Source organism: Lynx canadensis, chromosome A1 (assembly GCF_007474595.2).
Source record: "Lynx canadensis isolate LIC74 chromosome A1, mLynCan4.pri.v2, whole genome shotgun sequence".
NCBI lineage: Eukaryota > Metazoa > Chordata > Mammalia > Carnivora > Felidae > Lynx > Lynx canadensis.
In genome coordinates this window covers 85,967,944-86,112,122 of record NC_044303.2, presented here as the reverse complement: position 1 = coordinate 86,112,122, position 144,179 = coordinate 85,967,944, and the positions used below count along the sequence as shown (strand labels likewise).

General features: G+C 36.2%; 1 protein-coding gene across 4 annotated transcripts; it reads left to right on the top strand.

Moving 5' to 3' along the window:
• The first annotated feature begins 42,312 nt into the window (after nt 1-42,312).
• LOC115513564 (butyrophilin subfamily 1 member A1-like) lies at nt 42,313-128,097 on the top strand. 4 transcript variants are annotated; one of them, XM_030314828.1, is made up of 13 exons: nt 42,313-42,510; nt 53,596-53,943; nt 59,657-59,938; nt 61,887-62,000; nt 91,471-91,491; nt 106,738-106,758; nt 108,171-108,191; nt 110,869-110,889; nt 124,406-124,426; nt 124,504-124,530; nt 124,678-124,704; nt 126,597-126,755; nt 127,465-128,097. In XM_030314828.1, the coding sequence occupies exons 1-13, from the start codon at nt 42,444-42,446 to the stop codon at nt 127,521-127,523; spliced, it is 1,188 nt and encodes a 395-aa protein (XP_030170688.1). In that variant the 5' UTR covers nt 42,313-42,443; the 3' UTR covers nt 127,524-128,097. The 4 variants fall into 4 exon arrangements, with proteins under 4 accessions (XP_030170688.1, XP_030170666.1, XP_030170671.1 ...); XM_030314806.1 differs by lacking the exon at nt 127,465-128,097 and having other exon boundaries at nt 126,597-127,220; XM_030314811.1 differs by lacking the exons at nt 110,869-110,889; nt 127,465-128,097 and having other exon boundaries at nt 126,597-127,220.
• Nucleotides 128,098-144,179: the final 16,082 nt, after the last annotated feature.

Below are 144,179 nucleotides of genomic sequence, written 5' to 3'. Positions count from 1 at the left end.
AGAGGAAGACAGGTTGGAAACATCAATCTGAAAATCTCTGGTCCACAAAGTGGGAGAATCTTTTTTCTTCTCAGAGTTATTTCCTGAGAGGAAGCATTCACAGATACAAAGAGTTGGATGGTGCCACTTCTGCCATCTCTGCCTCTTAGCATAAACACAGAGCCACCTGAGGGAAGCAACTCACTGGCTGTCTAACTTGTTTACACAAAGCCCTACTCCCTGTCCTCTGGAGGGACTGCCCTTCTTCCTTTAGATTGCTTCAGTCCCAGTGGGATAGGATTCTCCCCCAGAAGACCAGCACAAAACCAAATACCAAATTTCCCAAATAGAGGGTTATGCAAGACTTCAGTTCCAGTGGAGTAGTATCAGCTCTCATTTCACAAGCAGACCAGAGAACAACTAGTTAAAACTTTCAACATTCTGGATAAAGAACAAAACCTGCCCACAGCAGGCAAGGAGAGTCTCTGTAGAGGACTGGCCTGAAGGATAGAGTAGCCAAAACACAACAACAGAGTGTATGCAACACACACCAGAGAAACTCCATGAACTGCCAGTACCTAGACACTAAATGAAACGAAGAATAAAATAAATTAAATTGGAAATAGGCTTAATGAAATGCAGGACAGGCAAGAAGTATCAGAGGAATGAATTAGTGACCTAGAAGACAGCATGGTGGAAAGAAATGAAGTTGAATAAATGAAAAAAAAGAAATATGAGCAAGAGAATAGACTTAGAGAACACAATGACTCCATCAACATAAAAACATTCTTATTGTAAGAGTCCCAGATTAATATAAAATAAATGAAAGGGAAAAAATATATTTGAGGAAATAACAACTGAAAACTTTCCCAATCTAAGTAAGGAGACATTCAGATCCAGGAGGTATAGAGAACTCACATCAAAATTAACAAAAGCAGTCAATTCCAAGAAATATTAAAATCAAATTTACAAAATATAGTAATAAAGAAAACATCTTAAAAGCAGCAAGACAGGGGTCCCTGGGTGGCTCAGTCAGTTGAGCATCTGACTTTAGCTCAAGTCATGATATCATGGCTTATGTGTTTGAGCCCCACATCAGTCTCTGTGCTGACAGCTCAGCTCCTGTAGCCTGTTTCAGATTATGTGTCTCTGTCTCTCCCTCTGCCCCTTCCCCACTCAAACTCTGTCTCTTTCTCTCTCACACACAAAAATCAACATTAAACAAGTTTTTAAAGAACATAAAGACAAAAGAAGTCCTTAACTTACAATGAAAAACCCTAAGTGTTGCAAGAATTTTTTTCAATAGTACATTGCAGGCTAGAGGGAGTGGTATGATATATTCAAAAGTGCTGAATGAAAAATACCTGCAGCCAAAAATAATCTGTCCAGCAAGGCCATCACTCAGAAAGAAGGAAAGATAGTTACACAGCAAACAAAAAACAATGGAGCTCATGAGCACTAAACCAGCCCTGCAAGAAATACTACAAGGAACTCTTTGAGTTGAAAGGAAAGACCAAAAGTGAAAAAGACAACAAAAGATGAGAGAAAATCTCTAGAACAATGACAAGAGAAGTAATAAAATGGAAATAAATACATAGGCATCAATAGTTACTTTGAATGTAAATGGAAAAAAAATGTTCCCATAAAAAGATATAGGGTGTCAGAATAGATGGAAATGGAATTCCCATCTATATACTACCAACAAGAGACAAATTTCATACCTAAAGACACTTCATATTGAAAGTGAAGAGATGCAGAAACATTTATCACACAAATGGATGTCAAAAAAAGCTGGAGTAGCAATGCTTGCATATGACAAACTAGACTTTGAAAGAAAGACTGTAACAAGAGATGAAAAAAGGCAATATATGATAATAAAGGGGAGAATCCAAGGACTCCTGGGTGACTCAGTCCAGCTCTTGATTTTGTCTCAAGTCATGATCTCAGGCTTCATGTGTTGGAGTTCTGCATCAGGTTTTGTGCTGACAGTGTGCACCCTGCTTGGGATACTCTCCCTCTCTCTTTGTCCTTCCCTGCTCATTCTCTCTCTCTGTCTCTCTCAAATATACATAAACATTGAAAAGTTAAAAAAATAAAGGGGACTTTCTAACAAAAATACATAACAATTGTAAATATTTATGCCTCCAACATAATAACACCCAAACAAATAAAACAATTAATAATAAACATAAAGGAACTAATTGGTAATGAAACAATAATACCACACTTACAACAATGAAAAGATCACCTAAAAAGAAAATCAACAAGGAAACAAAGTATTTGAATTACACACTGAACCAAATGGACTTAACAGATATATTTAGAACACTCCATCCTAAAAGAGCACATTAAACATTCTTTTCAACTGCACACTGGACATTCTCCAGAACACATCACATATTAGAATGTCACAAATCTGGTCTCAACATATATAAAAAGAATGAAATAATACCATGAACCCTTTCTGACCAAAATGCTATGAAACACAAAGTCAACCACAAGGAAAAAAAAAATGGAAAGACTAAAAATACATGCAGGTTGAAGAATATCCTACTAAACAATGAATGGGTCATCCAGTAAATTAAAAAAAGAAATTAAAAAAATATGCATGGAAACAAATGAAAATGAAAGCACAATGGATCAAAATCTTTGGTATGCAGCAAAAGTAGTCCTAACGGGGAAGCATATAGCAGCACATGCCCACCCTAAGAAGCAAGAAATATATCAAATGAACAACCTAACCTTCTACCTAAATTAGTTAGCAAAGTAAGAGCAAACAGAGCACAGAGCCAGCAAAATTAAGGAAATAATAGGGAATAGAGCAGAAACTAATGATATAGAAACAAACAAAGAAAAATTAACAAAGTAATTAAACCAGGAGCTGATGGTTTGAGAAATCAGTAAAATTGATAAACCCTCAGACAAACTTGTCAGAATGAAAAGACAAAGAACCCAAATAAATAAAATCAGAAATAAGAGGAGAATTGACAACCAACACCACTGAAATACAAACAATTATAAGAGAATATTATGAAAAATATATGTCAACAAATATTGCAACAAATCTTGTAATCTGAAAAAATGGAGAAATTCCTAGAAACATATGAGTTACCAAAACAGAAACAGGAAGAAACAGAAAATTTGAACAGACAGATAATCAGCAAAGAAATTGACTCAGTAATCAGAAAACTCCCAGAAAACAAAAGTCCAGGGCCAGATGGATTCATAGGTGAATTTTAACAAACATTTAAGGAAGAGTTAATACCTGTATTTCTCAAGCTATGTGAAAAATATAGGAAAGGAAAACCTCAAAAATAATTTCATGATTATCCAGCATAGTGGAGAAGTAGGGAGTTCTGTACTTCCCACATCTCTCAAACAAAGAAGGGCTAAAGCCAAAGGAATTTGAACCCCAAGAGTCTGGGAGGAAAAGAGAATGAGTCTAAAAGGGAGACACAAGGAACATCCATGATGGGCTATGGGTGGATGATTGCATCAGATGAATGCAGGCCATGTTGGCCTGGCAGGGGAGAGATGAAACAGGCCACGTTGGCATGGCAGGGGAGGGATCCTCTTTTGCAGAGAGACAAAGGGAAGAGAAAGAGTGGCTGGGGAAGCACAGACTGTTTCTGGACAAAAGATAAACCTCGGACTGGGACTGAGAGGGATTCCATCTCTGTGGAAATTTCTTCTGAATGGGGTCAGCTGCCCCATTTGCACCCCTAGGGAGGAGGGGAAGCAGCCCCCGGTTCGGTGATAGGTCAGGAGCACAGTCTGTAGTAGGAGAAAGCAGTCCTCCCTGGAGTGCTGTGGGACAGGGTAAGGCCTGCCTGTGTCCACAACCCCCTGACTAGGCAGCAACGTCAGCAGCACAGTCTGCAGTAGGAAAAGGTATTCTTCCCTGAAGTGCTGCAGCACAGACAAAGCCAGCTGGTATCACATATCAAGCCGCACAGAGAGGCACTTCCCCAGTGCCAGAGCACAGGGAGTGGAACTTTGAATCCTAGCAAAGTGCCGGGTCAGGGGAATCAGTGGAGTGAGTAGGACCGCCTCATCTGTGCCCACAGCACAGTGAGGACAACTCAAACAGAGTCCACAGGCTCTTGGAGAAGAGACTGGGGGATCGCCATTTCCCCACCACCACCACCACCACCATGGTGGGGCCTCAGGGATCAGTCCCCAGGGACCAGAGTGGAGGTGGGACCAGCCTACACCAAACCAGGCCCCTCCTTGCTGGGTAACTGCATATCTGCTGGAGCCAGATAGATGTTGTGTAACCAGACGGTTCCATCATCCAGGCCAGTGATTAATTCCAGGGCAACTCTTGTTATTTAGATATATTCTCCCTTCTTATTTCTTTCCTCCTCTAGGCTGGTTACTCTGGTCATTGGTTTGTTTAAACAAATATATGTAATCCATTCTCTTGATACATGTTCTAGACCTCCTTTGGTACATTCCTTTCTCTCTGGAATAATCATGCCATATAGTTTCTCTGTCTGGGTAACTTTTTTTATTTCTTGCCTCCTTTATTTTCCTTTCTCTCTCCAGTTTAAGCCATTTAGTCTCTCTGCTCAATCTTTTTTTTTTCTTCTTTGTACCCACCCCTGTCATTTCTCTCTTTATATGTGCTCTTCCATCAGCATTGCCTCTACCCTGTTCTTCACTTGTAGCTGGTGTTTCTCGTTTTTGCTTTTGGATTGTTTTTGTTCATTTGTTTGTTCTTTTGTGTGTGTGTGTGTGTGTGTGTGTGTGTTTATTTGTTTTATTTTTTGGTGTGTTGGATGCCTTTGTTTCCTGTTTGTTTGTGGGTTTGTTTTCTTTTCCAGGGCTACTTCTAGGAAAAAAAATAAAGCACACTTCATAGAGGGTTCAAACCATCACTACAAGTAGAGAAATAAAATAACCAAAGTCACAACAACAGAGAACAAGTAACACTGTCTGACAAACACTTCCTGAAGGACCAGGCCCTTGACAGCGTATGACCCCATTTAATATAGGACTGCTCACAGGTGCAGAGCACATAACAAGCTTTTAAAACTCATAAAGACAGAAAACTAGCCAAAATGACAACATGGTAGAATTCCTCTCAAAAAAAATTCCAGGAAGAAGTGACAGATAAAGAATTAATCAAAACAGATCTAAGCAATATAACTGAACAAGGATTTAGAATAATATTCATAAGATTATGAAAAAGGCATAGTAGACGGCAGAGAATCTATTACTGCAGAGATCAAGGAACTAAAAAATTGTCATGATGAATTAAAAAATGCTATAAATGAGGTGCAAAATAAAATGTAGGTGGCCACAGCAGGGATTGAAGAGGCAGAGGAGAGAATAAGTGAATTAGAAGATAAAATTATGGAAAAAGAGGAAGCTGGGAAAAAGACAGATAAAAAAAATTGGTGATCAAGGGGGAGAATTATAAAACTAAGTGATGCAATAAAACTGAGCAATATCCATCTCATAGGAATTCCAGAAGAAGAGAGAGAAAGGGGATGAAGGTGTACTTGAACGTATCATAACTGAGAACTTTCCAGATCTGGGGAAGTAAACAAGCACTGAAATCCAAGGGGCACAGAGAACTCCTGTCAGATGTAACTTGAATTGGTCTCCTGCATGACAGATCATAGTGAAACTGGCAAAATCCAAAAATAAGGAGAGAATTCTGAAAGAAGCTAGGATTAAACAGGCCTTAACATACAAAGGTAGAGACATAAGTGTAGTAGCAGACCTATCTACTGAAACTTGGCATGCTAGAAAGCAGTAGCAGGAAATCTTCAATGTGATGATCAGAAAAAAATATGCAACCAAGAATCCTTTACCCAGAAAGCTTGTCATTCAGAATAGAAGGAGAGATAAAAGTTTTCCCAAACAAACAAAAACTTAAGGAATTCAATACCGCTAATCCAACCCTAAAAGAGATCCTAAGAAGGACTCTGTGAGTGAAATGTTGCAAGGACCGCAAAGTGCCAGAGACACCACTACAAACATGAAACCAACAAATATCACAATGACTCTAAACCTATATATATCAATAATACACTAAATGTAAATGGACTAAATGCTCCAACCAAAAGGCATAGGATATCAGAATAGATAAAAAACAAAAACAAAAACAAAAACACAAAACAAAAAACAAGGCCCATCTATTTACTGTCTACAAGATACTCATTTTAGACCTGATTGAGGTCTTAATGGTTAGACCTCATTTTAAACTTTCAGATTGAAAGTGAGGGAATGGAAAACTTATATCATGCTACTGGGAAGTCAAAAGAAAGCAGGAGTAGCCATACTTATATCAGACAAACTAGACTTTAAATTAAAGGTTGTAACAATAGATGAAGAGGGCATTATATACTTATTACAGGGTCTATCCATCAGGAAGAGTTAATAATTATAAATGTCTATGCACCAAATTTGGTAGCACCCAAATATATATATATATATATATATATATATATATATATACATATATATATATATATAATAATCACGAATATAAGCAACCTTATTGATAAGAATGTGGTAATTGCAGGGGACTTTACTACTCCATTTACAGAAATGCATAGATCACCTAGACAGAGAATCAGTAAAGAAACACAGGCTCTGAGGAATACATTGGACCAGATGTACTTGACAGATATATTTAGAACTCTGCATCACAAAACAGCAGGATATATTTTCTTTTCGAATGCATATGGGACATTCTTCAAGAAAGATCACATAATGGGTCACAAAACAGCCCTCAATAAGTATAAAAGAATTGAGATCATACCATGCACACTTTCAGATCATAAAGCTATGAAACTTGAAATCAACCACAGGAAAATGTCTGGAAAACCTCCAAAAATGCATGGAGGTTAAACAACATCCTGCTAAACAATGAATGAGGCAAATAGGCAGTTATAGAAGAAATATATATATATATATATATATATATACATATATATATGAAAATGAAAATACAGCAATCAAAACACTTTGGGATGCAGCGAAGGCAGTCCTGAGAGGAAAATACATTTCAATTGAGACCTATCTCAAAACAAGAATAATCCCAAACAAAATATAACAGCACACCTAGACGAAATAGAACCAGCATAGCAAAGACACCCCAAACGAAGCAGAAGAAGAGAAATACTAAAGATCAGAACAGAAATAAACAATATAGACTCCAAAAACGAAAACAAAAACAAAACAAAATAAAATGAAACAAAACAAAAAACGAAAGAGCACATCAATGAAACCAAGAGTTGGTTCTTTGAAAAAATAAACAAAATTCATAAACCTCTGGCAAGGCTTCTCAAAAAAAAAAGAGAGGACCGAAATAGATAAAAACAGGAAAGGGGGAGGAGGGGAAGATGGCGGCGTAGGAGGACGCTGGGCTCACCGCGCATCCTGCTGATCACTTAGATTCCACCTACACCTGCCTAAATAACCCAGAAAACCGCCAGAGGATTAGCAGAACGGAGTCACCGGACCCAAGTGCAGACGAGAGGCCCACGGAAGAGGGTAGGAAGGGCGGCGAGGCGGTGCGCGCTCCAAGGACTGGCGGGAGGGAGCCGGGGTTGAGGGGCGGCTCGCCAGCCAAGCAGAGCCCCGAGTCCGGCTTGCAAAAGCGGAGGGGCCTGACGGACTGTGTTCCGACAGCAAGCGCGACTTAGCGTCTGGGAGGTCATAAGTTAACAGCTCTGCTCGGAAAGCGGGAAGGCTGGAGGACAAAGGGAGGGTGAGCTGCGGAGCCCCCGGACTACAGAGCTCAGTTTGGCGGGGAACAAAGGCGCTCACCAGCGCCATCTCCCCCGCCCATCCCCCAGCCAAAATCCCAAAGGGAACCGGTTCCGGCCAGGGAAATTGCTCGCTCCGCGCAAACACCCAACTCTGTGCTTCTGCGGAGCCAAACCTCCGGCAGCGGATCTGACTCCCTCCGGCTGCCACAGGGCCCCTCCTGAAGTGGATCACCTAAGGAGAAGCAAGCTAAGCCTGCCCCCCCCCACTGCCGCCGTGCACCTTGCCTTCCCACCCCAGCTAATACGCCAGATCCCCAGCATCACAAGCCTGGCAGTGTGCAAGTAGCCCAGACGGGCCACGCCACCCCACAGTGAATCTCGCCCCTAGGAGAGGGGAAGAGAAGGCACACACCAGTCTGACCATGGCCCCAGCGGTGGGCTGGGGGCAGACATCAGGACTGACTGCGGCCCCGCCCACCAACTCCAGTTATACACCACAGCACAGGGGAAGTGCCCTGCAGGTCCTCACCACACCAGGGACTATCCAAAATGACCAAATGGAAGAATTCCCCTCAGAAGAATCTCCAGGAAATAGCAACAGCTAATGAGCTGATCAAAAAGGATTTAAATAATATAACAGAAAGTGAATTTAGAATAATAGTCATAAAATTAATCGCTGGGCTGGGAAACAGTATACAGGACAGCAGAGAATCTCTTGCTACAGAGATCAAGGGACTAAGGAACAGTCAGGAGGAGCTGAAAAACGCTTTAAAGGAAATGCAAAACAAAATGCAAACCACCACGGCTCGGATGGAAGAGGCAGAGGAGAGAATAGGTGAACTAGAAGATAAAGTTATGGAAAAAGAGGAAGCTGAGAAAAAGAGAGATAAAAAAATCCAGGAGTATGAGGGGAAAATTAGAGAACTAAATGATACACTAAAAAGAAATAATATACGCATAATTGGTATCCCAGAGGAGGAAGAGAGAGGGAAAGGTGCTGAAGGGGTACTTGAAGAAATTATAGCTGAGAACTTCCCTGAACTGGGGAAGGAAGAAGGCATTGAAATCCAAGAGGCACAGAGAACTCCCTTCAGACGTAACTTGAATCGATCTTCTGCACGACATATCATAGTGAAACTGGCAAAATACAAGGATAAAGAGAAAATTCTGAAAGCAGCAAGGGGTAAACGTGCCCTCACATATAAAGGGAGACCTATAAGACTCATGACTGATCTTTCTTTTGAAACTTGGCAGGCCAGAAAGGATTGGCACGAGATTTTCAGGGTGCTAGACAGCAAAAATATGCAGCCGAGAATCCTTTATCCAGCAAGTCTGTCATTTAGAATAGAAGGAGAGATAAAGGTCTTCCCAAACAAACAAAAACTGAAGGAATTTGTCACCACTAAACCAGCCCTACAAGAGATCCTAAGGGGGACCCTGTGAGACAAAGGACCAGAGACATCACTACAAGCATAAAACATACAGACATCACAATGACTCTAAACCCGTATCTTTCTATAATAACAGTGAATGTAAATGGATTAAATGCGCCAACCAAAAGACATAGGGTATCAGAATGGATAAAAAAACAAGACCCATCTATTTGCTGTCTACAAGAGACTCATTTTAGACCTGAGGACACCTTTAGATTCAGAGTGAGGGGATGGAGAACTATTTATCATGCTACTGGAAGCCAAAAGAAAGCTGGAGTAGCCATACTTATATCAGACAAACTAGACTTTAAATTAAAGGCTGTAACAAGAGATGAAGAAGGACATTATAGAATAGTTACAGGGTCTATCCATGAGGAAGAGCTAACAATTATAAATGTCTATGCGCCGAATACCGGAGCCCCCAAATATATAAAACAATTACTCATAAACAGAAGCAACCTTATTGATAAGAATGTGGTAATTGCAGGGGACTTTAACACCCCACTTACAGAAATGGATAGATCATCTAGACACACGGTCAATAAAGAAACAAGGGCCCTGAATGAGACATTGGATCAGATGGACTTGACAGATATATTTAGAACTCTGCATCCCAAAGCAAAAGAATATACTTTCTTCTCGAGTGCACATGGAACGTTCTCCAAGATAGATCATATACTGGGTCACAAAACAGCCCTTCATAAGTTTACAAGAATTGAAATTATACCATGCATACTTTCAGACCACAACGCTATGAAGCTTGAAATCAACCACAGGAAAAAGTCTGGAAAACCTCCAAAAGCATGGAGGTTAAAGAACACCCTACTAACGAATGAGTGGGTCAACCAGGCAATTAGAGAAGAAATCAAAAAATATATGGAAACAAACGAAAATGAAAATACAACAATCCAAACGCTTTGGAACGCAGCGAAGGCAGTCCTGAGAGGAAAATACATTGCAATCCAGGCCTATCTCAAGAAACAAGAAAAATCCCAAATACAAAATCTAACAGCACACCTAAAGGAACTAGAAGCAGAACAGCAAAGGCAGCCTAAACCCAGCAGAAGAAGAGAAATAATAAAGATCAGAGCAGAAATAAACAATATAGAATCTAAAAAAACTGTAGAGCAGATCAACGAAACCAAGAGTTGGTTTTTTGAAAAAATAAACAAAATTGACAAACCTCTAGCCAGGCTTCTCAAAAAGAAAAGGGAGATGACCCAAATAGATAAAATCATGAATGAAAATGGAATGATTACAACCAATCCCTCAGAGATACAAACAATTATCAGGGAATACTATGAAAAATTATATGCCAACAAATTGGACAACCTGGAAGAAATGGACACATTCCTGAACACCCACACTCTTCCAAAACTCAATCAGGAGGAAATAGAAAGCTTGAACAGACCCATAACCAGCGAAGAAATTGAATCGGTTATCAAAAATCTCCCAACAAATAAGAGTCCAGGACCAGTTGGCTTCCCAGGGGAGTTCTACCAGACATTTAAAGCAGAGATAATACCTATCCTTCTCAAGCTCTTCCAAGAAATAGAAAGGGAAGGAAAACTTCCAGACTCATTCTATGAAGCCAGTATTACTTTGATTCCTAAACCAGACAGAGACCCAGTAAAAAAAGAGAACTACAGGCCAATATCCCTGATGAATATGGATGCAAAAATTCTCAATAAGATACTAGCAAATCGAATTCAACAGCATATAAAAAGAATTATTCACCATGATCAAGTGGGATTCATTCCTGGGATGCAGGGCTGGTTCAACATTCGCAAATCAATCAACGTGATACATCACATTAACAAAAAAAAAGACAAGAACCATATGATCCTGTCAATCGATGCAGAAAAGGCCTTTGACAAAATCCAGCACCCTTTCTTAATAAAAACCCTTGAGAAAGTCGGGATAGAAGGAACATACTTAAAGATCATAAAAGCCATTTATGAAAAGCCCACAGCTAACATCATCCTCAATGGAGAAAAACTGAGAGCTTTTTCCCTGAGATCAGGAACACGACAGGGATGCCCACTCTCACCGCTGTTGTTTAACATAGTGCTGGAAGTTCTAGCATCAGCAATCAGACAACAAAAGGAAATCAAAAGCATCCAAATTGGCAAAGATGAAGTCAAGCTTTCGCTTTTTGCAGATGACATGATATTATACATGGAAAATCCGATAGACTCCACCAAAAGTCTGCTAGAACTGATACATGAATTCAGCAAAGTTGCAGGATACAAAATCAATGTCCAGAAATCAGTTGCATTCTTTTTTTTTGAAAATTTTTTTTTCCAACGTTTATTTATTTTTTAAGACAGAGAGAGACAGAGCATGAACGGGGGAGGGGCAGAGAGAGAGGGAGACACAGAATTGGAAACAGGCTCCAGGCTCTGAGCCATCAACCCAGAGCCTGACACGGGGCTCGACTCCCGGACCGCGAGATTGTGACCTGGCTGAAGTCGGACGCTTAACCGACTGCGCCACCCAGGCGCCCCCAGAAATCAGTTGCATTCTTATACACTAACAATGAAGCAACAGAAAGACAAATAAAGAAAATGATCCCATTCACAATTGCACCAAGAAGCATAAAATACCTAGGAATAAATCTAACCAAAGATGTAAAGGATCTGTATGCTGAAAACTATAGAAAGCTTATGAAGGTAATTGAAGAAGATTTAAAGAAATGGAAAGACATTCCCTGCTCATGGATTGGAAAAATAAATATTGTCAAAATGTCAATACTACCCAAAGCTATCTACACATTCAATGCAATCCCAATCAAAATTGCACCAGCATTCTTCTCGAAACTAGAACAAGCAATCCTAAAATTCATATGGAACCACAAAAGGCCCCGAATAGCCAAAGGAATTTTGAAGAAGAAGACCAAAGCAGGAGGCATCACAATCCCAGACTTTAGCCTCTACTACAAAGCTGTCATCATCAAGACAGCATGGTTTTGGCACAAAAACAGACACACAGACCAATGGAATAGAATAGAAACCCCAGAACTAGACCCACAAACGTACGGCCAACTCATCTTTGACAAAGCAGGAAAGAACATCCAATGGAAAAAAGACAGCCTCTTTAACAAATGGTGCTGGGAGAACTGGACAGCAACATGCAGAAGGTTGAAACTAGACCACTTTCTCACACCATTTACAAAAATAAACTCAAAATGGATAAAGGACCTAAATGTGAGACAGGAAACCATCAAAACCTTAGAGGAGAAAGCAGGAAAAGACCTCTCTGACCTCAGCCGTAGCAATCTCTTCCTCGACACATCCCCAAAGGCAAGGGAATTAAAAGCAAAAGTGAATTACTGGGACCTTATGAAGATAAAAAGCTTCTGCACAGCAAAGGAAACAACCAACAAAACTAAAAGGCAACCAACGGAATGGGAAAAGATATTTGCAAATGACATATCGGACAAAGGGCTAGTATCTAAAATCTATAAAGAGCTCACCAAACTCCACACCCGAAAAACAAATAACCCAGTGAAGAAATGGGCAGAAAACATGAATAGACACTTCTCTAAAGAAGACATCCGGATGGCCAACAGGCACATGAAAAGATGTTCAGCGTCGCTCCTTATCAGGGAAATACAAATCAAAACCACACTTAGGTATCACCTCACGCCAGTCAGAGTGGACAAAATGAACCAATCAGGAGACTATAGATGCTGGAGAGGATGTGGAGAAACGGGAACCCTCTTGCACTGTTGGTGGGAATGCAAATTGGTGCAGCCGCTCTGGAAAGCAGTGTGGAGGTTCCTCAGAAAATTAAAAATAGACCTACCCTATGACCCAGCAATAGCACTGCTAGGAATTTATCCAAGGGATATAGGAGTACTGATGCATAGGGGCACTTGTACCCCAATGTTCATAGCAGCACTCTCAACAATAGCCAAATTATGGAAAGAGCCTAAATGTCCATCAACTGATGAATGGATAAAGAAATTGTGGTATATATACACAATGGAGTAATATGTGGCAATGAGAAAAAATGAAATATGGCCTTTTGTAGCAACGTGGATGGAACTGGAGAGTGTAATGCTAAGTGAAATAAGCCATACAGAGAAAGACAGATACCATATGGTTTCACTCTTATGTGGATTCTGAGAAACTTAACAGGAACCCATGGGGGAGGGGAAGGAAAAAAAAAAAGAGGTTAGAGTGGGAGAGAGCCAAAGCATAAGAGACTGTTAAAAACTGAGAACAAACTGAGGGTTGATGGGGGGTGGGAGGGAGGGGAGGGTGAGTGATGGGTATTGAGGAGGGCACCTTTTGGGATGAGCACTGGGTGTTGTATGGAAACCAATTTGTCAATAAATTTCATATATATAAAAAAAACAGGAAAGAATACGGATTTATTACAATGAATCCCTCAAAAATACAAGCAATTATCAGGGAATACTATAAAAATTATATGCCAACTAACTGGACAACCTGGAAGAAATGGACAAATTCCCAAGCACCCACACGCTTCCAAAACCCAAACAGGAAGAAATAGAAAACTTGAACAGACCCATAACCAACGAAGAAATTCACTCAGTTATCAAAAATCTCCCAACAAATAAAAGTCCAGGAACAATGGCTTCCCTGGGGAATTCTACCAGACATGTAAGGCAGAGATGATTCCTATCCTTCTTAAGGATGCTCCAAAAAATAGAAAGGGAAGGAAAACTTCCAGATTCATTCTATGAAGCCAGCATTACTTTGATTCCCAAACCAGAGACCCAGCAAAAAAAAGGTAACTATAGGCCAGTATTCCTGATGAATATGGATGCAAAAATTCTCAACAAGATACTAGCAAATCGAATTCAACAGCATATAAAAAAATTATTCACCATCATCAAGTGGGATTCATCCCTGGGCTGCAGGGCTGATTCAGTATTTGCAAATCAATCAGTGTGATATTTCACATTAACAAAAGAAAAGAACCATATGATCCTGTCAATGGATGCAGAAAAAGCATTTGACAAAATACAACATCCTTTGTTAATAAAAGCCCTGAAGAAAATCATAATAGAAGGAATATACCTAAATATCATAAGTTATATATGAAAATCCCACAGCTAATATCATCATCAGCGGGGAAAACCTGAGAAGTTTCTCCCTGAGATCAGGAACATAACAGGAATATTTACTCTCACCACTGTTGTTTAACACAGGGTTGGATGTCTTAGCCTCAGTAATGATACAACAAAATAAAATAAAATGCATCAAAATTGTCAAAGAAGAAATCAAATTTTCACTTTTCAAAAACGACATGATACTCTACAGGGAAAATGCTACAGACTCCACCAAAAGTCTGCTAGAACTGATACATGAATTCAGCAATATCTCAGGATACAAAATTAATGTACAGAAATCAGTAGCATTTTTATACACCAATAATGAAACAACAGTAACACAAATAAAGAAACTGTTCCCATTCACAATTGCAACAAGAATCATAAAATATCTAGGAATAAACCTAACCAAAGATGTAAAAGATGTTTATGCTGAACACTATAGAAAGCTTATGAAGGAAATTGAAGGAGATACAAAGAAATGGAAAAACATTCCATGCTCATGGATTGGAAGAATAAATAATGTTAAAATGTCAATACTACACAAAGCAATCTACACATTCAATTCAATCCCAATAAAAATTGCACCAGCATTCTTCTCAAAGTGAGAACAAACAACCCTAAAATTTGTATGGAATAAAAAACGACCCTAAATAGCCTAAGTAATATTGAAGAAGAAAACCAAGGTGGGACGCATCACAATCCCAGACTTTAGCTTCCACTATAAAGTTGTAATCATCAAGAGAGTATGTTATTGGATGACAAACAGACATGTAGACAAATGGAATAGAATAGAGACTCCAGAATTGGACCCACAAATGTATGGCCAACTAATCTTTGACAAAGCAACAAAGAATATCCAATGGAAAAAAAATTCTCTTTAATAAATGGTGCTGGGAGAAAAAGAAGAATGAAACTAGACCACTTTCTTACACCATACACAAAAATAAACTCAAAATGTATGAAAGACTGGAATGTGATACATGACACCATCAAAAACCCTAGAGGAAAAAGCAAGAAAAAAACCTCTCTGACCTCAGATGCAGCAATTTCTTGCTGGACACATCTCCAAAGGCAAGGAAATTAAAAGCAAAAATGAACAATTGGGACCTCATGAAGATAAAAAGCTTCTGCACTGCAAAAGAAACAATCAACAAAACTAAAAGGCAAGGGACAGAATGGGAAAAAATATTTGCAAATGACATACCTGATAAATAGCTAGTATCCAAAATCTATAAAGAACTCTCTGAACTCCACACCTGATAACAAATAGTCCAGTGAAGAAATGGGCAGAAACATGAATAGACACTTCTCTAAAGAAGACATCCAGAAGGCAAACAGGCACATGAAAAGATGCTCAATGTCACTCCTCATCAGGGAAATACAAATCAAAACCATACTGAGATATCACTTCATACCAGTCAGAGTGGCTTAAATGAACAAATCAGGAGACTATAGATGCTGGAGAGGTTATGCAGAAATGAGAGCCCTCTTGTACTGTTGGTGGGGATACAAACTGTTGCAGCCACTCCGGAAAAAGGTGTAGAGGTTCCTCAAAAAATTGAAAACAGATATACCCTATGACCCAGCAATAGCACTACTGGGAACTTACCCAAGGTATACAGGAGTGCTGATGCATAGAAGCACTTGTACCTCAATATTTATAGCAGCACTTTCATCAGTAGCCAAATTATGGAAAGAGGCTAAATGTTCATCACTTGATGAATGGATAAAGAAGGTGTGGTGGTTTATATATACAATGGAATACTACTTGGCAAAGAGAAAGAATGAAATCTGGCCATTTGTAGCAACATGGATGAAACTGGAGAATAGTATACTACATTATATAAGTCAGGCAGAGAAAAACAGATACCATATGTTTTCAGTTATATGTGGATCCTGAGAAACTTAACAGAAGACCAGGGGGGAGGGGAAGGGGGAAAAAAAGTTACAGAGAGGGAAGGATGCAAACCATAAGAGACACTTAAAAACAGAGAACAAGCTGAGGGTTGGTGGGGGGTGGGGGAGAGGGGAAAGTGGGTGATGGGCATTGAGGAAGGCACCTGTTGGGATGAGCAATGGGTGTTGTATGGAAACCTATATATATATATATATATATATATATATATATATATATATGTTTTTAATAGAAGACAAAAAAAGAAGATAAAATTAGGAAAAAGATGCATGTGAAAAAGAGAGATAAAAAAATCCAGGATCAAGAGGGGAGAATTAGATATCTAAGTGATGTAATCAAACAGAACAATATCTATATCATAGGAAATACAGAAGAAGGGAGATTGAAATGGGCTCAAGGTTTACTTGAATAACTCGCAGCTGAGAACGTTCCCAGTCTGGGGAAGGAAACAGACATAGAAATCCAAGAGGTACAGAGAACTCCCTTCAGATGTAACTTGAATCGATCTTCCTCAGGACATATCATAGTGAAACTAGCAAAATACAAGGATAAAGGGAGAATTCTGAAAGCAGCTAGGGAGAAAAGGACATTAACATACAAAGGTAGAGGGATGAGGGTCGTAGCAGACCTATCTACTGAAACTTGACAGGCCAGAAAGAAATGGCAGGAAATCTTCAATGTGATGAACAGGAAAATATGCAGCCAAGAATCCTTTTATCTAGCAAGACTGCCATTCAGAATAGAAGGAGACATAAATGTTTTCCAAACAAAACAAAACAAAACAAAACTGAAGGAATTCATCAGCACTAAACCAGCCCTATAAGAGATCCTCAGGGGGATTCTGTGAGTGAAATATTACAAGGCTCACAAAGGGCCACAAACATCACTACAAGCATGAAACCTACAGATAACACAATGACTCTAAACCCATATATTTCAATAATAATACTGAGTATAAATGGACTAAATACTCCAACCAAAAGACATAGGGTATCAGAATGGATTAAACAAACAAACAAACAAACACATCAATAACAACAACAGCAACAAAACATCTATTTGCTGTCTACAAGAGACTCATTTCAAACCTGAGGCCACTTTCTTATTGAAAGTGAGGGTGCAGAGAACTGTCTATCTTGGTACTGTAAGTCAAAAGAGAGCTGGAGTAGCCAGACTTATATACGACAAACTAGACTTTAAATTAAAGGCTATAATAAGAGATGAAGAAGAGCATTATAAAATAATTATAGGGTCTATCCATCAGGAAAAGCTAACTATTATAAATGTCTATGTACCAAATTCAGAGCCACCCAAATATTTAAAATAATCATAAACATAAGCAATGTTATTGATTAGAATGTGGTAATTGCAGGAGACTTTAATGTTCCACTTACAACAATGGACAGATCATTTAGACACAGGATCAGTAAAGAAACAAAGGCCCTGAATGATACATTGGACCTGATGGACTTGACAGATATATTTAGTATGCTACATTCCAAAGCAGCAGAATATACTTTCTTCTTGAGTGCCCATGGAACATTATCTAAGATAGATAACATAATTGGTCACAAAACAGCCCTCAATAAATAAAAATAAATTGAGATAATGCCATGAACACTTTCAGATCACAATGCTACGAAATTTGAAATCAACTACAAGAAAAAGTCTGAAAAACCTCCAAAAGCATGGAGATTAAAGAAAATTCTACTAAAGAACAAATGAATCAACCAGGACATTAGAGAAGAAATTAAAAGATACAGAAAAAAATTAAAATGCAAATACAACAATCCAAACTGTGATGCAGCCAAGGCAGTCTAAGAGGAAAATACATTGCAACCCAGGCCTATCTCAAAACAAGAAAAATCCCAAATACAAAATCTTACAGCATACCTAAAAAAAAGGTAGAAGCAGCACAACGAAGACACCCCAAACCCAGCAGAAGAAGAGAAATAATAATAAAGATCAGAGAAGAAATAAATAATATAGAATCTACAAAAAGAAAAAAAAAACAATAGAGCAGATCAATGAAACCAAGAGTTGGTTTTTTGAAAAAAAAAATAAACAAATGTCATAAACCTCTAGCCAGTCTTCTCAAAAAGAAAACAGAGAATCCCAAATAGATACTATCACGAATGAAAATTGATTTATTACAACCAATACTTCAGAAATACAAGCATTTATCAGGGAAAACTATGAGAAATTATATGCCAATAAACTGGACAACCTGGAAGAAATGGACAAATTCCTAAGCACACACACACTACCAAAACTCAAATGGGAAGAAATAGAAAATTTGAACAGACCCATAAGTGGTGGATAAATTGAATCAGTCCTCAAAAATCTCCTAACAAATAAGAGTCCAAAACCAGATGGATTCCCTGGGGAATTCTGTCAGATATTTAAAGCAGAGTTAATCCCTATACTTATCAAGCTGTTCTAAAAAATAGGAATTGAGGGAAATTTTCTAGACTCGTTCCATGAAACCAGCATTACTTTGATTTCTAAACCAGACAGAGATCCAGCAAAAAAAGAGGACTACAGGCCAATATCCCTGATGACTATGGAAGAAAATTCTCAACAAGATACTAGCAAATCAAATTCAACAGAGTATGAAATGAATTATTCAACAAGATCTAGCGGGATTCATACGTGGGCTGCAGGGCTGCTTCAGTATTCTCAAATCAATCAATGTGATACATCATATTAATAAAAGAAACACTAACAACAATATGGTCCTGTCAATAGATGCAGAAAGAACATTTGACAAAATACAACACTCTTTCTTGATGAAAACCCTCAAGCATGTCAAAAGAGAAGGAACATATTAAACACCAAAATAGCCATTTATAAAAATCCCACAATTAATATTATCCTCAATGGGGAAAACCTGAGAACTTTCCCCCTAAGATAAGGAACACAACAGGGACGTCCACTGTCACCAGTGTTGGTGAAAATAGTGCTGGAAGTCCTAGAATCTGCAATCAGACAACAAAACAAAAGAAAAGGCATCAAAATTGGCAAAGATTATGTCAAACTTACATTTTTCCCAGACGACGTGATACTCTATATAGAAAACCTGACAGACTCCACAAAAAGTATGCCAGAACTGATATATTAATTCAGCAAAGTCTCAGGGTACCAAATTAATGTACAGAAATATTTTGCATTTTTATCCACCAATAATGATGTAACAGAAAGAGAAATAAAGAAACTGATCACAATCACAATTGCACAAAGAACCATAAATTACTTAGGAAGAAGTGTAACCAAAGATGTAAAAGATTTGTATGCTGAACACTATAAAAAGCTTATGAAGGAAATTGAAGGAGATACAAAGAAATGGAAAAGCATTCCATGCTCATGGATTGGAAGGATAAATATTGTTAAAATGTCAATACTACCCAAAGCAATCTACACATTCAATGCAATCCCAATCAAAATTGCGCCAGCACTCTTCTCAAAGCTCAAACAATCTTAAAATGTGTATGGAACCACAAAAGACCCAGAATAGCCAAAGTAATATTGAAGAAGAAAACCAAAACGGGAGGCATCACCATCCCAGACTTTAGCCTCCACTACAAACCTGTAATAATCATCAAGACAGTATGGTATTGGTCCAAAAACAGACACATAGATCAATGGAATATAATAGAGACTCCAGAATTGGACCCACAAAAGTATGGCCAACTAATCTTTGACAAAGCAGGAAAGAGTATCCAATGGAAAAAAAGACAGTCTTTTCAACAAATAGTGCTGTGAGAACTGGACAGCAAAATGCAGAAGAAGGAAACTAGACCACTTTCTTACACCATACATAAAAATAAACTCAAAATAGATGAAGGACCTGAATGTGCGACAGGAAATCATCAAAACCCTAGAGGAGAAAGCAGGAAAAAACCTCTCTGAACTCAGACACAGCAATTTCTTGCTGGACACATCTCCAAAGGCAAGGGTGTTACAATAAAAAAAAATGAACTATTGGGACCTCATCAAGATAAAAAGGTTATGCACTGCAAAGGAAACTATCAACAAAACTAAAAGGCCACGGATGGAATGGGAAAAGATATTTGCAAATGACGTATCAGATAAAGGGCTACTTTCCAAAATCTATAAAGAGCTCACCAAACTCCACACCCAAAAAACAAATAACCCAGTGAAGAAATGGGTAGAAAACATGAATAGACACTTCTCTAAAGAAGACATCCAGATGGCCAACAGGCACATGAAAAGATGCTCAATGTCACTCCACATCAGGGAAATACAAATCAAAACCACACTGAGATATGTCTTCATGCCAGTCAGAGTGGCTAAAATGAACAAATCAGGAGGCTATAGATGCTGGAGAGGATGTGGAGAAATAGGAACCCCCTTGCACCATTGGTGGGAATGCAAACTGGTGCACCCGCTCTGGAAAACAGTGTGGAGGTTGTTCAAAAAATTAAAAATAGATCTACCCTATGACCCAGGAATAGCACTGCTAAGAATTTACCCAAGGGGTATAGGAATGCTGATGCATAGGGACACTTGTACCCCAATATTTATAGCAGCACTCTCAACAATAGCCAAATGATGGAAAGAGCCTAAATGTCCATCAACTGATGAATGGATAAAGAGGTTATGGTTTATATATCAATGGAATACTATGTGGCAATGAGAAAGAATGAAATATGGCCTTTTGTAGCAGCATGGATGGAACTGGAGAGTATTATTCTAAATGAAATAAGTCAGGCAGAGAAAGACAAATGGCATATATTTTCACTCATATGTGGATCTTGAGAAACTTAACAGAAGATCCTAGGGGAGGGGAAGGGGAAAAAAAGTTACAGAGAGGGAGGGAGGCAAACCATAAGAGACTCTTGAGTACTGAGAAGAAACTAAGAGTTGATGGGGGTTGGGAGAGAGGGGAAAGTGTTTGATGGGCATGGAGGAGGGCACTTGTTGGGATGAGCACTGGGTGTTGTATGGATACCAATTAGGCAATAAAATATATTTATAAAATAATAAAAAAAATCATTTTATTTTAATAAATTAAAAAACATCATTTCATGAAGCTAAAATTACCCTGATATGGAAACCACAAAATATTTACATTAAAAATTAGAACCAATGACCAATATTCCTGAAGAACATGTAAAAATTCACAATAAAATTATAACAAGTTAGTTCCACAATACATTAAAACATTTATTCACCATGATCAGGTGGTATTTATTCATCAAGTGCAAGGTGTATCAACATTTAGAAATCAATCAACAGGAAACACCACATAAATACATTAAAGGGAAAGAGATATATGATCCTCTCTATAGATGCAGAAAAACAATTGAAAAAGTACAACGTCAATGCATTATAAAAACCCTCAACAAAGTAGGTTGAAAGGTAATGTACTTCCATGTAATAAAGTCTATATATGGAATACTCATAGGTAATACATCCAAAATGAGCAAAATTTGAGGGCTTTTCCTCTCTGGTTGGGAATAAGACAGTGATGTGAACTCTTGCCAATTTTATTTCAGATAGTCCTGGGATACTTAAGAACAACTATCAGAAAAGAAAAAGAAACACATCAAAATAATTAAGAAATAAAACTTTCAGTATCTGCAGATGACATCATAGTCTATATAAAAAACTCAAAAAACAACCAAATATTTGCTAGAGATGATACATGAATTCAGTAAAGTGGCAGGATACAAAATCAACATAAAAGTCTTTTGTATTTCTATACACTAATAATGAAGCAGTAGGAAGATAAATCAAGGAATTAATTCCATTTACAATTGTCCAAAAAACCATACGATATCTAGGAACAAACCTAACCAAAGAGGAGGAATACCTGTACTATAAAAACTATAAAAACTATACTATAAAAACCTGTACTATAAAAACCATAAAAAACACTGAAAAGAGAAATTGAAGACGACAGAAAGAAATGGAAAAATATTCCATGCTCATGGATTAGAAAAACAAATACTGTTAAAATGTCTGTACAACCCAAAGCAATCTACATATTTAATGCAATTCCTATTGAATAACACCAGCAGTTTTCTCAGAACAAAACAAAGAAATCTAAAATTTGTAAGGAACCACAAACAATACCAAATAGTCAAAGCAACCTTGAGAAAGAAAAGGACAGGAAAGGACAGAAAAGAAAAGAAAGGAAAAATAGAAGAAAAGAGAAGAAAGAAAGAAAGAAAGGAGAGAAAAGAAAAGAAAAGAAGAAGAAGAGAAAAAAAGAAAAAATGAAAGGAAAGAAATAAAAGAAAATCAAGAGACATCACAATTCTAGACTTCCAGCTGTCTTACAAAGCTGTAATCATCAAGACAGTATGATACTGGCACAAAAACAGACACATAGATCAATAAAATAGAAAAGGAAACCTAACATTAAACCCTTAACTATAAGGTAAATTAATCTTGAACAAAGCAGGAAAAATCATCCAATGGAAAAAGACAGTCTTTTCTTAAAAAAAAAAAAATGTTTATTTAGTTTTGAGAGAGATAGAGAGACAAGCATGTGCAGGGTACAGGCAGAGAGAGAGGTAGACACAGAATCTGAAGCAGGCTCCAGGCTCTGAGTTGTCAGCACAGAGCCCGATGCAGGGTTTGAACTCACGAGCTGTGAGATCATGACCTGAGCTGAAGTCAGACACTCAACTGACTGAGCCACCCAGGCACCCCAAGACAGCCTTTACAACAAATGGCTTTGGGAAAACTGGATAGTGAATGCAGAAGGATAAAATTTGACAACTTTATTACAGTGTACATACAAAAAAATCAAAATGGACAAAGGATCTAAATGTGAGACAAGAAATCATCAAAATCTTAGAAGAGATCACAGGCAATAACATCTTTGACATCGACTGTAGCACAGTCATACTAGATATGTCTCCTGAGGCAAGATGAAAGCAAAAGTAAACTATTTGGAAATCATCAGTATAAAAAGCTTCTGCACAGTGAAGGAAACAATTAACAAAACTAAAAGGCAGAAGTAGAAGATATTTACAAATGACATATCCGATAAAGGGTTAGTATCCAAAACATATAAAGAGTTTATAAAACTGAACATGCAACAAACAAATAATCCAGTTAAAAAATGGGCAGAAGGCAGTAGTAGACATTTTTCCAAAGAAGACATACAGATGCTTAACACACACATGAAAAGATGTTCAGTTTCATTCATCATCAGGAATACAAATGAAAACTTCACTGAGATATCATCTTACACCAGTCAGTTTGGCTAAAATTAACAACACAAGAAGTAACAGGTGTTAACAAGGATATGGAGAAAGGGAAAATTTCTTGCATTTTTAGTGGGGATGCAAACTGGTTCAGCCATTCTGAAAAACAGTGTGGAGATTCCTCAGAACAGTAAAGTAGAACTAGTCTACAATACAGCAATACCACTACTGGGTATTTACCCCTTCCCCCTCCAAATAAAAATGCTAATCCAAAGGGATATGTGGATTCCAATGTTTATAACAGTGTTAACTACAATAGCCAAAAAATGAAAAAGGGTCAAGTGTTGTTCACTGACAGATAAATAGATACAGAAGATGTAGTATGTGTACATACACACACACACACAAACACACACACACTGGAATATTACTCAGCTACCAAAAAGAATGAAATCTTGCCATTTGCAATGATGTAGATGGCGCTAGTGAGCATTATGCCAAGTGAAATTTGTCAGTCAGAGAAATACTAATACCACTTGATTTCACTCATATATGGAATTTAAGAAACACATGAGCAAAGGGAAAAAATAGGGAAAGAGAGGCAAACCAATAAAATAATTTTTGACTATAGAGGGCAAACTGATGGCTACAAGGGAGAAGGTTCATTGGTATTTCAGTTAAACAGGTGATGGGATTTAAGGAGTGCCCTTGGTGTGATGAGTATTTCCTGTTGTATGGAAGTGTTGATCACTGAATTCTACACTTAAAACTACTATTACACTATAAGTTAACCAACTGGAATTTAAATTAAAACAATAAAAACTTAAAGAGTCTTTTTTTTTAAAGGACAGTATGTAGAATATATCAGTCCTACAAAATGCAAAGTATGTTAAATAATGACTTTCTAATAGATTAGTATCATAAGGGTGTTTAAAATAAAATAATGAATATTTGATCAGAAAATCATTTGGCACTGAATTTCATAAGATAATTGCTTCATGGAAATATCTAGGTAACCACATTCTTCATGAGTCTTTTATGATCAAGATTATATCACTGTACTAGTATTTGAAAGAAATTGCTCATTTGTAAATAATGTAAAAAGTTGACAAGGTAAATAATTTAAGCCTGAATTTATTCCTTCACTGATATTGTAGTAATGCAATTAAAATGGTTATTTTGGGGGGCGCCTGGGTGGCTCAGTCAGTTGAGCGTCCGACTTCGGCCCAGGTCATGATCTCACGTCCGTGAGTTCAAGCCCCGCGTTGAGCTCTGTGCTGACAGCTCGGAGCCTGGAGCCTGTTCCAGATTCTGTGTCTCCCTCTCTCTCTGACCCTCCCACATTCATGCTCTGTCTCTCTCTGTCTCAAAAATAAATAAATGTTAAAAACAAATTAAAAAAAAATAAAATGGTTATTTTGGTAGGATCATGTACATGCAGCCACGTTTGAAGCATACTTTGTCCATGTAACAAATATCTTAAAAGTAGCAGAGGATTCTCTTATATTTTAGTCACCAATACAACATTTACCTAAAATTTAAGCATTGGGATGTTGCATAGTCATGAATTTGACATCATGTGTGCAGAAATATCCATTTTTATAGCTACTTGACTTCCTGGTTACTAATGATCTGTTCACAAATCCTAGGAAACTGAACAAATGCAGTCATGCCCCCCTTCACTGGGTAACAACTTGGATGTTTGAACTGAATAAGTAGAAAGGCCTTTAAAGAATATCTTCTTCGTGCATTTCCTTGTATGTGGCACCAGAAAATAAGCACTAAACAAATTAATTTAAACATCAGGATGTGCAAACATGGGGATTTTATTCCATTCTGATCATTGATCCTTTTGAATCATCTCCAGTGGGATTTTTATCATAGGGAAATGAGTAGGATAAAGGATCTGCTTAATTGGATACAGCTGTGAAATGTTCCTAAGTCCCTCAACACACTCGTGTTCTGAGGGGGAGAAGAAGAATGCCTGGAGTTTAATATGATTTAGGTAAACCATCAGATAATGGAATATATTTACAAGTATCAACACTGTTATTTACAAATGTTGTTAGATATCAATGGAAGCTTTTTTGTGTGAGAAATGAGGTGAAACTAAACAGCCTTAAATAAAGTTCAACTAGTGCTCAGTTTCGTTGTGCAATTAGGTTAATGGAAGCTGTAGAGAAAATATTGAAAATTACTTAGTTGTATTATTTCAAATATATTGATAAGAAATCAGTAAAGTACATTTGAAATATCATATCAGCTATGATTCACCCAGAATTATAGTATCTTTATTTAAAGTGTAGTAAACATTGAAGTGACAATTTAAAATATATCCGTGTTCCTTTATTAATCACTCTTAAGGTCCAGTTCTAAGGACATATTATTGTCCTAGACACCACATAGATTTGTTTACATAAAGAAAATAAAAATTGGGTATAAAAATTACAGAAATATATCTAAACTTAGTGGAATATAAATAGGAAACAGCAGAGTTTTGCAAAAGCAAAATTCCAATGATTCATAAGACACATCTATGATATCTCTTTGATCTATTGTGAAGCCCTATAAGATCAATCAATACTGTATATAAGAATTATATTGAATATAAATGTTTTGGAATGGGTTTATATAATTACCAACAGCAGGCATGGCTCAACATATTCTCACTATTATAAACTCATTTAAAATTTCATTCTTTTAGAAATAATTTAAAAACTCAATTCAAATTTATTTAATAATTACAGATTGATTTTTTTACATTTATTCATTTCTGAGAGACAGAGAGAGACAATGCACAAGTGGGGGAGGGGTAGAGAGAGAGGGAGACACAGAATCTGAAGCAGGCTCCAGGCTCTGAGCTGTCAGCACAGAGCCTCAACACAGGGCTCCAACTCACCAACCACGAGATCATGACCTGAGGCAAAGTTGGACGCTCAACCCACTGAGCCACCCAGGCATCCCTACAGATTGACTTTGATGTTAAAGATATCACACATGATTTTATTTGGTGAGTTGGTGATATCACTAATTCAATTGTGTTATGTTATTTTCTCTGTTTTTATTAGTTTAAGTTTCATTGTAAATGCGGATCCTGTGGCTGGGAGACTATGAAAACAGCATCATCCGGATTTGCATCTGACATTCCCAGTTGTCTACAATATGCTACGTAGGAAGCTGTCAGAATAGTAAGGAAAATCATTTTCTTTAATTTTAGAGAGAGAGAGAGAGAGAGGGAGAATGCAAGCTAAGGAGAGGGGGAGACAGAGAGAGAGAGAGAGAGAGAGAGAGAGAGAGAAAGAGAATCTTAAGCAGGTGCCATACTCAGTGCCGAGCCCCACACGGGCTCCATCCCACAACCCTGAGATCATGATCTGGGCTGAAAGCAAGTGTCAGACACTAACAAACTGAGTAACGCAGGTGACTCTGTAAGGAAAGTTCTTTATCAACATCCGACCCCAAATAACACCTGACCAAACTGACCACAATTTGTAGCATGCATGCTCCTGAAATCATCATGAAGAATGGAGTGGTGGAACTGACCTTGAACTCTATATTAGTTCACAACTTCCAAAAGTCAATGGTTCTCTATGCTAGCCATCAATTTCTTACTGAAATAATCTTTTTGGGCTTGTGTCAAATACAACTCACGTCTGACTTTTATTCCTGTTTTCTGTTTTGAATTCTCAAAGGCACCCATTATGCCACTACAATCATGGTACAGAAATAAGAACAATGGTAGTCCTATGTAACAGGTCTTAAAGCTTCTGTTTTGGTCTCATATCTTTCACTTTTATTCCTATTCCATTTGCCAGAACAAGTCACACAGTGAAACTTTCATTAAAAAAAAAGTTGGGGGCTCCTATATGGCTCACTTGGTTAAGTGTGGGACTTCAGCTCAGGTCACGATCTCACCACTCATGAGTTTGAGACCCAAGTCAGGTTCTGTGCTGACAGCTCAGACCCTGGAAACTGCTTTGGATTCAGTCTCCCTCTTTCTCTCTCTCCCCCATCTGTGCTTGAATTCTCTCTCTCTCTAGCTCTCTCTCTCTCTCAAAAATAAAGATTAAAAAAGATGGGAAATATTCCACTGCTCTGGATGCACTGAAGAAAAATCTCCCCCCTTTTTCCCAGGTGTAGTACTTTTATTGCTTGAATGGTATAAGATTTCATATATGCCCAGGTCTGCATTTGGCTTATAATATACCCATTATTAGTTATGTTTTTACTTAAAAAATATTGTAATGCAAAAAAGGCAACCACAAAATCTTAGTGGCATAAAAAATAAGCATTTATTTCACACATCCTTACAGGTTGGTTGGCTGGGTTGTGAGTAGATATTGATTCCATGTATCTTTTATTTATCCTAAACCAACTGAATGGACAGCAGCTACTCAGGTCATGCTCATCTTGTGGGGGAAACTCAAGTTTTCAGGATAAAACCTCGTATAGAATAAGCAGAGTCTCCTACTTTAATGCACATTTTATGAGCTAACTAACATGGCCATCACCAGTGTCAAGGAATCATGAAAACATATTCATCCCATTTATATCATATAGGTGTGTGTTTGAAGATGTGTTAATGTTTCCTAACCAATAGTCTAATCTATACAAATTCTACTCATGTTTTCAATAAATATTATATAGTACCAACCATTTGTCAGATATAAAAGTCAGTTTTTAATGTATATGCCTTCAAGTTTATACAGGCAGAAACAGACACAAACACAAACATTTAAAAAAAGTACAATATGGGGGAAAACAGTGGTGGGCTTAAGTTGGAGGAACAAGGATAAGTCCTCGACTATGGAGAAATTTCAGTAGAGGACTAAATAGATTAAAAGAAGTGGGTATGCATACATCTGGTAGTAAAGTGTTCAAAGCAAGTAAACTAGGTTAAGGTCCTAAAGTAGGAGCTAAGTAAGAATGTCCAAAGGAAAAAAAAAGTTACAGAATATAATGAAAGTCAAATGTATTCTAAAGTTTAAATGGAGAGATAAAAGACCCAGAATAACCAACAAAGTATTGGAGGAGGAGGACAAATTTGAACTGATAAAACACAGAGTCAAGACCTACTATAATGCTACAGTAATCAAGGCAGTGTGTTGTTGGCAAAATAATAGACATGTAGACCAGTGGAAGAGTATAAAGCCCAGAAATAGACACATATAAATATAACTTGTTATTTGACAAAACAGAAAAAATAAAGCAAAGGGAAATGTAGTATTTTTCAATAAATGATGTTAGAACAACTGGACATACATAAGCAAAAAATGAATCTAGACACAAACCTTATACCCTTCTCAAAAACTAAATAAAATTGAATCATGGACTTAAATGTAAATCACCAAAGTATAAAATTTCTAAAATAATGGGGAAAAACTAGATGACCTTGGTAGAGTGATGACTTTTTTGATACAATACCAATGAATTTCTCCCCAGGAAATAAATAATGAAGAAGGTGAACTTAATTAAATTGGAAACTTTTGCTTTGTGAAAAACTGTATCAACAGAGTAAGAAGACAAGAGACAGAGTGTGAGAAATTATCAGCAAAACCACATCTGTTATCCAAAATATTTGAAGAACTCTTAAAATTGACAGTAAGGAAACAACTTGATTTAAAAAATGGGACAAATACTTTAACAAATACTGAACCAAAACCATATAGATATAGATGTAGATGTAGATAGATAGATGATATAGATAGATATAGATAGAGATAGAGATAGAGATAGATAGAGATAGTCTCAGATAGAGATAGATGATAGGTAGATAGATAGCTGGCAAATAAGCATGTGAAAACATGCTCCAATTAAATGTCATCAGAAAAATGCAAATTAAAACAACAATTAGATTCTTCTACACATCTATTGGAACGTCCAATATCCAGAGCACTAACAACACCAAATGTAGACCAAGATATGCAACAAGAATGACTGATTCACTGCTGGTAGGAATGCAGAAAAATTGGAATGCAGCCACTTTGGAAAATAGATTGGCAGTTTCTCACAAAACTCAACAAACTCACCTTAGAACCTAGCAATCACACAACTTGGTATCTACCCAAAGAATTAAAAGGTCATGTCCACACAAAAATTTTGCATGGATATTTATAGCAGCTTTATTTATAATTGACAAAACTTGGAAGCAAGCAACAAGTCCTCCAGTAGGTGAATGTGTAAATAAACCATGGTGCATTCAGACATTGGAATTTTGTTCTAGACTAAAAACAAACAAGCTGAAACTTTGATAGCCATTAAGAAGACATGAAGAGCCTCAAAAGCATATTACTAAATGAAATAACCCACTTTGAAAAGGACATATACTATAGGATTCCAACTATACAATATTCTTGTGGAAAGGGCAAAGCTATGGAGACAGGGATTGGAGGAGGGGGAAGGAGTGAATTCGTGGAAAACAGACTTTTTCTAGGATAGTGAAACTATTCTGTACGATACTATAATGACGGATCCAAGTCATTATACATTTGTTCAAACCTATAGAATGTATAACACCAGGAGTAAACCTAAGGTAAACTATAGACTTTGGGTGATTGTGATGTGTCAATGTAGGTTTATCAAATGTAACAAATGCACCGCCCTGGTAGGGATGTTGATAATGAGGGAGACCAGAGATGTGTAGGGAAGAGGTATATGGGAAATATCTGTATCTTCCTCTCAATTTTACTGTGAACATAAAACTACTCTTTAAAAATAAAGTTGAAAAAATAAAAAGAAAAGAATGAGTACAATTGTATACATTAGGACAAATGTTGCCCACAAATATCATTCATCATGGTAAATAAAATAGGAGAAAATATGCAGTTATTGTAGATAAATTCTATATTTTAAACAACATTAGTAATTACGGAATTCCAAAGATGTCCCAGGATTAGGACTAATGCAATAATCCATTAATTAAAAATTATTTCATTCATGTTATTCATCAGCTCCTATTTTTGGTTCTACAATTACAGGAGTAAATAAAACAGATTTCTTACACTCAGAGGCTTGCATTCCAACAGGGGAATGTACAAGTGCATACATAAATAAGTAAAAGTTATAATGCCAAATAATGGTAACGCTTGTGAATTTAAAACGTGGGAGGCAATAGATAGAATACCATTGTACCCTTAATTTGTTTGGTCAAGACTTCTTTTATTAATGATATTTGAAAGAGATCTGAATGTGATGAGGGAGTGAGCCAATTTATGCAGAAAGAAGTGCTAGGGGATGGAGCAGCAGTGTAAAGTCCTTGACACTATGAGGAAAAGTAAAGATGGCAGCAGTAAAAATCCAGTGAAAGAGGGAAATACTATGGTTAAGTTCACACATGTATCCAGTATCTGTTTGTCAACTTGGACTTATTTAATATATATTGAATAAATTTGAGCATAGAGCTATATCAGCTGTCTAATTTTTCTAGAGAACACCTTTAGAAGTCCTGGAAACATTGTAAATTTTTAAATGTTTATTTATGTATTTATTTATTTATTTATTTATTGAGAAAGAGAGAAAGAGAGAGAGAGAGGAGGAAAGAGTGAGACAGAGGGTCCAAAAAGCAGACTCTGGGCTGGCACTGATAGTAGATATCCTGATGTGGGGGCTGAAACTTAGGAACCACTGTAAGTTCATTACCTGAACTGAAGTCAGATGCTTAAATGACTGAGCCCCCAGGTTCCCCAGTCATGGAGACATTTTAGAAGAAAAGGATGAAAACTGGAAGAGCAGTTAAAAGTTCTTCATGGTACCAAAGCAAGAGACAATTTTGTCTGAGTTCAAGAGTCTACAAGGGAGCTGTTGAGAAGTGGGCAGATATGGAACCTGTTCTAAAGATGCAGCAACAGGTATGCTGGTGAATTGAAAGTAAGATGTTAGAGAAATAGAAGAGTCAATAATGATTCTAAATTAGAGAAAAACTATGATATCACATGAATGGTGACAGATTTTTGTTAAAAAAGAACATAGATGACTTCCAAACACTAAACACAAAACACGCAAACACACACAAACACAAATACACATGCATACACACAAACTCTTTGGTAATGCAGCAAAAATGTCTATAATATGGTAAAATTCATAGCCACTTTACATTAAAGATAAAACACTCCCAATGCTTCCCATCAATTATACGATCAGGATATTAAATACTATGTAACATGCTTGTTTTGTTCAACATCTTCCTGGAAGCAGTGGCCATGCATATTGGGGTAACATTCCAGCAACCAAAAAGATAGAAACTTCTGGGAAACAAGCAAAAATAAGTATTTGTGTATGATATAAGTAACTTGGTATATGTTTGAATTTAACTGGAAAGCTATAAGAATGCTCAGGAAGTAGAGGGGACACACAATTGATATAGAAAAATGAAGGATCATAAACAGTTAAAAATACTACTTTTATAAATTTACAATGTAGCAAAATTTACACATTTCTTCCTCATCAGGAAGATTGCAATATTTGTATAAGGACAATTTTCCCCTGAACTTTATGAAAGAGGAGGCAAGTCAATGAATTATGTTTCTAGTTGGAAAGGTAGAATATAGAATATAGGTAAAATATACATTTTTTATTCATCTTCATGTACTCTAAAATATTATGAAATTCAGATTCAAATTCTCATTTCTTAAGATTCCTTTTGGGGTTGGGGCGCCTGGATGTCTCAGTCAGTTAAGCCTCTGTTAATTGACCATATCACTTATATTCTGTCATGTTTTCTATCTACCCTTGCCTTGTCTCTTATAAACACTTTGCTGCCGATTTCCTATACATGCCTCCTGTGTTTTTTCCAAGTCTCTAGTCTCCTCCTTCATTGCTTCTTCTTTTGTGAGTCCAATCTGGAATAGGTTTTGAGAAACCTGGGAGAATGTTGCCTGAGTCTCATTGTATGTGAACTTTTCTCCCTCATTTATTCACCAGGTTAATGGTTATGCCAGTTAGAGCCAATTATCTGGTTCAGCTACCTCTGCACAGGGACTGTAAGGAATATTCCCAAGCAGTGGCCAAAACTTCTTTTGTTCCAGGGAAGTTCCCTGTCTTCTCCAGCTCGACATGGACTGCCTATTTTTGCTTTTTGTTGGAGGAAAGAAATATGTGTCTGTTCCTCTGTCCAGGTTGTTGAGCTTTAGGACTGGGAGTCTTCTTTGTCTTCACTGTGAGCTTTTATCCTCCCCTAGGCTTGCTGGTAGTACCTCAACTCTTCTGTTTCCACCTACCCCCCTCCTGTTTCTGCACCACCATGGGTGCACCAAGCATAACTGGCTCCTGTACCAGTCTCCATGCCTCCAGTGCCAGTGGCTCTGCTCCTTGTATCCTTTTTATCTAGGAGCAAAGAGCACCCTAAGCTGTTGCAACACCTTCTTATGAGGTTCAAACAAGACATGTCCCTAATAAACATGAAAGGGCCCAAGGGTCCTCTTGGATTTAATCTACCCACCCCGTCTCCCCACAGGTGCTGCACATCTGTCCACATGGACAGTGGGAACAAGGTGACTGGCTCTTATGTCGACCTAGGTGCAAAATATTCAATATTGAAACTCATATAAGTTTGTTAGTTCAATTATAGTAGACTTGTCTTTAGATTTATCAGCATTAAGTATAACTTTTCTTCTACCAAGGTTTACTAAAGGCAAACATCTGGACAATTTTCAGGTCATTAGGTCAACATAATGGGAAAAGTTGTATGAAAACCAGATTTTTTCTGAGCTGTGGGGAATAAGCTTAGGAATTCCCTGGGTTTTCACAGATAGGTTAATAAGGCATAAAGAATTAGAAAGTCACAGGATGCTCACACCCAAATTTAGGTAAGCAAGATTAAGTAAATAGGTATAGAAAGGGCAGGGCAAAGGTCCCAGTATAGACAGCACAGGGCAAAGGCCCCAAAACAAACTTATATGAGGTAAACAAGATTAGGTATTCAGAGCAGAAACACACCCAACTTAGTACTATAGCAGAAAGCTGCTTTCACAGGAAGGAAGGACCAAATCAGGTAAACAGGTAAATAGGGCTATAGACTGCTGTGGGGCAAAGTTGCCCAGAGTGGAGCTAATTAGCAAAGGAAAGGTGCCTTGTTGACCCTGAGGTAGCTTGCTCTATCTTGTCCCCTAGACCAGTTTAGGTAAACAGAGGTGGTACCTCATGTCTGCTGTAAACAAACTTCCACAGGGCCGCCTGGCACCAGGATTTTGTTTGTATTAATTCAAACCCCCAACCCCGAATATCTTCAAAACCTCCTTTCCCTCACTTCCATGAGTTAATGTTCACAGTTTCATTGCCTCTTTGTGCACATCCATCACCATGTTTGTAAGCCTTCTGATCATAATAAAAACGGAGGAAGGACCCTTAATTGGAGCTCTTCCCTTCCCCCAGACATTAGCCATCTCTTGCATTTTAATCCTGCATCCCGCTTTCTTGCTAGACAAGAAAGAACCCAAGACCCAGAGTCTAGGACACTGAGCTAAGTTCCAGGGTAAAGAAAAACACAGTTCCTTCGTCTTATTAACCTATACCTGGCCAAGGAAACAGACCTGAGAGAAGAAGGGTCCTGATGCTCACACATAAAGGCTGCCTCCCAGTTGGGGGTCTCAGTGCTGGAAGGCCAGACCTCTGTCCTCCCATGAGCTATCATGGGTCACAGTCCTGAATTTTGGTTCACTTACATTCACACCATTTTTAAAATACTGTGAACATGATTCCCAAGAGAAAACTGACTTGTTTGGCCACTCACATAGGGGAAAGTGAAAGCAGGAAGTAAGTGGACTCGGAACAAAATTACTCATGCTTCAAATAGTAAAGGATCAAATAAGAAAGAAGATTAAAGCAGGGTTATTGATAACATGATGAAGCAATCTCCTTACAGAATGAAGATAACTTTAACCCTAAATTCTTCATTTCAGTATGGAGATTGGTTTTCTGAATTAGAATTTAAACCACTCTTTTACTCTTTCAAGGAAAACAAAATTAGTGACATTCAAGTTGTCTTAATTGGCAGAATGCAAACATGAACAGTGTCACATAATACAGACAGGAGTTCTGTGCACAAGTACAGAGGTTGTGAGATGCCTGGACCTCAACATCGCGCTAGAGAGGGTGTTTCAGGGATGAATTATAGTAGAGGGAGTCTTCTCCTTTCATCCTACTTTTGGGAATAAGCATGGGAGCACCTGTGCTACATATTTTAGCTCCAATATGTACACAAAAATCAAAAATCAAGAGTAAAAATGAAAAAAAAAATAAACTAGTTACAAAACTGGGCCAAACAACCTAAATAGGCCTGGTTTACGGTTTCTCTATGTTAGCCATAGAGTATATATGGGTAATAAATACTTATATGAATATATGTACAACATCACTAGCCACAAAGAAAATATGAAATTAAACCATTATGAGATATCATTGCACATCTGTTGTAGCAAATTAACGTTGTGGGTTTTTTGTTATGTTTTTTGTTCTTGTTGTTGTTTTTAAGTGACAATGCCAATAGTTGTAATGGTACAGATAAACTAGATCAATCATACATTGTTAATGTGAATGTAAAATGGTACACATGCTCCAAAAAATAGTTTTATAAATTCTAATAAAACTAAACATCCGAATGCCACATAACACTAAAATTTTATTTTATTTTACATTTTCTATTATATTACATTTTATTTTATTTTATTTTATTTTATTTTTTTATTTTTTAATACGATATTGTCAAGGTAGCTAATATATAGTGTATACAATGTGCTCTTGGTTTTAGGAGTAGATTCCCATGATTCATCGCTTACATGCAACACCCAGTGTTCATCTCAGCAAGTGCACTCCTCAATGCCCATCATCCATTTCCTCCTTCCCCCTCATCCATCAAACATCAGTTTGTTTTCTGTATTCAAGGGTCTCTTATGGTTTGCCTCCCTCTCTGAAATTATTACCTTCCCCCATGGTCTTCTGTTAAGTTTCTCAAGTTCCACGTGTGAGTGAAAACATATGATATCTTTCTCTTACTTACTTCACTTAGCATAACACCCTCCAGTTCCATCCATATTGTTGCAAATGGCAGCATTAACAAGCAGTATTCCATTTCATATATGAATCACATCTTCTTTATCCATTCATCAGCTGATGGATATTTGTCCTCTTTCCATAATTTGGCTATTGTTGACAGTGCTGTTATAAACATTGGGGTACATGTGCCTCTATGAATCAGCACTCCTGTATCCTTTGGATAAATTCCTAGTAGTGCTATTGCTGTGTCATAGGGTAGGTCAATTTTAATTTTGTGAGGAACCTCCACACTGTTTTCCAGAGTGGCTGCAACAGTGTGCATTCCCACCAGCAGTGCAAGAGGGTTCCCATTTCTCCACATCCTCACCAACATCTGTTGTTGCCTGAGTTGTTAATTTTAGCCACCTGACTGGTGTTAGGTGGTATCTCAGTGTGGTTTTGATTTGTATTTTCCTAATGATGGATGATGTTCAGCATCATTTCATGTGTCTGTTGGCTATCTGGATGTCTTCTTTGGAAAAGTGTCTATTCATGTCTTCTGCCATTTCTTCACTGGATTATTTGGGTTTTTTGGTGTTCAGTTTGGTAAGTTATTTATAGATTTTGGATAATAAACCTTTATCCAATATGTCATTGCAAATATCTTCTCCCATTCCATCATTTGCCTTTTAGTTTTGTTGATTGTTTCCTTTACAGTGAAGCAGCTTTTTATCTTGATGAGGCCCCAATAGTTCATTTTTGCTTTTATTTCCCTTGCCTTCAGAGACGTGTTGAGCAAGAGATTGCAGCAGCTGAGGTCAAAGTGGTTGTTGCCTGTTTTCTCCTGTAGGGTTTTAATGGTTTCCTGTCTCACATTTAGGTCTTTCATCCATTTTGAGTTTATTTTTGTGTATGGCATAAGAAAGTGGTCCAGTTTCATTTTTTTTTTGCATGTTGCTGTCCTGTTCTCCTAATATTTTAATTCTCGGCAATATTCACAGAGAAATAAAAACTATGTTCAAAAAAGTTGTGTACAGAAATGTCCATAAGCTTAATCTGTATTAGTCAGAATTTTGAAGTAATCCTAATATACTTCAATGGGTGAATAGTTGTACTGTGGCACATCCATACTATGATATACTACTCATTAATGGAAAGGAAACTGTTGGTACACGAATCAACTTGATGGATCCAAATGGAATTACACTGTGAAAAAATCTAATGACATAAATTATATACTGCATGTGTCTAGCCATATAATGTTTTCTAAATTATAAAATTACATTAATGTGGATTAATTAAGTATTTCACATAGGTTAGGGACTGTGAATAGTATTGAGGTGTAGGGTCGAAGACAAATGCGACTTCAAAAGTGTAACACAAGAGATCTTTTTTGGTGATCATACCTTTGTATTTCCTGGTTGAGGTTGTTACTCACATTACACATAAGTTAAATTGTAAAAAACTACTCAAACACACAAAAAGAAGTCAGTGAACACATTAAAGCAGCAACACCTGAAAAATTTCTGTGTATTGTAGTCAATTCAGTTTCGTAGTTAATGACATTATGCTGGAGTTCAACAAAATATTACCACAGAGGGAGACGGGAAGGAACTTCCTATACCAATTTTGTTACTTTTCATAAGTCTATGATTACTTCAAAATTAAAAAAAATAAAATACAAAATTTAAGAAAGACAAAGTCATAGGTGCACTTGGGTGGCTCAGTGGATTAAGCATATTTTGGTTCAGGTCATTATCTCGTGCTTCCTGAATTAAAGCCCCACATTATGCACTGTGCTGACAGCTCTGAGCCTGGAGCCTGTTGCAGATTCTGTGTCTCCTTCTCTATCTGCCCCTCTCCCACTTGCACTCTGTCTCTCTCTCTCAAAAATAAATAAACATTAAAAAAAGAGGAAAAAGTCATAGAAACAGCATTGATACTAAATAATAGAAGTTGATTTTATATATAGGGGCTCCTGAGTGGCACAGTCAGTTAGGCGTCCGACTTTGGCTCAGGTAATAATCTTGCGGTTTGTGAGTTCGAACCCTGCATCCGGCTCTGTGCTGATAGCTCAGAGCCTGGAGCCTGCTTCAGATTCTGTGTCTCCCTCTCTCTCTGCCCCTCCCCTGCTCATGCTCTCTCTCTCTGTCAATAATAAATAAACGTTAAAAAAAATTAAAACACACCATGAGAAACTTAAAATAATATAAATCATATAAACTGTGTTCTCAGACTCAATGAAATTAACAATGAAATAAAGAGAATGATAACTTTGAAACTTAAAAATACTTGGGCACCAACTGATTTAAACACAACATATGTGTCATGGAAGAAGTCTCTAAAAATTCAAAATAATTTTGAAGTAGATAAAAATAGAAATACATCTTATCAAAATGTGTGGGATGCAGCAAAAACAGTGATTAGAAATAAGTTTGTTAATATTAAATAAATATATTAGAAAAGAAGGACACCCAATGCTCATCACAAGAGCCCTCCTTAATATACATCACCTATCTAACCCATTCCACTGCCCACTTACCCTCCAGTAACCCTTAATTTGTTCTCTGTACTTAAGAGTCTGTTTCCTGGTTTGCCTTTTTTTTACCCCCTTATCTTCATCAGTTTTGCTTCTTAAAGTCTACATGAGTGAAATCATATGTACTTGTCTTTCTCTGACTAACTTATTTCACTGAGCACAGCACACTCTAGCTTCATCCATGTCCTTGTAAATGACAGTATTTTATTCTTTTTGATGGTTGAGTAATATTACATTACACACACACACACACACACACACACACACACACACAAACACACACACACACATACATACATATGCCACAACTGCTGTATCCATTCATTAGCCAATGGACATTTGGGCTCTTTCCATAATTTAGCTATTGTTGAGAACACTGCTATAAACTTTGGGATGCACTTCCACCTTCAAATCAGTATTTTGTATCCTTTGGGTGAATGCCTAGTACTGAATTTCTGGATGGTAAGGTATTTCTATTTTTAACTTTTTAAGGAGCCTCCGTTCTGTTTTCCAGAGTGGCTGCAATAGTCTGCACTCCCACCAACTGTGAAAGAGGGTCCCATTTCTCTGCATCCTTGACAACACCTGTTGTTTTTGTGTTGTTAATTTTAGGCTTTCTGACATGTGTGAGGTGGTATCTCATTGTGGCTTTAATTTTCTTTTCCCCGATGATGAGTGGTGTTGAGCATCTTTTAATGGAACTTTTAGACATCTGTATAGTCTCTTTGAAAAATGTCTGTTCATGTCATCTGCCCATTTCTTAACTGGATTATTTGGTTTGCGGTGTTGAGTTTGATAGGCTTTGTATATATTTGAATACTAACCCTCTTCAGATATGTAATTGGCAAATAGCATCTCCCATCTCCCAATTGAGTGTTTTTGTCATTAGAGGGTGATGGAATATATCAATTTTTTGCATCAACTGAGATGTTAATGTATTTTCCATCTTTCTATTAACATGGCTTCATGTTGTATTACATGCTTTGATGTTGTATGTTGATAGTTCTTGAATTCCAGGAATAAATCCTACTTGATCATGGTATACAATCCTTTAATATGTTGCTTAATTTAGTTTGCTAGTGGTTTTTTTTTTAATTTTTTTTTATTTTTCTAAATACATATTTTTAAAGTTTCATTATTTTGAGAGAGAGAGAGAGAGAGATCTGGGGAGGAATAGAGAGAGAGGGAGACACATAATCTGAAGCAGGTTCCAGGCTCGGAGCTGTCAGCACAGAACCCAACGTGGGGCTCAAACCCACAAAGTGTAAGATCATGACCTGAGCCAAAGTCAGATGCCTAACCGACTGAGCCACCCAGGTGCGCCACTAGTGTTTATCTTAAAATTTTTACCAATATTCATCAGGAATATTGGTCTGTGACTTTTTTCATGTAGTGTCTGTATCTTTTTCAGTGTAAAGACAATTATGGCTTCTTAGAATGAATTCAGAAGTGTTTTATACTTTTAATTTTTAGAAGAATTTGAGGAATTTTGGTGTTATGTTTTCTTTAAATATTTGGGAACTAGAATATATTATGTTAAGCAAGTAAGTCAGAGAAAGACACATATGATATGACTTCACTTATATGTGGAATTTAAGAAATGAAACAGATGTACATAGGAGAAGGGAAAGAAAAAATAAGAGAAAAAAAAACAGAGAGAGGGGCAAAATATAAGACATTCTTAAATACAGAGAACAAACTGAGGGTTGCTGGAGGAGGGATGTAGGGGGGATGTTCTAAATGCGTGATGGGCATTAAGGAAGGCACATGTTGGGATGAGCACTGAGTGTTGTATGTAAGTGATGAAACACTAAATTCTGCTGCTCCTGAAACCATTTATTACACTATATGTTAACTAAATTTATGCTTTAAATAAAATTTAAATAAAACGTATAAATCACGTAGCACAAAAGAAACTCCCCAAACATGAAAAGGCCAAAAATGAAGTTGTAAAACTGCTGCAAAGATAAAGGGAATAGATCCTAAGTCACCTTAAGTTTAAGTTTTAGTCATGCTTCTCTCAATTTATAGAAGCAACAGACTGACAGGGATTCAGACTGGCCTAAGGTTAAATCATGAATTTAGTATTCATTAAGTATATAACTTTTGCCCAGGTACACAAAGACAAGTCTCAGTCTTTCTTTTCTTTTTTTTTTTTTCTTTTTAAAGTTTATTTTAGAGAGACAGAGACACTATGGATGGGAAAGGGTGGACCCAGAGGAGAGAAAGAATCCCAAGCAGGTTCATCACTGACAGTGCAGAGCCTGATGTGGAGCTCGAACTCACGAAACTTAGGATCATGACCTGAACCAATCAACAAGGAGTGTAAATTAGAAACTTAGGTTTTCTAATTCATACAAGTAATAATGTATGTAATGTGAGTAGGAATGGATATTAAGTGTATGGTTCAGACACATTTCCTACCTATCATCTATGGGCTTTGCTTTTCATGTCTGTTCAACTTTTAAATATTTGTTTTTAATTTTTAGTCTGATTATTTCTACACCTCTTTATGAGAGTGTGATGCTGATGTTCTTTCCATCTCTTAGAATCCCTTTCTTGACTTTTGTATGCCATGTAATCTTTTTTATTGAAAGCTGGGCCTAAATACAAGGTAAAAACACTGAGGTAGGTAGGCTTTCAGGAGGAAATTTTATGTTTATCTGGCTAGGAGTTAGTCTGTGTCTACTGTTTGCTCTAGCTGTAGGTGTCAAAGGCTAAAATGTCTGCTATTTTTTTTAACTCTCCTTTTGCATTTGGGTCTCCATAGAGATTTCTACTTCAATAAGATCTGAAACATGTGTTTCTTTTGTATTTCTTTGTTATTTTACAGGATGCTTATTGATGTGGTGGTAAGGTAAGGATAAAGGGCATACTTTATTTCTATAATTAGGTTCCAATCTTTTAGTGTGCCTGTGGCTTTGCACAGCACTTTGTATAAGACTTTCAAAGCTGTCCCCCTTTTCCTACCCTTAGGTGTGACAGGATGGTTAGTAGGGGCTAGGCTGAGGCTGGGTATTTTGCTCCCAAGTTTGCTAAAGCTCTGGTAAATCTAGTTTTTAGGCTTTGTTAAAATAGTTTCTTTTGCGAACAAGCCTTTTAGGAACAGGATGATTGGGGCAGATTTTGAAATGATCACTTTTTTTTTTTTTCTTTTCCTACTGCTTGTATGATGGAGGACATTTTTCTTCAATCTTCACTATGATAATCTAGAAAAGCTCCTGGATGTAAAATTCAGAAAACTGTATAGGTCCCCTTAAGAAGGACTTCTTTCTTTTAAGGTTTAACTCTCAAGTTTATCTATCTCAAACCTCCAGCATTCATCCATTACAGTTTAACTTTTTTCCTGAGTTCTCTTGATGGTTCCTACCATGATAAACTGATTATCTATATCTGTCTGTTGGTCTTTAACTTTGGAGCAGGTGTTTTCTCTGTGATATCAACTTTCTGATGGACCAAAGAAGAGTTGATCCTTTTCAGTTTGTCTTTGAGTTTGTGTGTGTATGTGTTGTGTGTGTCTTGTTGTGAGAATTGGAGTGAGGACTTCCACGTTCTTTCCTTACATGCCAGACTAAAAACCACAATCTCTGAGAGTTTATTTATTTTAAATATCAGTGTGGCTTAAGGATATAGAAATTAATGCACATACTAACTACAATGTTCAATGAATAAGTCAAGAGTGTCTTCTAATTTCCAAAAAGCCTTCAACAAGAAAGGGTTTTTGAAATTAGAAAATGATCTTTTATAAAAAGAAAAAAAATAAGTTTTTTGCTACAACATATGAGTAGTGATATCTCATCAAGGTTTTCTTTCATATTTTCTTTATGGCTAATTATGTCATAAATATTTTCATACAAGTATTTATATGCCTATTCCTTCTCTATAGCTAACAAAGTAACCATAAAACAGGATGGACTGTTTATGTTGTTTGGCCCCGTTTTGTAACTAGTTTATTTTTTTTTTCATTTTTACTCTTCATTTATGATGTGTGTATATTAGGACTAAAATATGTAGCACAGGAGCTCCCATGCTTACTCCCAAATGTAGGATCAAATAAGGCAGATTTTCCACTGCTAAAACACATTCCTGAAAGACCCTCTCTCTCCAGATGCTGAGGTCTACACATCTCACAACCTCTGTACTTGTAAACAGAGCTTCTGTCTGCATTATGTGACACTGCTCATGCTTGCCTTCTGCCAAGTAAGACAATTTGAATCTCACTCATTTCATTTTCCTTGAAACAGTAAAAAAGTAGTTCAAATTCTAAATCAGAAAACCAATCTTGATACTGAAATGAAGAGTTTAGGGTTAAAGTTTTCTTCATTCGGTAAGGTGATTATTTCATCCTATTATCAATAACCCTGTTTTAATCTTCTTCCTTATTTGGTCCTTACTATGTAAAGCATGAGTCAGTTTGTTCAGAGTCCACTTACTTCCTGCTCTCACTTACCCCTATGTGACTGGCATAACAAGTTAGTTTTCTGTTTGGGAATCAGATTCACATTGTTATAGAAATGGTGTGAATAGAAGTGAACCAAACTTCAGAATTGTGACCCATGATAGCTCATGGGAGGATAGAAGTCTGACCTTCCAGGACTGAGACCCCGACTGGGATGCAGCCTTTCTGTGTGAGCATCAGGACCCTTCTTCTCTCAGTTCTGCTTTCCCGGCCAGGTGAAGGTGAGTAGGACAGAGGAATGACTATTTTTCACTACCGTGAATCTTCGTTCAGAAGTCATTTTTTCCATAGAACATTCCTTGGACTTCAGCTTTTTTCCCATTATCTAGATGTGAAGACTTGAGAATTGTTCTCATTTCAGTTTATCTTTTTTTTTCTGCCTTCCTGTGTCCCTTTCCTTTTCTACACTTTTTAGAATAAAATTATATAATTATGCAAATGTAATTTGTTACTGTAAATAATATATGAGTAATATTCAAAATACTGGTATTAATCCTGCCTAGTTTATGTGGTGCATTTTCTAAGCTGAGCCTCAAAAAGGAAACTCAGTTTGCCCTAAGGGATGCTCTCTATCCACTGCTGCCAGAACCTACAGTCAGAATCTTTGGGATCCCATGCCCTTCATGACCATTGGTAGGGCTATTAAATACTTTTGGCCTTAATAAATGCTTTTATGCTTACATGAGTGCATTGAAATAAGTTTGAATATTACTTCCAATATAGAAAGTTTGTATTTAAATAGTGTTGTGAGGAAATTGGTACAATTGAGAAGACACGCACTTGCCAGACAGAAAGTTAGTTGAAAGAAGTTCACAGTATTCCATTTCAATTCAAATGTAAACAGTGGAATATCAACACATTTTGTAGAGAATATTCATATTGATTTTAGTGAAAGAGGGGCTATTGAACAACAAGGTAAGTATACACACTTTGCCAAGCAATAAAAGGGATCCATTTTAAATTCTAAAACCGCATCCTAGTCCACTACCTCAGAAACATCATCTATTAAAAATACAAGAAAGCAATTAGTACATTAGAAAATTAATGCGTGCCGTAACTGGAAAAGTAACCTATCATATCTGTGAAGCTCTCTACTTAAAAATTAGTTTTAAAGAGATCAAACTGATATATAAAATTCAAATATTTAAAATATACAATTTGTAATTTTGGACATTCACTATTTTGTTTTCTTTCATAAAATAATAAATAAGGTGCAGCCACCATAGGGTATACAGGAGAGGGTCAGGAAAACAAAGCTTGTCTTTCTCACATGTCCTAGATAAAGTCCTATTCCATGAAAAGGGTTACATTGAGAAAGACAGAGAAAGTGCCTGGGGAGGGGGGTTAGCTAAGCAGTTTGGGAGCCTAGACAGTGGAAAGCTCATTGGCAAGTATAGTTATTGGAATCAAGGTGGGATCCATAAATAAAAGGCACAAATAAATTTCTGCATTTGAATATCAAAAGGCCCTAGTCTGACAAGGGCAAGACGGGGAATTTGTGGCAAAGGTCATCTTATCACAGTGGTGCCTGTGGTCACCTAGGAAAAGTGTTCCCAAATCTGTTGGCATGTTGAGGCATCAGGAAACGGTAACGTGTGAAAATTTACAATACAAATGCAAACCCTTGTGTAACAATCACCACAATCAAGTTAATCAATATGTCTAGAATTTTCTTCCTGCTATGCTGTTATTTTAAATGTGTATGTGTGTGTATGTGTGTGTGTGTATGTGTGTGTGAATAACACTTGAGTTATCCCTCTTAACAGATTTCTAAGTGCACATAGTACAATATTGTCAAGTATACATCCTATGTTGTAGCAGATCTTTACTACTTATGAATCTTGCCAAATGTGAATTTCTCTTTAATTGCAAAAAAGGAGAAGTGGGATGCAGTTTTTGTTAGGGGAGTAGGTAAAATGTTCTTCTGTTAAGCATGTTTCAGGATCATTGAGCATGGCACTCAAGAAAGAAATTTTAGACATTTTACATTGAAGCTTATTTAAGTTCATTTATGTAGCATGGGGACAGGACCCATGGGCAGAAAGAGCTGCACTTTTTCTGTATGAAGCTGGTGTTTATATGCTTAGTGCTCAAAGGGGAAAGGGTCTACACTGAGTATAAGTATTTTGAGTATAAGTACACTGAGTCATAAGTATTTTCTTCAAATTTCTACTTACAAAATTACTTTTGCAAGATTTCTCTGGTGAATATCATTTAGCTCCATATTAACTTTCATGAGATGCACAGGCAGTCATGACTCTCTTTAAGAATGTAGCAACCAACACATATTTGATCCTTATTGCAACTATGCAGGCCATAGCTAAGCTCTCTTGGTTAAAGGTGAACATTTTTCTGCTTCTAGCTGTCATTTCCCTCTGACCAATTTTCATTGCTTAAATCATTAAGGTTTTTGAAGGACAAAGGGCTCATCATCTGTAACTTCTTCAACCTGCAACCTGACAAGGATTGTAGAGATGTCACTACATATGGACTAAAATTGGTCACTATCTGTTCTCCAAGTAATCATTACAGAAGGCTATTGCTTTAGTGTCTAGAGTGGCCCTCAGGGTGAATTTGTTTCAAGTAGAGGACCATTTGATGGGTAAAGGATACAGGAACAGGTTGTGTGTATCTCAATAATAGGAGACAACAAAGTGAAAAATACATCTCAAGATTAATACTGTAATAAAACTAAAAATTATGATAAGAAGATATTTTAGTGTGGGCCAACCAGGTAGATCCAACCAGGATCTTAGCCAGTCTTGATTACCCCAAATGTAGGGTTTTAAGAGCACCAATTTGGTTATTTATATCAGTAAGTAATCCTGTTATAGTTTTGTTAAAATGTGTAATGTAGATGCAACATTCCACTTTAATAATGACATATGTTCGTGGTTATGCTGCTGTTAAATTATCTAGTGCCATTTTATTGTGTAGAATTTGTTTATGCTTTTGAGTTACTTCAGTGTTTAATAATGTAAAGCTATTTTGTGTTATTTAAGGCCATAATCGTGTATTTATCAAGGGCATCCATGTGCTATATGACATCTAAAACTACTGATGGAAGAAAAATAGATGCCAAATGGTAATACCAAAGAAATATGTATCTTGCCCATTATTGTTTTAGATATGGAAGATTAGTTGGACTTGTGATAGTTAATGCTACAACCAGGTATCCATACATAACCTATAGTCCATCTCCTAATCCAGCCTTCTGGAAGCTATGGCCACTAATTTTGCCCAAATAGCAACTGTGTTCTGTTAAGTGCCAGCCATGTGATATTTGGTCGCCTTGTACAGTCAGTGGCAAACCAATTGGTTACTGGCAAAATAATGGTATGGTCCCAGGCTTCTGGGGGGGAGCCATTGCTTTGGTGAGTACCATAGGGTCATGAATCAAGTGTATGTTCTTTCTGTTCCCAGCATAAAAGTACCACTTGGCTTAGTTGTTTTATTATGGGAGTAAGCCTCATATATCCATCCCATATCTTATATATTCCTTCCTGAGTGTATTGATAGGAAAGACTACATAGATGTGGAAAGTGTGGTAATGAGTCTATCTGTTGGTTGGCATATTCAGTTAAAATTTTGATAATTCAAGGATAAGAGAAAGGCCTCCTATGACATGGAGTGGCCCATCTAATTTTTAGCATAATACAGCAAGAAACATTATTATTTTGGGGTGCCTGGGTGGCTTCAGTTGGTTAAGCATCCAACCCTTAATTTCAGCTCAGGTCATGATCTCACAGTTCATGGGATTAAGCCCCACATCAGGCTCTGTGTTAACAGTGCAGTGCCTTCTTGGGATTCTCTCCCACCCTTTCTCTGCCTCTCTCCTGCTCACATATTCTCAAAAATAAATAATAAAAAATGAAACTCTATTATTTTTATTAATAGAAATTTCCCTATATGTGCTGGGACTGGGGTGACTTTCTGTTGGGTTTGGTTAAACATGGCCACTGTATGCTTGGCTAAAGCATCTACTTGAAATCTTGGTTCAATAGAGGTGGCTCCAAGGATAAATATGACTAAGGGATTAAACTATGAAGAAAGCTTCTTTGCTTGATGTCTAGACCTAACCATATTATACTTGAAATGAATCACTGGCAAGTGGGCTATGATTTGCTCTGTGAGATAAGGGTATCGCCAAGTTCATTCTCCAATCAAATTTTAAGGATTTTATCTCCACAAGTTCATAGCTAACCCCATAGAGTGGGATGTGTTCTGACTTTTAAAGAGCAATTTTGTTATCTCAGCCACATGGAATTGGTCAAGTTGACAGCTAATTTACACAGTTGTTGGGGAGTTTATTTTACTGTCTAGATGTTAAATAATCATATGTCCATGGAACACCTGTTATTAGCCCCACAGAGTAACAAATTAGAAGATAGTCTATATGCAAACTCTTATGGCATTTTCTCTGTTTTACCTCAAGTTGTTTAGTTTAGGCAAGTAACAAACACTTAAAGATAATTAATGAAAACTAGAATCTAGCATCCAAAAGGAAATGTTATTAAAACATGTATTTTCTCTCTACATTCACCTTTATTTCCAGAGATAGCCAAACCAGGGCTAATTTGCTTGTAGATTAATTCCAGTTTTGACAAAATTGGGTTAATTATTTACATAAGCTCACCAAGAATAGTTATTGACCATATACAGCCTTTAAAATCTTGCTGGATTTTAATCTTTCTGGAACTTTTTATGAGGAATATCTAGACTGAACTCTTAATAGCCTCTCTAGGCCAGAGCCAAGCCAATATTTGTTATCACACTTGCCTACAATACCTGTATATTTTGGTGTATTCCTATTCTTGAGGTCTCCTGGAAATATATATCATCCAATCTATCCTGGATATATATTTCAACCAATATATGCAAGAAACTTGATGTCCCTGGAAATGATGTTCTCTGCTCACCTGGTAAGACTGCTGGGAACTCTTAAACAAGATATCAGGCCAATATTCTCAAGGGGAGTTATTGGCTTCAAAACATCAACCTTAATTCCTTAAAGCTGTCTGGTCATATATGTGTCTATGCATGTCTCTTTAAAATATTACACTTCAGGGGCGCCTGGGTGGCGCAGTCGGTTAAGCGTCCGACTTCAGCCAGGTCACGATCTCGCGGTCCGTGAGTTTGAGCCCCGCGTCGGGCTCTGGGCTGATGGCTCGGAGCCTGGAGCCTGTTTCCAATTCTGTGTCTCCCTCTCTCTCTGCCCCTCCCCCGTTCATGCTCTGTCTCTCTCTGTCCCAAAAATAAATAAAAACGTTGAGAAAAAAATTAAAAAAAAAATATTACACTTCAGATAAAGTCTTGGTAATATAACCAATGTTCCAGTGGTGTCCTGATATGAGGAGACCAGATTTTCATGAAACTTATTCAAATAATTATAAATTCCATGGAAGAAAGAACACTCACTAAGAGTTTCTGAATTCTGGAGGATTCAGTTAGGGGAAAATGTTAAATGCTTCCATTTATTCACCAAGGATTATTCTATCATTTTTCTCAATTCAATCAGTTCTGTGTTTTTAATTTTTGTTCATTTTAAGTGCAGCTTGTTCATTAGTTCTGGAAATGTTACCTGGGTCAGTTTTATGATTTTAAAGATACCAAAAACTTGTATTTGTAAAAAATCCTTTCTATGAATCTTCTTGAAGATGAAACACATTTTGCAATAACACTCAAATAATAATTACAAATGACAAAATAAAACCCCTCAGAAATGCACATGGTTAAAAATCTTGTATGAAAATTTGTTACAATGCAATTGACAAGGACATCTGGTTATTTCTGTGACATACAAAATTTCAATAATACAAGCAATGACTTTCTATGAGGACATAGAAACTTCAGGAATTTCATATATTTCCTAGAATAATTATAGATTTATCCATAAAATACAATCTAAAGATTATCATTATTGGTTTGAAAATGTTGTCCAAGTAACTTCAAATACCAAATAAACAAATGTAATTTGAAAAAAAAAAAGAAAAAAAGAAAACTTCCTGTATAATTAAATCTTGTAAAGCTTGTTAAAACCCTCAGAAAGTTTTAAGCACATTCCTAAAAAGTGTTATAGATCATTACAAATCTAATATTTATATTTAACCAAGGTGACAATAATGGACCCTATTAGGAAATCATATATCAGTTAGGAATACTATACTATTTCAACATTGGAAAGTCTTAAGGTTCTTTTTTTTTTTCTTTTTTTTTTTCTTTTAATAGGTTCCACACCCACTGTGGTGTTTGAACTCACAACCCTGAGTTCAAGAGTCCCATGTTCTATCTACCCACCCAGGCAGGCACTTCCTTAAGTAATCAAAGACCTGATAAAGACAAAACATAGAAGCTTTGGTTTTCAGGGCAGATAAAGAAAAACACTGGTATTCTGGGTAGACAAAAGAGAAAAGCCCCTTTCTTTATTTTCTTATCATGAGTAGACCAGCAATCTAAATTTAAAAAAAAAGTCTTTTTAAAAATGAGGAGAAACATTTTCAAACTGATACCAGTGTGCCTTAAATTCCATTTATTTCAAACTTAACCACATATAAAATTATTTTCCAAAGATTCTCCTTCACAAACGTCCTACAGCTTTCTTTTTCATTCAGAATTTGTCCTAAGTCTGTTTTCTCTAAACAACCGGTCTCATTTTAGGATAAAATTACATTCTTTTTCCCTCAACAATATTTGTCCTCATTCCTTATGCCTTTCTTATTAAAAACTCATCTTTTCTTACATACATAGTTTCTTCCCTTATTTCCATCAGTCCTCATCACATTTAGCAGAATTTTATTTTTAGAAGCTTTAGTGTACAGTTAAAGTTAAATAGGAAACAATTGTGAACTGTTGCTCCAGAATTCTTAAGATAGGAAATTCATGTTTACCTTGTATAATTCTAAAAACGTTTTCCATAGTATTCTTTCAATAAAGCATACCACATGTTTACCAACAGGCCCAAATATCTTCAGTTTCTCTGCAAGAAAAACCCCAAAACACAAACCTATGTTCAGTAATCAATGCTTTTCTACATCATTTGGACAAGACTTACATATCCAGCGAATTCTATCCAATTTTATCATTTAATTTAGCAAAAATTCAAATTTTACGTGACCAAAGATTTTGAAAGCTATGAAAACTTTTATGTGTAAACCTTTTATTTCAGTTTTTTAAATTATCCATGAAAAGTTTAAGAGAGATGAAACAAGCATCTTTTTATTACTATTATTATTATTATTATTATTTTTTTGCTGACAAATTACAACAGAAATCACATGAGCTTATTTCACACTTAGTAAACCTTGGTAGAATAAATGTTATATATTTAATGCTGATAACTCTAATTTTTTAATGTTTTTATTTATTTTTGAAGGAGAGAGAGGGAGAGAGAGACAGAGCATGATCGGGAGAGGAACAGAGAGAAAGGGAGACAGAGAATCCGAAGCAGGCTCCAGGCTCTGAGCTGTCAGCACAGAGCCCAATGCGGGGCTTGAACCCATGAACTGTGAAATCATGAGCTGAAGTCAGACACTTAACCAACTGAGCCACCCAGGCACCCCTAATGCTGATAACTGTAAAGACAAGTCTTCCTTAGTTAAACTAACAAACTTATATGAGTTTAAATACAGAATATGTTGCGCCTAGGTCAACTTCAGAGGCAATCCACTTGTCCCCACTGTGCATGTTGACCTGAGGCGTCTTTGGGGAGAGGAAGTGGGCAGTTTAAGTCCAAGAGAACCCTTGGGCCCTTTCATGATGACTGGGGACATATCCAGTTTGAACTTGATAAGAAGGTGTTGCAACAGCTTGGGGTGCTCTTTGCTCCTCGATAGCAAGGGTAGAAGGAGCAAGAGCCAATGGCACTGGATGCATGGAGACTGGTCCAGGATAGTTATGCACACTGCACCCACTGTGGTGCAGAAACGGGAGGAGGAGCAGGTGGAGGCAGAAGAGGTGAGGCACTACCAGTAATCTGGGGGAGGATAAAACCCAGAGTGCAGACAAAGAGGACTTCTAGTCCTAAAGCTCATCAGCTCATACAGGAACATACACATATTTCTTTCCTCCAACAAAAGTGAAAAAAGGCAGCCCATGTCAAGATAGAGAAGTCAGGGCAGACACACATTTATTTTCTCCAACAAAAAGTGAAAATAGACAGTCCATGTTGAGCTGTAGAGATCAGGGAACCTCCCTGAAACAAAAGGAATTTTGGCAGCTGCTTGGGAATACTCCTTAAATTCCCTGTCCAGAGGTAGCTGAACCAGATAATTGGCTGCAATTAGCATAGCCATTAATCTAGTAGATAAATGAAGGAGAAAAGTCCACTGACAACAAGACTCAGGAAATAGTCCTCCAGGACTCTCAAAATCTATTCCTGATCCCACATAACAGAAGAAGAAACAAGAAGGAAGCTAGTGAGTTAGGAAAAACACAGCAGGTATGTATAGGATCTTGTTAGCAAAGTGTTTATAAGAGAGACAAGGTGGGGGTGCATAGAAAACATGACAGAACACAAGTGATGTGGTGAATTAACAGAAGTAGAAGAACTGATGCAAATGGGTAAGAAGAAGTTGTCTTTAGGCCCCATAAAGGAGTATAGACAGATCATCCTTGTGGCACAGGGCCATAAAGATCTGACCAAATGTGATTTTGTTCCATTTTCCCTGAAACCTACAAAGAAAGTCTAATTTATAAATAGTATTGAATTTGAAGGTCCCATTTATGGACCAATTTCCATCATTCTTCAGAGAATGTTGAGGCCAGGCACTATTACTGAAGAAGATGAGTTGCTTCCTTAAATCCTGTTGTCCAAGGTCACCCCAATGTGTTAGGAGACAGCCTGAATGGGGAATCCTTTGGGAGTGAGGAAGCTGATCACATGGTCGATTCATAGAAAACAAGAGATCACATTAACAATCTAGGAGTCCATTACCAAAATCCCCCTCAGCTCTGAATGGCACCACATCAGGAATATTCGTGAAGGTTCCTGGGATCAGAGTGGTGGAAGGCATCCTTCTTTGGTGACCACTCTGATACTTTTGTACTACCTGAAAAGGGATGTTCAAATTTTCACTGCCCTATTGTATCCTAGGCTACAACAGGTGTTGGTGAATGGACTGAAATGCCACAAAGAGTGTGGTTTCTTTCCATTTTGAAGGAGTCAATATATTTGGCAACTAGTAATAGCCTCAAGGTCTAGTATTAATGGATAAGGCATAGGTTGTTAAGAAGGGGCAGCTATTTGATATCATATTAAGCATCATATACCTAGGGTAGAAGTACTTTCAATCTCTTGATTTCAGCTCAGGTCATGATCTAACTGAGATTGAGCTTCACACTGTGCTCTCCCTGATAGTGTTGAGCCTGCTTGGGATTCTCTCTCTTAATGTTTCTCTCCGCCCGTCCCCTGCTCATGCTCTCTCTCAAAATAAATAAATAAACTTAAACATAATAATAATAATGACAATAATAATAATAAACACCAAACCATACTGCAATGACATTGTAAGCAATCTGCTAATGAAATTTATCATGGAACAGTCAGTAAGGTTTCAAGAGAGAAAGAAACCTAGCCCACTTTTCCAGCCAAGCTGGTTCAGTCCCTTACTTGCATATCTCAAAATATATTATAAAAAAACTGATACTTAAGAATAATAATATGAAAGTAAATTTTGTTTTATTTATTTTTATTTATTTTTATTTTTTAACGTTTATTTATTTTTGAGACAGAGAGAGACAGAGCATGAACGGGGGAGGGTCAGAGAGAGGGAGACACAGAATCTGAAACAGGCTCCAGGCTCTGAGCGGTCAGCACACAGCCCGACGCGGGGTTCGAACTCAGGGACCGGGAGATCATGACCTGAGCTGAAGTCGGCCACTTAACCGACTGAGCCACCCAGGCGCCCCAGTAAATTTTGTTTTAAATTCATTTAGTTATTAGTGTGTTTATCTGTACAACTTTCCTTACATTAATGACATGTGAGCAGTTAGAACTTGGAGCCATGCATGCCTAGGTTAAACATACACAGTGACAGAGTGAAAGTGGTGCTATCATGTTTGATGTTTACATTTCAGAATGATAGCCCTCCATCCTTAAGAAAGATATATTCAATGGGTGACTTGGGTGGCTCAGTTAAGCATCTACTCTTAATTTCGGTTCAAGTCATGATCTCACAATTTATGATTTCGAGCCTGACATGGAGAACCACCATCAGTCTCTGTGCTGACAGCATGGAGCCTGCTTTGGAGTCTCTATCTCTTTTCTCCATGACCCTTCCTGCTCTCTCTCTCAAAAATAAATAAATAAACATTTAAAAAAATATATTTGAATTTCAATATTGGAACAAAAGATTATGTAGCCTTTTAAAATATATAAGCCAGGTAAAATTTATTGTTTTAAGATTGGTTTTAACCAATGGTTACTCTTTATGCCTATACTCAGAGAGAACTTACAGTAAAATTCTAGAAAATTTATGTTGTAGACAGGATCTCATACTTATGTTCTAAACTGGGTAAATATTATGAATAGAATTATGTTCTTTCTTAACATAACCATTTAAGTTTTAATAGTTTCACCTTATATTTTTTTATAGATTATATTATATAATACATGGTATAAAGCAAGGAAACATTTGGGTATTACTATTAGAATACTTAGATCATATAATCTAACAAAGAATAAGTATTTAGGGGCAATTTAACATTTACTGAATCCATTAATCATTGACTCAATTATTAATTGTTGACTGACTCAATATTTTCATCTGTTAAATGATAATATATTCTATAACACATGAAAATTTTTAAGCCATAAACAATGAGATTTATATAATTTGAATTCTAATCCTAGGAAAAGGGAAAAACAATATGTTTTTTTAAGATCAAATGACTATTGCATGTTGGCATTATGTTCTATATTATCTTTTATGCTAACAGTGTATTTGGGCATCTATATTTTATTTTATTTTTTTTAATATTTATTTATTTTTGAGAGACACAGTGTGAGTGGTGGAGGGAGAGAAGGAGATGCAGAATCTGAAGCAGGCTCCAGACTCTGGGCTGTCAGAGAAGAGTCTGTTGCATGGCTCGAACCAAGAACCATGAGATCATGACCTGACCTGAAGTCAGACGCTCACCCATCTGAGCCACCCAGGCACCCCTGGACAGCTTTATTTGAAATCTGTTCGTTAATCGTCTACAATTTCCCATGTTAATTAAACTGGTCTAATTTTTTACTGATCAGATGGCCACAACCATGCTTGTCAAGGTCTCAGTAATGATTCCATTGTTTTAAAAATTATTTCCAGGGCAATTCCAAGTCATAGGACCAAGAGCACCAGTCGTTGCCTTTGTTGGGGAAGAGGTTGTGGTTTCCTGTCATCTCAACCCATCAATAGATGCTCAGAACATGGAAGTGAGATGGTACCGAAATGATCCTTCTGGCCTGGTGCATTATTATGGGACTTCCCAAGATCATATGGACCAGCAAATGCCAGAGTACCAAGGGAGGACCAAGTTCCTGAAGGAGAACATTACCAAAGGGCTTGTTGCCCTAAGGATCCATCACATCAGACCTTCAGATGAAGGGGAGTATGTGTGTTTCTTTGAAAGCTCTACATTCTACAATAAAGCACAGTTCAAAGTGTTGGTCACAGGTGAGTCTCTGCAATTAAAACTACTGTCCAAATTGTATTATTTTGTTTCCATCAGCAGTCTAAACTAGTGTTGTGTATGGATAGAGGTGGCTAAATCTATACAAACACTATGACTGAATGCCAAGAAAGTTAAATATGCAATCTAATCAGTCTGCCTCAACATTCTTGGGTGGTAGTAAAAACACATTTTAATCATTTGTCAACATAATTTCTTTGAAGAAAAGAAAAAGTAGGTATTATAGTATGTTCTATCTCAGAAGAGTCCCAGAAGTGTATCTTAGTCTATCTTCTAAATTTCAGAGGGAGTTAAAAGAGACAGAAAGAATCTGAGTAGCCTGCCCTCTGGCTAGGTTTTCTACACCTTGCTGCTACCCACTCTGGGAAAAGCCCAGTCACATGTGGTCTTGTTCACTATTTAGTATGACATCCTTCTTTATTCAGATCCCTGCATAATTTGTCCCCTTAGATCTCACTCCTGCTCAGATATTGACCAACACACACACACACACACACACACACACACACACACACACAAACACACCCCAAAACAAAACAAAACAAAACAAAACAAGAAAACCCCCACAAAACTATATTGCCAGAGTGAAAGACTAAGGAAGGACTGTAATTCAACCACACACTGAGCCTGAAACACCATTTTCTCTATAGACATTATAGGGCCTTTACTGAGCTCAGAAGAGGAGTTTTTGTATCATCTTTCTTACAATGGACATAATATAAACTAACCCAATATAATGAAAGAGACAATAATATTGACCGTCCTCCCAAAAGCAGGAAAACGTTTTCCTTCAGAACTCCCTGACCTGTGTGCAAATGCTCCTTCCTCTTATTTAGTGACAATTGTGCATAGGTCCCAAGTAACCCTTAATCCATGTTTACACAATAAAGGATGTGTTCTTCTATAATTATTCATAAATTAAAGGGGAGCATGTGCAAAGACACTTGCCTGCAAGTTTTAAACACCTTTTTGAGTTACCATTTTTGTAGCCAGACATTTTGAGCCACACATCCTCTGATAATATTTCTGACAAATCATGGAAAGAATAGTAACCTCCTTCTGAGATTTCTTCCTGAATTTAAAGAATATCTGCTTTTTATGCAAGTATACTCGTGTTCTTCACTGCAAGTGTCTATTGTATGCAAATGACTTTCAGTGTACTGGAGACATTTAACCAGTCACTAAGAGGCATGAATGAAACCAATTATATTCATTCATTCATTCATTCATTCATTCAGTTTTGCCTTTTGAACAGGGATCTTTCACTCTATTGTGGTAACTTCTGAAGCAATCCAGGTGTTAGACATCCACTTCTATAAGTCCTACAAACATTTCCTAAACTTTGGATAAACTCTTATCAAGGGCTTTGGATTTGAAAACTGTAATTGCTTCTAAAATGAACAATATGTCATTCCTCAGAATCATCTCAATTTATTTATCTCAATTTCTTTACTTGCTCCTTGTTGAGAGTAACTCTACCACTAAATAGGAAACAAATTTCCACTATGTGTCCTTTTTAACCCAGTCTTTAGAAGAGTGCATTTCCTACCTTGACGCTCTTGGCACTAAACTCTGACATCATGCTTGTGATTGAATTTGTTTTGAGCTTAAACAATGGTTAACTGACACACCTTCCCGAATCTCTTATATCTTGTACATTAGTTTTTATTATACATCAACTCATTGTTTGTTCCAAATCATTTATGCAAGGGAAGTTGTATTTGCTACCCAAGCACAAAAAGCCAGTGCCAAGCACTTTAATTTGCACTGTGAATATATATTTAAAAAAAAGTATGCATTCCACCCATCTTTTTTATGAAGCCCAGAAGACCCCACAACATCCAAAGATATTTGGTTTTTCTCTTGTTTGGCTTTTCTCTTGTTTCCTGTGGGCAGTACAAATATGTGGATTTAATATTTGAACTAAGTACAATATTTGCATAAACAACCTTTGACTTTAGAAATTAATGAAAATAGGTGTACTTTTAAATTCTTAAGAAATTATATCATCCTCTGGCCTACTGTAAAATAAACTGGTATCTAAATATTGACATAATAAGTGATTACAAATAAGCTTTTAAGAATCCAGATTTTTTTCCAAAAAAAAAAAAAAGACTTCTGTACTACTAAAATGTAGTTGTGCTGCTTTTTTGCCACATTTTGTTGATTTTAATGGGAGATATCTCATTTTTGGACCTGCAATCCTCATTCATTATAAATAAGAAAAATAAAGTCCTGTATTGATAAAATGCTCTGATGTTCTTACCTCTTCCAGATGAATTATCCATGAGCTTGTGTAGTTCATCCTGGGATGGATCCATTTGTTTCCAATCCCATATCCACTGCAAAATAATATCTGGTGCTGTGTGACTTTATAGTTTTCATTTGTGCCAGATCTTGAGACCAAGTCCTTGGTTTTCTCTAGCTGTATACCTCATATTTTTCTGTGATTGCCTTAGTTACTATGATTTTTGTCATGAATTTCTTTAAAATATCTCTCCTTCATGGAGGAATAACATTTTCTCGGGTCAGTAATCAGTTCTGATAAGGATGCAGTCTCTGCAGGCAGCTCAAGAATTCTATACTATCTCCTAGAGAAAAGATTCTTCTGTATCTTGAGTCAAATGGAACCAACTCATTTCCTGTTCTGTTTAAATACCCAGGAGGTTCTGGGTAACAGAATTTCTGCAGAACCCACAACTGCAGTGAACACCTACATTAAATTCTACTTAAATACAATAAGCATCACTAACTTCTATCTGTTTGATAGTTGTAGAGTACAGGTAAGCAAATCCATCAATCAATAACTATTAAGGCAACCACAAATATAGGTTGAAAACATAACCAAAATATTTTCTAAGAGATAAGAGATAAAAATGAAGGCCCTGATATTAGGTAACATAATCAGATGGTGTCATAATGGTGAAAACTATGAGATTTCTCTCCCTGCCATGGTCATAAGACAATACAAATCCCAGACTCTCAAAATAGATACAGTATGTATTAAAATCAGCCTGTGCTATGTCAGAAACCATGTAGGTCTCAAGTATGCCCATTAGAAACCCATGAAGGTAGAACAATGGTGACCTAGTTTACTCACCTGCTGGCAAACTTTTCTCCACTTTGACCCTTCAGTCTTCACTTGATAATTCATAAGAGAACATTAATGGCTAAGGCAGCACTTGGAACACATTTTTCAAGCCTGTGAAATTATCCATACCCAACACCCCTAATTTCCAATCCTATTTTTAATTGATGCCAGACCCAGAGGTTGTGTTCTACCCTTAGCTCCCAAATTTAGTAAGGCAAACAGAATAGCATAATTCGAAATGCAACTTTTCTCTCTATAGAAAATCAGATACGAATTAAGCATTTATTGTGTTTCTACAAAGACCTGCCAAATATAATCTTCTCTTTAGAAATTACCCATCCAGAATGACATTTCCCTTCAACTCGTAGCAAGCAGCCTAAACACATGAAATACAATGGATGGCCTTTCAAATTGAAGGATCCAGCAAATGAAAACCATATTTTCTTTGTATTCTTAATTTATTAATTCTTTAAGATGAATAATATTTATTACAACATAGTAAGCACTATATATGGAGTAATATTTATAGCCATCATGTGTTGAGACTCTTTTTTTTCCTGGTTTTATAAAAAGGGAATGGAGGCACAGGGAGATTGAGTCAATAGATACACTGGGTCACTAGTCCCAGCAAGTACAAGTGTAACTCTTTGACTACAGAGCCTATTCTCACAAGTGTGATGCTCTACTGATTCTCAAAGCCATTGCATTCTGAGAATTCCACGTATCAGTACTAGCACTGGTTGGCACCACTCTGCCACTTAGGTCATTACTGACTTGACACACTATATACTAGTCACCAAATGGTGTTAAGGGTTTGGCCATCCATGCAATATCAGAAATCATTGGATAATTTTCCTTCATAAACTTCCTAGGATGATTATCATAACAAATTACCACAAATGTGATGGACTGAAAACAAAAGACATTTATTTTCTCACAATTCTGGAGGCCAGAGTCCACAATCAAAGCGTCATCAAGGTTATGGTCCATTGGAAGCATCTAAGGAGAATGATTCTTTGCCTCTGACAGCTTCTTGTGGCCCAGGCATTCCTCTGCTTTTATTGGGATCATTCCAATCTCTGGCTCTATCTTCAAAGGACCAGTTTCCCTGTGTCTCTGTGCCTAAATTCCTTTCTTTTCATATAGACCATAATCCTTTTGGATTAAGACCCATCTATTCCAGTATAATTTCATTTTTACTAATTACATGTACAGAAGGCATCCAATAAATGCACAGATATTAAGGATTAAGACTTGAACATATCTTATAGAAGACAAAATTCAACACAAAACAAGGATAGTTTTGTCCTAGTAAATTTTATTTTTTGTAACAGACTGTAAGAGTTACTGTACATAATACTGTACAGAATGCTACACTACTATTCAATGAAGTCAACACACAGTAGCTTAAATCAGAATTTCTCCCGTGGTACAGGGATAAAGGAACTAGAACTGGAAGAGTAGGTACACACTGTGAGGTTTACACATTTCTCTCAACTTGATGTTTTGCCATATCCACAAAATTCACCTTTTAAGATGATTCATAGGAACTGTCTGTGCTCCAGTCCTTGAGAAGTGAGAAAAAAATGAAGGACAAAAGTGTATCTCCTTTCTCTGAGGGAAATATTCCATAAAGCACATATATCATTTCCATTTCACAACACTTCTATCAGCATATCAAGGCCACTTTTAAATGTAAGGTGGTTTGGAACATTCAGTCTTAAACGGGACTGGGATATTCATAGTTAAAATTTATATTATTCCCCAAAATGTTCTATCCAAAATAGCATCTACTAACTGCATATTTCTCTTAAATTTAAATTTAGTTGGAATGAATTTAATTGACTAAAATATGAAATTCATTTCCTAACAAAATTTTGGGTGCTCAGGAATGACCTGTAGCTAGTTATTTGGACCACATTGATGTTCATAGCATTCCCAACGTCATGAGAAGTTGTTTATTTAAAAATAACTTCTTTAGAATTAGGCATTAAAAGACAATTGTAAAGTGACTACAAATTTGCTACAGAAAACCATCCTATGTTCCTTTAAATTCAGTGACTGCAAATGAATTGATAGAGTGTTTTTCCACTCAACTTAGTTTTTTAAAAATGTGTATTTTTTTTAGAGAGAGAGAGAGAGAGAGAGAGAGAGAATATGAATGATCCAGAGAGGGGCAAAGATAGAAGGAGACACAGAATCCAGAGCAGTCAGCAGGCTCTGAGCTGTCAGCACAGAACCTGATATGGGGTTCCAGCCCATGAACTATGAGTTCATGACCTGAGCCAAAGTTGGACACTCAACCAAGTGAGCCACCCAGGTGCCACATTCTTCTAACCAACTTTAAGAATCATCAAATAATATAATCAGTGATGTTTCAACTGGGAGGGCGGCAAAGGAAAACAATGCAGACATGCTTGGTGTGTGGATACTTTATTAAATGTTGATACAGCTGATTTTTTCCCCAAAGTTCTTTGGCTTAGTTATTTTTCTAACTCTCTTTCATGAATAAGAAAAATGAACTTCATAGACGTTAATTAAAATGTAAACTGGAAAGAAAACTCTTGGAGATGTGTACTTTCTCTGTCTCTCTTTGGCTTTCCTAGTCTCAGGTACAGCTCCTCATATTCACATTGAGCCTGGCAATAGGATGGACATGAAGATGACCTGCACATCCACGGGGTGGTATCCAGAGCCTGAGGTACAATGGAGGGAACTTCAAGGACCGCACTTGGCACCAGCCTTTGAGACAAAGAAAATAGAAGAAAATGGACTGTTTCATGTGGAATCATCTATCACAGTTGATAAAAATTCAAGAGCAGATGTGTCCTGTGTTATAAGGAACCTAATACTCAGTGTGGAGAAGGAGGTGCATGTCTCCGTAGCAGGTCAGTTTCCCCCAAAGTTGATATCTTGAGAAGTCCCTGCTGATCAGGAAGTTCTTACTGATAAAGACCTATGATTGACACACCAGAAGGATATTCTAATTTATCCATTTCTAAATTTTAATGCATAGAACCTGGAAAAAGTCACATTCTGTCTTGTTTTATATTTCTTCTTATGATGGAAATGTCATTCTTCTACTTTATGCAGATGAATACATGAGTGGAAAAAAGTAATAACGTTTTTGAGGAAACCATCAAAGTTCTTTCTAAACTTCTCCTAATCCCACTGCCTAGGGAAAGCATATTTCACAATTTTCTGTTTTCTCCCATCTTTCAAATTGAATTTGAATCCTGGCAGTGCCATTTATCAGCTTCATGGTCGTGAGTAACTATTGACCTTCCTGTGCTTAGTTCCCATGTGTTAAATATGGATAATCAGTGTCTACCTCATAAGGTTGTTATGAATATTAACTCTTATGATTAATAGCACAGGCAGAGAAGAGCTCAGACATTCCAATAACTATACAAAGTGACAGTTCAAAGAAATAGTTTGCCCATGTGATCTCTTCCAACTTCCTGGATATACAAATATCCTTATTTGAAGTATTGTAGCCTGTCAATAACATTCTTTATCTCTTGTCCTTTCTAATCTTTCCAGCTTCATCCTTCAGCCCTGTCTTCCTTTGCCTCCAATTCTTCCTACCCCTCACTCATTCCCAGAACATATTCACCCATGCAATATCCCATGTAGGCTGTTATTGACACATTTCTTCTATTTTTCCTCTAACCAAAGGTTTCTTCCTGCTCCCTCTATATTTAACCTTAACCTCTCAGAAAGCTATTCTGTGTTAAGTGCCCTCTTTACTCATACATTATTTTGATTATATGTTTCTCTATTTCCCTAGAATGAATATAAACTTCTGAGGGTACTGTGTCTATTTTTTATATCCCCGTTACTTAGAAAAATACCGATCCACAATATATTTTTCTACAATGCATAAATTTTTGTATCACCTTTAATCAGTAAGTGAAGTGACATTTCCTTTGTGCTTTGGTTTGGGACATCACATTGGTTTAAGTTAGTTAGAAAGAAAACTTGAGGTGGAAAATCTGAAAGAAGCAAACACATACACCATGATAGAGAAAACATTTTAAAAATGCTCATATATTTATATATACATATATGTTTGAGATCATCAATTAAAATTTACACAGACATTTTGGGGCACCTGGGTGACTCAGTCAGGACCTCTTTTGAAGTAACAGTATTAAATAAAAGAATATAAAAATGATACTCATTTTTACAGATTTTATTTGCTAGCTGACACATATTTCATAAGAAATGGGGAATTGAAATAATCTGAGTCTCAAGAACCTAGACATGAATTCCATTTAGCTTATCATCCAAGATGTCATAATTTTTCCTTTAATCTTTGGAAAAGCTCCACATGCTTCTTATTCATTGGTATATTGTCAAACTCACATATATATTTATATAGAAAATAATCAGATAGAAAAGACACATGGCAAAGTCAGTGTGGGGTCTGTAGCAGAAATAATGGAGAAAAGGATGAAAAAAATACTTAAATGCATTTTTAGACTTTTATTTGTTGTAAGAGAATTATTTGTTGCAAATATAATAATATTTGTTAAATTTTGATTGTGGGTACATGGATGCCTGATGAATTATTTGTATGTGTTCAGCATATTAAAACATTTGATAATTTATAAAATAAACATCTGAGTCTCCATATATCAAGAACAGGAAAGGAAACTGAAGCCTCTTTAGGATTCCAAAATTCTTTAGAATTGCAGGGAGAGGTAGATGAGGCTTAGAATCTGTGCTCTTCCTCATAATGTCACTTAAAGGAAAACATCTAGGGATTTTTTCCCAACAGCCAAGTCTCTGATAGCAAGCTGAATACTAAGTGAGAAATTTTATATTTTTCAGATACCTTGTTTCCTGAGGACTGTCCTTGGGCAGTGGGGTTTGCAGTTTTCCTGTCTCTCCTGGCCTTTGGTGCAACAATCAGTGTTCTATTTGTGTGTACCCGAAAAGCCAAAGGTAAACTTAAAAAATGGTGAATTGGCCTCATTTTTGGAAGAATTAGAATATAACAGCAACATAAAATTCATAAATGATCTGTAGGTGGTCTTTAGCGTTTAAAATTGGGAAGAAAACCTGAACAGACTCATCCACAAACTTATGGCTTTGAATGTTTGTCAGAAACTAGAGGTTATCTGATGAAGGTCAATTACTTCATCAAGGAAAAAAAAAACATGCTTGGTTTGTTTATGAACTGACACTTAAATTTGTTGGTTCAGAAACAAGATTATATAATGCTTTGTTTGTGTGTTTATTTATGCACCCAGAGATAATCAAATTCTCTACAATATAATTTAACTGAAATCTTAGTGTAGCATTAGGATGGTTTTTTTTCTGTTATCAGAATGCCACTTTTCTCTAATATTGGGAGAGGGGGCAGAAATCAGTATAGCAGTATTCAGAACATTTCTTTGTGAGCAAAAGCAAGAAGATACTAACAAATTAGAGCTTTTTCCAGGCCATGAGTGCCCGTGACTGCCTTTCTCCAGTCCCTAGAAAATAATGCATCATAAGAACCCATTTTTCTGTGCTCTGGCTTGATTACGTTTCTCTAGATAGGCCTGGCTACCCACAGCCTGTGGCACTTCTGTCCCTCACTCTCAATGTGTTCAGTGAGTTCTTTAAAGAAATGCTCTGTTCAGAAATAATATTTGTGCTGTAGACAGGCTTAGGTCATTATTCCTGTAGAACTATGATATATTTCTATTTACATTTGTTCTACATTGATTGAATTTCCAGTATCTTGAAGGTTACTTTCCTGCCAGTGTGATTTACCTCCACTAGGTAGGAGAAGAGAATCAGGGCAGTGATCAAAAGTAAAACAAAACAAGCAAACAAACAACAAAAGAAAACAAGAAAAACATAAAACCCTGACCATGAAGAGAAGCATTGCATTGTATTAAAGTTCTTCTCTCATCACCTGTCAGTTCACAAAAATGATATAGTTCATACTCCTAAATTTTTATACAACTTAGAAATCCCTTTAAATATCCAATACTGTCTACTTGGTCAATATGAAAAAAAATAGTTTTTTTTTTCTAAAAATGTGAGAAATATATTTTCATGGCAGAAAAATTGTACTTATCAGAGCATAGCTGATAAATTTTATTTAACTGAAAACAATTGTTAACTGTACTGGAATTAAAATGAAAAACTTAATAAAAATGTATAGCTGACAAACAATACTACGTTAGTTCCAGGTCTACAACAGATTGATTCAAGAACTCTTCACATTATGCTTTGTTCACCAAAAGTGTAGCCACCATCTGTCACTAACAACTATTACAATACATAAATTATATTACTTAAGCTGTACCTTTCATTCATGAGACTTACTCAGTTCATAACTGGAAGCCCATACCTCCCACTCCCTTTCACCTCTTCCTCCTCCAGTCCTGCAACAACCAGTGTGTTCTCTGTATTTATGGTCTGGTTCTCTTTTATTTGTTTGTTTTGTTTTCCACACATAATTGAAATCATATGTATTTTTTCTTTGTCTGACATCTCACCAAAATACCCTCTAGTTTCATCCATGTTGTTGCAAATGGCATGATCTTATTATTATTTTTGGCTGAATAATAATCCATTGTATAAATAATATTTATTCTTTCATCTTTCCAAGGCATTTAGGATATTTCCATATCTTGGGTGTTGTAAATAATACTGCAATAAACATAGCAGAGCATATATATTTTTGAATTACTTTTTCCATTTCTGGGGGGTTAAATACCCAATAGTGGAATTACTTGATTTTACCATATTTCTATTTTTAATTTCATAAAGAAACTTCCTGATATTTTCCACAGTGGCTGCACGAATTTAGCTTCCCACCAACAGTGCACTAGGGTTCTCTTTTCTCCATATCCTTGCCAACACTTAGTATTTATTATATTTTTGATACTAGTCATTGTGATAGGTGTCAGAAAACATTGCCTGGTTTTGAATTGTATTTCACTGATGATTAGCGATGTCGACGATTATTGTATGTGTCTGTTGGCCATCTTGAAAAACTTTCTATTCAGATACCCTGCTCATTTTTTAAATGAATTACTCATTTTCTTTTTCTTCCCTTTTTTTTTTTTGCTGCTTTCTTTTAGATATTTTAGATATTAAGCCCTTATCAGAAATATCACTTAGAAGTATCTTCTCCCATTCAGTAGGTTGCCTTTTGCTATGTTGATAGTTTCCTTTACTGCACACTTTTTTTTTTTTTTTTTTGGTACAGTCCTAGTAGTGTACTTTTTGCTTTTGTTGACCTTGTCTTAGCAGACATATCCATTAATACGTTGCTAAGATCAATATCAAAGAGATTGCTGCCTATGTTTTCTTCCAGGAGCTTTATGGTTTCAGACCTCAGATATAGGTCTTTAATTTATTTTTATTTTTGGTACGGTGTAAGAAAGTAAGTCAGTTTCATTTGTTTGCACATAGTTATTCAGCTTACCCAGGCCATTTATTGAGGAAGATTTTTTTCTCCTATCGTGTATTCTTACCTCCGTTGTCATAGATTAACTGACCATAGAAGCATAGGTTTATTTCTGGGCTCTCTCTTTAGTTCCATCGATTTGTGGGTTTCTTTCTTTTTTGTGTATCAATAAAATACTTTTTTAGTTATTACAGCTTTGTGGCATAATTTTAAAATCTTGGATTGTGATATATCCAGGTTTGTTTTTCTTTCTCAACATTACTTTGGGTATTCAAAGTGTTGTGTGGTTCCATACATTTTATAATTATTTGTCTTATGAGAAAACTGCTATTGGTATTTTGATAGGGATTACATTGAATCTGTTTTTTGATTTGGGTAATATGGATATTTTAGCAGTATTAATTCTTCCAATCCAGGAGCATGGAATATCTTTCCATTTGTTTTTGTCATCTAAATTTCTATAATCTATATTTTATAGTTTTCACAGTACAAGTCTTTTTCCACTTTGGCGAAGTTTAGTCCTGGATATTTTATTTTTTGGTGCAATTTTGAATGGGATATTTAAAGACATTTTTTTTCTACAGCTTCATTATTAATGTTTATAAATGCAGCTGTTTTCTGTATATTAATTTGGCACCATGAAATTTTACCGAATTCATTTATTAATTTTCATAGTTCCTTGGTGTATTCTACAGGGTTTTCTAAGTATAACATTTTGTCTTCTGCTAAAAGGCACGGTTTTCTTTCTTTCTTACTGATTTGGATGCATTTATTTCTGTGCATTGTCTGATGTGGTTAGTATTTTCATTACTTTTTTTTTCTTTTTAAGTTCCATTTGTTTTATTGCCATTTATTTATTTATTTATTTATTTATTTATTTATTATTTAATATAATTTATTGTCAAATTGGCTAACATACAGTGTGTAAAGCGTGCTCTTGGTTTTTGGGTTAGATTCCTGTGGTTCATTGATTATACACAACATCCAGTGCATATCCCAGTGCCCTCCTCAATGCCCATCACCCATTTTCCCCTCTCCCCTGCTACCCCTCATCAACCCTCAGGTTGTTCTCTGCATTTAAGAGTCTTTTATGGTTTTCTTCCCTCCCACTCTGTAACTATTTCCCCCACTTCCTTTCTCCAATGGTATTCTGTTAATTTTCTCAATATCCACATATGAGTGAAAACACATGATATCTGTCTTTCTCTGACTGACTTATTTCACTCAGCATAATACCTTCCACTTCCATCCTTGTTGCTGCAAATGGCATGATTTCATTCTTTCTCATTGACAAGTACTATTCTATAGTATATATAAATCACATCTTCTTTATCCATTCATCAATTGATGAACATTTAGGCTCTTTCCATAATTTGGCTATTGTTGATAGTGCTGCTATAAACATTGGCATACATGAGCCCCTATGAATCAACACTCCTGTATCCTTTGGATAAATTCCTAGTAGTGTTATTAGTGGGTTATAGGGTATTTCTATTTTTAATTTTTTGATGAACCTCCACACTGTTTTCCACAGCGGTTGTACCAGTTGGCATTCCCACCAGAAGTGCAAGATGGTTCCCTTTTCTCTAAATCCTAGATAGCATCTATTGATTCCTGAGTTGTTAGTTTAAGTCACTCTGACTGGTGTGAGGTGGAATCTCAGTGTGGCTTTGATTTGTATTTCCATGGTGATGAGTGACGTGGAGTATCTTTCCATGTCTGTGTGGGCCCTCTGAATGTCTTCTTTGGGAAAGTGTCTATTCATGTCTTCTGCCCATTTCTTCACTGGATTTTTTTTTTTGGGGGTGTTCAGTTTGGTCAGTTCTTTATATATTTTGAACACTAAATTTATCCAATGTGTCATTTGAAAATATTTTTTTCCCATTGGGCCAGTTGCGTTTTACTTTTGTTTATTATTTCCTTTGTAGTGCAGAACTGTTTTATCTTGATGAGGTCTCAATAGTTTAATTCTGCTTTTAATTCCCTTGCCTTTGGGGATGTGTTGAGGAAGAATTGGCTGCAACTGAAGCCAAAGAATTGGTTGCGTCCTTTTTCCTCTATAGTTTTGATGGTTTCCTGTCTCACATTTAGGTCTTTCATCCATTTTGAGTTTATATTTGTGTATGGTGGAAGAAAGTAGTCTAGTTTCATTTTTCTGCATGTCGCTGTCCATTTCTCCCAACATTTGCTAAAGAGACTCTTTTCCATTGTATGCTCTTTCCTGCTTTGTCAAAGATTAATTGGCCATACTTTTGTGGGTCCAATTCTGGGTTTTCTATTCTCCTCTATTGGTCTATGTGTCTGTTTTGTACCAATACTGTACTCTCTTGGTAATTACATCTTTATAGTAGAGGCTAAAGTCTGGGATTGTGATGCCTCCTACTTTGGTTTTCTTTTTCAATATTACTTTAGTTATTCAGGGTCTTTTGTGGTTCCATACAAATTTTAGAATTGTGTGTTCTAGCTTTAGGAAGAATGCCAGTACAATTTTGATTCAGTTTGCATTTAAAGTATAGATTGCTTTGGGTTCTATTGGGATGTTAACAACATTTATTTTTCCAATCCATGAGCATGGAATGTGTTTCCATTTCTTTGTTTCCCCTTCAATTTCCTTCATAAGTTTTCTATAATTTGAAATGAATATATGAATATATGAATATCTGAATATATGAATATATGTTATATCTTTGGTTAGGTTTATTCCTACGTATTGTATGGTTCTCAGTGCAATTGATAATGGTACCAATTTCCTGATTTCTCTTTCTGTTGCTTCATTATCGGTGTATAAAAATGCAACAGATTTCTGTACATTGATATTTTACCCTGTGACTTTGCTGAATTCTTGTATCAGTTCTAGCAGCATTTTGGTGCACGCTTTCATGGTTTTCCATGTAGAGTATCATATCATCTGCAAAAAGTGAAAGTTTGACTTCTTTTTTGCCAATTTTGGTGCCTTTTATTTCATTTTATTGTCTGATTACTGATGCTGGGACTTCCACCACTATGTGAAGCAACAGTGGTGAGAGTGGGCATCCCTGTCATGTTCCTGATATCAAGGGAAACACTCTCAGTTTTTACCCATTGACAATGATATTAGCTGTGGGCTTTTCATAAATGGCTTTTATGATGTTTAAGTATGTTCCTTCTATCCTGACTTTCTTGAGGGTTTTTTATTAAGAAAGGATGATGTATTTTGTCAAATGCTTTTTCGGCCTCTATTGACAATATCATATGGTTCCTATCCTTTCTTTTATTAATGTGTTGTATCACATTTACTGATTTGTAAATATTAAAGGAGCTCTGCAGCCCACGAATGAATTCCACTTGATCATGGTGAATAATTATTTTTATATGCTGTTGAATTTGATTTGTTAGTATCATGTTGATAATTTTTGCATCCATGTTCTTCAGGGATATTGGCCTGTAATTCTCTTTTTTTGTGGAGTCTCTGTCTGGGTTGGGAATCAAAGTAATGCTGGCTTCATACAATGAGTCTGGAAGTTTTCCTTCCCTTTCTATTTTTTGGAACTTTTTGAGAAGGATAGGTGTAAACTCTTCCTTAAATGTCTGGTAGAATTCCCCTGGGAGGCATCTGAGCCAGGACTCTTATTTGTTGGGAGATTTTTGATAACTGATTCAATTTCTTCACTAGTTATGGCTCTGTTCAAATTTTCTATTTCTTCCCATTTGAATTTTGGCAGTGTGTGGATGTGTAGGAATTTGTCCATTTCTTCCAGGTTGTCCAGTTTGTTTGCATATGACGTTTCATAGTATTCTCTGATAATTGCTTGTGTTTCTGATGGATTGGTTGTGATAAATCCTTTTTAATTCATGATTTTATCTATTTGGGTCCTCTATCTTTTGTTTTTGAAAAGTCTGGCTAGGGGTGTATCAATTTTGTGTATTTTTTTTTCAAAATAACAGGTCTTTGTTTCATTGATATGTTCTACTTTTTTTGTATTCTATATTGTTTATTTCTGATATGATCTTATTATTTCTATCCTTCTCCTGGCCTTGGGGTTTATTTGCTGTTCTGCTTCTAATTCCTTTGGGTGTACTGTTAGATATCGTACTTGGGATTTTTCTTATTCTTTGAGATAGGCCTGGATTGCAATGTATTTTCCTTTTAGGACTGCCTTTGCTGTGTCCCAAATGTTTTGGACTGTTGTGTTTTCATTTTCATTTATTTCCATATATTTTTAATTTTCTTCTTTAATTTAATTTAATTTCTTCTTCTTTAATTGGTTGACTCATTGATTTTTAATAGGATTTTCTTTAACCTCCATGCATTTGGAGGTTTTCCCAATGTTTTCCTGTGATTGATTTCAAGTTTCATAGCATTGTGATCTGAGAATATGCAAGGTATTATCTCAATTATTTTATATTTATTGAGGTCTATTTGTGACCCAGTATGTGATCTATCTTGGAGAATGTTCTGTGTGCACTTGAGAAGAATGTGTATTCTGCTCCTTTAGGGTGAAAAGTAAATATATCTGTAAAGTCCATCTGGTCCAGGGTATCATTCAGGGCCATATATTTTCTGTATTGATTTTCTGTCTGGATGATCTGTCCATTGTTGTAAGTGGAATATTAATATCCCCTGTCATTACTACATTCGTATCAATAAGGTAGCTTATGTTTGTGATTAATTATTTTTATATATTTGTGTGCTCCTGAATTGGGAACATAAGCATTTATAATTTTTAGCTTTTCTTGATGGATAGATCCCATAATTATGTTATAATACTCTTTTTCATCTCTTGTATCAACCTTTATTTTGAAATCTAATTTGTCTGATATAAGGATGGCTACTTCAGCTTTCTTTTGAATTCCAGGAGTATGATAGAGGGTTTTCCAACCTCTCACTTTCAATCTACAGGTGTTCTCAGGTCTAAAATGGATCATTTTTAGACAGCAAATAGATGAGTCTGGTGTTTTATCCATTCTGACACCCTGTGTCCTTTAATTGGAACATTTATTCCATTTTCATTCAGTGTTATTATTGAAAGATATGGGGTTAGAGTCATTGTGTTATCTGTAGTTTTCATATTGTAGTGATGCCTGGTCCGTCGTGGTCTTTGCAACATTCCACTCACAGAGCACCCCTTAGGATCTCTTGTAGGGCTGGTTAAGTGGTGATGAATTCCATCAGTTTTTGTTTGTCTGGGAAAACGTTTATCTCTCCTACAATTCTGAATGATAGGCTTGCTGGATAAAGGATAGTTGGCTACATATTTTTCCTATTCATCACATTGAAAATTTCCTGCCACCCACTTCTGGCCTGCCAAGTTTCAGTAGATAGGTCTGCTACTACCCTTATGTGTCTACCCTTGTATGCTAAGACCCGTTTATCCCTAGCTGTTTTCAGAATTCTCTCTTTATCTTTGGATTTTGCCAGTTTCGCTATGAAATGTCATGCAGAAGATCAATTCCTATTACATATGAAGGGAGTTCTCTGTGACTCCTGCATTTCAATGTCTATTTCCTTCCCCGGATTGGGGAAATTTTCAGGTATGATTTGTTCAAGTACACTTCATGTCCTTTTCTCTCCCTTCTTATTCTGGAACTCCTATGATTCAGATATTATTTCATTTCATTGGATCACTTAGCTAATTTTCCCCTTATGGTTCAAAATTTTTTATCTCTCTTTTTCTCAGCTTCATCTTTTTCCATAATTTTATCTTCTGTTTCACCTATTCTCCCCTCAGCCTCTTCCATCCTCACTATCACTGCCTCTAGTTTATTTAGCACATCATTTATAGCATTTTTTTAATTCATCATGACTACTTTTTAGTTCCTGATATCTGCAGCAATAGATTCTCTGCTGACTTCTATGCTTTTTTCAAGGCCAGTGATTAATCTTATGACTATTATTCTAAATTCTTGTTCAGTTACATTGTTTATATCTGTTTTGATTAATTCTTTAGCTGTCATTTCTTATTGGAATTTCTTTGAAGAGAATTCTTCTGTCTTGTCATTTTTTCTAGTTTTCTGTCACTTCTGCATTTTAAAAGCTTGTTGTGTACGCTGCACCTGTGAGCACTACTATATTATAGAGTGGTCATACACTGTCCAGGCTCTGGCCATTCAGCAAGTATTTCTTGGAGTATGTTACTTGCTCTTTGTTTTTGTGACTCTGGTTGCTTTATCTCCCTACTCAAAGTGATGTTTTGGACCCTCCACCAGGTGTGCTTTGATATGTTCATGGAAGTGGCCCTATGACCCTCCACGTTGTCCCCATGGGCCCCTGGAGATGTCTTTGTCACTTTGCAGCCCAGACTCTTGGAATTCAATGTCCTTTGGACTCAACACTGCTTTTTTTTGAGGGAGGAGGGAACTTTGGGTCCCCCTACTTCTCCACCATGTTGTATCTCTTCTTCATTACTGTTTTGAATACAAGTGACAAGAATGGACATCCTTCTCTTGTTCTGTTGTTAGAGGAAGAGCTGTCATTTTTTTAACCATTATATATGATAATAAGTGTGGTTTTCCCATGTTCAAAATTAATTACACTGAAGTATGTTCTCTCTAAACCCATTTTGCTAAATTTCTTTATCATGATAAATATCAAATTATGTCAGCTGGTATTTTCTGCATCTATGGAGATGATTACATAACTTCCATCCTTTATTCTATCAATGTGTTATATAATGTTGATTGATTTGTGGATACTGAACCATCCTTGCATCCCCAGAAGAAACCCCCTTGATCATGGTGAATGACGTTTTTCAAGATATTATTGAAGGTGGTGTGCTAATAATTTGTTGAGAATTTGCATCTGTGTTCATCAGGAATATTGACCTGCTTTTATTTTGTTTTGTTTTGTTTGCTTTAATGTCTTTGGTTTTGTTATAAAGGAAAACATTTTTTTAATCTTGGAATTATTTGGAAAATTAAGTTGTTTTACAGTTTTTGGAATAGTTTGAGCAGAATCAGTATTAACTCTTCTTTAAATTATGTGTGCAATTCACTTGTGAATACATCTGGTCCTTATGTTGTATGTCAAGAGTTTTTGGATGCCAATTCAATATTATTACTCAGAATTGGACTGTTCAGATTTTCTGTTTCTTTGTGATTCAGTTTTGGAATATTATATGTTTCTAGGAATTTATCCATTTGTTTTGGTTGTCTAGTCTGTTGGTGTCTATTTTTTCACAGTGGCATAATTATAATCCTTTATATGTCTCTGGTGTTGGTTTTGATTTCTCCTCTTTCATTTCTGATACCATTTATTTGGGTTCTTTCTTTTCTTTCTTTCTTTCTTTCTTTCTTTCTTTCTTTCTTTCTATAAGTGTATCTAAAGGTTTATCAATTTTGTTTATTTTTTCAAATGACCCAGCTCTTGGTTTCAGTGATATTTTCTATTTTTGTCTCATTTTATTTATTTTCATTCTCATCTTTATTATTCTCTTCCTTCTACTAACTTTGTATTTTGTTTCTTCTTCCTTTTCTAGTTCATTTAGGTGAAGTGTTGATTGTTTATTATGTATTTCTTGATCTTGATGCAGGCATCTATAATATTGAATTTTCCTCTTAGAACTCTTTGCTGAATCCCAAAGTTTGTGAGAAGTTGTATTTTTATTTTCATTTGTCTCCATGTATGTTCTCATTTCCTCTGATTTCTTAGATTACCCATTTCTTGATTAAGAACATATTGTTTAGCCTCCTCATGCTTGTGTCTGTGTGTGTGTGTGTGTGTGTGTGTGTGTGTTTTCCAGTTGTTTTCTTGTAAGTAATTTTTAGTTTCTTACTGTTTTGGTTCAAAACATTCTTCTCCTGATTGCAATTTTCTTAAATTTATTGAGTTTTTGTTTGTTTGCTTGTTTGCTTTGTTTTGTTTTGTTTTGCTTTTGTCCTAATGTGATCTATTCTGGAGAATGTTCCTTGTGCACTTGTAAAGAATGTGTATTGTTATGTTTGAATAGGATATTATGTATAAATGTGTTAAGTTCATCTGGTTTAATTTGTCAGTCAAAGATATTGTTCCCTTATGGATTTTCTGCCCTGCTGGTCTCTCCATTGAGATTAGTGGGGTACTAAAGTCCTTTACTATTATTGGATTACTGTCAATTTCTTTTTTTTATGTTTGATAATATCTGGTTTGTGTATTTAGGTGCTCTAGTATTGAATGCACTGATAATTACAATTGCTATATTCTCTTTTTGGATTCATTGTTTATCTTTAGATAGTGTCTTTCTTTTTCACTTCCTAGAATCTTTGTTTTTAAACCTATTTTGTATAAGTACATCTAACTCACATTTTTCTTCACTTACATTTGCATGGCAAATACTTTTCCATCCCCTCACTTTAATCTTTATATGTCTTTATGTCTAAAGTAAGTCTCCTTCAGGCAACATATGCATGGGTCTTTTTTTTTTAATCCATTCTATCATACAACATCTTACATTGAAGCATTTTGAACAGTATATTTTAAATAATTATTGATAGGTACATTATTGTCATTTTATTTGTTTTCTTAGCTTTTTTCATCTTTCTCAGTTTATTTCCTCCCTTGTTCTCTTTTCTTGTGATTCGTTACTTTACTTAATGGGATTCTTGGCTTTTTCTTTATATTTTTGTAATATCTAGTATAAGTTTTTGGTTAATGGTTACCATGAGGTTCATACATAAGATCGTAAGTATATAACATTTTAACATAAGTTCACGTTCAATTAAATTCAAATACATTTTATTTTTTTTTATTTTTTTTTTTTAATTTTTTTTTCAACGTTTATTTATTTTTGGGACAGAGATAGACAGAGCATGAACGGGGGAGGGGCAGAGAGAGAGGGAGACACAGCATCGGAAACAGGCTCCAGGCTCTGAGCCATCAGCCCAGAGCCCGACGCGGGGCTCGAACTCACGGACCGCGAGATCGTGACCTGGCTGAAGTCGGACGCTTAACCGACTGCGCCACCCAGGCGCCCCTCAAATACATTTTAAATGAACTTCATTTATCTTCTCACTCTCCATTTTATGTATCTATCTATATCTATATGTGCATCTGCATCTAAATCTACATCAACATCTACATTTATATATATCTATATCTATCTATCTCTATCATCTATCATCAATCTATTGATATCTGTCTATATCATCTATATCACCTATCTCTATTATCTCTATATCTATGTATCTATGTACCTATGTATCTATTTATCTATCTATATCATCTATCTATATAGTCATATTTTACATCCTTTTATGTTGTGAGTCCCCTTATCAAATTTTTTAGATATAATTGATTTTAATAGTTTTGTTTTTTAACCATTATGCTGACTTTTTACATGTCTACTCTACTAACTTTACTGTATTTTGCTTTTACTCGCGATTTTTTTTTTTTTTCCTTTCATAAATGTCTTCCTTCTCATTATGGTCTACTCGTTTTCACTTAAAAGTCCTTTTAACACTTCTTGTAAGGCCTGTTTAATGGCTATAACCTCTTTTAACTTTTCTTTTTCTAGGAAAGTCTTTATCTCTCTTTGAATTCTGAATGATAGCCTTGCCATCTACACTGTTCTTGGTTGTAGTTTTTATTTATTTTTTTCTTTTCAAAACTCTGAATACAGTAGGTCACTCCCTTTTGCTCTACATGTTTAGGCTAAAAAAAATCAGCTCATGGACTTATTGGGATTTTCCTTTTTAGTAACTACTTGCTCCAATATTTCTGCATTTATGTATGTATGTATGTATGTATGCATGCATGTATGTATGAATGTATGTATTTAGTACAAAGGGGGATGAGACAAAGCGGGAGAGGGAGGCAATCTCAGTCAGGCTCCACCCTCAGCATGGAGCTCTATATAGGGTTGATCTCACCAACCTGGGATCATAACCTGAGTCAAAATCAAGAGTCAGACACTAACACACTGAGCCACCCAGGCACCCCTCTTTTTTTGCTTTTAAAATTATCTCTTCATATTTAGTCTTCCATATTTTAATTATTAAGTGTCATGGTGTGAACCTCATTGGATGTCTCTGAGCTTTGGTACCTGGATGTCTGTTTCCTTCATCAAGTTAGTGAATTTTTCCACTATTATTTCTTCAAGTAAGTTTTCTGCCTCCTTTCTCTTTTCTCTTTCTGGAAACCATATGATGTAAACACTTATTCACTTGATGTTATCTCATAGATCCTTTAGTTTACCCTCATTTTTATTTATTTTTCTTTTTGCTTTTCTTCTTGGGTGCTTTCCATGACCCTGTCTTCAAGATCACTGGTCTAGTCTCCTGTATTCTCTAAGCTAATGTTGATTCCCTTTAGCACAATTTTATTATACTCACTGTATTCTTCAACTCTGATTTTTATATTTTCCTACATATGTTAAAATTCTCACTGAGTTCATTTACTCTCCACACCTGTGAGCATATTTTGAAACATTACTTTGAACTCTTCATTAGGTATATGATTACCTTCATTTCATTCTGTTTTCTTGACATTTTTTCTACTTCTTTCATTTGGAACATATTCTCATTTTGCTCATTTAGTGTGTGTGTGTGTGTGTGTGTGTGTGTGTGTCTTTCTATGAATTAGGCAAAACAGCTCATTTTCCTGAACTTGAAGAAATGATCATGTGTATAGTTATCCTCTGTGTAGACTGTTTTTAGTGTCTAGTGGCTAGATGGCTGGAACTGTGGTTTCCACGGGCCCTGGAGCAGAGTGCTCAATATACTCTGGCTGCCATAAAGGTGTAGCCAAATATTAAGTGGGATCTGGCTGTGGTAATACTGGGGATCACCACACTCAGGGGTCTCTGGCAGGGCTCCGTATCTGAGGTGGGTTCTGGCCAGGTGTTCCCTGGACATTTTGTGGCAGGCCTTTGCCTGGTAAGATGTTTGGAGTCAGACTGATGCAGTCCTGGAGCGTTCCACTGTGTTTTGCACCTGTGATATCATGGTGATTCAGCTGGAGCTGTACTGAGTGTAGACCCAGTGTGCCCTGGTGTATACTGCACTGGCTCATCATTAGTGTAGTGGCTGGCTGGTGTGGACTAGGTCTGTGGATCACTAAGGAGTTAGCCAGCTAAAGGTTCTGGACTCTATTCCTATCCATACTATTAATATGGAGGGAAAATATAACCTGTGTTTTAATGAAGACCCTTTGACCAAGGGTGAGTTTCATTAGCTCCCCTGCCATTTGGTAGAGTTCTAGGGCTGGATCCTTTATATTTTAGTTGCTCCTTTCTTTTAACTTTTTTAAAAAAAAATAGTTATTTGGAATGCAGGGTTATATTAGTTTCACATGCACAATATAGTAATTCAACACTTGCATATAACACCAGTGCTCATCAAAACTACTCTCCTTAGTTTCCATCATCTATTTAATCCATTGCCTCACCCACCTCTCCTCTGGCAACCATCAGTTGGTTCTCCATTGTTAAACATCTTTTACTTGATTTTCCCCTCTCAATTTCTTTATTTTTCCTCGTTGAGCATTTGTTCTGTTTCTAAAACCCAAATATGAGAGAAATCATATGGTATTAGTCATTCTCTGACTCACTTATTTTTCCTAGCATAATATTCTCTAGATTCATCCATATTATTGCAAATGAAAGATTTAATTATTTTATATCGCTGAGTTATATTCCATTGTGTATGTGTATATATGTGTGTGTGTGTATGTATATACATATATATATAATTGCAGTTATGTGTATATCTATTTTATTACAGATGCATATATATAATTGTAGTTATTGTGTGTATATATTTTGTTACATATCTGTATATATATACATAATGTAGTTATTTTGTATATAGGTATTTTGTTACATATATATATATATATATATATATCCATCCATCACTTGACAGAAGTGGGCTGTTTACACTATTTCACTATTGTAGATAATGCTGCTACAAAGATCAGGGTACATATAGCCCAGAATTAGTACTTTTGTATCTTTAGGTAAATACCAAGTAGTGCAAATATTCAATCATAGGGTAGTTCTATTTTTAACTTTTTGAAGAACCTCAATACTATTTTCCAGGGTGACTCACCAGTTTGTATACCCACCAACAGTGCGTGAGCAATTGCCTTTTCGACATCCTATGAACAAATGCTATTTCCTGTGTTGTTAATTGTAGCCATTTTGGCAGTTGTGAGGTGATATCTTATGGTAGTTTCCATTTGTATTTTTCTGATGCTGACTAATGTTGAGCGTCTTTCCTTGTCTTTGTTCATCTTAATGTTTCCTTTGTAAAAATATCTATTCATTTCTTCTGCCTATGCTATGATTGGATTATTCATTTTTGGGGTGTTGAGTTTGTAAGTTCTCTATATATTTTGGATAATAACTCTTTTCTCACCTGTGCCAGTTGTAAATATCTTCTCCCATTCCATAGCTTGCCTTTTAGTTTTGGTGTTTCCTTCCCTTTGCAGAAGGTTTTTATTTTGATGAAGCCCCAGTACTTTATTTATTTATTTATTTTTTTACTTTTGTTATCCTTGCCTCAAGACAGATATCAAGAAAGAAGTTACTATGACCAATGTCAAACTACTGCCTATGTTATACTCTAGGATTTGTATGGTTTCAGGTCTCACATTTAGGTCTTTATTCTTATTGCAATTTACTTCTCTGAATGGTGTAAGAAAGTGATCCAGTTTCATTCTTTGCCATGTAGCTGTCCAGTTTCTTCACACGATTTTTTGAAGAGACTTTCTTTTACTAGTGGTAATCCTTTCCTGCTTTGTCAAAGTTTAATTGACCACATACTTGTGAGCTCATTTCTGGGTTTTCTGTTAAGATCCATTGATCACTGTGTCTACTTTTGTGCCACTAACATACTGTTCTGACCATTACAGCTTTGTAATATAACTTAATATGGAATTATAATTCTCCCAGCTTTACTCTTCTTTTGCATGATCGCTTTTTCTCGTCGAGGTCTTTGTAGTTCCCTACAAATTTTAAGATTGTTTTTTGCAACTCTGTGAAAAATGCTGTTAGTATTTTGATAAGGATTACCTTAAATGTGTAGATCACTTTTGGTAATATAGACATTTAACAATATTTGTTCTTCCTATCCATGCACAAGGAATGTCTTTCCATTCCTTTGTGTCCTCTTCAATTTCTTTCATGAGTGTTTTATACTTTTCAGAAAACAGGTTTTTCACCTCTTAGGTTAGGTTATTTGTATATATGTTATTGTATTTGGTGCAATTTTAAATGGGATTGGTTATTTAAATTGTCCTTTCTGCAGTGATTTATACAAATGTAACAGGTTTCTATATGTTGATATTGTATCCTTCAGATTAACAGAATTTGTATATCAGTTCTAGTAGTTTTTTGAGTTAGTATTTCTGGTTTCATATGTGGAGCATCATGTTATCTGCAAATACTGAAAGTTTGAGTTGTTCCTTATGCTGATTTAAATGTCTTTTTCTCTTTATTTTGTCTGATTGCAATAGCCAAGACTCCCAGTACTATGTTAAATAACAGTTATGAGAATGGTCAGCACTGTCTTTCTTTCCTGACCATAAAGTAAAAGTTCTCAATTTGCCCCACTGAGGATATTTGCTGTGAATTTTACCTTATGACTTTCATTATTTTGAGATGTGTTCCCTCCAAACATACTTTTCAACGCTTTTTTTTTTAATCATGAATACTCTACCTTGTCAAATGCTCTTTCTGCATCTATTGAAATGGTCATATGATTCCTATTCTTTCTTTTCTTTTTTTTTTTTTAATGTGGTATATCATGTTGACATGTTCATGAATATTGAACCTCCCTTACAACTGGGAATAAATTTGACTTGATCATATGAATGAGTTTTTTAAAGGTGTGTGTGTGTGTGTGTGTGTGTGTCAGTTTGCTAGTATTTTATTGAGAATTTTTGCATCCATGTTCATCAGTGATATTGGACTGTAGTTTAATTTTCAGTGAATACTTTATTCAGTTTTGGTATCATGGCAAAGCTGGCCCCTTAGAATGAATTTGGAAGTTTTCCTTCCTTTTCTATTTTTTTGTGAAAAATTTGAGAATAACAGTTATTAACTCTTCTTTAAGTTTTTGATAGAATTTGCCTATGAATATAAATGGCCCTAGATATTTGTTCATTGGGAGTTTTTTTGATTACTGATTCAATTTATTTTTGGTTACTGCTTTGAACAAGGTTTCTATTTCTTCCAATTTCAGTTCTGCTAATTTATATGTTTCCTTTCTACTCAAAGTTCTGTGGAAAGATTTGACCCTAGTATATGGGTCTTCCCTTGTATGTTAAGGACTACTTTTGTCAGTGTATATTGCAAATTTAATTACAATATGACTTGGTGTTGGCCTGCTTTTGTTGCTTTGATTGGAGTTCTCTCTGCCTCCTGGATCAGGATGTCTGTTCCCTTCCCCAGATTAGGCAGTTGTTTAGATATTATTTCTTCAAATAAATTTTCTGCCCCCTTATTTTTCTTTTTCTCTCTGAGACCCCAATAATATAAATGTTATTACGTTTGATGTAGTCACTGAGTTCCCTAAGTTTATTCTCCTGTTCCATAATTCTTTGCTCTCTCATTTGTTCAGCTTCTTTATTTTCCATATTTTTTCTATGGAAAAATAGTCACTAATTTGTCACTCTGCTTCTTGCATCCTTCTCTTTATTTCATCAAGCCTGTTTCCAACCTTGTTTATACATTTTTAATTTCTTAATTATTCTTTTCTCACTCTTTTATATCTATGGTAAGTTTCTCTCAGATGTCTTCTATTCTTTTCTCAAGCCTAGTGAGTATCTTTATGAATGTTGTTTTAAATTCTCCATCAGGTATGTTTATTTGTTTGGCTTAGATTTCTGATCACGGCCTTATCTTATTTTTTCATTTGAGGCACAGTCATCCACCCTTCCATTCTGTCTAATTACCTGCCCTCTACAGCATGTCAGAAAAGCTGGTTATGTCTCCTGCACCTGAAAATAATGACTTTATGAAGAACAGACTGTGTATTATCTAGGACCTGGCATTTCATGAAGTTTCTTGTATGAGTGCTGTATGTATTCTGCTATAGTGCTTTAGATGATATAACTTTTAGACCAGTCATTTTAGGAGGCTCCCCTTGCCTTCTGTGGGCAGTGTTTGAGGTGAGACTCTGGTCTACTTCTCAAATGAGACCTGACACTACCTCAATAAGAACAAAAGATTTTCAGAACTCTCTGGTTGGGAGATGTGGTGTGGGTAGGGTTTATGCTCCACATGGGGGTGGAGCCTACTGCACTAGGACTGAGGCAAGTTTGAGTGAGAAGGGTAATCCCATCATAGTGCAGGGGTGTGGCACTTGGTGTAAACAAGTTAGGAAGACAATTTTGATGCTAACCTGCTTTGTACACTTGGCTCTGTATTTATCCTTAAGGGTGGGTGAAAGAATATAAAGCATTATATTTGACAGCCCCTTGGATCTATAGATAGTCACAGAAACTCCTATGTGATTTGGTGGCATTCTAGGGCTCTTCTCTATTCTAGTTGGTCTTTTTAAACTATGGCTTTTTTTTATGTGCTACAGAATGTCCAGGGCTGGCATGGGTCAGGAGTCTGGGGCTCACTGAGGCAAGCCACTTATGCTTCTTAAACTATGTCCCTGTATGCAGTATTAAAGTCAATGGTGTGGGACAAACAGTGGTGCTACCAGCCCCTCCCACACAGAGAGAGTTCTACCAGTTCCCCCACCATTTGGCAGGATTCTAGGGCTGGTTCCATTATATTCTAGTTACCTCTTTAAACTACAGGAATATTTTGTGCCCTAGGGCAGACAAATCTGCTCATAGTTCCTTAGTACTATCTTATTTCACTAAAATTTACAGCACTGGGGGCAAGATTACGTTTATTTCCATATCTCTATATATCTTGCCCTTTTCTATCTTTTTGTTATGTAGAAACTGTCCAGTAAGCCATAACCTCTTTTTTTCAGGAGGAATTACTCTGTAAATTCAGTGTGTAGATTTGGTGTATCGGTGGTAGAGAAGAGTTCAGAGTCCTACTACATCACCATTTTCCAAACAGATCCACAATACATTTTTTTTTGCTATTTTCATTTTATATTATTTTTTTAATACAGATATTAGCCTGAGCTAACTCCAGGGAAAAAACAATTAAATAGTCATATAATTTATTGTTGGTAATATATATTTAAAATTTGTTCAATTAATTACTTTTCTTAAAACAGATTACTTTGGGTCTCTGTACATATTTCTGAATGTTAAAACCAAATTAAACTTGTAACTGTGTACTATAGGTTGTAAGAGTGACTTACCAATGATCTGCTACACTCATACTAAAGGATACACATTTATTCATTTATTTTGGATGCATTTATTAAGAAATACTATGCATCAGGATGGTTGTACATTAAGAACATGACAGGCACATTACAGGTGTGATTTCAGTACTTTTGTGGGAAGAAAATGTGTTTTAATCATTTTGCCAAAAAAAATTACTTAGTGTCTTGGTGCTCAGTGCATGTGTACTTTTGATCAAGGTATTGATATTTAAAGACAATATGAACCAACAGTCTTAGAATCATGTATTTGATGAATGTTAACCTTTCTCTGGCACAAATCTTACCCTCTAAAAAATTGGCATCAGCAGTTGTGAAAGTGAAAGTAGCATTTAAAAGCTGTTTTCTAAACAGTGAGCAAAATGACAGAGTTGCCAACCCTAAGCTCTCATTCCCATACAGAAACATCAAAACAAAGTCTCAGAATTGATCATAACCAATTTGTCAGAATTCTGAACAAAAATAAAAAATTTACAACAAGTAAGCAGAAACTAAATTAATGAAGTGACCATTCAAATGGTAGGGGAGTTTTGTGTCAATTTTAGTTGCTTTTGATTTACCCTGTCTCTGTTGCATTAAGGGTCTTCATTAGGAAATTGCAGGAATCTGCATTAAAAGTCTGGACCCATTTCCCTGAGTTGACAGAGAGAAGGGCAGATAATTCATAAATTATTACATATATCTATTCCAATCTGTGTGGATGTTACTTGACAGACTGATGTAAGATGTTTATCTTGGTTTTGCCTATCTCAGAATTGAGAGTTAAAGAGCACTTAGCATTTCTCCAAAACACTACAAGCTGAACTAGCAATTCTTAGAGGACTGAACAAAACATGGTAGTCAAACCAAACAATAGACTGCCTAAGATAAACTCTGGGAAGTTTCTTAGGGAAGCCAGGGCATTCACAAACAGCCTCATGCATGTCCAAAGTAAGCCTCATTCGGAAAAAGTCTTACAAAAATACAATTTTTTTTTATCATGGGTTTTCTTCAGGCTCAGTAAAACTCTGAGTGTTAATGGAGAGCCATGAACAAAACCAATCAGCAAACACTAGGGGAGACATTTGCCTTTCTTTTTTGTTTGTTTCTTTGCTTTTTTTTTTTTTTATTTAATACATTTTTAGTTCCTGAAATTCAAGTAAATATATTTCTAAACAACTAGCTGAATACAAGTTAAAGAACATGGACTTCATTGGCCATACATGATTATGTATGATCTTTGTAAAGATAACTTTGGAAAGTAACTAAACAACAACTTCAACAAAATATTCTTGAAGAAGAGCTATGACTTACCAAAAAAGGACTCTAAAGCAAGTTTTATTTTTTTTTATTTTTTTTTATTTTTTTTTTTATGAAATTTATTGACAAATTGGTTTCCATACAACACCCAGTGCTCATCCCAAAAGGTGCCCTCCTCAATACCCATCACCCACCCTCCCCTCCCTCCCACCCCCCATCAACCCTCAGTTTGTTCTCAGTTTTTAACAGTCTCTTATGCTTTGTACTGATGCATAGGGGCACTTGTACCCCAATGTTCATAGCAGCACTCTCAACAATAGCCAAATTATGGAAAGAGCCTAAATGTCCATCAACTGATGAATGGATAAAGAAATTGTGGTATATATACACAATGGAGTACTATGTGGCAATGAGAAAAAATGAAATATGGCCCTTTGTAGCAACGTGGATGGAACTGGAGAGTGTAATGCTAAGTGAAATAAGCCATCTAAAGCAAGTTTTAAAATATAATCAAGTAGCTAAAGAACACTATGGAAAGAAAGAAGGAAAGAAAGAAAGAAAGAAAGATAAAGAATGAAAGAAAAGAAAAAAAAGAAAAGAAGGAATGGTGGAAGGAAGGAAGGAGGGAAAGAAGGAAGGAAGGAGAGAAGGAAGGAAGGAAGGAAGGAAAGGATGGAGGGACGGAAAGGATGGGGGCACCTGGGTGGCTCAGTCGGTTGGGTGTCCGACTTCAGGTCAGGTCATGATCTCAAGGCTCTGAGTTCAAGTCCCTCGTCAGGCTCTGTGCTGACAGCTCAGAGCCTGGAGTATTTTTGGATTCTGTGTCTCCCTCACTTTCTGCCTCTCCTCCACTTGTGCTCTGTCTCTCACTATCTCAAAACGTAAATAAACAAAAAAATATTAAAGAAAGGGAAAGAATTAGAGGAAGGAAGTAGGGAAGGAAGGAAGGAGGGAAGAACAAAGGAAACCAGGAAAACTAAATGGACAAAATAAAATTTTAATAAAAATACAAAAATATAAAAAATCAAACAAAACTTGTGGAGCTATAAAATTCAATAAATAAAATTTAAAATTTACTAGAGGGGTTCAAATGCATTTTGAATACATGTTCTAAATAATTAGTGATGATTGTAAATGTTAAATCTGAAAAGCAAAAAAATATATAGAAAAATTAACAGTCTAAGGGACTTGTGGAACACTGTAATGGTAAATTTTGTGTCTCAACTTGAATAAGTTAAATGATGTCAAAATAACTGATAAAGCATTTCTGGATTTGTCTGTAGGAGTGTTTATGAAAGTTATTTACATTTAAATTAATACAGTAAGTAAAGAAGATAATCTTCACCAATATAGGTAGTCATCATCCTATCCATTGATGCCCAGAATAGAACAAAAAGGGTGAATAACAGAGAATTAACTCTGTTCTTGAAGTGGGACATCCATTTCCTACTGTTGGATATTGACGCACTTGAGTTTCAGGCCTTTGGACTCAGACCAGAATTTACACCATTGGCCTGCTCAACTATTAGTCCTTCAGACTCAGATTGAGACTTATGTGATTGGATGTCATGCTTGTTAGGCCACTAGATTTTGACTGGAACTACACAATGGGGTTTTCTGGGTCTCCAGCCTAAAAGTGGCCAATTTGGGATTTCTCAACCTCCAGAAATGTGTGAGCTAAGCCTACATTATTAAATTTCTTTTCCTTTCTCTCTTCCTCTTTCTTTCTCTCTTTCTCCCTACCAGTAGATTAGATAGATAGATAGATAGAGATATGTATATGATCTATCACCTATAAGTTTTATACCATTATTGGTTCTGTTTCCAGGAGAACATGGACTAATACAGAATTTGTTACTAAGAGTGGATCTAGAGAAACATCATTTTAAGGATGGGTTGGTTCTGATTAGATTTGAAGATACTAGTGACTTAAGGCACCTCAGTGGCTCAGTCTTTTAAGCTTCTGCTCTTGATTTTGACTTAGGGTCATGATTCTCCCAGTTATGGGCTTGAGTCCTGTGTCAAGCTATGTGCTGACACTAAAGAGACTGTTTAGGATTCTCTCCCTCTCTCTGCACCTTCCCCTGCTCGCTGGCTCTTTCTCCCTCTAAAAATATAAACTTAAAAATATATTAATGACTCTATTTCCAGTAGTAAAGAGAGCACAGATAGTTCATGTTTTTGACTGTTTATAGAAATATGCCAAATATCTGCTTTGGATATTCCTAATCAACCACTTATAAGAAACAAGTAGTTGCATGACTGCATATGATATTTTTCATTTTTTTAAACTAAAAATGTAATGATATTGCTTGGTTACTCCTATTTCCACTAGGCAAAGTGATGCAAGAAAAAGATGAACTCAGGGACTACAGTTTTCAGCTCAAGTGTGACATAAATAATCTAAGAACTTCTATGTGTGCCTTGAAGAAGTCCCTTACTTCTTGTAGTTGCATGGTTAAAATTGCTTAAAACCAAACACAGAACCTCAGCCTGTGACTAGGAGAATTGAAACATAAGTTAAACTCCCAGTACTGAATGTCATCTACTCTTTTTTGAAATTTTTAAAAAAATGTTTTTAATGTTTACTTCTGAGAGAGACAGAGAGAGAGAGTGCAAGCAGGGGAGAGACAGAGAGAGAGGGAGACACAGAATCTGAAACAGGCTCCAGGCCTGAGCTGCCATCACAGAGCCTGATGCGGGGCTTCAAATCACGAACTGTGAGATCATGACCACAGGTGGAGTTGGATGCTTAACCAGCTAAGCCACCCAGGCTCCCCTAAATGTTATCCACTCTTAAAGTGACAACACTGGTGAAGGAGAATGGAATTTTATATGTTGAGGTGGGTATGGGGAGACCCTGGTGAACCTGGGAACATGTGGCCCCTAAATTCTGATTTTTTTTTAACCAATGGAAGAAACTTACCTACCTCCATGAAAATTTCCCTCCTCAGTTCTAGTAGATTTGACCTCCCAGCCCACAGAAGTGTCCTGCATAACCTCAGTAGCAGCGGCATCCTTACCCACACTGGCCTCTGAGTCCACCTCCACCTGATGGAGGTTAACTCTGTATTGCCTAAAATTAATAATGGTTTCCTCTGAGGAAATTGCCTTACAAGATAATGCTGATTGTCACAAGACTTACAGCACCTTTTTGCTTCTATATTTCTAATTAGACTTGAGTCACAGCAGAATCCTAAATGTGGTATTAAAGTGTAACCCATGTGGAGGTGTGATACAATCTAAAGGAGTGTAACTTAGAAACTTAAGTTTTCTTTTTTTTTTTATTTTTAAAAAAATTTTTTTTTCAACGTTTATTTTTGGGACAGAGAGAGACAGAGCATGAATGGGGGAGGGGCAGAGAGAGAGGGAGACACAGAATCGGAAACAGGCTCCAGGCTCTGAGCCGTCAGCCCAGAGCCCGACGCCGGGCTCGAACTCACGGACCGCGAGATCGTGACCTGGCTGAAGTCGGACGCTTAACCGACTGCGCCACCCAGGCGCCCCAGAAACTTAAGTTTTCCAATTAATACAAGTAATAATGCATGTAATGTGAGTGGGAATGGATATTAAGTGTATGGAATAATTGTAGAAGGGACATAAATTTGGATCAGGTAAACTTTATTGGTATGAAGTCTGCATTTTATTAATGTTGCAACTCAAGTGGTCAGAAAGCACTTTGTTTGGATGAAACACTGAACAACAAATGTAAGTGAACTGGGTATACCAGACATTATTTTCTTTAATGTGAAGGAAGGAATTTGAAGATTTAGGTAGATTAGAAAGTTAGAATGAATTTGTTTTTTAAGACCAGTCACCCATGCTAGGAGGGTCTAAATGACATACCTCACATCATAACTGTGAGGAATAAATTTATGAGACGAGCCTCATTAAGAACATCCTTGAAGTGTACTGTGATCACTCATCTTTCTGGGTCAGAATTCACAGTGGTAAATTCAGTCACTTACTTGAAAATTTTAAATGCAGTGGGAGGAATTAGACCCCAAGGTGGTAAGGGTTAGGTGGAGGCACTCAACCTCCAAAGGCACAGGGGGTGGGACTACTGTAATGGACAGCAGAGTCAAAGCAGCATTTTTAGGAGTCTGACTCATGCAGACTTATGCAGTTGACTAAACACGGTGGTTTTAGAAGTAAAATAGATAGGAAGTCTGCTAAATTTTTGCTTGATTTGTACAAGCAGAAAAGTTCTAAGTCAGGTAAACAGAAGCCTAACTTAAATCATAAAAAAACATAGTCACAGTCATTCAATCATTTTCTGATTTGAGCCAATTTATAGATCAAAGTCCTTAAGTAATGGCAATTTGTGTTTCTTTGAGAATTAACTCCACCATATTATTGAAAATTGATACTCAAACTTTCTCACAGACTTTCCCCAAGGGTTCTAAGACTTTTACCAGAGTAAATGTACATTGCAGTAAGGGAAATAGACAATTTGAGATGACTACACACTATATCTGAACCTACACTAATTCTAGGAGACCAAAAATGTCACTGTGTCTCACCAGAGTAGAGACAAAACAGCTTCCACAATAATATAGACCTAGTTCAGGGTCCCACACGAAACGAGCAGACTATTGAATCTGTAAATGAGAGAAAATAACACACCCAACTGGGGAAAATATTGCCTACCAAATCCAATGCTGCCCAATGAATGGTGTGCCTCATTCTTGGTTGTAGGAAGGTCCAGATGCAACAACTTATCATGTACCTTGGAAAGAATATCTCAACATGTCCCAAACCACTGCACCCTTAGAAGTTTCTAGACAAGCCCTGAATTTTAGTCTGAAATGTTTCCACCCCCTTTTTTACTGATAAGTATAGAATAGTTGTTACAATTTATCACTAGGTCCAATCAGCATGTCATCAATATTATGGAACAGTGTGATATCTCAACGAAGGGCAAGGTAGTAAATAAACTTTAAATGCTCAAGTAGAACACCAAGTAGGTTGCAATATTCACAGGACCAGGAGAACTTTATCCTGAAGAATGTGTCTGCTCTGAATCAGCATTCAATCAATGGTGCTGATTATCTTAATTCACAAATCTTGAAATCAAAGCAGAGCCAATGGAGTGGCATCATTCACAGTTACCTACAGTGAACCATAAACAAAATTTTAATTTTTTTCCCATGACTTTATGTTCTGTTGGCCTAGCAGACTTTGTTCCAGAGGGAGGAATGTTCCATTGGGATATACAACAATAATTCCAACCGAACTGGAAGTTGAGAGTGCCACCTGGCCACATAGGAATCCTTATGTGTCTGAGCCAACAGGCAGAAAAAAGTTACAGTGTTGGTTGGGGTGACTGATCTTCATTACAAGTGTAAATTGGACGGTGACTCAATAAGCATGCCTTAATCCACTTTGAAAGTTTGAAGTCATATTTAGACTTTTTAAACATCACTTGGAAAATTTAGAAATATGTAAAAACTCAACAATACAAAACAATTTAGTAAAAATTATGATAGAAATTAGAAAATATAGATGAATGAAAGTGAAAAAGAACACAACATAACAAAGTTTACGGAATACAGTGAAGAAAGTGGCCATAGAGAAAACTATAGTTGTAAACAACACAGTTCTAAATTAACATCCTTAGTAAATAAAATTAGACGTGAGGAAGTAGAAGATTAAAAAAAAAGAGCAATTTAAATGAAAAGCTGAGAGAAGAAAAGGAAACAATATAGAATAGAAAAAAAAATAAATTGTCACTTTATAGTGCCTTTTATAAAGTCAAAAAAGTTTAAAAGCATTTGACTAGACTGGAAAGAAAAATAGAAGAAAAGAGAACACAAACAAAGCATAAATGAAAGGGGACAGTACTAGGATCTGTGAATAAATCCGAGTTACAATGAGAATATTATGAACAATTGCTTACCAAAAATTGCATAATCAAGACATATTGAACAAATCTCTAGAAACACAAAAATTATCAAAACTGACTCAAAATAATCTACCATATCACAACAGACCTATAAAAAGTAACAAAATTGAATACGTAAACGTAAGTCTTTCAAAATAAGAATTTTCAGGGCAATATGACTTTAGTGGTGAATTGTATAAAAATTTAAAGAATTAAAAACCATGCTTCACAGCACTTCCAAGGAATAGAAGAGTCCAGAACTCTCCATAAATCGTTTTATGAGGCAAGCATTACCCTGATACCAAAGCCTGATTGATAGAAAGAAAGAAAGAAAGAAAGAAAGAAAGAAAAAAAGAGGATACAGACTAATATCCTTACGAGTATTTAACAAAATGCAACCAAACTGAATCTAAAAGCATCTTAAACAGCATATGAAAAGATTCATGCACTATAACCAAGTGGAATTTTCCCGGGAATACAAGAGTGTTTCAATATAAGAAAATCAAATAATGTAATTGGCCATAGTAGTGAATTAAAGGTAGAAGCCTACATGATAATCTCAAGTGACACAGAAAAGACATTTAAAAAAAATCTATCACTCTTTCTTATTAAAAGCATTAATAAATATAGGAATATAAGGAAATTACCTCAACATAAGAAAGGGAAGGTTTTCAAAATCCACAAGTTTGCACTATATGAAAAGGGAAAAACTGAAAGCTTTCTTCCTCAAGTCAGGAACAAGAACAATTTGCCAGTTTTACCACGTCTATTCAACACATTGTACTGAAAGTTCTATCCAGAGCAACTGGAAAAGAAAAATACATAAAAGATATTCATATTGGAAAATAAAAATTGAAACAAAATCTATTCACAGATGACATCATCCTCTATGTTGAAATCAAACAACCCACAAGAAAGTTAATAGAAATAATGAATCAATTTATCAAATTCATAGGGTAGAAAATCAACATACAAAAATTAGTTATATATTTATAGACCTGAAAAAAATCAGAAAAAAATATATAAAAGTCAGTTCTGTTTACAATAGTGTCTAGAAAATTAAGCAAGGAGAAAATGAATTAAACAAGGATGTAAAAAATTGCACACTAAAAACTACAGACCATTTATGAAAGAAATTAAAGACTTAAAATGGAAAGAAATCACGAATTCATAAAAATGCAAATTTAGTATGATTAAGATGCCAATATTACTTAAGTGATCAGCAGACTTAATGCAATCACTATCAAAACTCCAAGCTCACTTCTTACAGTGGGGAAACTGGTATACAAATTTTTATGGATCACAAGAGGCCATGGATAGCAACAACAAAAAAAATCTTGAAATTGAAGAACAAAGAGGGATCATAATTTCTCATTTCAAAACTTACTGCAAAGCTACAGTAATCAAAAAGGTGTGGTTATTGAATAAATATCTATCTATCTGTCTAACTTCTATCTATCTATCTTTCATCTCTTTATCATGTATATCATATCTGTATCAATGAAATAGAATTGAGAGTCTATAAGTAAACCTACACCTTTATTGCAAATTGAATTTTCACAAAAGCTCAAAGTCCATTCTATGTGTAAATATTGTCCCTTTAACAAGTGTTTCTGGAATAACTGCATTTCCACATGCAAAAGAATGAAGTTGGATCTCTGCTTCATATATATAGAAAAACTAACTCAAAATATATCAGTGAAATAAAGATTAATAAAAAAGTATAGAATAGATAACATGGGCAAGTCATGACCTTGTACTCTTAAACAGGACACCAAAAGCACAAACACCAAAGGGGGAAACAAAACACATAAATTGAACTTCACTGACTTCTTTAATTAACTTTTTAGAGATTTTATTTTTAAGGAATCTCTACACCCAATGTGGGGCTCAAACATATAACTGCACAATCAAGCTGCCTGCTCCACAGACTAAGCCAGCAAGGTGCTCAGAACTTCATTGACATTTGAAACTACTTTGTATCAAAGGACATTACCAAGAGAGATAAAAGACAAATTACCGAATGGGAGAAAATATTTGGAAAATATATATCAAATAAGGGTTTTATCTCAAGAGCACATAAAGAACTTTACAAATTCAACAACAAAACAAACAACCCTAATTTGAAAATAGAAAAAAAAATACATATTTTTCTAAAGAAGATATAAAATGGCAAAGAAGTACATGAAAAGAAGCTCAACACTATTAGTCATTAGGGAAATGAAAACCAAAACCACAATGAGATACCACTTCACACCTTTTAGGAGGGCTATATTATTTTTAAAAGTGAAAATAACAAGTGTTGGGAAGAATATGGAGAAATTACAACCCTTGGACATTGCTGGTGGGAATTTCAAATGCTGCAGCCATCGTGGAAAACTTTTGGCAGTTCCTCAAAAAAACTATAAATATAATTACCATATGATCAAGCAATTCCATTCCTAGTAACATACCTCCAAATAATTAAAAACAAGGAGTTGAAGAGTTTCTTTATGCCAATATTCATCGTGGCATTATGTATAGCAGCCAAAATATAGAAACAACACAAATGTTCATCATTACATGAATGGGCAAATTAACTATATTACATAAAATAGTGAAATATTATTCATTATTCATAGCAAGGGATGATATTGTGATATATAGTCCAACATGAATGAGCCTTGAAAACATTATACCAAGTAAAATAAGCCTGACACAAAAAGGGAAATATTGCATGATTAACTGATATTAAATAACTAGACTAATCAGATTTTATAGAAACAGACATAGAGTTAAAGGGAGTTGGAAGTTTGAGACAGTGGGAGGTTACTGATTAATGTAGATATTCTGTGCAGTGTGATAAAAATATTTCAGAAATAGTGGTGATATTTGCACAACAGTGGAATGTACTACTGCCAAAGATTATACACTTAATAATAATTAAGAAGTCAGATGGTATCTTATAATTATATTTATCTATCATGTATCTATCTTCCTATCTATCTATCCTACATATAGTCTTATATATTTATATAATTTACATATGGTGTGTGTGTGTATATATATATATATATATATTCACAATATTTAAAATAATAAGGTATTTTTCTCTATAATGATTGCATTGCAGTTAGAAATAATTAACCCCAGGCTATTGATTTAAAGTCTTTTAGGGGTGCCTGGGTGGCTCGGTTAAGTATCCGACTCAGGCTCAGGTCATGATCTCACCGTTTGTGAGTTCGAGCCCACATCGGACTCTGTGCTGACAGCTCGGAGCCTGGAGCCTGCTTAGGATTCTGTCTCCCTCTCTCTCTGCTCATGCTCTGTCTCTCTCTGTCTCTCAGAAATAAATGGTAAAAAAAATAGTCTTTTAAAGTTTTACCTTTATTTCCCATTTTATTAATCCTGTATTCTACTATTTTAGGTTTAAAATATAGGTATATATGTACACACACACACGCACACACAAACTTCATGATGCTTTTAAACAGTGGAAGGAAACTCTCTAAAAACCTGAATGTCAAATTGGATTAATAGAGTATCCTCTTGTGAGCCAAAAGAGAAGCTCAACCACACCATAGATGAGTTCTACTAATAAATTCATTTTTGTCTGTTTTTCTTTTTCTTTTTCTTTTTCCTTTTAGGTTCACTCAAGAAGAAGCATGGTGAGTTGGTTTACTTCTAACTCAGAGCAGTTCAAGCATTTGTTTACAGGACAGGGTCACAAATTCAAGTTGTGCCTGACCAACATGAATCCAAAGAAAAGATTGTAGGAATTGTGTATGCAAGGCAAGTTGCCACGGGACTAATCTTATCCATGTTAAAAAAGAGAGCCCAGGATGAGAACTTAAGTAAGGGCTATTTAACTGTTTAATAAATATGAACATTGTTCTAACAACATCCCTAAGGAGGAGCTGTGATTTGTCAGTTTCAGAGAACTAGGGCAGAAACAATGTACTGTTATGTTCATTAAGTTATTTCTAAGGACCAGCTAAAGTAAATGTTCTCAAAACCAAGAATCGATCAGAATGCCATGGAGAGCACATAATTCTGGGACACATCCCTTAATTTTTTATTCAATATTTCTGCGTTAGGCTCAAGTATTGTCATTTCTAACAAGGTCCCATATGAGAAATGCCAATGCTGTGCAGCCAGGAGCCACACCATGAAGAATGTGGCTGTATCAAAATTTACTTGATAATTTACAAAACTATTAAGAACCATTAACATTAGAATTTAAATTTTATTTATAATTACCTGATGGGCTAAAACAATACAAAGTATTAATGCACAAGAAACAGATCAAATCCAGGAAAAAGACATGGAGCTTCCCAGGCTACATGGAAATTGATGCCATTTAACTTTTGGTATTACAATTTGAGAATAAGTGGTAAGATATCTAGGAGTAAACCAAGCCTTGTTTCTAAGGTAAGTAGCATTCTTCTGCTTTGGTTAAGAAATCACAATATCGAGGTGCCTGAGTGGCTCAGTTGTTTAAGCATCTGACTTCGGCTTAGGTCATGATATCATGGTTCATGAGTTCGACTTTGACTCAGGTTATGATCTCATGGTTCATGACTTCCAGCCCCAAGTCGAGCTCTGTGCTGATAGCTTGGAGCCTGCAACCTGCTTCGGATTCTGTGTCTCCCTCTCTATTTGCGCCTCTTCTCTCCCTCTCTCTCTCAAAAATAAATAAACATTAAGAAATTAAAGAAATCACAATATCAATTAAAAAAGTTATTAAGTACTGAAAAGTGTTGAATCATTAGGAAAGACCAGAGCACTTTTGAAAACTGAAATTACACTCTCTTTGTCACTTTGGACTGGGACAGATGCATGTACTTGCATTTAGTTACAATGAGTGCAATACTGTAAGATGTAGATATTGAACATTATTCCTAGTCCTATTCCCAGGACACAGTCTAGCTGAATGAGTCTAGGCCCTTGGGGAGACAGGCCCCTGGAGCTGAAAAGATAATGTGAATCTGGGGTAGTCAGAGATTGAAGACAAGTAGTACCTATTCCTATTGCAGGAATTTTGAATTGTGAGTTCTGGGCTTAATCATATACACAGGTATCTTGGGAAGTAGGAGATTTTAGACACAGTAAGTTTAAGTGCCATCTCTGGAGACAGCTTTCCATATAGAAAGAAAATACTGTTGTTGTTTTTTTTTTTTTTGTAATGTACTTTTTAAATTGAATTTAGCCTATATTATTGAATTTTTCAGGTGTACACCATATTTATTTGACATTTCTATGCTTTGCTCAATATTCACCACAATAAGTATAGTCACCATCTGTCACCATACACTATTATACCATTACTGACTATATTCTTTAGGTTGAACGTTTCATTTTTGTGACTTATTTATTTTATAAGTAGATGTTTGCATTCTTAATCCTTTTTATTGTGCCCTTGTCCACACCCACCACCTGTGTGGCAACAATTTATGGTTTGTGTTTAACAGTTTGCCTTTTCCTTGTTTCCTTGTTTCCTCGTTTTTTGTTTTGTTTTGTTTTTGTTTTTTGTTTTGAATTTTTAGATTCCACATAGAGTGAAATTATATGGTACATGTCTGTCTGACTTATTTCATTTATCATAATACCCTCTTGAACAATGCATGTTTTGGAAAATAGCATGATCTCATTATTTTTTTAAAGCTAAGTAACATTATATATGTTGCCACCACACCAGGTCCCTAAAGTTTGGATTTTAAAACTTAGCTGGCTTGGCCAGGATAGAAACAAAGCACAATGTGCTTCTCCAGTCAGGCAGGAAAACCAGAAACAGACAGTGTAAAAACAGCAGTCTCAAAAAAACTATCACACAAAAGGGGAAATTATCTGCTCTTCTGGGAGAGCTTCCCTGACTGCAGACAGCAGAAACTACCCATTCTGGGGACAATGGAGTTGGAGTGATAATTTTCCTCCTCTGTCCTGCAGCATAAACTAACTTCATTAAACAGCACAGTGACAACATTGGCTGTTTCAGTTGCTTACACCCAGCCCCACTGTCCAGCATTCTACTGGTACTACTTTTCTCTGGCAAGTGTGTCAAAGGACTAGCAAAGCAGGTCCCCTCCAGAGGACCAGCAGAATCCTTCTTATGCACCACCTCTACCAATCATAGAGTTCTGCAAAGATTCATGTATAAGGGGAAGTATAAGGGGAATAGACTCACATCCTTATTAACAAGTAGATTAGAGTACACCTATTTAAAATTTGACAATTTCTGGCCAAGGTCCATACATTCCCCACAGCTGGCAGGAGAAACTCAAGAGGACTAACTTGAGGAATAGAGCATGCATAACAGCAGCAGAGTGCCACACCACAGATACATTTTGAAGCATGGGTCTCTGGACATGATTTGACCTGCTCTTCATAAAGCCATTACTCTCAGGAGCACAAAACATAACAGACGTACCTAACACAGAAGAAAAGAGACTTAGACAAAATGTCAAGACAGACCAACTCATTCCCCCCAAAAAGTACAACAAAATGTCACAGCCAGTGATCCACTTGAAACAGATATAGGTAATATACATGATTTGCAATTTGAAGCAACAATTATAAGAATACTACCTATGCTTGAGAAAAGCATAGAAGACACCAGGGAGCCTATTACCCCAAATAGAAAAGATCTTAAAACCAATCATGCTGAAATGAAACATGCAATAATGGAGATTCAAAACTGACTGGATTCAATGACTACAAGAATGAAAGAAGCAGAGGAAGGAAGAGGTGACAAAGGGGATAGATTTATGGAAAATAAAGAAGCTGATCAAAAGAGAGAAGGAAAATTTTGAACCATGAATGTAGACATATGCAATCAGTGATTTCATTAAATGTAATGACATTCTTACAATAGCAATCCCAGAAGAAGAGAGAGAAAAGGTGGCAGATGGTTTATTTGAGACAATTACAGTTGAAGACTTTCCAATCTGGGGAAGGAAATAGACTTCCAAATTCAGGACACATATATAACTTCCATCAAAATGAACAAAAGCAGGTAAAAATCAAGACATATTGTGTCTAAATTTGCAAAATACAAAGATAAAAAAATCTTAAAAGCAACAAGACAAAAGAAGTCACTAACTCATAAAGGTAGACCAATAAGGTTAGCAGCAGTTTTCTCCACACACACTTGGCAGGCCAGAAAAGGGTTCCATGATATATTCAATGTGCTGAATGGGAAAAATCTGCAGTCAGTAGTAAGGTATCCAGCAAGGCTATCATTCAGAACAGGAGAGATAAAGAGTTTCACAGATAAACAAAAAACAAATAGAGTACTCTCAACCAGTCCTGCAAGAATTATGAAAGGGGACTCTTTCAATGGGAAGACGACTAGAAAGACACAGAGAGTATCTCTCAAAATAATTACAAAACAATCACTACAACAGCACTAAGACCATTGATTATGATATATCGATAATTATTCTGAAAAAAAATTACACCGTAAATTGAATAAATGATCTAATCAAAAAACAGTGTGTCAAAATGGATATGTAAGAGAAAAAGACACACTTATGCTGACTACAACAGACTCATTTTAGACCTCAAGACACAAGCAAACTGAAAGTGAGGGGATGCAGAAACATTTACAATGCAAATAGATGTCAAAAGAAAGCTTTACTGGCAATATTTATAACAGACATACTACATTTTAAAAATTTTTTTATCTTTCTCTGTAAACCATACAGAGAAAGACAGATACCATATGGTTTCACTCTCATGTGGATCCTGAGAAACTTAACAGGAACCCATGGGGGAGGGGAAGGAAAAAAAAAAAAAGAGGTTAGAGTGGGAGAGAGCCAAAGCATAAGAGAATGTTAAAAACTGAGAACAAACTGAGGGTTGATGGGGGGTGGGAGGGAGGGGAGGGTGGGTGATGGGTATTGAGGAGGGCACCTTTTGGGATGAGCACTGGGTGTTGTATGGAAACCAATTTGTCAATAAATTTCATATATATATAAAAAAATTAACATTTATTTATTTTTTGAGAGACAGACAGACAGAGCATGAGCGGGGGAGGGGCAGAGAGAGACAGAGACAGAGACAGAGAATCCGAAGCAGGCTCCAGGCTCCGAGCTGTCAGCGCAGAGCCTGAGGCGGGGCTGGAACTCACAAACCATGAGATCGTGACCTGAGCTGAAGTTGGATGTCCAACCGACTGAGCCACCCAGGCACCCCCAGACATACTACATTTTAAACTGAAGACTATAATATGAGATAAAGAAGGACGTTGTATCATAATGAAGGAGGCTATCCAACAAGAAAATCTAACAATTGTAAATATTTATGCACCCAAAAGGAAAGCACTGCAATTTATAAAACAATTAATAACAAACATAAAGGAACTAATTGGTAATAATAAAATAATAGGAGAGGAATTTAACATTCACTTGCAGCAATGGAAAGATAATATGAGCAGAGCATCAACAAGGAAACAATGGCTTTGAATGACACCCTGAGCCAAATGGGCTTAACATACATAGTCAAAACATTTCTTCCTAAACTATCAGATTACCATGTTTTTTCAAGTGCACATGGGATATTTTCCAGAATAGATCACATACTTTGTCACAAATCAGGCCTCAACAAGTGCAAAAAACTTTCAGATCATAACATATATGTTTTCTGACCACAATGTCATGAAATTTGAAATCGACCACAAGAAAAAAAAAATGGAAACATCAAAAATACATGGAAGTTAAAGGACATCTTACTCAGGAATGGATGGATCAACCAGGGAATTAAAGAAGAAATAAAAAAAAAATACACAGAAACAAATGATAATGAAAACAAGATGGCCCAAGACCTTTGGGATGAAGCATAAGCTGTAGAAAAAGGGAAATATAGAGTAATAGAGGCCTCCTTCAAGAAGTAAGAAAAATCTCAAATACAAAAACTAAGCTTACACCTGAAAGAGCTATGTAAACAACAACAAACAAAGCCTCAAACCAGCAGAATAAGAGAATTAAGACAGATTAGAGCAGAAATTTATGATAGACACAATAATGAGGAAAAAAAGAACAGGCGAATGGGAAAAGGATCTGGTTGAAAAAACTAATAACATTTATAAACTCCTAGCCAGATTTATCAAAAAGAAAGAGAAAGGACCTCAATAAATAAAATCACAAATAAAGGAGGAGAGATCACAACAAACACTACATTAATACAATTATAAGAGAATGTCATGAAACATCATATGTCAAGAAACTGGGCAACTTGGTATAAATGTACAAACTCCTAGAAACATATAAACTACCAAAGTTAAATGGAAAGAAATTGAAAACTTGAACAGACCAATAACCACCACCAACAACAAAAATGGAATCATTAATCAAAAATCCCCCAACAAAAAAGTTCAGGGCAAGAGTCTTCACAAGTGAATTTCAACAAAAATGTACAGAAGACTTAATATCTATTTTTCTAAAAATGTTCCAAAAAATAGAAATGGAAAGAAAACTTCCAAACTCATTCTATGAGGCCAGCATTATTGTGATTCCAAAACCAGATAAAAATCCCACAAACAGGGAAAATTAAAGGCCAATATCCCTCAAGTAGAAAATTGAATCTAAGGTACATTAATAGAATTATTCACCATGATCAAGTGGGATTTATTCCTGGGCTGCAAGCGTGGTTCAATATTTGCAAAATCAATCAACATGATACACCACGTTAACAAAATAAAGAATAGGGACAATACATTCCTCTAAATGGATGCAGAAAAAGAATTTAACAAAGTACAGCATCAAATATTTTAAAAAAACATAAACCTCAATAAAGTAGAGATAGAGGGAACATGCTGCAACATCATAAAGGCCATAAGGAAAAGGCACACAGCTAATATCATCTGATATGGAGAAAAACTGAGAGGTTTTCCTCCATGATACAGGAGCATGACAGTGATACCCACTCTCAGCAGTTATTAAAAATACTACTGGAAATTCTAGCCTGAGATATCAGATGACAAAAAGACATATAAAGCATCAAAATTGGCAACAAAGAAGTCAAATACTCACTATTTGCAGACAACATGATACTGAATATAGAAAATTGTCAAAATGTCTATACTACCAAAAAAATTGCCATATTTAATGCAAACCCTAACAAAATACACCAGCATTTTTCAGAGATGGAATATTTCTAAGAACTTATGGAACTGCAGAAGACCTGGAATAGCAAAAACAACCTTGAAAATGAAAAGAAAAGCTGGAGACATCATAATTCCAGACTTCAAGTTATATTACAAAGTTGTAATGATCAAGACAATATGATACTGGCACTACAACAGACCCATACATCAATGGAAAAGAATACAAAACCCAGAAATGGACCCACAACTATATGGGCAACTTATCTTTGACAAAACAGGAAAGAATATCCAATGTGAAGAAGACAGTCTCTTGTACAAATGATGTTGGGAAAACTTGAAAGCAAGAGGCTAAAGAAGGAAAAGGACCACTCTGAATACCATACACAAAAGTAAATTAAAAGAGGGTAAGAGGCATAAATGTTAGTGAGGAAATCATTGAAATCCTAGAGGAGAAAACAGTAACCTCTTCCACATTGGCCATTACTAGCTGTTTCTCCAGAGGCAAGGAAAACAAAAGCAAAAACAAACTATTGGAAATTTACCAAGATAAAGCCTCTCTACAGTGAAGAAAACAATCAAACTAAAAGGAGACATTTGGAATAGGAGGAGATATTTACAATTGACATATCTGGTAAAGGGTTATTATCCAAAATAGATGAAGAACTTTTAAAACTCAACATCAAAACAACAAATAATACAGTTAAAAATGGGCAAATGATATGAATATACACTTTTTTCTAAAAAAGGTGTTAATGGCTAAGAGAAGCAAGAAAAGATGGTCAATATCACTCATCAATAAGGAAACACAAATCAAAAGTAAAATTAAATATCACCTCAAACCAGTGAGAAGGGCCAGAACTAACAACACAGGAAAAAACAGATGTTGGCAAGGATACACAGAAAGGGGAACCCCCTTACACTGTTGATGGGAATGCAAACTGGTTGAACCACTTGGAAAACAGTATGTAAATTCCTCAAAAAGTTAAAAATAGAACTACCATAAGATCCAGCAATTGCACTACTAAATATTTACCCAAAGGATACAAAAAATACTGATTTAAAGGCGTACATGCATCTGTTGTGTTTAGAAGAATTATCTAATATATCCAAACTATGCAAATTTGCAAAAATAAAAAGCGCTCAAATTCCCATAAACTGATGAATCAATAATGAACATGTGAAAAAAATATACATATACATAATGTATATTTAATGTAATGTATAATGTAATGTGTGTGTGTGTGTGTGTGTGTGTATAATGGAATATTACTCAGCAATAAAAAAAAAGAATGAAATCTTGCCATTTGGGAAGTCATGGATGTAGCTAGAGATTATCATGCAAGGTGAAATGAGTCATTCAGAGAAAGACACATACCATAAGATTTCATTCAAATGTGGAATTTAAGAAACAAAACAAATGAACATATGAAGGGAAAAGAGAGAGAGGCAAACCATAAAACTGATTCTTAAGTAGACAACAAACTGAGGATTGCTGGAGGGAAGGTGGGCTGACCAATGGGTTAAACGAGTGATGGGTATTAATGAGGGCACTGGTTGTGATGGGCAATGGGTATCTATAGAACTGATGAATGACTAAATTCTACTTCTGAAACCAATACTGCACTGTATTTCAACTAACTGGAATTTAAGTAAAGACTTGAAACTCAAATTAAAAAAAATAGCATTTTCATTTTGGGAGGTAAATACCCAGTGGTGGATTTATGGATCATATGGTGTTTCTATTTTTAAATTTTTGCACAATCTCCATACTGTTTTACCCAATGGCTCCACCAGGTTACATTCCCACCAACAGTGTCTGAGAGTTCCCTTTACTCTACCCCCTCGTCATCTTATGTTATTTCTTGTCTTTTTGGAACCAGCCATTCGAACAAGTGTAAGGTGATAATCTTATTGTGTTTTTGATTTGTAAATTGTTTATAATTACTAATGTTGAATATATTATCAAGTATATGTTGACAATCTGTTTGTTTTCTTTAGAAAAAATGTCTATTCAGGTCCTCTGCCCATTTTTAAATCAGATTGTTTTTGGTATTGTTCATGCTGTATAAATTCTTTACATATTTGGATATTAACCTCTTCTTGGATATATTATTTGCAAACTTCTCTCATTCAAGGATTTGCCTTTATATTTTGTTGATGACTTCCTTTTCTGTTGAAGAATTTTTACCTTAGTGTTGTCCCAGTACTTTATTTTTGCTTTTATTTTTCCTTTCCTGGGGCCATATGTTCATAAATATGATGCTAAACTAATGACCAAGAGATTACTGCCTCTGTTTTCTTTTAGAAGCTTTATGACTTCAGGTCTCACATTTAGATCATCAATCCATATTTATTGTATTTTTGTGTATTGTGTAAGAAAGTGGTCCAGTTTCATTCTTTCACATATACCTGTGCAGTTTTCTCAACACCACTTGTTGAAAAACCTTGTTTTCTCATGATATATTCTTGCATCTTCTGTCATAGGTTGACTATATACATGTGGGCTTATTTCTGTGCTCTGTATCCTATTCTATTGATCTATGTGTCTACTTTTGTGTTAGTACTATACTGCCTTGATTACTGCAGTTTGTAATCTATCATTAAATCTGCCATTGTGATTCCATTATCTTTGTTCTGAAATCAAGATTTCATTAGTTATACAAGTTTTTTTTTCTGTGATTCCATAAAAGTTTTAGGATTATTTGTTCAAGTTATCTTAAAAGATGTTATTGGCATTTTGTTGGATTTGTACTGAAACTTTAGGTTGCTTTAGGTAGGATGAACATTTTAAATATATAAATTATTCTAAAAAGCAAGCATAATACATTTTTCCATTTGCTTGTGTCATTGCAATTTGAATATATTATTATTATTATTATTATTATTATTGTCTAATTGTGGCAGCTAGGATTTTCAGCACTACTATGAGGAATAAAAGTGGTGAGACTGAATATCCCTGTCATATTCAAAACTTAGAGGGAAAGATTTCAGTTTTTCACTATTGTATGATGTTAGATTGAATTTTTTATATATCACCATTATTATGTTGAGATATTTTCCCTCTAAATCCACTTTGTTGAGAGTTTTTATCAGGAAGGAATGTCGTAATTTGACAAATGCTTTTTCTTCCTCTAGTGAGATGATCATATGTTTTTTATCCTTTCTCTTATTAATGACATTAATCACATTGACTGGTATGTGAATGGTGAAAACATGCTTGCATCCCTGAAATAATTAATATTTGATGATGGTTAGTGATTTTTGTTAATGTATTGTTGAATTTGGCTTTGCTAATATTTTTTTTGGCAATTTTCATGCATGTTCATCATAGATACTAGCCTGTAGTTGTATTTTTGTTTTTTGTTTGTTTTTGTTTATTTTTAGTATTTCATTTTGTTCTGTTTTTCTGTACCTTTGGTTTGGTCTCAGGGTAATGCTGACCTCATAGAAAGAATTTGAATGCTTTCTTCCATATTCTATTTTTTAATATAGTTTCAGAAGAATAGGTATTAATGCTTCTTTAGATGTTTGGTAGAACTTACCAGTGACACCATTAGTCCTGGACTCCTGTTTGTTAAAAGTTTATTAATTACTAATTTTATTATTACTAAGTGGCTTTTCAAATTTTCTATTTTTCCTGATCGAGTTTTGGAACTTGGTATCTTTCTAGGAATTTACCTATTTTTTTCTAGTTTGTCCAATTTGTTGACATTTTTTTAAATAATATTCTCTTATAATCTTTGCAAACCTGCTGTGTTTTTTTTCCATTATCTGATTTTATTTATTGTGTCCTCTCTTTTTTTTTTCTTGATAAACCTGGCTATAAATTTACCAATTTGTCTACCAATTTGTCTAACTTTTCAAAGAAACAGCTCTTGGTTTCATTTATATTTTCAACTTTGTCTCTATTTCATTTACCTCTGCTCTAATCTTCATTTTCAGTAGTATTTTTGGTTGTCCTTTCCCTTTCTAGCTCCTTTAGCAGTAAGTTTAGATTGATTACTTGAGAACCCACAGCTAACATTATACTTAATGGTGAAAAGCTGAAAACTTTTCCTCCACGTTCAGAACATGACAAGTATGTCCATTCTCAACATCTTTTTACAACATAGAATGCTTATGTATTCTAAAATGCTGAGGCATTTTAACAGTATGGATTCATTGTAACCATAAGCATAGAATTTTTTCCCATTTCCTTGTGTCTTCTTCAATATCTTTCATCAGCATTTTGTAGTTTTTAGATTACAAATCATTCACCTCTCTGGTTAGGTTTATTCCTAGGTATCTTATGGTTGTTGGTGCAATTATAAATAGGATCAATTCTTTAGTTTCTTTTTCTGCTGCTTCATCGTTGATGTATTAGGAATTCAACATTTCTGCACATTTCTATACATTGTACTTCTGTACAAGATTTCTGTACATTGATTGTGTATCCTGTGGTTTTATTGGATTCCTGTATCATTTCCAGGAATTTTTTGATGGAGTCTTTTGGGTTGTCTATATCATTTAATCTGCAAGTGGTGAAAGACTGACTTTTTCCCTATCTATTTGGATGCTTTTTATTTCTTTAACTGTCTGATTGCTGAGGCTTGTAATTTCAGTGTCAAATAACAGTGATGAGAATGGATATCCCTGTTTTGTTCCTGACTGTAGATGAAAATCTTTCAATTTTTCTCTAGTGAGATGATGTTAACTATGGGTCTTTCATATATGGCCATTATTTTTTTGATATATGTTCCCTCAGTCCCTACTTTTTGAGTTTTTGTTTGCCAGAGTGTGGCAAATTTTAACTAGGTATGCTCTGGTCTGCTTATTATATGATAGCTGATGTGACTTCCAGTAGAACTGAAGCCTTGCAGGACACTGTGGTTGGGAGACATGATGTGGACAGCATTTCTGTCGGTCCACTGAGGAAGGAACCTGCCTTGCTGGGACTGAGGCACACTTGACAGGGAATGGAAATATTGGCAGAGCACAGGGGTGTGAGACTTGGTGTAAGCAAGGTAGGCAGCCAGTCTCAGCACTGTGTATTTACTAAAGGTTGTTCTGTGTTTTTACTGAGTGGTGAGGGAGACAGATATCACCAACCAACTCCTTTGTTTCCAGTGAGGGGTTCTTGTGTCTGCTGCTCTCAGAGAAGCACTCACTGAAGAGTGAATAACCTCCCCTCTGTGTGTTCCCTGTGTTTTTCAGATTCCCATTTCCATGCTGTCTGTCCCTAGGTAGTTTGCCTGTCTTCTAGCAATGAGCATTGCAGGGTCCATTCCAGTAAAGGCTCCCAACTTTGAAAACAACAGACTTTAGGGACATGGTTTGGGCAGGGGCTGCATTGGTCTTCCGGAAGAGGGTCTCATCTCACTAAGACTGATGCAGGTTTTGCTGATAAGGGCAATCACAGGCTAGGAAGACAGTGTCAGGGTTGAGCTGCCTTTGACAGAAGGCTTTGTAATTATTATCAATGGTGTGGGAGGGAAGTGGAACATTCTGAAACTTTTGTCCCTGTAGAGGGGTCCCTATGAATGCCACCTGCCACTCAAGTGCTCCAAGAAGAATAACAATCCCTACCTGTGTTCCCCAAGCATTCCTCCAGCCAAGCCACCTGCCCTTGTGGTGTTTGCCTGCCTTCTCCACAGGAGTAGGACAGTACTTTTTGTTCTGTATCCCAGTTAAGCCTCCTGATGTTCAAAACTCCAGGCTGTAAGCCCTATTGGATAAAAAAAAAAAAAAATTCTAGGAAATAAGCTCCTTTGTTATTCCCAATGGCTTTGAGGAAGTGTCCTCCTTGTGCATTCCCTTGCATAATCCTCTCTCTCTCTCTCTCTCTCTCTCTCTCTCTCTCTCTCTGTCTTTGTCTCTGTCTCTCTCTCTCTCTCTCTTGTCTTTCTTTGCAGCCAGGGGTCCCTCCCTTCCACAGTGCCCAGGATCCATGTCTCCCCTAAACCATGTCTTTGCATTTCCTACTTTCCTCAATGTCGCCTTTTCTCTCCCTCTAGTTGTGAAGTTGTTCTGTCAGTCTTCAGGTCAATTTCATAGGTATTCAGAATGATTTGACAGCCATCTAGTTTTGTTTAAGTAATGAGAAAAGCCTAAAGTTCTCCTACTATGCAATCATCTTAGCTCTGAAGCAGGAAACCTTGAAAAGGAAGGAAAAGCTCATGGTATCACCCTTCTGGATACCATAATGTACTGTAAAGCTATAATAATGAGAAGAGTACTTTATTGGCACAAATGTGGATAAATAGATACATGAGCACAACAGAATAGCCCCCAAATAAGTCCTCACTTATATGGACAATTATTCAGTGACAAAAGAGGCAAGAATATACAATGGGGAAACTATCCATTCAATAAATGATGTTGAGAAAACTAAAAAGATACTTGCAAAAGAATGAAATCTGACCACTTTCACACCATAAACAAAAGTAAATTGATAACGGGTGGGAAGACATAAATGTAATATCTAAACCATAAAAGTCTTAGAAGAAAACATAAGCAGTGAGTTCTTTGACAAAAGTCTGAGCAATATTTACTTGAATCTGGTTCCTCAGGCAAGGACAGCAAAAACAAAAACAAACTATTAGGACCATATAAAACAATTTTTTTTCACAGCCAATGTAACTATTAACAAAATGAAAACACAACCCACTTAATGGGAATAGATACTTTCAAATTATGTATCTAATAAGGGATTCACTATGAAAATATATAACAAACTCATATAATTCAATATGAAAAACTCAAGCAACCCAATTTAAAAATGGGCAAAGATCTGACTGGAATTTTCAAAAAAGACGTACAGATATACAATGGTTACAGGAAAATATGCAAACATCACTAACCACTAGGAAAATATATATCAAAGCCACAGTAATATATAATCTCACATCTATCACCATGACTAATATCAAAAGGACAGGAAACAACAAATCGTAAATATGTGGAAAGGGATAATGTGAACTGTTGGTGGGAATATAAATTGGTGCAGCCATTATTGAAAACTGCTTGAGGATATTCAAAATAAATAAAATTGAATTATCACATTATCCAGTAATTCCAGTACAAGGTAAGTATCTAAAAATTAAAAACACAAATTTAAAAAGCATTTCTATGTTTATTACAGCATTACTTACATAGCCAAGATATGGAAGAAACATAAATGACCAATGATTGTTGAATGGATAAATAAAACATAGTGTGTGTATATATATATATATGTTTATATCTATATAATGGAATATTACTTAGCCATAAAAATGAATTAAGAAAGAATGAGATATTGCCATTTGAGACAATATGGATGTACCTAGATAGTACTATGCTAAGTGAAATAGTTCAGATGAAGAAAGCCAAATACCATATGATTTCTTTTGCATGTGGAATCTAAAAATCAAAACAGAGACACCTGGGTGGCTCAGTTGATTGAACGTCTGACTTCTGCTCAGGTCATAATCTCGTGGTTTGTGAGTCCAAGCCCTAGTTTGGGTTCTGTGCTGACATCTCAGAGCCTGGAGTCTTCTTTGGATTCTGTATCTCCCTCTCTTTCTCCTCCCCGCCCACACTTGTGCTCTCTCTCTCTCTCTCTCTCTCTCAAAAATAAATAAACATTATTTTTTAATACAAATAAAAATTAAAACAAACTAAAGAACAGAACAAAACAAACTGGTTTTAAATGCAGAGAATAACTGATGGTTGTTATAGAGGACATTGGTGGGGGAATAAATGAAATGAGTAAAGGGAAATAACAGGTGCTATCTTTCAGTAACAAAATATATTTAGAAAACGGGTATAGTTTCTCAGGATCCACATAAGAGTGAAAACATATGGTATCTGTCTTTCTCTGTATGACTTATTTCACTTAGCATGGGGGAGGGGAAGGAAAAAAAAAAGTTAGAGAGGGAGGGACCCAAAACATAAGAGACTTAAAAACTGAGAACAAACTGAGGGTTTGATAGGGGGTAGGAGGGAGGGGAGGTTGAGTGATGGGTATTGAGGAGGGTACCTGTTGGGATGACCACTGGGTATTGTATGGAAACCAATTTGACAATAAATTTCATATTTAAAAAAAAGAAGTAAAAAATATAATAAAAAATGGGTATATAATGTACAGCACAGGGAATATAGTCAATACTATTCTATTATATTTGTATGGTGGTCAATAATAACTAGACTCAATTTGCTCATGATTTCATAAAACACAAATATTCAATCACTACCTTTTGGTAGTGGAAACTAATAAAGTATATCCAGTCAATTATGCTTCAGTTAAAAAAAAAATCTTGCTGTGTGAACAAGGGTTTAAGATAATAACATTTTGTACTCTCCTAAGCATAGAGATATGATTTTGGAGATACATACTTTACTCTCATTCTCTTTGAATGACCTCCTCCAACCATCATAAATGTAGTTAATAGTGTCAGAGAGAGATTTATTCAAACAGTTTGAAAAATTTTAAAAGCATTTGGCAATACTTGTTACAGTGTTGTCCTTTGGGGATATTTTAATGTAAGACAGCTCAGAACTACTAAATACCCAACAGGTCCACTATTCTCGAGAGAATATCATCCTGGGCAGTGTTAGAGGGTCATGACTCAGACCTCTCTGAATCATAGTACAGGTTCTCAAAACTCTGTGAATAAGCTCTATGAGGATGAAACTTGTATTTACTTGTTATCCAACTGCACAACACATGGCTCACACATACAAAATATAGTTTCCAACCTCCATCTGTAATAAACTGCATCACCTTCACAGAGCAGTGAACTCTCAGAATTTTTAGTTTCACTCTAACTAATTTGTGTATTTCCTCTTAAAGGTAAACTCCGGAAAGAATATGGTAAGTCATTCATTACTTCCTTGTGTATATCATATTGATCACAGTATAAAAAGTCAGGCCTTTTTTGAAGGAAAGTTTTAAGAGAAAAACACTTGGTAAAGATATAAGTATATAAATACCACTTTGGAATTTGGGATTGTGCATTTCCTTTCATTTTTTTCTTTTTTTTAAAAAAATTTAAAGGTTTTTACTTTATTATTGAGAGACAGAGAGAGACAGAGCATGAGCAGGTGAGAGGCAGAGAGAGGAGGAGACACAGAATCTGAAGCAGGCTCCAGGCTCCATGCCGTCAGCACAAGGCCTGACACGGGGCTGGAACTCACAAACCGCGAGATCATGACCTGAGCCGAAGTTTGATGCTCAACCGACTGAGACACCCAGGCGCCCCTCATTTTTTCTTAATTAGGTTGTTCGAGTGTCCATGAGCTCTGTTAGGTCATGCTGTGTCTAATCCCTTGAAGTTTGCAAATGTTGCTTTGATTCTACAGAGAGGAGAAACTGGGTAATACTTGAAGAAAATACTAAAGGAAGGTCTGCAGTTAAATCTACCAGATATACTGAAAAGGTACAGGGTGCTACATTTCAATGCACAGCACAGCCTTGTCTACTATCCAAATCTCTACTAATGTTAGCTATTCTCACTTTTTGTTGTTTGTTTGAAGTGCATGTTTTACTTGCTAACCCACTTTCACTGGAATTGAGAAAAGGAAGCTTGTGTAAAATGTACTTGGAGAACATTTTTTTTCTCTTCTGCATTTTCAAAATTTCCTCATGTCTTGAGGATTCTTTCTTACCTATTCTGACCCACTAAAATTTAAAAAATTTTCCTCATGTACCACACACCAGTTTCCAAAGTAGAAATTGCTGTTTGTATTATCATCAGACTATGCTCCTAGATGAAGCATTAGAGGAAAATTATGTCTTTCAATGCCCAGGATTTCTTCTTGGGATGAGCAATAAAGACTAATTAGCTGTTTCAGGTTGTTTCTGGCTCTGGATATATTCTCCTCTCAAAGGCTCACTGATCTTGTCCCAGTCTCTTGTAGTTCAAACCCCATGTGTAATCTGGATGAACTTTACTTGGGAAATATTCTAGGATGACATCCACACAATCAGCAGATGGAACAGAATGGACTGACTTAGTTCTTGGAGAAAGGAGACCGTAGATGATGGAGTTATGAGCATATTTCATGATACTATGCAGTCTCTTAGAAATTATCTATTTGAGATAATGTACACAATGCCTTCTTTTTTATTTTTTGTTTTTTTTCTTCTCTAGCTTTTAATTTTCACCTACTTGCCTAATATTTTACCAAGTCAGATGTTGAAAGATTTGAGTAAAGTCTGTTTCTTTAGAAATTCTTCCATATATACTTTGTTGAATTCTTTATTATATATTTGTTTTTACACAGAGCTCTTACGTGAACAGAAAGGTGAGTAGTATTTGTTTAAATTTTAGCGGCAGACATCATAGAAAAGTATATTGGTCAACTAAAATTTAGCAATTGATTCCATATCATAAACTATTTTTTAAATGGTCTTTCTTTTAAGCGGTTTCTCTATATATGATTAGTCATAAGTTGAAACTACTTTGTATTTTGTAACATTATAAATTATAAGTTCTATAAATGATTTGCATTTTAAAAGAGTCACACTGTGGCATCTTTGTTGAAATCTTTCTCCTGTTTATTGTTTTGTTTTTTACAGTCTCAATAAGGTGTTCAGATATTCCTTTATGATTTTTCTACTATTACTTCTTAAATACAAATTAATACCTGAATTTTGATCTTCATATTGGTTTCTTCTAATATCTGAATCTATATTATTAAAAAAAATTAATGCTAATTCTATTTTATACAATAGGATGCCAATCAAATATATCACCATCAATATTGGGCACTTTTAAAGACTTTGCATTTTTCTATACGATATATAAAAATTTTAAAAATATGATATGCATAAGCTTTGATATACCATATGCATATTTTTGTTTTGATTTTTCTTTATTCTTGGCCTTGGTTTTAGGAGAATTTTTTATGGTAATTTGGTGTCTGTACCTTTGTACTTGTTTTTCTCTATTCCTGAAATATTTTATTTCTGTAATCATTTCCTAATTAACTCTGCTTTTCCTGTGGGAACCTGGTGAACCCTCACTAGTTGAGAGAGGGATATGAGTAGTCTATGGTATCCCACAGCCATGCATTCTCTCATTATTGTTTTTCATGGTGATCTGTGCATGTGACAGGTCAGAGCTATGTGTCCTCCTTTACTGAGGGAGCCTGATCCATGCGGAGCTAAGGGCGGCCAGTCCACAAATATCTGTTGAGTGGAAAAAATTATTTGTATTTATATTTTTCTTTGTCAAATTGTTTTGCTCCTTGTTTTTCTAGATTATGTATGAAAGAAAATATTAGCTAGGAAACAGACCTAATGTTTTATTTCCTGATCTAGGGTTTAAAGATCACATAACACCTAATTTTTGGACAAACACTTATGTCAAAATTAATTTCTTATATTCCCTTAATACTATATTGAATTGAATCTCATGTCTTTGGCCATGCAACTCTGGGCCAAGTGAGGCAAGGTGAAGAATCTTGTCCTGGAGATGCCTAGAAATATATTTGGCATGAGACTTTCAGTTAGGCTCTATGTGACCTCAAGAGAGTGATGTGGAGGGAACACTTCCTAAGAGAGTTACTAAGTACTCCTCTCCCATGAAAGGCTATCGTTCGTGTGGGAATTGACAGGGAGGACCTTAAGGAATCTGCCAAAATCCTCTCCAAAAGAAAGTGATAATTTGAACATCTAAGCACGCAGACTACCCTCATGTGAGACAAGTTTTTCTCCTTCCTTTACACAAACTCCCACTCCACTCCACCTTCAGTTCTCTTTCCTGGAGGAACCACAAGTTTCATGGGAGGTGAGAGAAGGTAGGAGACCTGAGGCAGAAGGGAAATGGGCCATTGCATGGCCTGAACAATAAATACTCAAAATAGACATGAAAAAATAATTCTGGGAAATTTATTTGAAACGTTAACAGTGAGATTAAATAAGGTTGTTTTTTGCATAAACTTGATGATTTCTAAGTTATTCTACAAACCAGTTATAAAGCCACATATAACTATGGCCCTATACTCACGTTTGGTCAAATGTTTAATAAATAGCTATTGAAAATATACTTGTTTAAATAAATTTGGTAATGTCAAGAAACATACTATATTATTATCTACTTAAGAAAATTCTCAAGAAAGGCCTTGTGAACAGTTTTGCTGACTCTTCTCTGAAACACTCAAAGAAATGGGTTATCCCGAAGTGGTTGGGGGTACAATCCATTGAAATTCCAATCGACCCTAAGTCTGCAGCCATGTGGCGTTCATTCTGGAAGACAAATCTGCAGTAAGTTTATATTCATGTAAGATAAACATGGTATGTTTCCAAGACTGTACATCTAAACAGCCTGTAGTTTGGAACATTTTAAGGTGTGAAGCGGGAAAGTACCTCCTTATTTCTAAAAATCCAAGACAGACACCTTAAGTTTTTATGGTTGCTCAAATAAAGGATATATTGCTAGAGCTGAGTATGCCAAATATACCACGTCTTTAATGCAAAGTAAGGTAAACCAAACCCTCCATTTCAGTAAATCCTCCTTTCTCAGAAGCCCCCCCCCCCACTTCATTTCCTTCTTATCAGCTGCCAGGTATTGTAAATGAAGTGTGATAAAATGAGGGTCTGAAGGCCACTTTCAGACTTCCCTCTTATCCTGGAAAGAATGGGTAGAATTTGTAGGTCCTTGGCACTTATATTCTCAAATTTGAGACATCATCCAAAAGAGATCACTTTTAATATCCTATTTTATATCTACATAAACACATTTACAAGTCAAATAGTATGTATTTAGTTTGTGTTTATTATTATTATTATTATTATTATTATTATTATTCAGGAAATAACTATCTCTCTCTGTGTCACACATATACACTGGATCATTAAGTCTTTGTTCTCAGGGTCTCTGTTTTCAAATTGAGACCAAGTAATAGGACAGATATTCCATGAATAGGGATAAGAGGACACGTTCTAACATACATTTTCTTTCTTTATTTCTTTATATAGGGAACATAGAAAAAAAGAACGGTAAGCGATATTTATATTTGATTGAAGCAGTGTTTGAATATCCCATATCAATATTCCAATATTGATGTTCTTTCATTATTATTAAAGAACAAATTCCAGGCACCCCATGTGTGACCTAAAAGTTTTCAAAACAAGTAAAGTTTCTTCCTGCTACTTTAAAAAGTGAACATAACTATTCATAAGACAAAGTTTTAGGCATAAATACAGAAGAACAAGATGAATCCATGTGTGCCATTAGCGCTGGAACTCAGGTCTTACGTTCAGTGCCATTCAGTGAGGTCATTTGTCTTTTGTATATATATAGTAATTAACTGACTATTTTACAGTCAGTGCTTAAGAAACAATGAGACAAAAGGACTATCTTTCTTTATGGAAGTTGCTATAAGAATGATACAAATTCCACATTTAAATAATAAATAAAAAACAAATATTCTAATATTTGTTATGGAGGAGGGTTAATGATGCCATGGATAGTACAACAGTTGGACTGGGCTTAGACATGAGGTTCTAGATTTGCTAAAGAAGGTCAATGCAGAAGAGGCTGGAGATATTGAAAAGGACAGGTAGGTCAAAGAGAGAACTACCACGTGTAAAGCAGAAAGCACAACATGCACTAAACTCTGAAGGGAGGTGAGCCTGTGGTTCTATTAGAAGAGACAATATTAGCCAGGTGCCTCTGGTTCTGAAAACCTAGACGAGGCTATACGTAGGCAAAGGCTGGTAAATGCAACATCTCCTTACCATTCTAAGAATTTTGAATGCTCTCTAAGAAACAGAATTTTGAATATTATCCAAGAAAATAAGGAAATCATATAAATTCTAAAAAGGGGTACAGTGACAAGATTTTCAATTCAAAAATGTTATTTTCTTGAAGGTAGAGAACAGATTATATGGTTAGTGGTAAAAAAAAAAAGAAAAGAAAAAGAAAAGCTAGGACAATCTACTCTGAGATATACACTGAACTAAATAAACAGGTCTTAAAAGTCTGTACACATTTGTGTACAGTCTGTGTAAAATCGGTAGTTTAATGGAAAAGAGAAATCCTATGTAAAGTCTATGGTTTAATTTTGAGTCTAATTTCCATGACCTGGAAGCCTATGTCCCTGCTGTGTTTAATTTTGGAATCCTATTAAGATTTAGATTTTCTATGCAACAAACATTCTCACTTAAGGAAAGCTGTTAATCAAATGTAAAAGTACTCTGAATGGGTCTGTATAACATAAGCCCATCCTGACTGAAATCAGAATTAACTACAAATTAATCCAATTCTGAAACCACTATACATATATTTGTTACATTTCTAATAATTTTTCTCAACTCATTTTCCCAGAATTGAATTAATACTTCTTTGGAGTAAAGAAAAACTTGAATTCATTTCATAAAAAAATACCAACAAGTATCTTTTCTCTTATCAAAAAAAAAAAAAATTAAACGTGAATCATGGAAAATGAAAGCATTTATCTATAGTTTAACAAAGGTAGGTTAGTCATGTGGGACATATCCTGAGAGGAAAAAAAAAATATTTGTCATCATTGTCCTCCTCATCATCATCTTCACCACCACCAACAACCTACATTTATTTATTAATGCTCTTTACATTTAAAAAATGTGCTTTACAATAGTAATACATAGGCAAATATGGAGCACATATTTCTTTCTGTCAAGTACCTAAAATTAAAACAAGAATAAAAATTAATAAAGTAATACATCAATGAACTAGCAGAAACTATGACTGAGGAGGTAGATAGAAGGCAGATAATAACCAACCTCTTAATTTTAGAATTTAATATTTATCTTATGAGTGGTGAAAGGAACTGAGGAATTCTGAGTAAGTAGGTATTCAACATAAAAATTATAAGATCCGAGTTTTAAAAAGACTGCATTAGAGAATCCATTGACGTGTGCAGGAGTGGGCATTGGAAGACCTGTAAAGGAGCTTCCACAGTCAATGAGCAAGACTCAGAAGGCTGATGAAGGGTGGAGGTTGGTGGAAGGGCTTGGGAGAGCAGGAAACCTAAGATGGAGCTAGAGTCAAATGACCATAATGAATAATTCAATGTGGAGGGTGGAGTGGGAGGTAATGGAGAAGGAAATACAAACAAAATGCCACTCTTAGTGGCCTGTACAGCTGGATCCAGTGATTTCATTCACTAAGTTGGTAATAAAATTCAATACTTAATTCATCAACTCTCTTAACATTAGTAATCTCTTCAATTGCCTAAACTTCTGGTAATTAGAACCAATCCATCAGTGACACTTGGCAAAAAAAAAATAAAAATAAAAAAAAAGAGGCTTAATCTTCATTCTCTGTTTTTGATTTATTGTTTTGTCTTTGCTCTTTATAGTCAGAAACTACATTTTTATTTTATACATTTTTGACACAGTCATTTTTCTGTATATCATTTGTCTTTTATTCCCTTTCTGTCAGATCACCTGAAGGATGGGATTTATAAATGAACAATAATTTTGTTTTTAATTTTATGAGAATAAGGGAAAAATCAGTAATTCAACGCTTTAAAAATAAAGTTTATTAAGTTTTATTTAAAAATAAGTCAGTTAAGGGGTGCCTGGGTGGCTCAGTCGGTTAAGCATCTGACTTCAGCTCAGGTCATAATCTCACAGTCCGTGAGTTCCAGACCCCCGTTAGGCTCTGTGCTGACATCTCAGAGCTTGGAGCCTGTTTCAGACTCTGCATCTCCCTCTCTGCCCCTCCCCTGCTCATGCTCTGTCTCTCAAAAAAATAATTAAAAAAATTAAAAATAAATCAGTTAATTATGCTATAGAATAGTGTTTATTTTCATTAAAATGTTACAATTAATCTCTAAAAGAATAGAGCACATTATGAAAAACATGCATTAGATTATTCCTTTCACTATTGTGGGGTAAAACTATTCTGCATATTTAGATAATGAGAATATGGCAAGATATTTTAAAGGGATTATAGATGGGTAATAGACACCTAATTGGTCCCTTTTTCTTTCCTTGACTTTTTAAAAATAAATTGACACATATCATTTTTGTAACAAATTATGTTTATAATTAAACACAAAGAATATAACCCTTGTGAAAATGAGCACAAATACCTCGGATGGCCCTTCTTCTCTTAAAGTACCTTGATTTTGGAATGGTGCTTCAATCGTCAGGCAGCTTGTTAATGCCTCTGTGGGTGAAGAAACTGGGTCTTATGCATCACAATGAAAATAGTGCTTTGGGGCGCCTGGGTGGCGCAGCCGGTTAAGCGTCCGACATCAGCCAGGTCACGATCTCCCGGTCCGTGAGTTCGAGCCCCGCGTCAGGCTCTGGGCTGATGGCTCAGAGCCTGGAGCCTGTTTCCGATTCTGTGTCTCCCTCTCTCTCTGCCCCTCCCCCGTTCATGCTCTGTCTCTCTCTGTCCCAAAAATAAATAAACGTTGAAAAAAAAATTAAAAAAAAAAAAAAGAAAATAGTGCTTTGTCTAAAAAAGAGTCTCAGTAAAAATGTGCTGGATAAGTAGAAAATTTTTGCAGTTAAATTAGGAATATCATGAATAAAAAGTAATAAATGCTACTTGTGGACATGTCAGATAAGTTAAATACCAGATGCTGAATGCAGATTTTTTTTTTCACGTTAGCTCATTTATCCATCACATTGTAAATAACAGTATCAACCTAATTTATGGTACTTTCTTGATATCACACAGATCACACTTGGGAGAGATATAATTTGGTTATATTTGGAAAAAGCTCTGTTCATATTTTGAACCAACTCTAGCTGGCCACCATGAGACTCTAGTTTAAAATTTTATTATCTATTCACATAAGTGCAATTTCTAACTGCATGACAATTTGTGTTTCATAAATTTTTATATTACTTACAACTCTATGCCCTATCTTTGAATATCAATTTCTTCCTTAATTTACATGACTGTGATTTCTGTGGTAGTGCCTATATTTTTGTGCTTACATATGTAGCACAAAAACAGACAAAAAGATTAAATGATAAATCATGATTATATTATAGTGAAATGAAAAATAATTATTGTTATAATTTTCTTAGAAGAATGTTTTGTTGTCTGGATTATAAAATAAAATCACCATTTTGATTCTGAATGCATGATGTACCCACATATTGATAGTAGACTTTATTTAAAATAAATTATCTTGGGGGTTATTGGGTGGCTCAGTCAGTTGAGCATCTGACTCTTGATTTCAGTTCAGTTCATGATCTCACAGTTCGTGCATTTGAGCCCCGCACTGAGCCCTATGTCAGGCTCTGTACCATTAGTGTGGAGACTGCTTGGGATTTTCTCTCACCCTTCCTCTCTGCCCCTCTGCTGCTTGCACATGCTTTCTCTCTCTCTCTTTAAAAATAAATAAGTAAAATTTAAAAAAAAAATTAAAAAAAACTTTTTTTTCCTAGTAAATGCAAAACTTTTGCAAAGGAAAAAAAAACTCTATTGATAACTGGATGCTAAATATTCTTAAGTCACATATCAATTTCAAATAAGTAAAATTTAAATATAAAAATAAATAAGTAAAATTTAAAAAAAATAAAAAAAACTTTTTAAAATAAATAAGTAAAATTTAAAAAAAATTAAAAAAAACTTTTTTTTCCTAGTAAATGCAAAACTTTTGCAAAGGAAAAAAAAACTCTATTGATAACTGGATGCTAAATATTCTTAAGTCACATATCAATTTCAGGTACATATTGAACACTATATTGAACACATATTAAACATTGTATCTGGCAAAGCTCATATCCCTAAGAATTCTGTTTTTTTTTTTTTTTTTTTTTTTTTTAACGTGATACATTTCTATTTGGAATATATTGACCACACTATAACCTGGTAATGTTCACATCAATATCACATCACATAATTATCATTTATTTTTTGTGGTGAGGATATTTAAAATCTAGTCTCTTAGCAACATTGAAATAGCTCTTTAAAACCAAAATAAGAGGAAGATGGCGGCGTAGGAGGACGCTGGGCTCACCGCGCGTCCTGCTGATCACTTAGATTCCACCTACACCTGCCTAAATAACCCAGAAAACCGCCAGAGGATTAGCAGAACGGAGTCACCGGACCCAAGTGCAGACGAGAGGCCCACGGAAGAGGGTAGGAAGGGCGGCGAGGCGGTGCACGCTCCACGGACTGGCGGGAGGGAGCCGGGGCGGAGGGGCGGCTCGCCAGCCAAGCAGAGCCCTCGAGTCCGGCTTGCAAAAGCGGAGGGGCCTGACGGACTGTGTTCCAACAGCAAGCGTGACTTAGCGTCTGGGAGGTCATAAGTTAACAGCTCTGCTCGGAAAGCGGGAAGGCTGGAGGACAAAGGGAGGGTGAGCTGCGGAGCCCCCGGATGACAGAGCTCAGTTTGGCGGGGAACAAAGGCGCTCGCCAGCGCCATCTCCCCCGCCCATCCCCCAGCCAAAATCCCAAAGGGAACCGGTTCCGGCCAGGGAAATTGCTCGCTCCGCGCAAACACCCAACTCTGTGCTTCTGCGAAGCCAAACCTCCGGCAGCGGATCTGACTCCGCCGGCTGCCACAGGGCCCCTCCTGAAGTGGATCACCTAAGGAGAAGCGAGCTAAGCCTGCCCCCCCTCCCGCCGTGCACCTTGCCTTCCCACCCCAGCTAATACGCCAGATCCCCAGCATCACAAGCCTGGCAGTGTGCAAGTAGCCCAGACGGGCCACGCCACCCCACAGTGAATCCCACCCCTAGGAGAGGGGAAGAGAAGGCACACACCAGTCTGACTGTGGCCCCAGCGGTGGGCTGGGGGCAGACATCAGGACTGACTGCGGCCCCGCCCACCAACTCCAGTTATACACCACAGCACAGGGGAAGTGCCCTGCAGGTCCTCACCACACCAGGGACTATCCAAAATGACCAAGCGGAAGAATTCCCCTCACAAGAATCTCCAGGAAATAACAACAGCTAATGAGCTGATCAAAAAGGATTTAAATAATATAACAGAAAGTGAATTTAGAATAATAGTCATAAAATTAATCGCTGGGCTGGAAAACAGTATACAGGACAGCAGAGAATCTCTTGCTACAGAGATCAAGGGACTAAGGAACAGTCACGAGGAGCTGAAAAACGCTTTAAAGGAAATGCAAAACAAAATGCAAACCACCACAGCTCGGATGGAAGAGGCAGAGGAGAGAATAGGTGAACTAGAAGATAAAGTTATGGAAAAAGAGGAAGCTGAGAAAAAGAGAGATAAAAAAATCCAGGAGTATGAGGGGAAAATTAGAGAACTAAGTGATACACTAAAAAGAAATAATATACGCATAATTGGTATCCCAGAGGAGGAAGAGAGAGGGAAAGGTGCTGAAGGGGTACTTGAAGAAATCATAGCTGAGAACTTCCCTGAACTGGGGAAGGAAAAAGGCATTGAAATCCAAGAGGCACAGAGAACTCCCTTCAGACGTAACTTGAATCGATCTGCACGACATATCATAGTGAAACTGGCAAAATACAAGGATAAAGAGAAAATTCTGAAAGCAGCAAGGGGTAAACGTGCCCTCACATATAAAGGGAGACCTAGAAGACTCGTGACTGATCTCTCTTTTGAAACTTGGCAGGCCAGAAAGAATTGGCACGAGATTTTCAGGGTGCTAGACAGCAAAAATATGCAGCCGAGAATCCTTTATCCAGCAAGTCTGTCATTTAGAATAGAAGGAGAGATAAAGGTCTTCCCAAACAAACAAAAACTGAAGGAATTTGTCACCACTAAACCAGCCCTACAAGAGATCCTAAGGGGGACCCTGTGAGACAACGTACCAGAGACATCACTACAAGCATAAAACATGCAGACATCACAATGACTCTAAACCCGTATCTTTCTATAATAACACTGAATGTAAATGGATTAAATGCGCCAACCAAAAGACATAGGGTATCAGAATGGATAAAAAAACAAGACCCATCTATTTGCTGTCTACAAGAGACTCATTTTAGACCTGAGGACACCTTTAGATTCAGAGTGAGGGGATGGAGAACTATTTATCATGCTACTGGAAGCCTAAAGAAAGCTGGAGTAGCCATACTTATATCAGACAAACTAGACTTTAAATTAAAGGCTGCAACAAGAGATGAAGAAGGACATTATATAATAGTTACAGGGTCTATCCATCAGGAAGAGCTAACAATTATAAATGTCTATGCGCCGAATACCGGAGCCCCCAAGTATATAAAACAATTACTCATAAACAGAAGCAACCTTATTGATAAGAATGTGGTAATTGCAGGGGACTTTAACACCCCACTTACAGAAATGGATAGATCATCTAGACACACAGTCAATAAAGAAACAAGGGCCCTGAATGAGACATTGGATCAGATGGACTTGACAGATATATTTAGAACTCTGCATCCCAAAGCAAAAGAATATACTTTCTTCTCGAGTGCACATGGAACATTCTCCAAGATAGATCATATACTGGGTCACAAAACAGCCCTTCATAAGTTTATAAGAATTGAAATTATACCATGCATACTTTCAGACCACAATGCTATGAAGCTTGAAATCAACCACAGGAAAAAGTCTGGAAAACCTCCAAAAGCGTGGAGGTTAAAGAACACCCTACTAACGAATGAGTGGGTCAACCAGGCAATTAGAGAAGAAATCAAAAAATATATGGAAACAAACGAAAATGAACATACAACAATCCAAACGCTTTGGGACGCAGCGAAGGCAGTCCTGAGAGGAAAATACATTGCAATCCAGGCCTATCTCAAGAAACAAGAAAAATCCCAAATACAAAATCTAACAGCACACCTAAAGGAACTAGAAGCAGAACAGCAAAGGCAGCCTAAACCCAGCAGAAGAAGAGAAATAATAAAGATCAGAGCAGAAATAAACAATATAGAATCTAAAAAAACTGTAGAGCAGATCAACGAAACCAAGAGTTGGTTTTTTGAAAAAATAAACAAAATTGACAAACCTCTAGCCAGGCTTCTCAAAAAGAAAAGGGAGATGACCCAAATAGATAAAATCATGAAGGAAAATGGAATGATTACAACCAATCCCTCAGAGATACAAACAATTATCAGGGAATACTATGAAAAATTATATGCCAACAAATTGGACAACCTGGAAGAAATGGACACATTCCTGAACACCCACACTCTTCCAAAACTCATTCAGGAGGAAATAGAAAGCTTGAACAGACCCATAACCAGCGAAGAAATTGAATCGGTTATCAAAAATCTCCCAACAAATAAGAGTCCAGGACCAGATGGCTTCCCAGGGGAGTTCTACCAGACATTTAAAGCAGAGATAATACCTATCCTTCTCAAGCTATTCCAAGAAATAGAAAGGGAAGGAAAACTTACAGACTCATTCTATGAAGCCAGTATTACTTTGATTCCTAAACCAGACAGAGACCCAGTCAAAAAAGAGAACTACAGGCCAATATCCCTGATGAATATGGATGCAAAAATTCTCAATAAGATACTAGCAAATCGAATTCAACAGCATATAAAAAGAATTATTCACCATGATCAAGTGGGATTCATTCCTGGGATGCAGGGCTGGTTCAACATTCGCAAATCAATCAACGTGATACATCACATTAACAAAAAAAAGAGAAGAACCATATGATCCTGTCAATCGATGCAGAAAAGGCCTTTGACAAAATCCAGCACCCTTTCTTAATAAAAACCCTTGAGAAAGTCGGGATAGAAGGAACATACTTAAAGATCATAAAAGCCATTTATGAAAAGCCCACAGCTAACATCATCCTCAACGGGGAAAAACTGAGAGCTTTTTCCCTGAGATCAGGAACACGACAGGGATGCCCACTCTCACCGCTGTTGTTTAACATAGTGCTGGAAGTTCTAGCATCAGCAATCAGACAACAAAAGGAAATCAAAGGCATCAAAATTGGCAAAGATGAAGTCAAGCTTTCGCTTTTTGCAGATGACATGATATTATACATGGAAAATCCGATAGACTCCACCAAAAGTCTGCTAGAACTGATACATGAATTCAGCAAAGTTGCAGGATACAAAATCAATGTCCAGAAATCAGTTGCATTCTTATACACTAACAATGAAGCAACAGAAAGACAAATAAAGAAAATGATCCCATTCACAATTGCACCAAGAAGCATAAAATACCTAGGAATAAATCTAACCAAAGATGTAAAGGATCTGTATGCTGAAAACTATAGAAAGCTTATGAAGGTAATTGAAGAAGACTTAAAGAAATGGAAAGACATTCCCTGCTCATGGATTGGAAAAATAAATATTGTCAAAATGTCAATACTACCCAAAGCTATCTACACATTCAATGCAATCCCAATCAAAATTGCACCAGCATTCTTCTCGAAATTAGAACAAGCAATCCTAAAATTCATATGGAACCACAAAAGGCCCCGAATAGCCAAAGTAATTTTGAAGAAGAAGACCAAAGCAGGAGGCATCACAATCCCAGACTTTAGCCTCTACTACAAAGCTGTCATCATCAAGACAGCATGGTATTGGCACAAAAACAGACACACAGACCAATGGAATAGAATAGAAACCCCAGAACTAGACCCACAAACGTATGGCCAACTCATCTTTGACAAAGCAGGAAAGAACATCCAATGGAAAAAAGACAGCCTCTTTAACAAATGGTGCTGGGAGAACTGGACAGCAACATGCAGAAGGTTGAAACTAGACCACTTTCTCACACCATTTACAAAAATAAACTCAAAATGGATAAAGGACCTAAATGTGAGACAGGAAACCATCAAAACCTTAGAGGAGAAAGCAGGAAAAGACCTCTCTGACCTCAGCCGTAGCAATCTCTTACTCGACACATCCCCAAAGGCAAGGGAATTAAAAGCAAAAGTGAATTACTGGGACCTTATGAAGATAAAAAGCTTCTGCACAGCAAAGGAAACAACCAACAAAACTAAAAGGCAACCAACGGAATGGGAAAAGATATTTGCAAATGACATATCGGACAAAGGGCTAGTATCTAAAATCTATAAAGAGCTCACCAAACTCCACACCCGAAAAACAAATAACCCAGTGAAGAAATGGGCAGAAAACATGAATAGACACTTCTCTAAAGAAGACATCCAGATGGCCAACAGGCACATGAAAAGATGTTCAGCGTCGCTCCTTATCAGGGAAATACAAATCAAAACCACACTCAGGTATCACCTCACGCCAGTCAGAGTGGCCAAAATGAACAAATCAGGAGACTATAGATGCTGGAGAGGATGTGGAGAAACGGGAACCCTCTTGCACTGTTGGTGGGAATGCAAATTGGTGCAGCCGCTCTGGAAAGCAGTGTGGAGGTTCCTCAGAAAATTAAAAATGGACCTACCCTATGACCCAGCAATAGCACTGCTAGGAATTTATCCAAGGGATACAGGAGTACTGATGCATAGGGGCACTTGTACCCCAATGTTCATAGCAGCACTCTCAACAATAGCCAAATTATGGAAAGAGCCTAAATGTCCATCAACTGATGAATGGATAAAGAAATTGTGGTATATATACACAATGGAGTACTATGTGGCAATGAGAAAAAGTGAAATATGGCCCTTTGTAGCCACGTGGATGGAACTGGAGAGTGTAATGCTAAGTGAAATAAGCCATACAGAGAAAGACAGATACCATATGGTTTCACTCTTATGTGGATCCTGAGAAACTTAACAGGAACCCATGGGGGAGGGGAAGGAAAAAAAAAAAAAAGAGGTTAGAGTGGGAGAGAGCCAAAGCATAAGAGACTGTTAAAAACTGAGAACAAACTGAGGGTTGATGGGTGGTGGGAGGGAGGGGAGGGTGGGTGATGGGTATTGAGGAGGGCACCTTTTGGGATGAGCACTGGGTGTTGTATGGAAACCAATTTGTCAATAAATTTCATAAAATAAATAAATAAATAAATAAAATCTAAAAAAAAAATAAAAAAAAATAAAAATAAAACCAAAATAAAATAAAATAAAATAATTAAATTAAATTAAATTGTGCTTATTTTTTTATCTTTTTTATTGAGATATAATTGACAAATTACATTGTGTAATTTAAGGTATACAACGTGTTGATTCCATACATTTACATATTGCAATATAATTATCACCAAGGCATTAACTAACAACTCCATAATGTTGCATAATTATGATTTATTTACTGAATAAGAAAAATCAAGATCTATCTTCTTAACAACTTTGATTTTTCTAATACTGTGTATTTGACAATAAGTATTATGCTGTACAACAGATCTCAAAAACTTATTCATTTCCAGTTTTAAGTTTATACCCTTGGGCAAAATCTCTTAAATTCCCTCTACCTCCAGCCTCTGGTAATCATTATTCTATTCTCTGTTTCTATGACTTCAGGTTTTTTTTAAATTCCATATATAAGTGATATCGCACAGTATTTTTCTTTCTCTTTCTGACTTACTTAATTTAGCATAATGCCATCGCAATTCACTTTCATTATTAATGTGGTTACAACTGGCATTTACCTCTTTTCCGTCGATAAATAACGAACAGTGACAATAATAATAATAATAATATACATAGTGATGTTGACCATATTTTTATGTACCTGTTGTTCTTTTGGCTATTTGTATGTCTTCTGTGGGGAAATGTCTACTCATTCCCTTTGTCCATTTTTTAAAACCAGATTGTTTGCTTTTTGCTATTGAGTCGTATATGTTTTTATATGGTTTCGACATTAACTCTTTCCTCATGATTTGCAAATATTGTCTCGTTTTCTGATTGCTGCCTTTTCATTTTGTTGATTTTTCTCACAGTTCTGGAAGCTGGGAAATCCAAGTACAGGGCACCGGCAAATCTGGTGTCTGAGAGTCCACTTCCTTGTTTGCAGATGGCCATGATCTCACTGTTCTCTCACAAGGCAGAAGATGGGAGCAAGAACAAGTGTTCATGGCTCTTCTTATGAGGGCACTAATCCTATTCATGAGGGCTCCACTGTAAAGACCTAATTACTTTCCAAAGCCCCAACTTTCTAATATTATTACACTGGGTTTATTTTTTTTTAATTTTTTTTCAACGTTTTTATTTATTTTTGGGACAGAGAGAGACAGAGCATGAACGGGGGAGGGGCAGAGAGAGAGGGAGACACAGAATCGGAAACAGGCTCCAGGCTCTGAGCCATCAGCCCAGAGCCTGATGCGGGGCTCGAACTCACGGACCGCGAGATCGTGACCTGGCTGAAGTCGGATGCTTAACCGACTGCGCCACCCAGGCGCCCCTACACTGGGTTTAAAAGCATATGAATTTTGTAGAAATAAATTCCATCCATAAACATGACATTACAGGCACGGTAGCCAAAAATCTTGTTGTTGACATATTTTTAAAAAATAAAACCTAGCAAACAGGTTACAGAATTTTCTACTTTTTAAATTGCCAGGAAATACCTAAATACTATAACCTTATGGCACTTTACCATGAAAAAGACATGTGGCAGCATATATTGCCCCTACCTCCACCAGCATGCCCAACAACTCATGCAAAGGAAGATAATAACATAAATAGTGGTGAAAGAAGGTAGAAAGAGAGTAAATGAACAGAAAATAAATAGGGTTAAAGGCCAAAGAAAGGAAGGGCATGGAGCCCTATACCATTGGTGAAGCTGGAATCTTGTAGTTACTCTGATGTGTCAGGACAGAGAGTTGTAATACCATTTGTGGGTGGGTGTATCTCATTGTCCTTCTGACATCTGTGCATATGTGTGTATGGGAGTATTTTTCTGTGTGTGTGTATGTGTGTTTGTGTTTATATATTTTATATGTTACTGCACCTGTGGATTAAACTGGGTACAGTTTTCTATCCCATAAAAATCACACATAAAAAATGAAAAAATTCATAGTATACTGAAATTCTTTCTTAATATGTTAGGACTAAATTACATTTTCAAAACAAACATTATAGCTGAACTAACTGCATTTAGTTTTTAATTCTTAAGGTGCGGAGAAAAAAATTATATCCAAACTCACTGGCGCTTTCAATGCTAGTTTCTTAAATTTATACTTTTTTTTTTGTTCTTTTGATGAGGGCAGTCTGTCCATAGGCTTAATACAAACACCTGGGAGAGGCTATTTCTTGTCAAAATTTTGCATTATGATCCTTTGAATTACGATAAAGCAAAGGCAGCCAAAGACTCTAAATACCTATTTTCCAAATATATAACTTGAATTCAATCTCTCTCTTTCTTTCTCTCTCTCTCTCTTTCTCTTTCTTCTTCCCAAGCAATTTACATGTGCAAAGATTAGAAAGAGAGTCTAGTTGGGGCACCTGGGTGGCTTAGTCCGCTAAGCATCCAACTTTGGCTCAGGTCATGATCTCATGGTTCATGAGTCCTAGCTCCACATTGGGCCCTGTGCTGACAGCTCAGAGCTCAGAGCCTGAATCCTACTTCTGATTCTGTGTCTCCCCCTCTCTCTATTCTCCTTCCCCACTCATGCTCTGTCTCTCTCTCTCTCAAAAATAAATAAACATTAAAAAAATTAGAGAGTCTAGTTAATGAGTCCTGACCAAATTCTCACAAGACTTGTCACTGTTTTGCATTTCAGGAAAGCTTCATGAAGAACTTGGTAAGTAATATTTCTCTGTGAGGATAGACATGTAAATATATTTCAAAACAAACTCTTACTCTATCTCATTCTTTCAGAAAGGATAAAATTCTTGGGAGAAGAAGGTGAGTAATGAAAATGACCATCTGTAGCCCTGACTCATGCACTTGCCTTTTGACCACTCATCCTTTTCTTGTTTTATTCATTGGTAAACCTTGGTTACAAAACTATACTCTTTTTCTTTTCTTTTCTTTTTTTTTTTTTAATTTTAGGGTTGAAATATGCTCGACGCTATGCAGGTAACTAGAGACTGAAGTATTTGGATATTAGTTCTTATTTTTAGCCAGTACACTGGGCCACCAGACAAGGGGTCTCACAAACTCACACCAAACATATGCGCGCGCACACACACACACATCCCTTTTTTTTCCTCCAAAATTTCCACTTTGTTATGCTTATTATTGAGTATGTTATAGCTATAGCTCCTTATATATCACAAATGGTCCTGCTTCTGAGGTTCAGTGATGGATGGAAGCAGAACATTAGAGCCCAAAATGGTATCATCTAACATGCTTTTCAGAACCAGAAATTCATTGGGGAATGTCTCTGGGGTGTAGCTGACAGGGAATGGGCTAAGGGCAGGCTGCCTTCTTACTATGTTAGGATGGACGCTACTGACACAATGCCACTAATTTCCAAGGAACCAAAATTTGTGGCCCTTCATTTAATTTGTCAAATTGAAAAACCAGAAGTTTTTGACATCTAACAAATTGTCAAATTTATGACCTCTGTTTAATATTAGGAACAACAACAATTTGTGTTATATTTTCTAACTTTGTTTTTTTTTTTAATTTTTTTTTCAACGTTTATTTATTTTTGGGACAGAGAGAGACAGAGCATGAACAGGGGAGGGGCAGAGAGAGAGGGAGACACAGAATCGGAAACAGGCTCCACTAACTTTGTATTAATGATTTCAAAGTATTTTCATTTGATTCCCACAAATACACTGTGAGGAAAAAATGCCAGGTATTAATATACTGTTATATATATATATATATATATATATATATATATATATAATGAATATTATTAGGAGATTTCTCCAGTTTATATGACTAATTTACATAATATTTACTTTCATGAGACAACTTTAGAGGCACTCTTACCAATTGAATAAAGTATAGTCTAGATATAAGATATTGCTTTGGAAAAATACCCATGAGCAACTAAGCTGCAATGGCTTTAAGTGCATACAATCTTATATTTACAGTGCTAACTAAGACTAAGAGTCTTTAGTTATTTTTAATATTGCATTAATACTAATGGAATTTTCTTTGTGGTTACACTAATACAAGTAGAATTTAGTTTTGCTTATAACTATGATCACTTAATTAATAGGAGAAATACATACAGTGTACATTAACAGAATCCTGTATAATTAGGTAAATATCTGAATCAAGTTTAGCTTTGCTTTGTGTGTTTATATACTTAGCATACAACACTTTAAAAATTATTTTTGTATCCATGTATCTGAATTTTGCACCTATATGAAAGCAGTTTTAGGAAAATTAATTGAGTAAATCTAGATAAATTTCATTTGATGATTTATAACAATTTTAAACTGTCAAAACATTGAGAATCAATGTAAATATTTATAATTGTCTTCAGTTAATTCACAAATTGAATCAGTTAAGTCTGGACTTGAAGCCAAACATTGATGGATATTAGTAATCATTGTTGGACAAACTTCTCTAAGTATTTGTTGTCTCAACTACAAAATGAAAATATTTCTTCATTTCATGTTTTGTTTTGAAAATTGAGGGGCTCCTGGGTGGCGCAGTCGGTTAAGCGTCCGACTTCAGCCAGGTCACGATCTCCCGGTCCGTGAGTTCGAGCCCCGCGTCAGGCTCTGGGCTGATGGCTCGGAGCCTGGAGCCTGTTTCCGATTCTGTGTCTCCCTCTCTCTCTGCCCCTCCCCCGTTCATGCTCTGTCTCTCTCTGTCCCCCCAAAAAATAAATAAACGTTGAAAAAAAATTAAAAAAAAAAAAGAAAATTGAATATTTATAAATGTGCTTCATGTACCAGTAAGCAGAAAAAGTTCCTAGATAAAGGAAGGACTCTTGTATATTGGATTAATTACTGTTGAATATAATTGATCATAGCCAAGACTGACAACATGTTCTTCTATAGAAAATGTTACCCTGGATCCAGACACAGCTAACCCATATCTCCAAATTACTGATGACAACAAAAGTGTGAAAGGAGGTGATACCTTTCAGGAACTACCCAAAAGAAGACAGCGATTTGATAACCTGGTCTGTGTATTAGGTCAGCAAATTTTTTCCAAAGGTAAACACTACTGGGAAGTGAGTGTGAAAAATAAAATAAAATGGACTTTAGGTATTTGTAAGGATTCTGTCTGCAGACGGGGAGAAATCATGGTGTCCTCTGAGACTGGGTTCTGGACAATAGGCTTGAATAGAAACAATGACTATCAAGCTCTTTTAAACCCACAGAAAACACTCCACCTCGAGGAATCTCCTGAGACTATTGGTATCTTCCTGGACTATGAGGCTGGAAGAGTGTCGTTTTATAATGTGACCAATCTTTCTCACATCTACACCTATAGAAACTGCTTCACAGGTTCTCTCAGGCCATACTTTTATCCTGGCCCCCTCTACAATGGTCAAAATGAACACCCTCTCACCATCCTGCCCTTAGGTCATATTAGAAAAGCCATAGGAAGAAGACGTTCTATGTGACTGAGCAAAAATTGCTCTATTTTGAATCTGCTGAAACTAGGGATTTTTATGAAGTTTGTAAATATTCTAATATATATATATTATATAATTATATATGTATATTACAATATTTACAAACTTCATAAAAATCCCTAGTTTCAGCAGGGAAATTTTTATTTATAAATAAAAATAAATATATAAATATTTAAATAAAACAAAAATGTTTTATTTTAGAATGATGGACTTCTCCCTTCAAATAAATCTAAAATCTAAAAATCATTTTGATGCCATAATTTATAACTTTTTTATCATTTCAGTTCCTAATATATCTTTTGTTAATGGACAAGAATTGTTTGAGTTAAACTACATGATGTAGAACTTACTTGATGACTAGTCAAGGCCGCAGAACTAAATACAAAACCCAAAAGAAGCATCTACTTGTGCAAGTGATGAAGGAAAGTTAATTCCCAGTTGACCCTCATGGGTATGGTCTCTCTTTCATTCATGTTTTGAGATGGAAGAAGACATGGACTCTGCTCCACATCATCAGGAAATTGGCTGGAGCCCATACCTTATTGACTTTGCCCAAACCTAGAGGAGTATGATGGCTTTGACAAGGGAGTTCTAAACCCAGACTATGTAATATTCACTACAAAAAAAAAAAAATCTTCAAGTGAATATGTCTTCCAACTACTAATTTCTTTACTTTTTTACCTCCATTCTTTTTTGAAGTTTAAATGTACACAATCTCCAACTTAATTTAATATAATTGTATCATTTATTCATCTACTTAACAAATGCTTATTAGGTACTGTATATACGTTATGTAGGTATCCATAATCTAAAACACCTTAGATTGATTATCTGTAACTGTAACTGTGTATCTGGTACTGCTAATAAACAGGTAAACACTGATAAATTGTTACTAATTTAAAATGTTGTGTGGGAAAGGCTAAAGGTATCCAGATACAGAACAATAGTGAGTGGGTTCACTTCAGTCTACCCATCAGGAAAACTCTCACTGAGAAAGGGATATATAGAATATGGAATTTCCCACATGCATAGCTGTAAATTATTAAAATCAAGACAACATGAAAAATGCAGAAAGACTGGGTCTGGGTGAGAAAGTAGAAGAAGACCTATAGGGCTCAGACAGAATGGTTTTAAATTAGGCTGCAGACTAAGTAGCTTAAGTAACCAGACAGGAGGAGCTGCCATGGATTTTCTTCATGCACCAGCAGGCCATTTGGTGTTATTATAATAAAATATATAATATATAAGTAAGGAAATGTTAAAACAAAATTTTTGAGAAAAAATAATTTATTAATTAATCAGTTAATAAACAAATAATAAATGAACTGTTCTAAATCAATGCTGAACCTATTGTCATTAAGTTATTTCAAGAGATGTGACCTAAATATGATTAAGTGGATCTAACAGCTCACATTCATGGAATATTTAATAAGGTCAAGAGAGAACATGGATAATTTAGGAGAGAACTGTAGGTGTATTCTGAGGAGCTGTCCCCGAAAATTAAGAGCTGGTATGGTTGCCTGCCCCTCACTTAAAACATGTGGGAAAAAATTAAGAAGATAGTCTGTCTCATGAAATCTAAAGAACACAATGGACCTATGTTTGCCTTCTGTCTTGAATATTGATAGTGAGAGAAGGGCCAGTAGCTACTCTGTAACATAATGGAGCAGTGCTGCATTGTATGATCTGTGCAATTAGAGCTTTTCTGGGGGAAGATCTCATGTTTCCTGAAGGATAGAATATGGTCCATGAGAAAGAATCCCTCTGGGATGCTGCCTGAAAAAGTGAATACATATTAGTATATTAGTGGAAATCACATTGTGTATCACAGGATGCCTGGTGGCTGAGAACAGAATCTTGACAAGCCAAAATACAGACATATTTCACCTTCCTCACGTTAACAGCAGGAAAAAAGTCCTCAGATATTTGGGGGCCTTTGAAGAACTAAGGAGGGAAAAATGAGCTTGAAATGATTTCTAAATATAGCTCATTACAACAATGATCAAGTAAAAAAAATCTCACTCTTGTTATAAGATTAATAATAATAATAATAATAATAATAATAATAAATGTAGCTCACATCAATAATAATTAAGTAAAAGTGTTCTGACTCCTGTTACCTTTAAAACCCTCTCATTCCAAAACTCCACAATTCCCTACAATGTATGTTTTCCCTTACTTCAGGGAGTAATATACCCAACTCATCCAATTACAGGTGTTTTCCTGGTAACCTTTAGCTAGAGGACATTGATAAATGTTAAAGAGAAAAGACATCTATCATATTGAGGCATATTTCTACCAACATTAAACTCTCCTGTAGAATAAGATTTAGAAAATGGAAACTTTAGGGTAAAAGGGAAATTCATGAGAAAAGTAATTTGGGAAACTATTCTTGTGTGTATTCCCACACAAGACACGATAAAATTTCATTGTGCTGAAATGCCTGCAATTCTGCTTTAATTAAAAATAAGAAAATGAGGGACGTGTAAATGGCTCAGGAATAGTGTGACTTCTCTAAGCTTGGCTGATTCTTTGAACACAGCTAGATACATAAGAAATAATTATCAACACCCAAGGAATCAATATGAAGACTGAGGGAACTATACTGCACATCTACAAGTAGAAAAATGACCAGATCCTGGTAGGGAGGAACTGCAGAAATTTGATATGGGGGAGAAAAGAACTGTGAGTGCTGCAAAATGGAAGGAGCCATGATTACAGAGAGAGGAGTAAGCTAGCAAGCAAGCGAGAGAGAGAAAAAGAGTAAAGCAGCAGGCAGAGGATTGCATAAGGAAAATTCTTCCCTTAATCCATTGACTGGGAAAAGGAGAGGGGCTGATATTTATAAGTTATTCTAAGCAGCAGAGCACAAAGTCTGAAGTTTAAAAGTACATGCCATCACCTGGAGTCATGCCTGATGAGCTTAGCAGTGTTCCTTTGGGGAAGGAGGGTGGAAACCTGGGATTGGGCAGCATGATATGAGGGTCATCTGGATCACATGGTTGGAAATAGTTCCTCTTTTTAAAGTGTATTTGGGAGTGGTGGCACAGCTTCTCTGGGTTAAAAGAACTGGTGGTGCCAATTTGGTGTCTTGTTCATTAGAATAGGGACATGGACATCAGCTGAGGGCAACAAACTTGATGCTGGCTTTTGTTATGCTTTACCATAAACTCTGAACCAACGTGCAGTCATAAGACTACTTTTCTGGGACAAACCAGCAAATATCACGAGCACACTGAGACCCTCCCTCAGAAGAGCTGTGCAAGTCTGCACTGCATGGGTTCATAAAATTTGGAGTTTTAAAACCCAGCCATATGCCTGAAGTATGACACAGGAATTCTGTCCCTCCTGAAAGGTAGACAGCTCAGACCCAGACAGAGTGATGGCAGGGATCTGACAGAGGCTGGAGACACAAGAGTGTGTCTCCTCCAGAGAGGAGAGAGTGGGGTGAGACCATCTCAACTCCCCAAGTCCATCAGATGGACAAACTTCAATGAGCAACACAGTGCTCCATAGTGGATATTAGAGCATTTTACACCAAGACCCACCACCTTGCACCCTGAGAGTACATCTCCACTGCAGCACGTAGACTTGAGAATCAGTGCAGCAGGGCTCTCCCCAGAGGACCAGCACAAACCCCTCGTACCAAGTCTACTAATCATCGAGTACTCCAAAGCTTCAGTGTAGGGGATCTAGTTGCTACTTTATTTTGTTTTATTGTATTTTAGTATTAGTTTTTTTTTTTTTATGTTGATCTGACTTCTGTTAACAAGTAGACCAAAACACAGATAGTTAAAACTTGCCACACAGTGGACAATGTCTGAAAAATCCCCCACTGCAATCAAGGAGAAATTATTCAGATGACTGAAATGAGGGTATATATAATCAACCAAAAAATAACAACAGAGTGCATATAGGAAACCCCTCCCACATTTTTATGGACCTCTTTCTAGTATAGGCATTGTTCTCAAGAGCAGGAATATAACAGGCTTACTTAAAAATCACACAAAAAATAGTGACTTAGAGACCATGACAAAATGGAGGAATTTACCCCAAAAGAAAGAACATGACAAAGTAATTGTCAGTGATTTAATAAATACAGATAGAAGTATGATGTCTGAAACAGAGTTACAAAAAAACAATTATAAGAGTATGAGCTATGCTTGAAAAAAAAGCATAGAAAACACTAAAGAACCCCTTACTGAGAGGTAAAAGAACTTAAAACTGGTAAGCCTGAAATTAAAAATGCTGTAACTGAGATGAAAACCTGACTAGATGCCATGACAACAAGGATGGACAAAGCAGAAAAATAAATCAATGATATAAAAATAACATTATGGAAAATAATGAAGCTGAAAAGAAGAAAGAAAGAAAGAAAGAAAGAAAGAAAGAAAGAAAGAAAGAAAGAAAGAAAGAAAGAAAAAGAAAGAAAGAAAGGTGTTCTATCAAAAGGTAGACTTAAAATACTCAGTGACTCGGGGCGCCTGGGTGGCGCAGTCGGTTAAGCGTCCGACTTCAGCCAGGTCACGATCTCGCTGTCCGGGAGTTCGAGCCCCGCGTCAGGCTGTGGGCTGATGGCTTGGAGCCTGTTTCCGATTCTGTGTCTCCCTCTCTCTCTGCCCCTTCCCCGTTCATGCTCTGTCTCTCTCTGTCCCAAAAATAAATAAACGTTGAAAAAAAAATTAAAAAAAAATACTCAGTGACTCCTTAAAGTGTAATAAAACCTGTGATAGGAGTCCTAGAAGAAGAAGAGAGAGTTAGAAATGAGGGCAGAAGACTGATTTGACTATTCAGGGTCTTTTGTGGTTCCAAACAAATTTTGGGATTATTTGATCTAGCTCTGCAAAGAAAGCCGGTGGTATTTTGATAAGCATTGCATTTTATGTATGAATTGTTTTGGGTAGTTTAGACATTTTAACAATGTTTATTCTTCCAATCCATGATCATGGAATGCTTTTCTCTCTCTTTTTTTTCCTCTTCAATTTCTTTCATATGCCATTTATAGTTTTCTGAATACAGTTATTTTACCTCTTTAGTCAGGTTTATTCATAATATCTTATGGTTTTTGGTGCAATTTTAAATGGTATTAATTCTTCAATCGATATTTGTCTTAAAGTGTGGATATGGTGAATATCGGTGATGCAAGCCTAAAAGAAGTGGAAAGATGGGGTGCCTGGGTGGCTCAGTCGGTTGAGCATCCAACTTCCGCTCAGGTCATGATGTTATAGTTCGTGAGTTCTAGCCCCGCATCGGGCTCTGTGCTGACAGTCCAGAGCCTGGAGCCTGCTTCAGATTCTGCCTCACTCTCTTTCTGCCCCTCCCCACTCGCACTCTGTCTCTCTCTGCCTCTCAAAAATAAAGAAACATAATAAAAAAATTTTAAAAAGAAGTGGCATTAATAAAGATGTGGATTTTGTTGAGTGCAAATCTTTCTGTCATCAGTGTTAAGTCCTATGGCTGGCCAATGGCTTTGCTCCTATGGCACAACTAGAAATCTGGAAAGTAGTTTTAGTATCTTGCTCTGGGTTCCTGAACTGTGAGCCAATTGAAGGTCCTTGGCAATATTAATAACAGAAGGGTTATAAAAGCAACTTATGAGTTGTGGATTCTTGGATAAATCCCTTGGATATTTTTTTCAGAAATATGTTGGAGGTCATTTTTCAGCTCTTCTTACACCTAAATAACACAGAAGCTCTAATTGCAGCTGACAGTCACAAAAAGGAAAATCAGTGCTTGAATGTCAATCACTGAAGCTGACTGCTGATGCTGAACTCTGGAGGTTATTTTCCTCAGGAACGTGCCAGAAGTAAATAACTTTTGAGGGCAGCTGAAGTTGAGGGCAGATGGGTGGATGAGCAAAGCTGATGGTCTGGAACAAATTTAGTTTGGGTTTCAAAATACAGCCTGAGAAAGATGCCACAATATGAAGAAAGGGAAAAAATAGTGAGAGGAAATCTAAATAGCTATCAAGGACTGAGTGTCATCAATAGGAGAAATGAGGAGGAAGGGAAGTGTCAGGTAGTTGTCATGTAGAGAGACCTGGGAGAAGTTCTTCCACCCCTTTTAAAGTTCTGGGTGGCTCATCATAGCCATCTGCCCAACAAGTATACTAAGGGGTAGTAAATCTATCACTTTGCAATGGGAAACAACTATACACAGTTCTGTCAGTCTCTGTCTGGAAGGTCCCTCTACCCTTCTGTGGCCCCACCCCAACTCTGTTCCCACAGAGGCAACTATACTGAATGAAAATGAATATTAAAACCACAGTTAGATATCTCCCTACAACCAGCATGTTTGCATATACTAAATATTCATAGGATACCAAGAATTGGTGAGGGAATAAAACAAATGAAAATTTCATAGTGTACTGGTGTGACTATAACTTGCTGTAGTAATTTTGAAAATGTTTTGGCTTTATTCAATTTATGAAGCATGCTATGGCCCAACAATTACAATCTTAAATACAGAAATTAATAATTATATTTCTATTAAAATTTTTTAATGTTTATTTATTTTTGAGAGGGAGAGATAGTGAGAGAGAGAGAGCATGAGTAGGGGAGGGGCAGAGAGAGAGAGGGAGACACATAATCTGCAATAGTCTTCAGACTCAACTGTCAGCAGAGAGCCCAATGTAGGGTTGGACCTTGGGAATAGCAAGATCATGACCTGAGCTGAAGTTAGACACTTAGCCAACTGAGCCACCCACAGGCCCCAATAATTGTATTTTTAAAGGCAATGAGAAACATATATATATATATATATATGTGTGTCCATAAAAATATAATAACTGATAATAGTCTTAGTGTCCATCAAAATATAGATTGAATGAATAAATGTATATATATTTATAAAATGTAATATTTTTCAGTAATGAAAATGGACAAATATAACCACATAAAATACTTGTTTTTTTAAGAGGCACAATGTTTAACTAAAAGATAAGATAATAAAAAACAGAAATCTGACTCCATTATATAAATGATTCAAATAGGAAAACTAAATTATATTGTATAGGTGTCCAGGCATAATTGCTTAAATAAGAAGGCATTGAAAATGACCATTATACCACTATCCACTGACTCAGAACAGTGGATTCTTTTAGGGCAGGGTTTCTTAATCTCACCACTACAGTCATTTGGGGTCAACCAATTCGTTGTTGTGGGGCCTAATCTGTGCATCATAGAATGTTATCTCCATCCATCCCCTACTGAATGCCAGTAACAATCCTATCCCTTGACCTGCTACGACAACTAAAACTGACTTCATACATTGCCAAATGTCCCCTTGGGTGGGGAGAATTGTCCCATTGTGAATGTCTAGGTGGAGCAAAAAGAAGTTCTATTTTTTCCCTGGTTATTATTTACAAGATCTTGACTTTGTACTTTTTTCATAGATTTCAAATTCATGTTTTCAATAACATTCTCTATGTATACTGTAATTCACAACACACACACACACACACACACACACACAAATGCCCTATTATTTTAAAAATAACATTACATACTTGGGCTGATATTGTCAATCTGTCCTTTTCCCCATGTCATAGGTCTTGTTCAAATCCTTGAAATAAATCCATCACCAGGCTATAGAAAAATTCCTCAGGGTCAATGTCAGGTATTATCTCCTCCTCCTCCTTCTTCTCCACCTGCCACTGAAGGACTCACAGATGTAGTTTAGCTACTTCTTTGACGCAGATATTTAAAGCAAGATGTTTGTGGTGAAGCATTGCTTAAAATCTACTAAAGACACCACAATTTTAAATACAAAAATTTAATTATATCTCTGGATCTAAGAAAGTAGTACTATTTTTTAAAGTAAGTGTTCACCTACTTTCCAAGGAAGGATGTAACCTGAGCATTATACATGTCTAACATGTTCTTTTCTTTTTTTTTCCTTTTTTTCCTTAATGCAATTTATTGTCAAATTGGCTAAAATACAGTGTATAAAGTGTGCTCTTGGTTTGGGGGTAGATTCCCATGGTTCATTATTTACATACAACACACAGTACTTACCCCAACAAGAGCCCTCCTCAATGCTCATCACCCATTTTCCCCTCTCCCCCACAAACCATCAACTCTTAGTTTGTTTTCTATATTTAAGAGCCTCTTATGATTTGCCTCCCTCCCTCTCTGGTTGTAACTATTTTTCCTCTTCCTTTCCCCCATAGTCTTCTGTTAGGTTTCTTAACTTACACATATGAGTGAAAACATATGATATCTGTCTTTCTCTGACTGACTTATTTCACTTAGTATAATACCCTCAAGTTCCATCCATGTTGCTGCAAACGGCAGGATTTCATTCTTTCTCATTGCCAAGTAGCACTCCAATGCATATATAAACCAAATCTTCTTTATCCATTCATCAGTTGATGGACATTTAGGCTCTTTACATAATGTGGCTATTGTTGCTAGTGCTGCTATAAACATTGGGGTACATGTGCCCATATGAATCAGCACTCCTGTATCCTTTGGGTAAATTCCTTGTAGTGCCATTGGTGGGTCATAGGGTAGTTCTGTTTTTATTTTTTTTGAGGAATGTCCACACTGTTTTCCAGAGCAACTGCACCAGTTTTCATTCCCACCAAAAGTGCAGGAGAGTTCCCATTTTTCCACATCCTCACCAGCATCTGTTGTTTCCTGATTTGTTCATTTTATCCACTCTGAATGGTGTGGGGTGGTATCTCAGTGTAGTTTTAATTTGTATTTCCCTGATGATGAGTGTTGAGCATCTTTTCATATCTGTGTTGGGCATCTGGATGTTTTCTCTGAAAAAAGGTCTATTCATGTCTTCTGCCCATTTCTCCAGTGGGTTATTTGTTTTTTGGGTATTAAGTTTGGTAAGTTCCTTATAGATTTTGTATACTAACCCTTTATCCAATATGCCATTTGCAATTATCCTTTCCCATTCCATTGGTTGATTCTTAGTTTTGATTGTTTCCTTTGCAGTGCAGAATTTTTTTTTATCTTGATGAGGTCTCAATAGTTCATTTTTGCTTTTAATTCCCTTGCCTTTGGGGATGGGTCAAGCAAGAAATTGCTGCGGCTGAGGTCAAAGATGTTATTGCCTGTTTTATCCTCTGTGATTTTGTGGTTTCCTGTCTCACATTTAGGTCTTTCATACATTTTGAGAGTATTTTTGTGTACTGTGTAAGAGAGTGGTCTAGTTTCATTCTTTAGCATGTTACTGTCTAGTTTCCCAGCACCATTTGCTAGACTGTCTTTTCCACTGTATTCTCTTCCTTGCTTTGTCGAAGATTAGTTGGCCGTACATTTGTGGGTCCCATTCTGGGTTCTCTATTGTAATCCATTAGTCTATGTGTCTGTTTTTGTAGACAATACCATGCTGTCTTGATGATTACAGCTTTGTAGTAGAGGCTAAAGTCTGGGATTGTGATGCCTGCTGCTTTGGTTTTCTTCTTCAAAATTACTTTGGCTATTTGGGGTCTTTTGTTGTTCAATACAAATTTTGGGATTTTTTTTCCCTACCTTTGAGAAGAATTCCCATGCAATTAGGACTGGGATTGCTTTGAATGTGTAGATTGCTTTGGTACTATTGACATTTTAACAATATTTATTCTTCCCATCCATGAGCATAGAATGATATTCCATTTTTTTGTGTCTTCTTCAATTTCCTTCATCAATTTTCTATAGTTTTCAGCATACAGATCTTTTACATCTTTGGTTAGGTTTATTCCTAGGTATGGTAAGGTTCTTGTTGCAATTGTAAATGAGATCAATTTCTTTTTTTTTAATTTTCTTTTTTTTATTTTTAAAATTTACATTCAAATTAGCTAAATGAGATCAATTTCTTGATTTCTCTTTCTGTTTCTTCTTTATCGTTGTATAGAAATGCAACTGATTTCTATGCATTGATTTTGTACTCTGCAACTTTGGTAATAACATATATCAGTTCTAGGAGTCTTTTGATGGTGTCTTTGGGTTTTCCATGCAGAGTATCATCTCATCTGTGAAAAGTGAGTTTGATTCTTTACCAAGTTTGATGCCTTTTGTTTCATTTGTTGTCTGATTGCTGATGCTAGGACTTCCAAAACTATGTTAAACAACAACAGTGAGAGTGGACATCCCTGCCATGTTCCTGATCACAGGGGAAATGTTATGTTTTTCCCCATTGAGGACCATATTAGCTGTGGGCTTTTCATACGTGGTTTTATGATGTGTAGGTATGTTTCTTCTATCCCAACATTCATGAACATTTTTATTAAGAAAGGATGAGGGGCACCTGGATGGCTCAGTCAGTTAAGCATCCAACTTCAGCTCAGGTCATGATCTCACAGTTCATGAGTTGCAGCCAGCTGTGCTGACAGCTCAGAGCCTGGAGCCTGGAGCCTGGTTTAGATTCTGTGTCTCCCTCTCTCTCTGCCCCTCCCCTGCTCATGTTCTGTCTCTCTCAGTCTCAAAAAAAAATTAAAAATTAATTAATTAATTAAATAAATAAAAACAAAGGATAATGTATTTTGCCAAATGCTTTTTCTGTATCTATTGACAGGATCATATGGTTCTTATCATTTTTTATTAACATGATGTATCACACTGATTTATTTGTATATATTGAACCAGCCCTGAAGCCCAGGAATGAATCCCACTTGATCATAGTGAATAATTATTTTGTATGCTGTTGAATTTGATTTGCTAGTATCTTGTTAAGAATATTTTCATCCATGTTCATCAGGGATATTGGCCTGTAATTCTCCTTTTTTGTGGGCTCTCTGTCTGGTTTGGGAATCAATGTAATGCTGGCTTCATAGAATGTGTCCAGAATCTTCCCTTGCATTTCTATTTTTTTGGAAAGCTTGAGAATGCTAGGTATTAACTTTGCTTTGAATGTCTCGTAGAATTCCCCTGGGAAGCCATCTGGTCCAGGACTCTTATTTGTTCGGAGATTTTTGATAACTGATTTGATTTCTTCACTAGTTATGGAATTGATCAAATTTTCTATTTCTTTCCATTTGAGTTTTGGTAGTGTGTGGGTATTTAGGAATTTGTCCATTTCTTCCAGGTTGTCCAGTTTGTTGGCATATAATTTCTCATAGTATTCTCTGGTAATTGCTTGTATTTCTGAGGGATTCATTGTGATAAATCCATTTTCATTCATGCTTTTATCTATTTGGGCTCTCTCTTTTCTTTTTGAGAAGCCTGGCTAGGGGTTTATCAATTATGTTTATTTTTGCAACGGAAGAGCTCTTCATTTCATTGACCTGTTCTACTGTTTTTGTTTGTTGTTGTTGTTGTTTGTTTTTAGTTTCTATATTGTTTATTTCTGCTTTGGCCTTTATTGTTTTTCTTCCTCTGATGACCCTGGGGTTTCTTTTTTGTTCAGCTTATAGTTCCTTTAGGTGTGCTGTTAGAGTTTGTATTTGGGATTTTTCTTGTTTCTTCAGACAGACATGGAATACAATGCATATTTTTAGGACTGCCTTTGCTGCATCCCAAAGGGTTTGGACTGTTGTGTTTTCATTTTAATTTGTTTCTATATTTTTTTAAATAATTTCTTCTTTAATTGCATGGTTGACCCATTCATTCTTTAGTAGGATGTTCTTTAACCTCTGTACACATTTGGAGGTTTTCCTAAATTTTCCTGTGGTTGATTTCAAGTTTAATAGCATTGCGATCTGACAATGTGCAAGGTATGATCTCAATACTTTTGTATTTATTGAGGGCTGTTTTGTGACCTAGTATGTGATCTATCATGGAGAATATTCCATGTGCATGCGAGAATAACATGTATTCTGCTGTTTTAGGATGAAAAGTTGAATATATCTGTCAAGTTCATATTGTCCAGTGTATCATTCAGGGGCATTGTTTCTTTATTGATTTTGTGCCTAGATGATCTATCCATTGCTGTAAGTGGAGTATTAAAGTCCCATGTGATTACCACATTCTTTTCAATAAGAATGCTTATGTTTGTGATTGTTTTATATATTTAGGTGTCTCCTAATTTGGCACATAAACATTTATAATTGTTATCTCTTCTTGATGGATATACCCCATAATTATGATATAATGTCCATCTTCATCTCTTGTTTCAGCCTTTATTTTAGAATATAGTTTGTCTGATATAAGTATGGCTACTTTCTTTTGACTTCCAGTAGCATGATAAATGGTTTCCATCCCCTCACTTTCAATCTAAAGGTATCCTTAAATCTCAAATGGGTCTCTTGTAGAGAGTAAATAGATTTGTCTTTTTTTTTTCTTTCCATTCTGATATCCTATGTCTTTTGATAAGAGCATTTAGTTCATTTACATTCAGTGTTATTTTTGAAAGATATGGCTTTAGTGTCATTGTGTTATATGTAGGTTTCATTCTTGGAGTGATATTTCTGATCATTTTGGTCTTTGCAACATTCCACTCACAGAATCTCCCTTAGGATCTCTTGTAGGGCTGCTTTAGTGATGATGAATTCCTTCAGTTTTTTTTTTGTCTGGGAAAAACTTTCTCCCTCCTTCTATTCTGAATGACAGGCTTTCTGGATAAAGAATTCTTGGCTGCATATTTTTTTTTCCTATTCAGCCCTTTGAAAATTTTTTGCCACTCTTCTTCTGGCCTGCCAAGTTTCAGTAGATAGGTCTGCTCCTACCCTTATGTGTCTACCCTTGTGTGTTAAGGCCCATTTGTCCTTAGCTGCTTTCAGAATTCTCTCTTTATCTTTGCATTTTGTCAGTTTCACTATGATATGTCATGCCAAAGATTGATTCCCGTTAGATCTGAAGTGAGCTCACTCTCCCTCCTGGATTTCAATGTCTGTTTCCTTCTCCAGGTTGGGGAAGTTCTCAGCTATGATTTGTTCAAGTACACTTTCTGCCCCTTTCTCTTTTCTGGAATTCCTATGTTATGGATATAATTATGTTTTACTAAATCACTTAATTCTCTAATTCTCCCCTCACGGTCCAGAATTTTTTTAATCTTTTTCTCAATTTCACATTTTCCATAATTGTATCTTCTATTTCAGTTATTCTCCCCTCTGCCTCTTGAATCCTCACTGTTACTGCCTCTAGTTTAATTTGCACCTCATTTAGAGCATTTTTAAATTCATCATGACTATTTTTTAGTTCCTTGATCTCTGCAGCACTAGATTCTCTGTTGTCTTCTATGATTTTTTCAAGCCCAGCGATTAATCTTATTACTATTATTCTAAATTCTTGTTAAGCTGTATTGTTTATATCTGTTTGATCAATTCTTTCGCTGTCATTTCTTTCTGGAATTCTTTTGAGGAAAAATCTCTTTTGTCATTTAGACTATTTTTCTGTCCCTTATGAGTTTTAAAAGCTTATTATGTGCCCTTCACCTGCACCTACTACTATATTGAATTGGGGCAAACACTTTCCAGAGCCTGACCCTTCAGGAGGTGTTTTTTAGAATGTGTTACTTCTCTCTGTTGTTGTGATTCTGGTTGCTTTATCTCCCTACTCTTAGTGATGTTTTGGATCCTCTGCCTGGTGTGCTTTGATTTGTTTGTTGAAGTAGCCCTGGAAAAAAAAAGAAACAAGCAGAAAATAAAATAGAAAAACACCAGCTACACCACAAGATGTGGGGGTATCGTTGTTGGAAGACAACAAAGAGAAAAATGACAGGGTTTGGGAAAAAGAAAAGAGAAGAAAATTAACCAGGCACAGAAGAGAAACTATAGGGTTTAATCCAGGGAAGGAGAGAGGAAATTATAGGAGACATACAACAGGTACAAAGAGAATAGTTCAAATACATCTGCTTAAACAAACCATCAGAAAAATCAGACTAGAGGAAGGAAGAAATAAGAGGGAGAAAAGGAAGGAAAAAAAATATATCATAGATTTGTATACGATAACAATTGTCCAAGAACTAAAACAGGAAATGCAAAATTGCTGAATGCTTTGGAACCAGTGGCAGAGCTGGACTGGAGGAGGGGTTGTCTGGTTCATTAGAGTCAATTCCAGTAGATATGGAGTTAGCAGGCACTGAGGGACGTGGTTTGGTGTAGGCAGGCCCTACCTCCACTGTGGGCCCACTGTCTGTTCACTGTAGCCCCACCTTGTTGGTGATGGGGATAAAAATGGCAACACCCCAGTCTCTCCTCCATGGACTAGGTGCCCCAAGCCACTCTGTTCAGGCAGTCTTCACAGTGCCACTAATGTGAATGAGGCAGAGGCGGTTTGTCCTGCTTCCCCTACTCTCCGCTCATCCCTAGTGCTTGGCTGGGATTTAAACCCAGATGTCTTAAAGGGTCCCACTATGTGCACCCCAGTTTCGGGGAAGCGTTCCTCTGAGCCACTGACGTATGGCTTCTGGCAGGCGGGTGCAGGCCGCCTTTGTCCTTTGAATGGTTATATGCCTTCTTCCCACAGCAGTTCAGGGAGGGGATTGCTTTCTTTCACAGTGGACTGCACCTCTGAGCTTGTTACTGAAACTGAGGCTGGCTCCCCTCCTCCCCAGTTGTGAAAACAGGACAACTGGCCCCCGTCCAGAGAAAACCCCACAGTTATAGATTGGATCATTCTCCATCCCAGTCTGTGTTTTCTCTCTTGTCCGTATACAGTCCTACACTTCTCCAGCTTCCCTTTCTCTTCCCTTTGTCCCTCCACAGAAGGGGATCCCTCCCATCTGTTCCTACAAGGCCCATTTTATCTCTCCCAGTTCGCAATCACATACCTATGGCCTGCTAGGCTGTCCCCGGGTGCCCCTGGAGATGTATTTGTCACTTTTCAGTCCGAACTCTTGGAATTCAAGGTCCTTTGGCCTCAACACTGCTGTGTTTGAGTGATGAGGTAACTTTGGGTCCCTCTATTTCTCCACCATCTTGGCTCTTTCCAGAGCCCCAGTTTAAATTGCAGGATATTGCTTTGAGACACTGACTCTGAATGGACTAGTTGTTTTTTTTTTAATTTTTTTTTTCAATGTTTATTTATTTCTGGGACAGAGAGAGACAGAGCACGAACGGGCGAGGGGCAGAGAGAGAGGGAGACACAGAATCGGAAACAGGCTCCAGGCTCTGAGCCATCAGCCCAGAGCCTGACGCGGGGCTCGAACTCACGGACCGCGAGATCGTGACCTGGCTGAAGTCGGACGCTTAACCGACTGCGCCACCCAGGCGCCCCTGAATGGACTAGTTTGAAATGCTCTAGTTTGAAAACAAGAGCAAAAGGATGGAAAGAAATGCACAGATGGCCAAAGCACTTGATTACCAATGAGAGTGGGATGCAGCTAAGAATGAAATGCCTAGCAAATCTTCTGAGAAACTGTTGTCTCTAGTAAGAAACACCTGTCATGTCTAACATGTTCTGAATCCTGTTTCAAGTTATCATCAAATTATGTAGAACTAAGACTTCTAAAGTTTTTGGGGTGGACACAATTTGACCCATAAGAGATCCTTTCTCCCCTCTGTTTATTATATATATATATATGAAGAATAAAAAACAGAACAAGTGAAGGGAACTCAGTGACATCATCAAGTATAATAACATCTGCATTATAGGGAACACAGAGGAAGAAGAGAGAGGATGTATAAAATATATTTGAAGAAGTAATAGCTGGAAATTTTCTAGTCTGAATAAAGAAGGATAAATACAGGAGGCACAGAGATCCCCCAACAAAATAACCCAAGGGGGTCTACACCAAGAGACATAGTACTTAAAATGGCAAAAAGTAATAATAAGAGATAATTTTAAAAGGAGGGAAAAAAAGTAACAAGGAAAATAGTTACATACAAAATAAACCCCATAATGTTTTCAGCTAATATTTTGTAGAAACATAACCAAGGAGACGAAAGATATGTAGTCTGAAAACTATAACTCATTGATGAAAAAACTGAATATGACATAAACAAATGGAAAAATATCCCATGCTCATGGACTGGGAGGATCAACAATGTTAAAATTACTATAATATCCAAAGCAATCTAAAAGTCTTATTCAATCTCTATCAAACTACCAACATTTTCCTCAAAATTAGAGCAAATTATACTGAAATATTTATAAAACCACAGAAGATCTTGAATAGCCAAAGCCATCTTGAAAAAGAAGAACTAAGCTGAAGGTATCACAATTACCCAAATGCTAAGTTAAAGAAGAGTATGACACAAATATAGACATATAGGTCAATAGAACAAAATGGCCTGGAAATGAACCCATCTTGATATGGTGAATCTATGATAAAGGAAGCAATGACATACAATGAGGAACAGATAGTCTCTATAATAAATGGTACCAGAAAACTTGGACAGCACCAACCAAAAAAAATGAAGCTGGGCCACCATTTTGCACGATACATGAAAATAAACTCAAAATGGACTACAGATCTTTATGTAAGACTGTAAACCATAAAACTTGTAGAAAAAAAAAAACATATGCAGTAATTTATTTGACATTGGCAGTAGAAATATTTTCTAGATATGTGTTCTCAGGCAAGATTAACAAAAGCATCAAATTAAAAAACTTCTGCACAGCAAAGAAAGCTATCAACAAAACTAAAAGGCAACTACTAAATGGTAGAATATACTTTCAAATATATATCTGGCAAGGAGTTGATATCCAAAATATATGAATAACTTATATAAGCCAACACTTAAGAAAATTCAATTAAAAATGGGTAGAGGTCCTGTATAGACATTTTTACAAAGAAGACAAACAGATATCCAACAGACACATACATAAGGAAAATGCAAACCAAAATCATAATGAAATATCACATTATACCTGCCAGACTGGCTTAAATAAAAAATGCAATAAATAACAAGTATTGGTCAGGATGTGGAGAAAAGGGAACTCTTATGTACTATTAATAAAAATGAAAATAGGTACAGTCACTGAGAAAAAAGTATGGAGGCTGTACAAAAAAATTGAAAATAGAATTACCATATGATCTAGTAATTCCATTACTGGGTATTTACACAATGAAAAGTAGAACACCAATTTAAAAAGATATATGTACCCCTATCTTTATTATAGCATTATTAAATAGGCAAAGTATGGAAGCAACCCGTGTCCATCAATTATATATATATATATAT

Coding starts and splice junctions, on each gene's coding strand:
- LOC115513564 (XM_030314806.1), top strand. CDS start 42,444: ATGCAGCCTTTCTGTGTGAGCATCAGGACCCTTCTTCTCTCAGTTCTG. Junction 91,492..106,737: donor TTCACTCAAGAAGAAGCATG/GTGAGTTGGTTT, acceptor TTCCTCTTAAAG/GTAAACTCCGGAAAGAATAT. Junction 108,192..110,868: donor GCTCTTACGTGAACAGAAAG/GTGAGTAGTATT, acceptor TTCTTTATATAG/GGAACATAGAAAAAAAGAAC.